At 41.0% G+C, this 125,727-nt stretch overlaps 4 protein-coding genes across 5 annotated transcripts in view; 1 reads left to right on the plus strand and 3 right to left on the minus strand.

Moving 5' to 3' along the window:
- vcam1b (vascular cell adhesion molecule 1b) overlaps positions 1-14,619 on the minus strand; it is a 25,092-nt gene extending 10,473 nt beyond the window's left edge. The window contains exons 1-6 of the mRNA XM_061738871.1: positions 14,464-14,619; positions 10,059-10,355; positions 7,902-8,192; positions 6,532-6,792; positions 5,235-5,489; positions 1,424-1,696 (exon numbers count right to left, since the gene is read on the minus strand). Of these exons, the coding sequence (XP_061594855.1) occupies positions 1,424-1,696; positions 5,235-5,489; positions 6,532-6,792; positions 7,902-8,192; positions 10,059-10,355; positions 14,464-14,494 (1,408 nt within the window). The 5' untranslated portion in view covers positions 14,495-14,619. The remainder of the gene's footprint in view (positions 1-1,423; positions 1,697-5,234; positions 5,490-6,531; positions 6,793-7,901; positions 8,193-10,058; positions 10,356-14,463) is intronic.
- Positions 14,620-24,432: 9,813 nt separating this feature from the next.
- cdc14ab (cell division cycle 14Ab) lies at positions 24,433-70,104 on the minus strand. Of its 2 annotated transcripts, XM_061738876.1 has the most exons (15): positions 69,793-70,104; positions 65,848-65,938; positions 64,295-64,370; positions 59,420-59,512; positions 56,899-56,978; positions 51,413-51,479; positions 45,795-45,857; positions 44,897-44,984; positions 42,023-42,253; positions 38,364-38,502; positions 29,033-29,192; positions 28,724-28,830; positions 27,569-27,694; positions 27,115-27,433; positions 24,433-25,216 (listed from the first exon to the last, which is right to left on the minus strand). In XM_061738876.1, the coding sequence occupies exons 1-15, from the start codon at positions 69,887-69,889 to the stop codon at positions 25,187-25,189; spliced, it is 1,767 nt and encodes a 588-aa protein (XP_061594860.1). In that variant the 5' UTR covers positions 69,890-70,104; the 3' UTR covers positions 24,433-25,186. The 2 variants fall into 2 exon arrangements, with proteins under 2 accessions (XP_061594860.1, XP_061594861.1); XM_061738877.1 differs by lacking the exon at positions 27,115-27,433.
- Positions 70,105-77,707: 7,603 nt separating this feature from the next.
- On the minus strand, positions 77,708-91,113 carry rtca (RNA 3'-terminal phosphate cyclase). Its single transcript, XM_061738872.1, has 11 exons — positions 90,954-91,113; positions 90,757-90,857; positions 85,919-86,062; positions 84,970-85,093; positions 84,029-84,087; positions 83,820-83,961; positions 81,963-82,084; positions 81,820-81,878; positions 80,263-80,357; positions 80,085-80,189; positions 77,708-77,976 (listed from the first exon to the last, which is right to left on the minus strand). The coding sequence occupies exons 1-11, from the start codon at positions 90,996-90,998 to the stop codon at positions 77,878-77,880; spliced, it is 1,095 nt and encodes a 364-aa protein (XP_061594856.1). The 5' UTR covers positions 90,999-91,113; the 3' UTR covers positions 77,708-77,877.
- An 18,871-nt stretch (positions 91,114-109,984) lies between these two features.
- LOC133458700 (uncharacterized) lies at positions 109,985-123,347 on the plus strand. Its single transcript, XM_061738873.1, has 6 exons — positions 109,985-111,380; positions 115,476-115,711; positions 116,192-116,311; positions 119,159-119,183; positions 120,114-120,158; positions 120,331-123,347. The coding sequence occupies exons 1-6, from the start codon at positions 111,359-111,361 to the stop codon at positions 120,591-120,593; spliced, it is 711 nt and encodes a 236-aa protein (XP_061594857.1). The 5' UTR covers positions 109,985-111,358; the 3' UTR covers positions 120,594-123,347.
- The last annotated feature ends 2,380 nt before the right edge of the window (positions 123,348-125,727 follow it).

The raw sequence follows: 125,727 nt of genomic DNA on the forward strand, positions 1-125,727 counted from the left end.
TGGATGCATGGATGGATGCATGGATGGATGGATGGATGATGGATGGATGATGGATGGATGGATGATGGATGGATGGATGATGGATGGATGGATGATGGATGGATGGATGATGGATGGATGGATGATGGATGGATGGATGATGGATGGATGGATGATGGATGGATGGATGATGGATGATGGATGGATGTCAGAGGAAAAATCTCCCGGTTGCAGCAGAATCTCTACTGGTGATTTCACGGTTGTTTCCAGTTCTTATTACACTAGTCAGGTTCATTATCAACATCTCAGACTACTCAGGGCAGGGGGGTCAAAGGTCTGGGGGGGGTTCATGAACCGGTCCAGGTCCAGCTGCTGCAGGTTCAGCTGGACCCCCCCCTGCCTGGTGCTGCCCCCCCCAATCAGGGTGTATTTATAGCGACTCCGGCGCTTGAGCGCTGTCAACACTGCAGAGTATCTGCTGACAAGAAGTGAAGCTTATCAGCAGGGGGGGGGGCTGAATCAACAGCCGAAGCTCAATGACCTTTGACCCCAGCGAGCGCAGCTGAAAGTGTCCAAACAAACCGACGGAGGCGTGCTGGGGCGCCGCGGGGGGGGATCAGACCGCCGTGACTCGTGTGGATGTTTCCCTCAGGACCCCCGTCGGGAGGACCACCGCCCCCCCATCTGAGGCCTCGCTCTGACATCACCGGGCAGGGGGCGGGACTTCATCTGATGTGATTCAGTGCGTTTACATGGGAAGTTTAATTCCTCTTTAATTCAGAATTAAAATTAAATCCGATTTTAAAATGAGTAAAAATTACCATGTAAACACCTAATTCCGAATGAAAATGGCCATTCCGAATTAGACTTAATTCCGAAGTAAGTGGCTGGTTTATTCCGATTTTAAATCCGAATAGAATAAGAGAATAAGAGAGCGCCCCCTACAGGTTTGGAGCACTTCCGGTTGTAGTGACCAGTTATGAAGCGTTTTTCTTTTGAAGATGGTTTCTTGTTTTATATCGTTTTGTGCTTTGCATCGTTTCTTTATTTGCAGCGTTTGATGATGCTGCATTTGTCTTTGTTTTTTGCAGCACTTTTTTCATTTGCACCACGTTCCTCTTTTTGTACCTCGTTTGGAGTTTGTGAATTTGAATCGTTTCTGTACTTGAAGCCGTTTTCCTTAACTGAGATGCATTAGGCCGTTGCAGTGCGTTTGGCCCTTGTTGGCCACCGTATGTTTTCCATGTAAACCTCAATTCAGAATTACTATTTCCATGTAAACTCGAAGGAAAATAGTTTAATTCGGAAAGATTTAATTTGGAATAATTAAATTAAAAAACATCATGTAACGGTGGCCATTTACAGGTGACAACGCCCCCCCCCGAACCACAGACTGTGTAATAAGAACTGGACCTCTCCGTGATGATGGTCAGACTGGACTCACCGTAGACCTGCACCGGGACGTCTCCGGCCCCGGAGGCCGGCCCGCACCGGGCCTGGCAGCGGTACACGCCCTGGTGCTGCAGGTCCAGCCCCCCCAGCACCAGCTGGGTCTGACCCTCCTGCTGCTGCCGGGGCTCCAGGACCACGGCCCGGTTCTGCTCCAGCTTCCTCCAGGTCACCGTGGGGGGGCCCAGACATCCAGAGACGCGGCAGGTCAGGTTCTGAGAGGATCCCCGCTCCGCCTCCACCCGGGGCCCGACCTCCACCCGCAGAGCTGCAGGACCAGAGGAGAAGACGCCGTCAGAGCTAGTTTAGGTTTTAAAGGGGACCTATTATGAAAAACAGGTTTTTTCTTGCTTTAACATATATAAAGTGGTCTCCCCTCACCCTGCCAACTCAGAGAAGGAGGAAAGCAACCAAATTCTGCAGTGTCTGTACAGCCGCCCGGTTGAGCCGTCCAGTGTGATGTGGATCTACGAGCCAATAAGATTCTGCGCCCGTTGTTACATAACGACGGGCGCGATTTACAGAGGTTGGCCTCCGATGCGTGAAACCACACCCACAACTAACTCCTCCGGACCCCTGTGTTTTTTGCAATGAATCGGAAGAATCCCTTGATCACATGTTTTTTTTGTGTCCTGTCTCAAAAATGTTTTGGTATGAAATTAGAAATTGTCTAAAAATGTCTTTAAAAATGAATGACATTCCAAATTTAGAAATCGTTAACATTATTTTTTATATAGATACTATTGACAAATCAGTGTCCTTCTTAGTTAATGTCATTCTCTTACTGGCTAAATACCACATACATTGTTGTAAGTGGAGAAAAATGAAGCCCTTTTTCCATTTTTTTTATAAATGATTTCAAACGTTTTTTTGTTTCTTTAAAAAATATTAAGTCAAATAACTCTGCAAAAAAATTATTAACCGATATATCAAAGTATCTTTTATTTATTCTTTTTAAGTCTCTTTCTGAAATCTCGATGCTGGTTGCTTTAAAATGCCTTACTGTTCCTTTGTATTAACTTTACTTGTCTATCTTATTTTTTGTTTATATGTCTCTTGTTCATAAAACCTCCAAGATGTTCTTTTTTCTTATTATATTTTCTCTACTAGCAGTTTTGTATAAAGTGTGTTATTCTTGTTCAAAAAATTGTGTTCAATAAAAACACAATTTTGTATTGCGTCATTCAGGCAGCCAATCAGCACAGAGCCTCATTATCATAGCCCTGCCCACTCAGAATCCTGCATAGATAATGAGGTTAGAGAATGGGAAGATAAAGACATGATTAAGAGGCTGAATTTCTAATTTATTTAGCAAAAACAATCAAAAGTTTGTTTTTAAGACATTCAACACCTGTTTAAAATAGGTATTAGACGCCATGATAGGTCCCCTTTAAGTCTTTCTAGGACACCAGATGGACTGGCTGGTCACAGGAAACCAGAACCACCGGGGCCGAAAATATTCCTGATACAAGCCGAGACCTGGACCCACTAAGACCTGGACCCACTAAGACCTGGACCCACTAAGACCTGGACCCACTAAGACCTGGACCCACTAAGACATGGACCCACTAAGACCTGGACCCACTAAGACCTGGACCCACTAAGACCTGGACCCACTAAGACCTGGACCCACTAAGACATGGACCCACTAAGACATGGACCCACTAAGACATGGACCCACTAAGACCTGGACCCACTAAGACATGGACCCACTAAGACATGGACCCACTAAGACCTGGACCCACTAAGACATGGACCCACTAAGACCTGGACCCACTAAGACATGGACCCACTAAGACATGGACCCACTAAGACCTGGACCCACTAAGACCTGGACCCACTAAGACCTGGACCCACTAAGACCTGGACCCACTAAGACATGGACCCACTAAGACATGGACCCACTAAGACATGGACCCACTAAGACCTGGACCCACTAAGACATGGACCCACTATGACATGGACTCCCGAGACTAAACAGAGTCCATCAGAGTCCAGACCATAATCTGGACTCTGGACCTGAAAAGGAGCAGGACGACCGAGACAAAACTCCACAAGAGACTCCGAAAAGAAAAATAAAACTCTTATTCTGCTTCCAAAGTTCAGGTTGGGAGGAGGGTTCATCCTTCTGCAATCAAACTGTGGTCTTTTTTTAATTTATTATTCTTTTTAACATCCCCCATAAACACATATTTCTACTCCCTCGGTATTTTATTTATTATTTTTTATTCAGTTTTATTTATAACGCGTCTCTTACAACACGGTCGTCTCCAGGATCGGAGAGACCAGAACACGACCCCCCATCAATTATCACAGAAATATAAACAAGGGCGGCTAGAACCCCCCTCTAAGAGGGGAGGAATCTGGACCTGGACCTGGACCTGGACCTGGACCTGGACCTGGATCTGGACCTGGACGGACCAGCTGCCGCTCCTCAGACTCGACTCTGAGCCACGACCAGAATGCCACATTATCGTCTTTCAGTGTGATTATATTCACATTTTTCACTGCAAAGATAAATAATCCAGCAGGACACACGAGTACTCGAGGGGGTTCGTGTCATAACACGGATGCTGCTTTAGAACTTTGTCCTCACTGATGTGCAGCTTTGAACTGACCTCCCTGGTTACTGTTGCTAAGGCAGAGTTGTTTACAGTTCTACAGCGTTTTAGACTCATTCTGAACACCAAAGCACCGCTGTATGGGGGGGATGGACATACATCGGTCCTGGAGGGATCTAAAAATAGATCCGGTTGTAATGAGGGTGAACTGGAGGAGGGGGTTTACTGTCGCCATGGTTACTGGTGACAACATCCAGGATGAACTCTGCTCATGTTCCGGAGGAAAAGATACATTTATTTACGTAATTAGTTTAATCTGGAAAGACGGAGTCTGTCCTCTCTGGATACCTGGAATATATATAGATATTTATATCTCTCTCGCTCTATATATGTATATATAGATATTTATATATATACACACACACACATATATATATATATATATATATATATATATATATATATATATATATATATATATATATATATATAGATAGATATCACTATCTATCTATCTATCTATCTATCTATCTATCTATCTATCTATCTATCTATCTATCTATCTATCTAAATTAGAATATTGTGATAAAGTTCTTTATTTTCTGTAATGCAATTAAAAAAACTAAAATGTCATACATTCTGGATTCATTACAAATCAACTGAAATATTGCAAGCCTTTTATTATTTTAATATTGCTGATCATGGCTTACACTTTAAGATTAAGATTCCCAGAATATTCTAATTTTTTGAGATAGGATATTTGAGTTTTCTTAAACTGTAAGCCATGATCAGCAATATTAAAATAATAAAAGGCTTGCAATATTTCAGTTGATTTGTAATGAATCCAGAATGTATGACATTTTAGTTTTTGTAATTGCATTACAGAAAATCACAATATTCAAATTTTCTGAGACAGTCCTGTATGTGTATATATATATATATATATATATATATATATATATATATATATATATATATATATATATATATATACATACATACATGTAACATAGCTATCTATCTAGATATAAATACACACTAACAAATACTTAGGAGGGATATTAGCTTCTGAAGTGAATGATTTAGTCGCTCTTCCGGCTCAGAGGAAGTCCACTAAGTAGCTCTTCCTCCGATCTCTGATCTCACTCCACGAGACTGCAGGACGTTGCCAACAAAAACAAACCATAAAACTGACGAGAGAGAAAGTAAAAGTGAGGTGTGTACTACTGGAAACAGTAGACGTACCTCTGGCGGTGATGAAAGTGGAGACCTTCTGGGAACCGTGCTGGTTGGAGGCCTCACACTCGTAGAGGGCCGAGGCCTCCACCCGGACGCTGAGGGTCAGGGGGCCGGCCTCCGTCTGCTGTAGCTCCGCCCCCTCCCTCCTCAGCACCAGTCTGGGGGCGGGACTTCCCTCGGAGCGGCAGGTGAACGTCACCTCCTGACCCTCCATCACCTGGTCGCCTGGACTCACCGACATGGAGGTGTTGGTGGGAGGAGCTACGGAGCAGACGGGTGGAAACAACACAGAGATCAATGAGACAGATATATATAATCACTGGATTTGGTTTTACTTCTGTTCTCCTGTCCTTTAAGACCCGTTCAGATCCATAAAGGAGGGACGGAGCCCGTTAAAGGCTTCTTGTAGCTTCTGAAGGTGAAGGGAGAAAAAATAAATTTTGTGTCCTGAAAGTGCCCTAGATTCCCAAAACACAGCTTTAGTTTTTAGTCAGCCACGCACCTGCTGTTTATCATAGCAAATGCCTGTTTTTCTGTGAGAAAGAGCCTGGTTCGCACGGGCTTTCGGTCCCTGTGAGCCGAAACTTATTTTGAGAGTTTGCAGACGGGGGGGCGAATAGGCCTCCCCCCCCCCTCCGCAAGGTGTTGAGGGAGAGGTATAAAGACGCGGTAGCCGGAAGTCCGGATTCAGAGTCTGCCGTGGGTCAGTGCAGGACGGCCGGCGCGTTTTTTTTCCCTTGGCTTACTCTATCCGGACTGTCCCCGGCTCTCCAGTTCTGTGTCGAGGTAAGATAGGCCTTAAAAAACCTTTGTAGTTGTGTGTGATGAATATTGCTCAGCCACTTGCGGGGGGTAACTTGACACTTTATCCTAGCAAACGAGTAATTGTGTGTGTACTGCTATTTGCGGGGGATAACTTGGCGAATTATCCTAGCAAACTGGTGGTTTCGTGGATGTCTTCTATGTAAATGCTTGCTTTTTGCTAATAAATGTATTCATATCTTATAGCAAAGGCGAGGTGTGTGTGTGTGATTCATTTTGGTACAGCCGACCACTCCTAGAACCTAATTGAGATTTCTCCCAAAACAGAAGGGTCCAATCAGGAGTGGGGGGGGGAGAACGGGGCAGGATCATCAGCATACGGACGTTTCAAATAAGATCAAATAAACTCTTATTGTTTTCATCTGTGTGGTGGGGGGGAACTCTGATGGGAGGGAACTAGGGAACTCTGGTGGGGGAACTCTGATGGGGGGAACTAGGGAACTCTGGTGGGGGGAACTCTAGTAAGCAGCAGCATTCTCACCGAGGACGGTGACGTTGACGGCAGCGGTCCGGTTTCCTTCCGAGTTCTGTGCATCGCACCGGTAGGCTCCGGCCTCGGCGAGCGTCACAGCGGTGAAGGTGAGCGGGCCGGCGCCACGCCGCCGCAGAGTCTCGCCGTCCGCCGCCCCGAAGCTCCAGCTGATGCTCGGCGCCGGGTTCCCGTCGGCGGAGCAGTTGAGCGTGAGCGGCGCGCCGGCCATCACCTCCACGGAGAGGGAGATGGCCAGGTCAGCGGGGGGGTCTGTGGGAGGAGTCAGGCCGGTCAGGGGGGCGGAGTTAGGACGGTTGCTAGGCAACACATCCAGCAGGGGGGGCTGGTCAGATACGCTAAAAATACCATTCATTTAATGCATTGACGTCACTTTTCCACTGGACCAGCCCCCTTACTCGCACTGAGTGGTAAAAATAGCTGCAACTAGTGGAGAAGACGGGATAACAGACGATTATCGGCTTAAATTAAAGGCAGTTGGACTTGACAGTGACCCGTACAGTTTCCCCAAGAACCAGTGGTCCATGGACATTAATATTTGGTACAGTTACCAAGAACCAGTGGTCCATGGACATTAATATTTGGTACAGTTACCAAGAACCAGTGGTCCATGGACATTAATATTTGGTACAGTTACCAAGAACCAGTGGTCCATGGACATTAATATTTGGTACAGTTACCAAGAACCAGTGGTCCATGGACATTAATATTTGGTACAGTTACCAAGAACCAGTGGTCCATGGACATTAATATTTGGCCACGAATCCAGTTTCCTGATATTTATATGTACTTAATTTCTACACCGGGGAAATACACGAAGCAAAGCTTGAAGGAATACAAAAGTCTTGACGCTTGGTCCGACTTCAAGGCAGGATTTGTTGGTGAAATTAAAGTGATGAGGACGCCGAACTTCATGATTTGACCGTTTAACGTTAGCTACCCAAAAATCCAACATTACCTGATATAAAAATGGGAACCGCAAATCCATGTTTCGGTGTCTGGAATCCAGTTGTTTCTGTGAATTGCACCGATCCATTTGTCTCTCTTAAGCGTATTTTTCGGCAGTCTGTAAAACGATAACTCTGATTTCTTGCTAAATCTATGAGTAGAGTCGATCGCACAACAGCTCTTTCTGACACTCAGTCTTTCTGTCACTCAGTGACTGCGTTTACATGCAGTCAATAACCCTTTTAAAACCCGAATATTAGCAATAACGCAGAATTTTGACTGCATGTAAACGTAGTCAGTCTTTCTGCCACTCAGTGGGCGAAACTCGCTGTGAAGTCGCATCTGTGACGTCATGCACATTCCCTCTATACTGTATATAATCTCCGTCCCCATTGCGTCACAACCGGACTCACAGAGCACGTTGAGGGGGACGGTGGTTTCCCGGGTCGTGTCCTCGGCCGGCAGCCCGTCCAGCTCCAGCGCCGCCCGGCAGCTGATGTTCGCCCCGATGTCCCGGTGCTGCGGGACGAAGGTGTAGGTGGACCGGTCCAGACCCCGGTTCTCCTGCAGGACGGCGTCCCCCCGGAGCCAGGTGAGGCTCAGCCGCTCCGGCGGGTGCAGGCCCGGCACCCGGCAGCTGAGGCTGGAGCTGACGCCCAGTCGCATCTGGCCCTCACCCGAGATCACCGGGGCTGACGGGAAGGCTGGAACCAGAGGGGGAAAAAATTGATATTGCAATATATTGTTGTGCTCTCTGCCGCAATAAATAAACGATAAACTGACGGCAAATATCGATATTTTATTACAACACACATAATGGATTTACGTGGTTGTCTCCGCACTATTGTTCATGCACTTCAATTTGTCCAGCTCAGGGGTCGGCAACCCCCTAGTGGCTCCCTGGAGCTTTTTCAAAAATGTTTGAAAATGGAAATCGATGGGGGACGCTGTAAAAATGTGTAGAATAAATATAAAATTTCAACATTTCTGTTAACGAAGATTTGGACGAAGATTATGCACTTCGAGAAAAAAGTTAAAATGTCGAGAAAAAAGTCGAAATGTCGAGAAAAAAGTAAAAATGTCGAGAAAATAGTTGAAATGTCGAGATTAATGTTGAAATACAATTTCTAGAATAAAGTCGAAAACTTCGCCTTTTTTCTCTACATTTTGACTTTTTTCCTCGACATTTCGACTTTTTTCTCAAAGAGCATAATGAAAAGAAAATCTTCCTCCTCTAAAATATTTTCATTTTTCTCCTGCCTGGCCCTAATACTCTTCCATAGATTTGCATAACAAAAAGAGTCATGTGGAAAGACATTAATTAGCATGCTACATTTGCAGCCAAGTAGCAAGTTATAACTTATAACTTATAGCTACATGCAGCATGTGTTGCCTTCATTCTAAGGCTTACACAAGACTTTTCATTTTTTGCAGCTCCAGACACATTTGTTTTTGTGTTTTTGGTCCAATATGTCCAGCTGTACAGTGTTTACATTTACAAGACTAGGAGGCAGTGAGGTTTTATGCAAAATTAAGTTGCTTACTGACTTTTCAATATTAGAAACAAAGCAGTGCACTTTCCTGGTTTATATAAAACACGTTATTAATGTTCATGCACTTTAATTTTCTCCAGCTGTACAGTGTTTACATTTACTAGGAGGCAGTGATGCGGTATAACGCAGGGGTCTGCAACCCAAAATGTTTTAGAGCCATATTGGACCAAAAACACAAAAAACAAATATGTCTGGAGCTGCAAAAAATAAAAAGTCTTGTATGTATAAGCCTTAGAATGAAGGGAAATGGCGAAATGTCGAGAAAAAAGTCGAAATGCCGAGAAAAAAGTCGAAATGTCGAGAAAAAAGTCGAAATGTCGAGATTAAAAAAAGGAAAAAGGAAGAAAAAAAGAAGAAAAAAAGGAAAAAATAAGAAAGAAAGAAAAATAGAAGTAAAAAAAAGAAAAAAGAAAAAATAGAAGTAAAAAAGAAAAAAGAAAAATAGAAGTAAAAAAGGAAAAAAGGAAAAAAAAGAAAAAAGAATAGAAGTAAAAAAAGAAAAAAAGGAAAAAAAGAAGAAAAAAAGGAAAAAATAAGAAAGAAAGAAGGAAAAATAGAAGTAAAAAAAGAAAAAATAGAAGTAAAAAAAGAAAAAAGAGAAAAAAGGAAAAAAAAGAAAAAAGAAAAATAGAAGTAAAAAAAGAAAAAAGAGAAAAAAGGAAATAAAAAGAAAAAAGAAAAAAAAAACATTTTTGAAAAAGCTCCAGGAGCCACCAGGGCGGCGCTAAAGAGCCGCATGCGGCTCTAGAGCCGCGGGTTGCTGACCCCTGCTCTATACAAATGCACCTTCTTTGCACATTGTATCAAGTTTTGGCATTGAATAAATGCATCACTACAGACGTTTTGCTTTTTATGGGTATTTTTTCTTTTTCAGTCACATGTATCGTGATATATCGTTGATGAAATTTCTTACAATATATCGAATATCGTAGATATCGTGTATCGTGATATTATCGTTATCGTGGGCCACATATCGCCATAGTATTGAAGTTACCCGTATCGTCTCGGGGGACTCACCGTAGACCTGGACGGAGGACGTCCCCTGCCGGACATCGCCCCCGCAGGTGACCTTGCAGCGCAGCGTGCCCTCGTCGCCGGGCTGCACGGCCGGCAGCGTCAGGACCGAGTGGGTCCGGTTGGTGTGGAAGGAGCCCGGCAGGGGCCGGTCGTCCGGCGGGGACCAGATCACGGTCGGGGTGGTGGGACAGTCCCGGATGTGGCAGACCAGCTGCTCCCGGTCCCCGACCCGGAACACGGGCCTGCGGGGAAACACGTCCACCTGCAGGGCCTGGACGCCCCACAGCAGCAGCAGCGCTGCGGACCAAACACAGACTACGTTTACATGCAGTCGAAATTCAGGTTATTGCTAATATTCCGGTTACTGAAACATTCGGAATATTCCGTTTACATGCGTGAGCAAACAGGATTATCCCTGTTTACATGGCAATTAATCATTCTGGATATCTGGATCAAACCAGCGACGCACGGAGAACGTGATGACGCAATTAGCATCATTTCCGCTTCTTCTTCCTGTATCCAAATTCAAAACAAATCCTGCTTCGCGCAACTTTTCTCCCACCTTCTTGTAAATCTTTTATCCCGGTACTTTTTTTTTTTTTTTTTTTTATTTAGTTTATTTCGGCATGTTTATATAGACACATTTCATCTCCAGAACATTATACATTGCATACTCAGCACATGACGAAAAGGGTACGGGAGAAGCTGACGCTTATCAAAGTCCCGCCCCGTTCTATGTAAGATTCATGATCACATCAACAACAGAATTCAGTAAGATACATAGTTTACCACATAGCAATTTGTCTAATTTCATCCTTCACAGTCCAGATAGCATGTATGTTTGTACACGTGTCCAGTCCACTCATCCTGATCACCGTTCCTGTGATTTACTACTGTGTCCACTGTTCAGTTATTTTTATGTCCAAGCCTCTTTTTGCATGCAATCCACTTTGCAATGGAGGTGCGTGTGTCAATGAGCTCAATGTCACACACACACATTTTATAGTGACTTTGTTTTGTTTCCATGTTTTGTTTCCAGTGCTGAATTTCCCACATTGCCATTGTTTTGTACACATAGCCAGACATTGCCTTCGTGTACCTAGGTTTGATAATCCTTCAATAACAGTTTCTTTAACCCATGTTTGAAAACAGTTACATTTCTTGCTAACTTTAATTCATTGTTTAGGCTATTCCACATTTTCACACCAGCTACTGACAAACTATGGCTTCCCATCGTTGTCCTTATCTTTTTCTGTTGAAACTGCAGCAAGCTGCGCATGCTGTGAGGACCTTGACTAAGAGTGAACAATTTCTGAACATTTACTGGTAATGCCGCCTGTGTTGCTTTGTAAATTGTTTGTAGCATCTGAAAATGAAGTATCTCTCTCAGTTTTAGATATTTCGTCTTTATGAACAGTTCGTTCGTATGTGCCCTGGCTGGGACAGAATGAATGATGCGAAGCGCTTTTTTTTGCAATTTAAATATTGGTTCTGTAATGCCCTTGTAAGTGAAACCCCAATTTTCTACACAGTACCTCATATGTGGGACTATTAGTGCCGAATATATGGTCTTAAGCGAGTTTAAATTGAGAGATTTCTGCAATTTCCACAGAATAGACACACTCCTTGCCATCTTATTTTGAATTATTTTTACATGTGGTCGCCATGTCAAGAGGTCATCCACTAATATACCCAGAACCTTATGTTCCCTCACTCTTTCTATATTGTATCCATTAACTTGCAAGTTTATGCTTTTCTTTACATTATTTCTCCCAAATAACATGAATTTGGTCTTTGCCAGATTTAGTGATAATTTATTTATATTAAACCATGTATTTAGTTTTGTCATTTCTCTGTTAATTGCTTTTTCCAGTATATTCAAGTCGTTTCCTGAGCAGAAAATATTTGTATCATCACCGTCTACCGTCTACAAATGCAGAAATGTTCATATCCTTCATTACATTTATGAAGTGATTAGTCTCCTCCTGGTCTTGGTTTCTCCGTGTTTATAAGAACTTCCTGGACTCAAAAGACCAGGATTCCTTGTGAACAGAACATGTGCAGAAAACAAATTCATGTTCCGTTTGATGGGGATATTCTGTTTGGCGTTTACATGACCCAATATTCAGGTTTTAAAAGGAGTAACCCAGGGGTCATATTCAGGTTTTTAAAAACCGGAATATGAGCAAATTCTGGTTAGTCAAAGGGGTTATTGGTGTTTACATGGCCGTGCAAAACCGGGTTATTGCTAATATTCGGGTTTTGATCAGAACCAGCAGAACCTGCTGGAAAGGTCAAGGGGTTATTCATCAAAACAAGAGGCTCAATCTGACCCGGTTGGGAAGTTACATTTGACCTAATGAGGATCTGAACCGGAGGTCCTGGTCTGGACCCTAGAGGTCAGTAGAGGAACTACAGGTCCTGATCCGGATCTTAGGCCCAGTCCCAATACACCCCCTAGCTCAGGGGCCGGCCAGAGCCATATTGGACCAAAAACACAAAAAACAAATATGTCTGGAGCCGCAAAAAATGAAAAGTCTTGTATCATTTTTTTTCATTATGAATTTCGAGAAAAATGTCGAGTAAAAAGTCGAAATGTCGAGATTAAAAAGGAAAGGAAAAAGGAAAAAAAGGAAAAAAAGAAGGAAAAGAAGAAAAAAAAAAGAAAAAGAAAAAAAGGAGAAAATAAACAGAAAAAGGAAAAAGAAAAGAAAAAAAAAAGAATAAAAAGGAAAAAAAAGGTCAAATATTTTTGAAAAAGCTCCAGGAGCCACTAGGGCGGCTCGCCGACCCCTGCCCTAGTCCTACTTTTCAGTCCTACCCCTAAATTTTGCGCGTTCCCGTGAGGGTAGTGGTGTCCCAATTCCTCTTTGCATGTAGGGGTAGTGGACATAACGAGGGGTAGGGGGTATCAATCTAGCCCTTCAGAGCGAGGTATTTCAGATGCTGACTTGGCGACCTAGGGCCAGAAAAATTTCCCAGAATGCTTTACGTCATTATTTGCAGACTGAATCAAACAAAAAAACATGGCGGACACTTCTCATTTTTAGTGAATAAAATCAATATTTTGAGTTAGTTTCTGCATAAAAATGCGTTTTGATTACATTTCTAGCGAGAAATATATATTTTACTTTCATAATATTCACTCAGTGAATGTACATAATCACTCGCTTTCTCGTTGTTGCAAAGTTTTTTCAGATCTCACCAGAATGAAAGCTGATTTATGGTTCCGCGTTACACCAACGCAGAGTCTACAGCGTAGGTTACGCGGCGATGCGCGCCGTACGGTGCTTCTCCGTACGGCGTACGTACTTCTCCTCCCCGAAAACATCGGATCAAATTTCTTAACAGGCGTTATTTGGATAAACTGAGCCCAGGTTGGGGATCTTAACGGTTACTTTTACGCCTGAAAAAATATTAAAACTTAATAAAGTGGCATATTAACAGCGCTACAGCGGAAATTAAAACAGCTTTTATCTCTGGGCTTCCTGATATGGTGTGACATTTGTGCAAACGTAACTACGCAGTCGCTTACGTACCCGAACGTAAACCACGCAGTGACGTAGCAAGTGGTGTCCCAATCCCTAGGGAAGATTACAAGGACCCTAAAGTCTGTGGCTTCATTTTTAGGGCTAGTGGTAGAAAGTAGGGTGAACACTGGGGTTGGCCCTAAGTGGTCGGTAAAGGACCTGCAGGTCCAGATCCAGACCTGGTGGTCCCTCCTTCACAAGATGAAAGAGCAGGTTGTAAATCCTGCAGCTCGGCCCGTCTTGAGGCGTTAACTGTGTACAGAACAGCTGGAACATCTGGATCAGAGACGTCCACGCTGAGAGGAATGTCCAGGATCCAGATCAACATCTGCTCCGGTCCAGACGTCTCCCCAGGAGGTCCGAGACCTCGTGGTGGATCCGCTGGTCCCCCTGCGGCCCAGATCCCCCACCGACGGGCCGAGTAAGATCTGATTTAATTTGACGCCACAGCTCAAACGACGGGGAGCTGATCCAGGTCCTGCATGAAGGATCTGGTCCAGGCTAGACCAGATCCAGAACCAGGCAGACGTGACGGTCTGCAGAGTCCCAGCACCTCTAGTGTGACGCCACCGCTGCTCGAGGTCGAGCTCTTCTCAACACAATAACAGATAAACAGAAGAACTCTGGACTCCTGCTGAATAAACATCCAGACCTCTGCAGGATCTGGATCTGGATCTGGATCTGGGTCAGCTCGGGTCCAGTTGTAGAGCTCAAAACAATAAATCAGACTAGAACTGCATACAGGGTCGATAGATCGATCGATCAACCATTCACCTCAGATCAGGAGATTAAAGTACAGAGGACAGATAAGCTCTCGTCAGCCGCTGATCAAAGCTGCTGATCAGCTGGACCAGGAACCAGGAACCGAGCCTTACCTGAGACCAGCTGGAGGAGCAGAGGATCCATTCTCCTGCTCGGATCAGCAGACGGAGGGATGATGGATGGATGATGGATGAATGGATGGATGGATGATGGAGGAGTGCAGGATGAGTACTGGAGGAGGACGAGAGCAGAGCGGCGTCTCCTTTGTGTTTCTGCCTCAGACTGAGCAGCAGAATCAGCAGCAGAATGAGCTGACACGGTGAACAGACGCCCCCCCGGAGAGGCAGCCGCCCCCTTTATGAGCCGCTGCTCCGACTCCAGGCGCCGCCTGCAGGAAGTGGGCGTTACTGCAGCCTGTCATCACCCCCCCCCCCCCCCCCCAGAACTACTCATGAATGACTGAGATTTTAATCAGGAGGGAAGTTTGTTTTTCTTTCACTTGTGATTCATTTCAGGGCTCAACTTTCTGGTTCTTGTAAACTGCTTTTAGTGCATGTGTATGTATGTGATATATATATATATACAGGACTGTCTCAGAAAATTTGAATATTGTGATAAAGTCCTTTATTTTCTCTAATGTAATAATGTCATACATTCTGGATTCATTACAAATCAACTGAAATATTGCAAGCCTTTTATTATTTTAATATTGCTGATCATGGTTTACAGTTTAAGAAAACTCAAATATCCTATCTCAAAAAATTAGAATATTCTGGGAATCTTAATCTTAAACTGTGAACCATAATCAGCAATATTAAAATAATAAAAGGCTTGCAATATTTCAGTTGATTTGTGATGAATCCAGAATGTATGACATTTTTTTTTTTTTTTTAAATTGCATTACAGAAAATAAAGAACTTTATCACAATATTCAAATTTTCTGAGACAGTCCTGTATACGTGTGTGTGTATGTGTTATATATGTATATATAGATATCTTTTGTTTTTTGTATAGAAATTAAATAAATAAATTTTGATCATAATGTAATATAGTTTAGGGGGTAGGATTTAATACGTTTTTACTTCTTCCTACTCCTTTTCGAGCATGTTAATTATGGTGGATGCATGTTTTTATTTATATTTTTGTTTTGTTTTGTTTTTTACATTTATTTATTATTGATTATTATTGTTTTGTTTTGTATTTTCTACTGTTACATGTTCAAAATAAAAATTCAATTCAACAGTTTTTAGACACTGTGTGTTTTCACAAAAAAGGGTGAATTAAAACCCTATTCTCTTATTTTCTGACATCATCATCTGAGCTTTAACTTGCTATAAAATCACATTCATCTTTCCTTTCCACTTTTATTTCCCCTTTTTATGTTAAGTCCCGTGTTGGGCCCACCCCCCGGGGGTTTCCCGCCACCGTTCCTGCTGCAGAGTAATTAATTCCTCTGAGCTGCAGACCAGGAAGAAAGTGGGAAACACCTCATTTTATTGTTCTTTAATGTTCCGTCCTCAGATGAGCTCCGGACTTTTTTAATCGTCTGTCATTAAACCCGAGATCACGTGACTCATCAGGGACTGGAACCTTGAACCAGCAGCAGTGGTGACTCTGGTCGCTCAGATGAGGATGCTCCGGCTCGTGTGAGTGACAGCTGTCGTGTTTCAGCTCCAGCTGCTTCATCAGTCCAGCTGAGGTCATTGTTGTTAAACGCCGTAGCTTTAGTTTGGGGGGGGGGGTTCCTTTCACCACTAACCCCCCCATATATAATCTCATTATACTGTGTATGATGACAATAGAGGCTTTATTCTACTCTCTATTCTATTATAGCGTTGGATTCACAGCGTCATCTGTAGTTTTATTAGGAGTAAAGCTGTAAATTGGAGCGTTTTTGAAGCCACTAAACATCCAACCTGATTACGGATCTAAATAAAAGGATAAAGGTGTGAAAAAAACGCTCTCAGTGGCTGATCTGGGATTTATTATGCATGTTTTTATGTCTTCTCGGCTCAATGATCGGCTTTTACCAGTTTTAATGAGTCTAATTCACCATCCTTCATGGTTACCTTGGTAACGGATAAAAGCGTCACGTGTTCAGGCCTCGGTACATCCCTGACCTCCTGACCCCGAACCCATCCAGCCACAACCTCCTCCTGGTCCCTAAAACTCCTTTAACACTTGGGGAGGGGGCGAGTCTTCTCAGGCCGCGGCCCCCAAACCGTTGAACCCCCTCCCCCTGTGTTGCTGAATCTGTTGATCTTTTAAAAAACAGCTACTACTGCTGCAACCACTGTCATTTAGCAGACGCTTTTATCCAAAGCGACTTACATCTGAGACACACACCATGGAGCAATTAGGGTTAAGGCCTTGCTCATCTTGGTTGCTCCTACATGCCCCCCCACACAGTTTTGGGGGACAGATAATCGCAGTAATCTAGTCCTGATTCAGTCTCAGGGACCTGGACTGGTTGCTGTTTGTGTCTCTGCCTGGTACCGTTTCTGTCTGTTTGTTTTCTCTCTTGCAGATTCCAAAGGCTTGTGTGCCCGTTGTGTTTCCGTTTCTCTCATTTCAGATTTGCAGCAGATGCCCCCTGCCCCCCACATACAGGACTGTCTCAGAAAATTAGAATATTGTGATAAAGTCCTTTATTTTCTGTAATGCAAAAATGTCATACATTCTGGATTCATTACAAATCAACTGAAATATTGCAAGCCTTTTATTATTTTAATATTGATGATCATGGCTTACAGTTTAAGAAACTCAAATATCCTATATCAAAAAATATTTCAGTTGATTTGTAATGAATCCAGAATGTATGACATTTTTGTATTACAGAAAATAAAGGATTTTATCACAATATTCTAATTTTCTGAGACAGTCCTGTATGTTTATATTAATTATTAAAAAAAAAAACCACACACTATATATTAAAATGCATATATAAGCCTCAGCTTTAAGTTGATAAAAGCATGATGGGAAAGTGAGTTCTGCGGTTGTACTTCAACATGCAGTATTGAAATGGGTACCTACTGGTACTAACAGGTACTAACGGGTACTGGTGGGTTCTGACCTGTCCGAGCGTCGACTCATCTCTGAGTTACCGACTTTGACTCGTGAAAGAACGAAACCTAAAACCGTGAAAACGAAGGCTGAAGCAGGATTTTATTCTGGTTCAGATGGAAACTCATCAGTCATTGATCATCTTGAGGAACTTGGTGCAGATTTGGTTCGTTGTGCCCGACGTGAACGTTTAAGACATGACGTATGTGAACTGCTGTTCCTGCCAAACTCACCAGACCTGGCTTCAAACTCTCCATCACTCCCACACCAGACTCCCGTTTCCACTGAAGTGGTTCCTCCTCCTCCTTCTGCTGTCAAGCCTCTTCCTGACGACTTGCAGCCGACCGACCGACTCGTCCCACGCAGAGAGAGAGAGATCAGTCTCTGAGTGTCCGGTGCCGAGACGCTGAGACGCTTCGTAAAGCTCGTGCTTGTAAAATACAGATGTTCTGAAATCACAGGAAGGTCCACTGACCCGCCTCAGGACCCTCTGGTCCTGAACTGTGGTATTTCATGGTTGCTAAGCAACACATCCACCATGAAGGATCAGTTTGTCGTCCGCCGATAAACAAACACTCTGGTGGGACAGACCGGTCCTGCGTGACGAGCCGTCCCCCTCGTTGGTGCAGATCTGTACACCCCCATGTGGTCAGAAGTGGTATTACTACACCAGGTGGCTTTAAAGGAGACCTATTATAACATCTAATACCTATTTTACAGTTTTTCACAATTGTTTAAACACATTTATTGGAACATCAGACACAATGTGCACAACCTGAAACTCATTTTTCAGGTGGCTAAACCAATCCTGCTGAACTCCAAGCACATTTACTGCTCTAGACTCTAATTCCCATTCCATACCACACATTTCTCACAACACTACACACAATTCCCAATATCCTGCACACTCTTCCTGAATTCCCTCTCTTGCTGTTCACTCAGAACACACAGTCAATCACATTTCTAAACTCCAAAGGCTGTTGTGCAATATGCAATCAGCAATTTGCCATAAAAGGGTCACAGATGAGCTCCTGGTTTGTTTGGAGAACAATGGATGGTGGCAATATTGAGAGAGGTGAGCAGCTGCTGGGATGTCCAGTGGACTGCACATTTTGAGTCCAATTACTGTAAAATATTACTGTATTTGTTGTTAAAGAATTGTGTGTTGTTTTCTATTTGAGTAGCCTATACATAAGAATACTATATGGTGAAATATATATCCAACAGCTGAAGGTGTGAACATACAAATGCATGATTCTACTGAGGCATTCATATAGTGTTTTCCATTCATAATAATAATAATAATAATATACTATAGTGTTTTCCATTCTGCACATCAGCGTTCAGTGGGTGCTTAGAAATGTCTACTCAAATGATGTATGTGTTTGGCATTTGAGACGGAAATACCATTTAGTGAAGAGTTAACACTGTTTTGAGGGTAGAGTGTGCTTTTGCAAGAGAAGTGAAGGATTTTGCATTTTGTGTGTGAGTTTTGTAATTTGTGTTTAGAGTTTTGAGAAAGAGAGGTAGTCTATCAGGAAATGTGTTTTAAACAATTGTGAAAAACTGTAAACAGGCCTTGAATGTCTTAAAAACAAGCTTTTGATTGTTTTTGCTAAATAAATTATAAATTCAGCCTCTGATCCATGTCTTTATCTTCCCATTCTCTAACCTCATTATTTATGCAGGATTCTGAGTGGGCGGGGCTATGATAATGAGGCTCTGTGCTGATTGGCTGCCTGAATGACGTGATACACCGCTATGAAAAAATGGAGGAAGCTCCAGCCGGCGGAGTTAGTTGTGGGCGTGGTTTCACGCATCGGAGCCAACCGATGTAAATCTCTCCCGTCGTTACGTAACGACGGGAGCAGAATCTTATTGGCTCGTAGATCCACATCACACTGGACGGCTCATCCGGGCGGCTGTACAGACACTGCAGAATTTGGTTGCTTTCCTCCTTCTCTGAGTTGTCAGGCTGAGGGGAGACCACTTTATATATGTTAAAGCAAGAGAAAACCTGTTTTTCATTATAGGTCCCCTTTAAACATGATTCCTTTGGTGGACAAACCTTTTGGATATTTTCTCCCAAACATGTACCACAACAGGAGCACCAGAAACTAAAATAGCACCTCAGGGTTAGGGTTAGGGTTAGTTGTTCAAAAAATGTAATCTGGATCAAAGTGATCCGGATTTGGAAATCCCATTTTATTCTATCCAGGATCAGGTAATCCGTCTTAGTTTCATGCCGGTTTTTTTTTTTTTTTTTTTTTTTTTTTTTTTTCTCTCAAACATATTTTTATTGAATTTTCCCACAAAAATAGATGCACATACAAAGACACGGCAGAACTGTGAAATGCTCAGGCATCCAAGCCCCCATTTTAGCCCTCCCATCACCCCCCCACATACAACCCTCCCACCACCCCCCCACAAACAACGACAAGTCAGGTTGCACAAAGGTAAATGCTGTGTAACAGTAGATGGTCCATCATTCCTGGAGCAATAAAAAACAAAAACAGTAGCTGGAAGTCAGGTTTCAGTTCAAGGCGAATAATGAAGTGAGCAGCAGAAAATACATATGAAGGGAAGCAAACTTATCTCCAAACATACCCTAAATAATGTATTTAAAGAAGGAAACAATAATAATGTTAATACTAAGGGGATTTAAGTAGGGATGGTGCCATTGGTCTAAAAATTGGTAAAGTGTTCTAAGAAAGGCCCCCACACCTTATGAAATTTGTCTTTCAAGTTATGGATGGAATAGTATATTTTTTCCAGATTTAAGCAGGACATAATATCCATCACCCACTGAGCGTGGGTGGGCGGAGCAGCATCCTTCCACCTCAACAGAATTGCCCGTCTGGCAAGCAGGGAAGCAAATGACAGAGTTCGACGTTTAGCCAGGCTCAGACGTGCATCAGCATCGCCTCCCATGGTACCAAAGAGAGCAACTAAAGGGTTGGGTTCTATGTCCAAACCGACAATGAGGGATAAAGTCTGGAAGACTTCCCTCCAGAACTTCTCCAGACTGGGACATGTCCAGAACATGTGGATAAGAGAAGCCTCCTCTCTCTTACATTTGTCACAACATGGATCTACATCTGGGTAAAAACTGGATAATTTAGTCTTGGATATGTGAGCTCTGTGAACCACTTTAAATTGTAGCAAAGAGTGACGAGAACAAAGAGATGTGCCATTTATTAACTTAAAGACTGTCGCCCATGTGTCTTCCGGTATAGACAAATTCAGATCCTGTTCCCACGCCGTTTTAATCTTTATTAAGGGGGCTTGCCTTACAGAAAGCAATTTACTGTAAATAATCGATATTAACCCTTTATGTGATGGTTGTAAACAGAGAAATGAGTCAACGATATTCAAATCTGGTCCCACAGGAAAATTTGATATTTGGCATCGAAGAAAGTCCCTTACCTGTAAATATCTGAAAAAATGTGAGTTTGGGAGATTACATTTTTTAGAAAGTTGTTCAAATGATAGAAACATTTTATCAATAAAGAGATCTTTAAAGCGACAGATACCTAGACTTTGCCATTCTTGAAATTTTGGGTCTAGTAGGGAAGGTTGAAAAAGATGATTGGCTACAATAGCGCCTGAGAGGCAGAAAGCAAGAAAGCCAAAATGTCTCCTGAACTGAGTCCACACTCTCAGTGTGTGCCGTACCACAGGGTTATCTGTAGATATAGTTGAAGTGAAAGGGAATGAGGAACCAAGAAGTGCAGGAATGGAGATGTTTTGGGCAGATCCTACCTCCATCGACACCCATATGGGTCGGTCAGGTCTACTGTGAAAGTGTGACCAGAAGGTAATGCAACGGATATTGGCCGCCCAGTAATAGAAACGGAAGTTAGGCAACGCCATGCCTCCATCCTTCTTAGATTTTTGGAGATGAGTCTTATTTAGTCGAGGCCGTTTTCCCTTCCAAATGTATGATGATATAGCCGAGTCTAGTGAGTCAAAAAATGATTTAGGAATGAATGTTGGCACGGATTGGAACGTGTATAAAAACTTAGGTAAAATAGTCATTTTTATCGAATTAATTCGACCAGCCAGGGTGGTTGAGAGAGGAGACCATTGTGTGAGACATTGTTTTGTGTGATTTAACAAACTAATAAAGTTCTCCTTGAAAAGGTGCATATGTTTTTTCGTTATGGCAATGCCCAGGTAAGTGAATTTGTGTTTCACAATCTTAAAAGGAAAGTTGGTGTACCCCACCGCCGTCGACCCCTCACTGACAACGAAAAGTTCTGACTTATTCAGGTTTAGTTTGTAGCCTGAGAACTGGCTAAAATTGTTCAGTAAATCCAGCAGGACAGGTATTGAGCTATCTGGACGTGAAATGTAACACAAAAGGTCGTCCGCGTACAGAGACACCCTATGTTCAACACCATATCGCCATATACCAGAGATCCTCTCACAGTTCCGTATCGCTATCGCTAATGGCTCAATTGCCAGGTCGAATAAAAGCGGGCTTAGAGGGCACCCTTGTCGGGTTCCGCGACTGAGGGTAAAGGGCTGCGACAGCTGAGAGTTGGTCAGGACTGAGGCGACAGGGCATGAATATAAAAGTTTTATCCAGGTGATAAAACTAGGACCAAAGCCAAATCTATTTAACGTCGCAAATAAATACGCCCACTCTACCCGGTCGAACGCCTTTTCTGCATCCAGAGAGAGGACACATTCAGGAGCCCCCCCGGAGGGAGAGTACAGAATGTCAAACAGACGACGTATGTTAAAGTATGACTGTCGATTTTTGACAAAACCAGTTTGATCTTCTGATATGACTGATGGTAGTATGCTTTCCAATCTACGGGCCAAGACTTTGGACAAGATTTTGGTGTCAACATTTAGTAAAGATATTGGCCTATATGATGAGCACTCAGTCGGGTCCTTGTCCTTTTTGGCAATGAGTGTGATACACGCCTCATAGAATGAAGTCGGGAGTTTGCCTTGTTTGAATGAGTCAGATAGAGCTGCACTTAGGGGAGATGAAAGAAGAGGGGAAAACGCCTTGAAAAATTCTGCTGGAAACCCGTCTGGCCCAGGGGATTTACCGGATTGCAAGCAAAGGATAGCTGCAGCAACCTCCTCCTTTGTTATTGGTTCTTCTAATTTCATTTTGTTATCAGTGGAAAGTGTAGGGATACTGGGGTCATTTAAAAAATCATTCATCGAATTAGTGTTAGAAAATCCAGAGGTGTAAAGTTTGGAATAATAGTCCCTGAATGCATTATTGATCTTTACATGATTCGAAGTGATAGTCCCATCTTCCATTTTAACTTTTGTTATGTGCCCCTTTGATTTAAGTCCCCTCAGTTGACTAGCCAACAACTTCCCTGATTTATCACCATGGATGTAAAACAAGCTCTTACTTCGCAACAGTTGACGTTCAATTTGGTATGTCGAAGCCAAGTTGAATTTGGTTTGGAGCTCCACACGTTTATTATAAAGATCTGGGTCTTTGACAAGGGAGTATTTCTGATCTATGTCCTTGATTTGCTTGGCTAGATCTAAGCGTTCTTGCATGGCCTTCTTCCTCATATTTGCAGTAAAGGAAATTATTTGCCCCCTAAGGTATGCTTTAAATGCATCCCAAACTACTAAAAGGGATATATCGGGGGTGGCATTAGTCTGAAAAAAGAAGGTTATATGTTCCTTTATGAATTTGGTAAATTTAGCATCCGAAAGTAAGGACGAATTAAAACGCCAATGCCTTTTAATTTGAGGAAGATTAGGTAGCGCCAGGGATAATATGACAGGGGCGTGATCTGATATCACTATACCCTGATAGGTGCAGGACCGAGCGTGTGGTAGCAACTGATCATCGATAAGAAAATAATCGATCCTCGTAAAAGTATGGTGGACATGTGAGAAGAATGAATACTCCTTTTCATTTGGATGGAGGAAGCGCCATACATCGGAGATGCCATAATTGAGAAGGAAAGACTGAATGAATGAGGCGGACTTACTCCCTGAGTCGGGTTTGGGGGAGGAACGGTCCAGCACAGGATCTAACCAGCAGTTAAAATCACCGCCAAGAAGGAGAGAGTCATGCCGGTTTTTCAAAGCAACATTGGATTGGATCACCTTGATCCAGATACACAGTTTTCAAGATTACCAAATCCGGATTACCAGTGCTCTAAATGGGACAACATCACAATGTGGCCTAGCAGCTATGTAAAGAACAGGTAGAAGAGCCAACATGGGGTCACTTTAAGTGTATTGTCTTGCACAACATCGCTACCAGGAGCAATGTCCCTCTCTGTGATGACGTTTGTGATGCACCTGAGTCTGTTGAAGAACCAGACCAACCTCTGTTCTGTCAGAATGAGGGACTGACTGGACATGTAAGGGATGCAATAGTTAGAAATTATTTTTGACAGGTTCATCTCTGATGTTTGTTTCTTTGATATTAATATACAGTGATGAATTACAGAAAAATTTAATATATTATTTTTGTTTGTTATTGAAATCTGTTTGGGGGATTATTTCATGATGACAAGATAATTTTTATTTTATTTTTACTTTACTATACTGAAAGGCTTAATTGGTAGCCTATTTCTACTTTATCACTGTAACGGTTAAACAAGTCAAGTGCAAAATATAAATACAAATATTTACACTAAATGATACAAATGTTGTAACAAATGTTGTATTATTTGACCAATTTTAAAGTTTTTCGACATTTTCCTCCTGAAATCCACCTTGAAATCCTGCCCCCTGTTGGGATCAGGATAATCCTGTTTTTTTGGATCAAAGTTATCCAAATCCTACTGGAAAGTTTTGAACAACACAAACTGAAGGTTTGATCCAGATTAAAACCAGGATTGGATTACATGATCTAATCCGATTTCAGAATCCTTCTTTCCCTTTTGAACAACCCATTTTCAAACTTTGATACAATCCGATAACCAAAATCCGATCAGATTACCTTTGAAAAACTGGCCCAGGAAGCTTATTTGCTGGATAAAACCCCCAGAAGTCATGAAGACGCCTCCAAACACTGGTCAACATTATTGCTGGTTTATTGGATTATTGATCAAACAACTTGGTTTCACTCGTTGTGCAACAAAAGTCTGGATACAAAGACGGACGACGCCGCGGCCGCCGCCATCTTCCTGCTGGCGGGTCTGTGGAGACGGAAGTGGGCGGAGTCAAACCGCAGGAGGAGGCGGAGTCAAACCGCAGCAGGAGGCGGGGCCTGGATCGTCTCCCAGCAGCCTCGGCAGCTGGACTTCGTCTTCGTATCCGGTCTGGTTTCTATCCAGGCTATCTAAGACCTTGATTTAAGGAAAACTAACCCTGAAAGCTTGTTAAGGCGGAGCGGGTGCCGACGTTCATCCCCTGAGTTTAGCTGCTGACACTCTGCTCGTACGGGTCCCTTCTTCTTCTTCTTCTTCTGTGGTCATTATTGCTGCTTGTTAAGAGCCGAAAACACTGATGAGACGCCACGAGAAAATAATCTGCGAGATGCGACGAGAATACTGCAACTACGGCGACGGAGCGAGTGATGCTTCAGTTTATCAAAAGAAAAAATACGATTCTCAATATAATTAAAACAAAAATATTTCCTCTTCTGTCACAAATAAGAAATATAAAACCTCTGCTGGGCCACACGCGTGGAGATTACATTGTATTTACATTCAGTAACAACAGATTCAGTCCTGACGGAGTCAAACTCCCGTTTCCCTTTCAGCATCCGCCGGTAGTCCTGGTGGGGGTTGGGTTGGGTTGGGGGGGGATCAGGTCAGACCGGCGGCTTTAGTACTGGACGTACTCAGACTGAAGAGACTGGAAGACAAAACAACAGGACATTTTGTTAACGATCGTTTCCGTGGAAACGCTGTGCATCCTTCAGGAAACACGTCCAGAACCAACCAGCTACTTAAACAACTATAACATCTCAGAAGGAGAAGTGTTGTTAGTGCAGGAAACGGACAGAAATGCATTAATAAATAAATAAATAAACCCTCAGACGACAGCGATGGGGGTTTGAGGTGACGACAGATTCTCTCTAGTCATCAACTTTCTGCAGTTTTCATCTTCTCGTCTTCCTCCGACTCACCAAACATCTTCTCCTGCCTGGCGGCTCCGTCTCGCCTCAGGAGACACTAACAATTCTGTAAAAGTGTCTCCAATTCAACTCTAGTTCAACTCCAGTGACTGCTCTGTGCAGCTGCGACCCAAGCAGCTGCTCTTCTGTATCCGTTACCGTATGAATGAACGGATGCTCTGTTGGTGAACCAGGGTCTAATGGCACTTTTCCACTAGTACCTACTCAGCGCGCCTCCACTCGCCTCGTCCTCGTCTGTTTTTAAAACACCCAGATGAGAAGTGGTTGAATATGTTTTAGCCTACATTTTGAGACTTTCCATAAAGTTTATGAACGTGATGTCGTCACCTGACAGCGCGGAACGGAGAGAGACCCACTGGGAGAGAGAGGGGGAGAAAGATGGCAGGTTGTGCACCGAGTGACTTGGTGTCAAAAAAGAAAACGACTTCAAACTAATAAAGTCAATAAAAAACTGCAATTCTAAAAAAGCTGGAGGCCAAGTATGAATCTGATTCAGTGCGCTACTTAATGCGAAAGTGCACTTTCCTCGACCCTCGTTACCGCGGAGGATATGAGACTGATGATAACGCACTGGCTGAAATCAAGGCTGAATTCCAGGCTGAGATTGTGAGCTTAGAGGGGCAACACCAGCAGCAGTGGAATCAGAATCCGAGACAGAGACACAACCCCAACCCCCACGAAAAAAGATGTCTCTGGGAACCCTGCTGCAAAAACGACCCGCTGCAGCGGCAGGTCAAGTCGGCACCACAAAGGAGCGAGCTGGCGCTGAAATAACAGCAAAATGTGGAGGAAGTTTGACGGTATCAAAATTTGGATACCGCCCAAGCCTAGTTTGCGCTGACATTGCCTGTTGAATAAAATTGCTGCGAGTCGCTCTCGCGCTGATTCCCACTTCCTGATTCAAACGTCTGACGGCCCCCCGACCAATCGGTGGCGCGTAGTGTGATGACGTCAGATACAGGGCCGACTCACCACACTTAGAACCTCAGCAGAATAGTTACAGAAAAAGTATCTACTCTGCACGGCTCCACCCACCTCTGCCCGTAGTGGAGAAGCGCAAGACGGGGGCGTGGCGAGTAGAGGCACGCTGAGTAGGTACTAGTGGAAAAGCGCCATAAGATATCAGCAGCAGCTCAGGTTAGTAACGCTGAGATGATCAACCGGCTGAGAAACGCCTCAGAAATCCACCGACAGAGGGACCAAGCAGAGAGGGACCAGCAGAGCATGGCGACTTTGAAAGAGCATAAAACGGCAGAAACGTGTCTCCGTTCTCCTTGCCGTCGCCACTGCGGTGCGTTTGAGGTTTGCGCAGCGGTGGCGCCTCGTCATGTGACCTTCAGACCACAGAAGGACTCATGAACATCAGAGATGAAAAGAGTGAGACAGCGAGAAAGGCGGCGGCGGTCAGAAACACACCAGGAACTTCAGACATCGTGTTTTTGAAGACTTTGTTGATGAAATGATTTAAAAAAAACTGCTGATGAGTAAATGTAACCAGATTTGTACGTTCTGATTAGACGGCGGAGCAGATGTCTGCGGTGTCCGGTGTGTTAATGACGACAGGGGAGCCGGTCAGGAGGAGGGGGCGGGCTGAGCTGCTGCGGCAGGAACTTACAGGTATGGAGCGGCTCAGGTAGCGTCCTGAGGGCCCGCGATCGCCACGGTTGCCGTGGCGACCGCCGCCGTGGGCGCCGTGGTCCTGCAGCGCCGCCCGAGCAAAGCCTTTCCCACCGTACACACCGCTGTTGTTGTTCACCTCATGCTGCACACTGCGAGGCCCGTTACCATAGCAGCAGGAGGGGGGCGGGGCCACGGGGGAGGGGGCGGGGCTAACAGAGGGAGGGAGGGGGGAGTACGGAGTCCTCCCGTCATCCTGCAGGTCGCCGGCGTACAGGTCGCTGAGAGAGCAGGCCAGCCGAGAGCCGAGAGCTGAGCTGAGGTCAGCGCGGGGGTGGGGGGGGGGGCATACACACACACATAGACACACACACACACACACACACACACACACACACATGAACACCCTGAAACCGACACCCAAAGTGCGACACACACTGAAGCAGTCTGACCTCCGGATGTGCGACGCCGGCGAGGAGTGGCGTCCGATCCTCTTGGCCGCGGCGGACGCAGAGGATGCTGGGAACTTGGAGGACTTGAGGGGGGACGGGATTCCCTGGACGACGCCCAACGACGTCCTGCGGAGACACAAGTCATGTTAGACGTACGAGACGTGGACGGAACCCGTCGTGTGGCGAGGCGGCGAGACTCGGCAACTCTGAGAACTGACAACGCCCATCTACACCTACACCTGTCCCAGGGCGTCTACAGGATTGACCAAGTTAAAGTTAAGACTTTTTAATACCATTTTCAAACAGAATTTAAGACTAAAAAGACGAGTCACTAAGAAATCCAGCGCTGAGGTGGAGGTTGCCAGATCTGAAAGTTTCCAGCCCAAACGCGATGTAAAACCCTCCGAAATAATGAAGAAACCAGCCTGAGTCAAAAATTCTCTATGTTAAAACCGTCAATCATTAAAGGCGGGATAAATTTGAAGTCATAAGCAAATGAAGACAAAAAAAGGTTAAATTAAATTGAGTAGATTAACGTAAAAATAATATAATAAATAATACAAATTTTTGTTAATAATTTCTCCTAAATATTTTGTAAAAACCAGGAAAAGGAGCCCAGATTTTATCAACCCACCCAGTCCTATATGTTTCAGCCGAAAAGTCAAATGAGGCCCAATTGGGCTGAAACCCGCCCAATCTGGCAACACTGACTGAGGCGTTGTCAAGCAAGCACGTGTCTAACAACTGGTAAACAGATTTATTTATCCTCATAACGATTTAATAAACTTTTCTCTTTAAGTGTAAGAAAATCTTTTAATGATGATGCCATAATGACAACTTTTTTGTTAATAATTTCTCCTAAATTAGTAAAAACCGAATATACTGTATATCTGCAAGATGAGTAACGGGACACGAGGACGCCACAAACCGGCGTTTGTCCAGAACCACAGAGGATGATGGTCCATTGTTAGAACAACTGAACAAACCGGGTCTTTGCAAGAACCAGAACCCGGCTAAAAAACGCTCATTCTGGTTCGGAAAACTACATAAATCTGCTGATGTTGGGAGATACGTCGTTCTACACAGGTGATGTCAGGCTAGCGGGTAACGCCTCCCGACCCGGACCGCCCCGGGCGTGTGTGCTGGTTCTGGTACCTCAGGGCTCCGGCGGGGGTGGGGGGCGGCCGTGCGGAGCGTCTGATCTTCAGGGCTCTCAGCTTGTCCCCCTGCGTCAGGCCCGGCCCGCTGTCCGTTAACTCGCCCTGGGGGGAGAAAGAGACCCGTCATGAAGCTGGTCAGAGACTCAACTCTGAAAAACACAGGTGTGATAAAACACGGAAGTAAAAACTAAATATTTGTCCATAAAAAGAAAGAAAGATGATGAAACTGAAATAGTTGAGTTATGAGACTGGTGCTACTGAAGTCCAGCTAGTTCAAATGTGAGACGTTGTGTGCATGTTTAACCTCTTGCAGATGGTCGGAGCTCGGGGACTTGGACATGTTGTGGGCGGAGTTTAAGGACAGTCCCTTCATGTTGGTGATGAGGTGAGGCACCGCCTTCTCCTCCATCTGGGTCTTCTGGGCGTGCTGGCCGTCGCCCTGCAGCCACAGCGCCGCCTGCTTCCTGTGGAGACACACAGATGCACGTTAGCTCCGTTAGCCTCGTTAGCTCCGTTAGCTCCGTTAGCCGCCAGCAGGGCTGAAATGACGCTTTAATCCACACAGACAAACCCTTATCACCTGAGGAAAACAAGACAAGACGCAACGAAGATGCTGGTCATGTGACGATAACGATAATTAAATACATAATGCAATATCGTACAGGAATAACAACGAGACTAAAATGTAGATTACAAAATAAAAACTCTGCTAAAATGTGTCTTTATTTTCGTTGACCAAAAGGAGACGAAATGTTCTACCAAAGATCCTTAATCTCTATGTTTTCAGTAGTTTCTCTGGTTTAGTTCTACTGGGTGACGTTAGTCCTCAATCCCAGTCGCTGCAGCAGGAATCAGATCCAGAAGATGCAGCTGCAGAGTTAGAGGCTGATGCCGTTAACGCAGAGCTCTAGTTAACGTTATTAAAAACATAGAGAAACGCAGGGATCTGCTCTGGGGCTGGAGAAGAAGAAGAAGAACCATCTTTGGATACACTTTCCTACATAGACATGGAAAAGAAAACCCAATGTGTCGTTGAAAAAGAAAAAGACGGGGAGAGATGCGGAAAAATAAATATGTTGTAAACTCAAATTAGAGTCTTCTGTATCTGGAATGAATGTATTCTTGAGTCTATAAGGTAACAATAATATAATAATAAGATAACCTTGTTTGAATTGTAAAATGGGTTTGGCTAAATACAATCTTTGACTAAAACTAGACTAAAATGGTCCTGGACAATTCTGACTAAAATAAGACTAAAATGCTCAGACTGAAACTTGACAAGACTAAAAGGAGAATGAACGTGACTAAAACTAATAAAAACTAAAATGATAGCTTGACCCAAAGACTAGACTAAAACTAGAATTGAAACAGGCTGACAAGAACAACTCTACACCAACTGACACGTTCTTAATCTCTGATTAAAACTGTTGTCAGAACCAGATTCACTGCCGGGTACAGGAAACACTTTACAGCAGGAGAGATTTGTTGTGAAGTCAGGTGCAACAACAAATAAAATAGAAAATAGTGCAAAAACAGGAAAAAGGCAGTTGCGTAAAGATTAAAATATATACACAACAGAATTTAAAAAAAAAAAAAAAGTATAGAAGGGTCTGCTGCAATCCTGGTCTTGTTGTGTCTGGGGGTGGGTAATTATTATTATTATTTATTTATTTTATTCTAATGATTAATATTATTTTACATTTCATATTAAATCATGTTCTTATTTGATGGTAGATTTAGTTTTTAGTTCCTTATTTCCAGCGTCTCCTCAGTGGGAGCCCCGGTGCAGCGGTTGGGGGTTTGGCAGATGGATCGGTAAGGTGGCGTTTCCTCCCTGGTCCCTCTGTGCTCGTCCTTATTTCTTTTCTTTTTTGTTTAACTCTACATTTTAATTATTATGATGTGTCTGTTGTGTTTCGCGGGAGGGGTGAGGGGGTTTGGGCCCTGTTTTTACTTTTTTTAAATACAATTTTCAAACATGTAAAGCACTTTGTGCTACATACTGTACAGGACTGTCTCCGAAAATTAGAATATTGTGATAAAGCTCTTTATTTTCTGTAATGCAATTAAAAAAAAAAAAAAAAAGTCATACATTCTGGATTAATTACAAATCAACTGAAATATTGCAAAGTCTTTTATTATTTTAATATTGCTGATTATGGCTTACAGTTTAAGATTAAGATTCCCAGAATATTCTAATTTTTTTAGATAGGATATTTGAGTTTTCTTAAACTGCAATATTTCAGTTGATTTGTAATGAATCCAGAATGTATGACATTTTTGTTTTTGTAATTGCATTACAGAAAATCACAATATTCTAATTTTCTGAGACAGTCCTGTATATATACCATATGAAAAGTGCTTTATAAATAAAGTTTGATTGATTGATTGATTGATTGCCTGTTGTGTCTGGGGTCCTTCAGGCCCCGTTTACACGTAGCCGGGTATTTACAAAAACGGAGGCGTTTTCATGCGTTTTGGCCGTCCGTTTACACGGAAACGGAGGTCAAAGTCACCAAAAACGATCATTTCTGAAAACTCCGGCCAAAGTGGAGATTTTCAAAAACTCCGTTTTCCCGTTTGCGTCTAAACGGAGGAAAACGGAGATTTAAGCTTCAGAACGTCACATTATGCACCAGAAACTCACCAGCGTCATGTGTGCGACCTGTGTTTACAATTAGTTTGGCCACCATCAATATTTTCTTGTATTTTACCTGTTTAATATTCTAAAGTCACACTTAAAAGTAACCCCCCCCCCCCGTCCAGCCTCCTGCTCATTCAAGCCTGTGAGCGCGTCAGCCAGCAGCATGAAGCCTGAATTATGGTTCCGCGTTAAATCGACGGCGTAGGGTACGCGGCGACGCGCAAGGTACGTGCGCGTCGCCGCGTACCTTACGCCGTAGGCTCTGCGTTAATGTAACGCGGAACCATAAATCAGCCCTTAACTGGAAGTTACACACGTGTCATTTGTTGATGTTTTTCCAGGATTCTGATTGGCTGGCATGACGTTAACAGCGTTTTCATGCGGGTCCGTGTAAACGAGGATTTTTTTGAAAACGTAGAGGGGAAAATATCCGTTTTTGTAAATACCCGGCTACGTGTAAACGTGGCCTCAGTCCGGCCTGTTCCAGCCACTTCCCCAACCCGTTGGTACATACCACGCGCCGCCTTCTCCATACCCCTTTCTCCTGGCACCTTATTCCCCAACATTCCTCCCCTGGCAGCAGAACATCCGTAGGGCCCGTCTCATCGAGGTTCCTGGGTCTTCGTCATGATGATGACGACACCCCCCCCCCCCCCCACCCTCTGTTCTGCTACGTGAGTCTCACGGTGCCTGAAACCTCCAGACTACTTTCTTCCAAAGACTGATAAGAGATCCCTAAGGAGGTACCAAATTCTAATTTCCTCTGATAATAAAACGCTGAATCATTGTGAGAAAGTAATTTCACACAATGATTACGAACAATAATAAGTTCAGCTAAAGCAAAAGCAAAACTGCAGGTTTGTCCAGGCGTTGACAGGTCCACTGCTCCCATGTGTCAGTCTTTCTTCAGGTCTATCCATCAGACGTCTAGTGACGCTTTCACATTCACTTTCCTGAGAAATTAAGTCATTTACGTTTTGTTTGTTTTTTTAAGTAATACAACTAACTAACTTGTCAGAGACAAACTGTGTTTCTACACGACAATTGTGATTAAATGAGTTTAGGTAACATCAGCAGTTAAAATCATTCATGTGAGAACAAATGTAGACGTCCTTGTTGATCATCCGGACGTTAAATTGGCAGTTTAACTGTTCTATTTGGATTCAGGAAACAGCATCAAATAAACGGCCTGGTCCAGAATCTCCGGTACTGGAATCACTGGTACCAGAACTACAGACACCGACAACTACAGGTGTCTGAGTTCTGGTCCCTGAGGAGCTGATGCTCCACAGCCATTGGCTCATCTGTGTTTGAGGGGCGGAGCATACCGAGGTCAGGTGAGATGAGCACGTTAGTGGCAACGGTGGACATGATTAAAACTGGATGTGAAAATAGGATAACGTATTATTTATTATACGTTAGTTGTGGTTCTGTCAGATGTTATCAAAAGCTTATAATAAAACCACATAAAGTGATATTCCTCCACTTCAGAACCAGCATCAGAACCAGCAGCCCCCACTTTCTTCCTCAGCATCAGTCCATCACAGCTGAACCACCACCGGGACGCCGGTCACCCACCGGAGCGGAGCTGCTTCTCCAATTATGGTTAATAGGCATAGGTTGCCATTCCGGGGAACCGGGGTCCTCCAGACCCAAGCCCGCCTCTGTATCCACTAGACTACCACCAGTCTGGAAGAGACTAGACGTGTTAAGGAAATAGATCCATCCGTCTTTATAAAGACTCACCTTCAATTACCGTCTAAAACATTACCGTCAACTAAAACAAATATACACATACACACACACTATATATAAATATATATATATATATATATATATATATATATATATATATATATATATTAGGGGTGCAACGGTTCAGGTAGCCCACAGTTCGGTTTCGGTTTTTAGGCCACGGTTTCGGTTCGGTTTCGGTTTAAGTTAAACCTGAATTATGGTTCTGGGTTAAACCTACGGCGTAGGGTACGTGGCGCGCACCCCTACGCCGTAGGCTCTGCGTTGGTGTAACGCAGAACCATAAATCAGCCTTTATGTGCATGAAGAGAGCTTTTTTTTCCAAAATTATCTGTTTATTTCTCTCATCACTTTTCAAAATGTAAATTACTATAATTCTTTATAGTCAGCCTCTTAATCTTGACAACTCAGTACAGTAAGTACATTTTACACTACTAAATACGTAAGGGATAATGCCCGAAGAGGTACATTATCAGAAATATATGGGCGTGAACCGTCCGACGCGAGCGGAGGACGGTTTCCCTCCGCGAAAATATTGTAAATTATTATAATTATAATTATTACAATATTACAAAATATTGTAGCTTGATCCTGATATGGGAGAGTTACAAAGTGGGGAGATCAGCCTGAATTCTCTCGTCTCTCTGCCTGTCACAGTAATGCACGTGATGTCATGAAGGAGCCGGTGGTGGCAGAGGGAGGGCTGAACCTCGGGTTTTTTTCAGGTGTTTTAATTTAATTATTGGGGGAGTTTTGCCCGAAACGTTAGAGTTGGAGTCTGCCTTTCTTTATTACTGTAAAGCTGTTCGTTTCCTTCCTGTAAATAAACCGGCCCGATCAGAGCCGTCTCCGCCGGTCAGTGTAACGTTTCACTCACCAGGCGGAGACTCTGATCTTCTACTAGCCGGTCTCAAGCTATGATTACAGACAGTAAAAGCTCTGTTAACTGTTTTGACTCCACCGTCGTTGTAATCAACAGCGAAACGGAAATGATGCCACCGGAGATTTGAATGAAGCCGGCGCTTCTTCAAACTTTTTTCTCTCAACTCCCCCGCTCCGTGTCTGTTCTGTGTGAGGGGGAGTGGGCGGAGCTACAGCAGTGACTCGCAGAGCGCTTTTCTGCAGCAGCTGACAGGCACAAACACGCGGATTGTAAAGCATTAATGCAAAACTAATGGCAAAACCGAAAATCCGCGGCACACATGGGCGTATTGAACCGTGGAGGGCGAACCGAACGGTTCGGTTTTATACCGAGAACCGTTGCATCCCTAATATATATATATATATATATATATATATATATATATATATATATATAGAAACAAAAAACAAACTCATAATAAGAGTGAATGTGATCTCATTCTTCTGGAGACTCCCCACATGCCCTTCGATGGTTTGAAGGAAGACAGACGGTAAACTAAGAGTCCTGGCTTTTGTCTCAGCTCGGTCCTCATCTCCTCCTCCATTCCTCCCTCACTGACTACGTTTACATGCAGTCAAAATTCGGGTTATTGCTAATATTCCGGTTACTGACACATTCGGAATATTCTGTTTACATCAGGGGTGTCGGACTCCAGTCCTCGAGGGCCGGTGTCCTGCATGTTTTAGATGTCTCCCTGCAACAACACACCTGATTAAAATTAACGGTCGTCACCAGCTTGTCATCAAGGTCTGGACAGCTCTGTTGGCGTCACAGCTACTTTTATCACGAGCCCCTTTCACACAGCCAGTTCGAGGCGGGAACGTTGCGCCTTTAAGCCGCCTCGCTGTTCTGTGTGAAAGTCACGGAGGCGGAATGGGGGGGCCAAGTGGCCCCACCAATAAGCCGGCAGCGGAGGTAGTCACAGAGCCGAAACGGGGTCTGTGTGAATGACACAGCCGGCATGCCGGGGCCAGCCGGGGCCAGCGCTGACGCTGACGCTGTCGTCACGCCTCTGATTGCGGAACGCCGGCATGCTGTGTGAATTTACAGACGGGAGCTGCGTTATGCCGGCGTTGTATGGTTCTGTGTGAACCAACAAAAGCGGCGTATTGGCAGGACTTCTTTACACCAATATTGCGGAATCTCTGTGTGAAAGGGGCTACGGTGTGCTGAAGCAGGGAAACATCTGAAACATGCAGGAATGCGGCCCTCGAGGACTGGATCCCGACACCCCTGGTTTACATGTAATTAATCATTTGGGATATCTGGATCAAACCAGCAACGCACGGAGAACATCATGACGCAATTCCCGTTATTTCAGCTTCTTCTTCCTGTATCCAAATTTAAAGCAAATGCTGCTTCGCGCAACTTTTCTCTCACCTTCTTTTAAATCTCACTATCCCGGTACTTTCTACCGTCTACAAATGCAGAAATGTTCATATCCTTCATTACATTTATGAAGTGATTAGTCTCCTCCTGGTCTTGTTTCTCCGTGTTTATAAGAACTTCCTGGACTCAAAAGACCAGAATTCCTTGTGAACAGAGCATGGGCAGAAAACAAATTCATGTTCCGTTTGATGGGGATATTCCATTTGGTGTTTATATGACCCAATATTCAGGTTTTAAAAGGAGTAACCCAGGGGTCATATTCGGGTTTTTAAAAACCAGAATATGAGCAAATTCGGGTTATTCAAAGGGGTTATTGGTGTTTACATGGACGTGCAAATTCGGGTTATTGCCAATATTCGGGTTTTAAAAGGGTTATTGATGCATGGAAACGCAGTCACTCATCTCCTCCTCCATTCCTCCCTCACTCATCAACATTCCTCCCTCACCCTGGTCTCAGGTCTTTGTCCAACAGGAAAGGGATATCCATCTTCAGGCCCACGCGCCCGACCTAAAAGTAACTACTGCTGATGAACTCACTGTTGCAGGAAACGAGCACGACCCCAGGGGGGTCAAAGCTGCCGCGGCAGGTTGAACCAAAACATCAGGCAGGTGATTTTACTGTGAGCCAGGACCGGGTAGGAACAACAACAAGGCCTGGCGTTCAGCCCCGCTGGTGCTGCTGGAGCTGCTGGAGCCTCGTTGTGCTGCTCAGCGACCCGGAGGAGCCTCCAGCAGCTGATAGGTTAAAAACCATGTTTTATTCATCAATAAAGAAAATAAAACTGTCCAGGGACACTGGAACAGCTCTGGCTGTACTGGAGACGTAGTTGGAGAGTCCAGGGCGTCTCTTTTACCGTGAGTAAGGCGGCAATGGGACGCACAAGTCCAGTTCATGTTGAAGTAAGCTCAGCCTTGGGTTCTGATATCTGAGTTTGGCCAAACGAGCACAACTCCAGATGTGTTGACCCAGGTATAGAGGGAATGGATTGACGTCACAGATGGGACTTCACAGCGCGTTACCCCCACTGAGTGTCAGAAAGACTGAGTGTCAGAAAGACTGAGTGTCAGAAAGACTGAGTGTCAGAAAGACTGAGTGGCAGCGTAAACTTTCAGTTTGAGCAACTGGAAAACATCTAAAATGGGAAAGAACTGTTGTGCGATCGACTGTACTCATAGATTTAGAAGCAAGAAATCTGAGTTATTGTTTTACAGACTGACGAAGAATAAGCTTAAGAGAGACGGCTACTGAGTAAAGGGACCAGCCCAACGATCCAGAGCCTGATTACAAGTCACTACTACGCAATGGGAGGACATTCACAACCTGTGAGTCACACAAAAAGGCACCGGATGTCGTTCCTCCCAAGAGCGTACCAGCTTTATTAGAAGTAAAATAAACTTTTTTATTAGCATGGTTTGACAGTTGCTATTCATTTTTTTTTTTTTCTTCAATAGAGCGGTCTTCTTGTCTCAAAGTGTAAAAAACATCATAATTCATATTGTTATGCAATGATGTATTTCAAATAAACTTGAACTTGGCAGGGACAGAAGAGCTGGACAATGCTTCCTAAAAATAACCAAATTCAAAAGAAACTGAAGTTGATTTTCCCGATGAAATTAATTATTTTGGGTTGCCATGGTAACTGCATTCCTCGTATCGGCGGCTGGGAGGGAAACTCCAGCCGCTGCTCAGAGTGAAAGTGAAAATGATGGCGCTGCCTGACTGGACGCGTCGTTCCCCCCCCAGACCCAGAGTTGTCCGGCGGCCAGGACAAACACACAAAGAGCTGACGAGACGGACTGAGCTTTAAAAACACAAATCAAAGACAGAACAGACGGAGCCGTATCTCTTTCCTCCCGTTTCAGGGGTTTCTGCAGAGGAACCTGGGGAGGAATGTTCCCCCACAACTCACCCCAGCGCTCTTGTTTTAAAGTTTACAATCTTGTAAGAGACAACAGACTTAACAGCTTGATTTTAATTACTAGTCCACAAACACCAAAATAAATATTTGGGTTTTATGTGAATTGGAAAAGAAACCATAAGCCTGTTTTCTATTATTGTTGTTTTTTTTTTTTTGGGGGGGGGGGATTATAAAAAGCACAAGTTGTTAAAAAGTAGAAGACCGGGTCAAATACAGTATTACAAAAGTAATCTGTAACAATTCGTACGGTGAATTAAAACAATTTGACAATTCTATGCTACAATGGCCACGGTTACATGATGTTTTTTAATTCGTAATTAATTAATTAAATAATTCAGAATTAAACTATTTTCCTTCGAGTTTACATGGAAAAAGTAATTCCGAATTGAGGTTTACATGGAAAACACGTTTGATCGGCTTAAGGTCTGGGGGTTGGGAAGGTTCTGATTGGATAGGGGGCGGACCGGAAGTTAAACTACCGGAAGAAAAACCAACTTAGCTGCTACAACTTTGAAAAGCTCACAATTTTTATGTTTCCTGTTTCCATCTGTTCTTTTAATGATTTCTATTTATTAAATAAATGGTCTCTGCTCTTGACCACCGTTTACTGCGTGCTGCATCTTGAAACTTTGTTTGAAAAACCAGCCCAGCGCGGAATATAAGTGTCATGGAGACAGACGGGCGAGGGAACGAGCAGAAAGAAAGACCAGGATTAATTTAAAGCGGAATGAGTGATGATGATCGCGGAATTATTCTATTCACATTTAAAATCGGAATAAACCAGTCACTTACTTTGGAATTAAGTTTAATTCGGAATGGCCCTTTTCATTCGGAATTAGGTGTTTACATGGTATTTTTTTTCTCATTTTAAAATTGGATTTAATTTTAATTCTGAATTAAAGAGGAATTAAAATTCCCATGTAAACGCACTGAATGCCTGTTTCCAGGTCTTATTTCACATCAGTAGGAACAAAGACCATAAACAGTCAGAAACGGTGAGACTCACTCCTCCAGGAAGTTCTGCTGGGGGCCGATCACGGAGCCCGGCCTGCAGATCCGGATCCAGGAGATCGCCTCGGCCGCCGTGAAGCGGTAGTGCTTCATCAGGTAGCAGCCAATCAGACTCCCCGTTCTTCCCAGGCCGGCTGAGGAGACAGAGAGTGACATGAGCACTTCCTCCCGTCCGGGTCACAATAAATCAGTGACTACGTTTACATGCAGTCAAAATTCGGGTTATTGCTAATAATCCGGTTACTGAAACATTCAGAATATTTCGTTTACATGCGTGAGCAAACAGGGTTATCCCTGTTTACATGGTAATTAATCATTCAGGATATCTGGATCAAACCAGCGACGCGCGGAGAACGTGATGACACAATTACCGTCATTTCCGCTTCTTCTTCCTGTATCCAAATTCAAAACAAATGCTGCTTCGCGCAACTTTTCTCTCACCTTCTTGTAAATCTCACTATCCCGGTACTTTCTACCGTCTACAAATGCAGAAATGTTCATATCCTTCATTACATTTATGAAGTGATTAGTCTCCTCCTCACTCCAAAAGTGTGGCGTGGTCTTGCGTTTTTCCGTGTTTAGAAGAACTTCCTGGACTCAAAAGACCAGGATTCCTTGTGAACAGAACATGCGCAGAAAACAAATTCATGTTCCGTTTGATGGGGATATTCCGTTTGGCGTTTACATGACCCAATATTCGGGTTTTTAAAAACCCGAATATGAGAAAATTTGGGTTATTCAAAAGGGTTATTGGTGTTTACATGGCCGTGCAAATTCGGGTTATTCCCAATATTCGGGTTTTAAAAGGGTTATTGACTGCATGGAAATGCAGTCAGTGTTATACAGGGACTGGTTCACCGCTGCCGGGTCCCACCGAGTCCGTCTCGCTCTCTCAGCCGAACACGAGACTGAAGATAATCAGCTTTTCACCTTTGTGTCACGCTTTCACCATTAAAGAGGTTCAGACCACACAGTTGAAGACAAAATGTCCACAAAACAGTGAGGAAACATTTGTTGCTGAGGACAACGGCTGAGGAGCTGGATGAACTCTGAAGCAGCGATTGTGAAATCTGCAGCCCGGTTACGCGGTGAGGGACATGTGGGAGTCAAGCGAGTAATAATAATATGTTTATCTTGAACGATGGCGTAGGACATATTCATTTAAAAAGCTAAACTGGAAGCACTTATCTTTATTACACAACTTTAAAGAAGATCTGGAGTCACTGCGTCTCCACTAGACTTAGTTCGAGACTGGTCTCGGTCTCGACCGTCTGTGGTCTTGGTCTTGTCTCGGACTCGGATAACAGAGTCCGTTACCAAGGTGACAGAATCTTGTGATCAGCAGTTCTTCCTCTTGTTAATGTACAGTTTTGTAAACTATTTGTATTTTCATCTGATTAAATGTTTTGGTGCATCTGCATGTGTCTGTATTTAATTACAGTTTTGTGTTTATAAAGGCCTTGTTTGAATAAATATATGAATAATATTTGCATATTGTTGTGATTGATTAAGCATCAGGTCCATTTTAGTGAAGCTGATATACGGTGTAATCTGATTACTATAATGGTAAATCGTGTAATTTCAATCTTTAATATTTAAAATTCAGGTTTCATCTCCAAATTAAGTCCAATTTAAACCAGTAACATTTACTCTTCATTCCTTCTCTGAGGTGGAGGGGGGTGTTGGAGGCTGCTTGGGCTTTTCTCCCACTAGGGGAGTTTTTACCTGCCATTGTTTATGTAATAATTGCTCAGGGGTTTATGTTCTGGGTCTCTGGAAAGCGCCTAGAGACTAATTTTGTTGTGTTAGACGCTATACAAATAAAATTGAATTGAATAGGTTATTTTGTTAGAGGACTTTGGGACTAGTTAGTAGTCGTGTCAATCCTTAAAAGCACTGGAGTCAATCCTCCAATAGTGTAGAAATAGCGGTAGTGCAGTCGCCACACATATCTGATCTCAGCTGATGGATGGAAACATTTATAGTGAGTTCAACATCATCATCCACTTCTCTGTGTTATTGAGCTGCAGTTGAAAACAAGCTCATATGGAAACTAGCTGAACCAGGATGATGGAATACAATCACCCAGGATCAGGACAGAACTGGGTTTGTTTCTGGTCTCGGTTTAGACGGTCTTGACTACAAGTCTGGTCTCCACTCAGGATGTTTTGGTAAATCTGGACCGTGTGGCTGTGATCACCGTCCTCACTTTGAAACTGTCTCATAAAACTCTAGTGGGAGTTTGTCTCCCTCTGCAGGACAAACAGACAACTGCACCTCCCATCTCTGAGGGCAGGATGGACAAGGACACGTCCATGACACAACCTTACCCTATCTAAACGCAAAACACGGGCTGTGCGTGGGGCCTCATCTTCCAACAGGGGCCACATTTTGCGCGAGGGGACGCATTTGCACGGTAATGCATGTGCGCTACCGGGAGTCTGAGGAGGGAAAAATACCTCTAATCTGACCGTGCAATGATTGGCAGCACTCGACATCCGACCAATCAGATTGCTGAGCCTGCAGGCTCTTGCAGAATACAGAAGGTGAGATTTCAACACGTCGTTCAAAAGACGTCATGAATCAGGAGCGAGCAAAATGAAAAAAAAAGGCAAAACATGAGGAAACTCACGGCTCACTTGAAGGTGGGGATGTTATTGAAATAAAACGTAGCACAAACACCTGAGTTGCCACTCATTAGATAGAAATCTCTGTCTAGACTGGAGAATTGTGTTTTGAACATTTATTGAACGCCTCATCTCTGTTGAAAGAGTGGTCACATGACCAGTTGGTCGTATATAAGTTATAATTTCCAGCCAATATAACATATAGATTATAGTTTTCAAGTATATTAATTTATGTTGTTAAGAAGTTTAACTATTTTTAAGGAGATGAACATGCATCTGTAAAAGGCATACATGCGTGTTTAGTTCTGATTTCAAACGACTAGACCTGCTTTGAGGTTTTTTGTGGTGGTTTTGAGGTAGTGGAAGTAACTTTCTTTTGATGAGTAATTGAACGCTATTTGTGACTCAGATTTGTTTATTTCAGTTTTAAGTTAAGTTTTATTTCATTTACCTCTTTGTCGTACCTCCAATCACAAATCCTTTATCAAATTTAATGGCCCTCAACTCTGAAACTCTTTAGAAAATTGTTTAAAAATGTTTAGGACCAGCTTGGTGCGGTATCTCTTATCTAGGCAAAATTAATAGGCTATTCTAATTGAAATTAAATTGCCATTTTATGGATATTTTTTTAGTTTGTGTGTTTATTGTGTTTTTCTTTGTTTCTTTTAAATTTTCTTTTTCCTTTCTTTTCTTTTCCTATTGATTGATTTGTTTTTGTGATTTTGTATTGAGGGGGAGGATTTTTTATAAGCCCTTCGGGCTTCTTTTCCTCTCCTGCACAATTATTTGTCCTTGTATTGTTAATATAATTACTGTTTTATCATTGTGCATATGAATAAATAAATAAATAAATAAATATTTATTTCAGGCTGATTTTTTTTTTTACTCATACAGTCAAACTACTTTATCTACTGTATACATACCGTACATTTACTATTATTGATAAAGGTTGTCAAGTTAAATGGCGTGTTATACGGTCACATTCTGGATGGGGAGCGGTGTGAGGGCGTGAGGGCGGGGGCCTCACCTTTGCAGTGGACGGCGACGGCGCCGTCGGTGCTCTCACAGATGTGCAGGAAGCGGCGTATGATGATGTCGTTGGGCGTGCTGCCGTCCACGAAGAAGAGGTCGTAGTGGTCGAAGCCGGCGTCGGTGAAACGATTGGCGTCGTAGATCTTTTTGTTCAGACGGATGACGGTGGAGACATCGTGCTTCCTGAAGTAGGGGAAGTACGCCTCGGGGGCGTGGAGGGGGTAACCTGCAGGGGCGGAGCAACACACGTTCACTCAGCTCGCACGTTCAAATCCATGACCCTTTTAAATCATTTGAAAGGCTTAAAAACGGATTCTAACTAGAAAACAAAGACCTGTTTCCTTTCTTACAACTAAAACACTTTTTGATACACAGGTAAAAATTGTTACATCATCAGAAAGTAATGTGATGATCAGAGGTGTATAAAGTACTTGAAAAAAGTAACTAAGTAAAAGTAGAAATACCATAACTGAAAAAGACTTTGGTAAAAGTTAAAGTCACCCATAAGAAAATTACTTGAGTAAAAGTCTTAAAGTAGCTCATATTAAATGTACTTAAGTATCAAAAGTATCTTGTGAAAAAATATACTCAAGTATCAAAAGTAAAAGCAAAAGTAAATTATCCTTCCCTTGTTTTTTGTATTTCACTTTCAGGTGAAGGAAATGTGGTATAGAATACAACACTAAAAATAAACTCTTTCTTGCAAAATATATCTTTGATTATTTTAATATGTAACGAGTAACGAGGTGGCAAATGTCAAAGTAAGGAAGTAAAAGTATATTTTTTTACTTTTAAATGTAGTGAAGTAAAAGTAAAAGTCCTGATAAAAAATAAAATGCAAGTAAAATTACAAATCCTCAAAAAAAAACTACTTAAGTAGTGTAACAAAGTACATCTACTTCGTTACTATACACCTCTGGTGCTGATTAAAATGATGATGAATGCCTACCAGGAAATGCCCTCCAAAGCCGTCTCTAATACACACGTCTACAGAAATATAATGGTAACAGTAACACCTCACTGAAAGAAGATAAGTACCTCTTCAAAATAATGACTGTTGCCTGTAAGAAGGCCATTACAACAAACTGGTTGAAAAGTTTCGCTCCACAAACAGGACATTGGATGGGCATTATAGACGAGATCTACGATGGAAAAAATGACCTTTCATCTGCCAATCAAAGCAGGTGACTTTACACAAAACTGGAAAAAATTGACATTATTCAAAAGACATTATTCAAAGACAATAGACAAATACTGAGGGTCTCAGGCTGACGCACGGGACGTTTGGGTCGATTCAACATTAAAACATTAAACAATACCAATAATAACTGCTTCTGAATGCCTTAAACAATATTGATAGCTAGTAAATTCATTGTTTTTCATTTAATATAATGCTCATAATCTGGAGTTTGTGCTTCCAGGAGAATAAAATAGTCTAAGATGCAGACAGATGCAGGGTCACAATAGTTATAATCTTTAAACAACCTTTTTTATTTGTATGGTGACAGGTCTGTTAACTCTCAGCAGAGATTACGTCAAACTACTTCAAAATTAATTAATTACGTCGATTCTTTAATTAACACTTCTTGATTGGATCTTCGTGTGCTGGTTACGTGCCGCAGCGTTTAAGATTGCTGTGATTAAACGTTTACTTAAGAAACCTGCTCTTGATTCAGCTCAGAGTTCCAGCAGGTTAGTTTGTGGTTCCTAGAGATTCTAACAGTGGAATGGGAGGTAGAACCTTCAGGTTCCTCTCCTCTGGAAACAGACCCCCTCTCTACCTTTAAGATGATCAGGTCTTGGGTCAGGTGACCTGAAACCTCCCTTAGTGATGCTGCTGTAGACCTGCGGTGCGTCCGGAATGCCATACTGAAACAGTATATACTAAAAAGTATACTTAAGTTCGGCACACTTTTGAGTAAATATCAGTAATATGCATTAATTCGGACGTACTACTCAGAGCGCACACGTCACTCTCTGCTGTTGGGAGGAAGTGACGTGTCACAGCAGCAGTAGCAGCTGTTACCATGGTAACAGCAGCGGTAGCAGCACCGCTCCGCTATTTCCCGTTTATCCTGGCCGAAACAAGATAGCATTATATAATATTATTATATACGAATATTATAATATTAATATTATATAATAATATTATTATACTTATGACATCTGCTCAGCACTTAGCAACCAAACCCTGCTGCACTGCATTGTGGGAAGTTTCTGCTTAGCTAGTATCCATCAATCCACACTAATACATTTCTCCAGAATGAGTATGGATAGAGCATACTATTGAGTACGTACTAATGTTTCGGACGCAGTAAAAAATCTCATACTGTTTTTGCTACTCATTAGGGTGGAAGTATGGAATTTTGGACGCAGCCCTGGACTGCTGGGAGACCTCCCATCATGCACCTCTCCTCCCTCCAACTCTATGACACCGTTGTTATGAACCTGTGTTCCTTCTTCCCAGCAGGTTCTGGTTCCTTGCTCCTTCCCGTCCTCTCAACCTCCCACCGGTCCAGGGGGATGCTGGTATTAACTGGACCACCTGGAACCGGCTGAACTGTCCTGCTCAAGAGCTTTGAGACGACGCTCGTCGTGTAAATGAAGCTGAGTTGAGCTGAAACTGGATGCGTCATATCAGTCGTGGTAAAGTGGAACAACAACCTGCTGTGACTCAACACAGTGAGTTTGTTTTCACCGGCACATCAACGCCACAAAACTCCAACTTACGGTCTGCAGTCAGTTACTGTATATTCATTGATAAATAAAGTTAATCCACAACGACGTGCGTTTACACAATAATTCATCAGTCATCTTCAGATTTGAGGAGGATTTCATCAGCCGTCTGCAGAGCAGCGTCTCCACTCACCGTTCTCTATCTTGGTTTTAGGATGAGGTCCGCTGAAGGCCAGGAACTTTGCTGGAACGATCCAGTTCAGGTCCCCGTTCTCCACGCGCTGACAAACACGACAGATCAGAAGAACATAAGAACACGCAGGACAGTTCAGCCACACACTTAAGCATGATGAAGGTCTCATTAAAATGACGGGTTCCGGTAAACAATGGGATTTGAAACACCCAAACCCCCTGAACTGAAAGAGTGGATAAACATTATGATACAGACAGCTTCATATGAACTTGTGCTTGACAGGTTTAACAATACAAACAAGACCAAGGCACCAGTTGTTCTGGGCTCACATCACACTGTCTGATGAGCCTACAGTATGAATACCTCCCTCTGATTGTATTGTGTCCAGCACTATAATCCATTGTAGGGATATGCTCTCAAGCTGTAACGTTCACACTGTTGGACTGTTTTGCAATGACACTGATACTACATGTAATATAATAAGAAATGTTTCACAATGTAAGGTTTTGTACTGTCAAACACCAAAGACTAAGAAATAAAAACTTGAATTATAAAATAAAACAATGGGATGTGAGGACCTGAGGTGTGAACGTTTCCCTAGTTGAACACACATTTATCCATTTGTTTAACATAAACTAAAGAAGCGATTGATCCTAGACTGATGAGACCTGCAGCTCTGCAGCTTCCCGTTAATGCAGTAATGATCAGAGTTGTCCTGCGGGGGGCGCTACAGGTCTGTTCTCTGAGCACCGTTTACAGCAGCAGCTTCACCTGAAGCCTCTACGTCTGAATACAGGTGAGTTGGGTTGGAATTGTTCTGTTTCTGTTTAGTTCTGCTTAAACCGGGCCGAGGTGACCCTGCGACCCGGCAACACGGCGGGGCAGTGACTGTTTTTACCTCGTAGTGTTCGTATTCGTCCACGTCAAACGACTCGAAGTCGAAGAAGCCGTGCTGCAGAGCCTGAAGGGAAGAAACACGACAGAAGAAAAAAGGATAAGTGAAATGTTTTAGACTCTAAACTAAAAAAAACTTTTAACCATTTATGACAGCAGGACGCAACACAGATCCTCCTCAAAGTCTTCATACAAAAACTCCTGAACAATAATAATAATAAATAAGAACAACGACAGTAACACTAATACTACTACTACTACTACTAATAATAATAATAATAATAATAATAATAGTAATACTAAAACTTATAACTGTATTACTAATTATAATACTAATAACAGTAATATTACTAATAATAACAGTAATACTACTACTCACATTATTTATAATGATAATAATAACAAAAGTAATACTACTACTACTAATAATAATAATAGTTAGCTACTACTACTACTAATAATAATAATAATAATAGTAATACTACTAATAATAATAATAACAGTAATACTGCCAATAACAGTAGTACTAATGAGAGTTATACTACTAATAATAGTAATACTAATAACAGTACTACTACTACTACTACTACTAATAATAATAATAAAAGTAATATAATAATTATAATAATAATAATACTGCTACTAATAATGATAATAACAGTAATACTAAAACTTAACTGTATTACTAATTATAATACTAATAACAGTAATATTACTAGTAATAATAACAGTAATACTACTACTCACATTATTTATAATAATGATAATAATAACAAAATAATACTACTACTACTAATAATAATAGTAATACTAATAATACTACTAATAATAATAATAATAACACTAATACTGCCAATAACAGTAGTACTAATAAGAGTTATACTACTAATAAAAGTAATACTAATAACAGTACTACTACTACTACTACTAATAATAAAAGTAATATAATAATAATAATAAATAATAATAATAATAATAATAATAACAGTTATACTAATAACAGTAATACTTATACTACTACTACTAACAACAACAGTAATACTAAGAATAAAAATTGTCATATTTTATGGGAATTTCTCATTTCGGCTCCAGTAAAGGAAGAAAAATGAAAACGTGTAAAGAAATATGCAAAGAAAAGACTAGTGAACCAACATGCACGTGTATTTAGGCCTCGGGTTCAACCAGTGGCCAGTTTAAGAACATTGATGCAACAGGAAGTTCTGGGAACCCGTCATGAAAGCTGGAGGTGGTTCAAAAAAAAGATCCACCCCTCTCTCTCTCTCTCTCTCCCTCCCTGTTCTCTCTCTACTTGACGTGCAGAAATGTTGCCCACGTCCCCCGAGACTGGCCATTTCCTGGCTTTTGTCAGGCAATCACACAGGAATCGTGCTCCGGTTCCCGGCAGCAGCAGCAGCAGCCGGTACTGGCATCTGCCACGTAAACACACTTAGTGATGGTTAACACTGCTGCCCAGCTCTGACCACTGCTGGGAGATTAGTGTGCACACACTCACACACACACACACACACACACACACAGACGGGCAGGGCTGCCGTCCTCTGATTGGCCGCCGTCGGTCCCGGGACAAGGCCCCGTTGTCCTGCCCGGCGGCTGAGCTGTTACGTAACTAATCTGCCGGAGGATCTGACCTCCAGTCCACCGCCGGCTTCATCTGGAGTCACCAGCATTTAGACGCCGTGGTTCTCTTCCTGAACCGCGTCACGCTGGTGGCACCACCACCTCCACCTGAGTGACATCACTCCACAGGGGGCGTGGCCAACGTTAGACAGGTGCTGAGGGAAGAGGAACCTCTGATATTCAGACAGAAACGGTTATAAATGTCAGAGCGGCGGCCGGAGCCGGGTGCAGAACCGGGAGCTGGATTAACTCCCCGTGAGGCCGGAGAGGCCGGCCGGGACACGCCCACCATGTCAGTCACAGTTGAGTGGCTTAGCGGAGCTCGGCCCGCGCCGGACTTGCAGCTGACCTCCAGCTGAAATGATCCATCGTGGTTCAGACTCCTCCAGCCGACCCAGACCAGAACCCCCAACATGCACGTGCACCAGGAACTCGTCAGTTCGGCTGCTGTCGCTCCACCGTTCCAAGGGCCAATCCCAATACACCCCCTACTTTCTACCACTAGCCCTCACTCACTAACACTAGCCCTAAAAATGAAGCCACAAACCTTAGGGCTCTCGTAATCTTCCCTAGGGATTGGGACACCACTTGCTACGTCACTGCGTGGTTTAGGTTTGGGTACGTAAGCGACTTGCGTAGTTACGTTTGCACATACGTCACACCATATCAGGAAGCCCAGAGATAAAAGCTGTTTTAATTAATAATAGTTAATATGCCACTTTATTAAGTTTTAATATTTTTTCAGGTGTAAAAGTAACCGTTAAGATCCCCAACCTGGGCTCAGTTTATCCAAATAACGCCTGTTAAGAAATTTGCTCCGATGTTTTCGGGGTATGAGAAGAGCCGCCGGCTCGGGAGCGGATTCATGGTTCCGCGTTAAATCGACGCAGAGCCTACGGCGTAGGGTACGGCGTAGGGTACAGCGTATGGCGCGCGTCGCCGCGTAACCTACGCCGTAGGCTCTGCGTTGGTGTAACGCGGAACCATAAATCAGCCTTTATTCTGGCGAGATCTTTGCAACAACGGGCAAGCGAGTGATTATGCACATTCACTGAGTGAATATTATGAAAGTAAAATATATATTTCTCGCTAGAAACGTAATCAAAATGCATTTTTATGCAGAAACTAACTCAAAATATTGATTTTATTCACTAAAAAATAATAAATGTCCGCCATGTTGTTTTTTTTTATTCAGTCTGCAAATGATGACGTAAAGCATTCTGGGAAATTTTCTCTAGCCCTCGGTTGCGAAGTCATCATCTGAAATCCCTCGCTGTGAAGGGCTAGATTCATACCCCCTACCCCTCGATATGTGCACTACCCCTACATGCAAAGAGGAATTGGGACACCACTACCCTCACGGGAACGCGTAAAATTTAGGGGTAAGGCTGAAAAGTAGGACTCGGGGGGGATTGGGACTGGCCCCAAGTCTCATCGCTCATCGTGTCCCAACAAGCCTCCCGTAGAGTCCAGGTGGTGGAATCACCACCTCTCCGTCTGTTAACCGGGTTGTTCCTCCCGTTCTGGACCAGAGGCTGAAGCATCGTGTGTCTGAGCAGGCGGTCGGCAGCAGAGGAGCACCACAGGGCACCGTACTCCCACCCCTCCTCAAGTGCTCACCTGAGCCTCATCTCATCCAATAAAGAGCAGCATCCGAGCCAGTGACTTCAGAAACTGAACAAAAGATCACTCCAAACTAATAAAGTAATCCTGAACTGAACAAATTCAGCTGACAGAGTTCCAAATCGGCATTGGTGGGTCAAAATGCAGCATTTATCCTTCAGGAATTACAGCCAGTTCAACTGAATGAACTGATGAACTCTCATCACTCAGAGTAATCAATCACTGTGCAATAATAATAATAATAATAATAATAATAACCACAATCATAGGCTGTAACAATGCACCTTTCAATAATCATGTCTACCTCATACTGCTGCACATTTCACTTCTTTTTTTAAATTGTATATACAGGACTGTCTCAGAAAATTGGAATATTGTGATAGAGTTCTTTATTTTCTGTAATGCAATTAAAAAAACAAAAATGTCCTACATTCTGGATTCATTACAAATCAACTGAAATTTTGCAAGCCTTTTATTATTTTAATATTGCTGATTATGGCTTACAGTTTAAGATTCCCAGAATATGAGCGAAAACAACCGGAGTCAAATTCCCTGTGTTGTTTGACCCGACTTGGCCAATAAACCTGATTCTGATTCTTCTGATTTTGAAGTACCTCCATTTTCAGGGGCTTAAAAGTACCTGGACAGTTAACTAACGAGAAGTCGAGGTCTAGATGTGGCGTTTACTCGTTACTTCCACTGAAGCAGGTAAAAGGTCTGGAGTTGGTATCAGGCCCTGAATCTGAAGCTACCAGCATGAGGAGCTCTCGGCGCCGGTGGAGCGGGGGGGCTGAAAAGTAATCTGCCCGCGGCTTCTACAGCGGTCAGTGGGGAAGTTAACAATCAAACCAACATTAGAAACCCTACAGATAGCTGTGGGCCCCCCGTCTGGGAGACAAGGCTCCTGGTGTTCAGATCAGAAACGCTCTACTAGTCTAGAAACATGGAAACAAGGAGGTTACAATCTCTGCTCAATGGGTATTTTGCATTTGGTTGTTTCCAAAAATAAGAACAGAATTTGGGAAGAAAGCTTTTAGGTTTTCAGCACCAGATGCTTGGAATAAACTTCAAACCGAACTGCATTTACGAAACCTCATACCTGTGACTGAATTTAAACCTGCGATGAAAACAGTGGAGTTCAGACTGTCTGTACGTTTTTTAATTAATTATTTCTTTATGTAATAAAAAATGTGTTTGCTTGTTTTTTTTATCTTTTAATTCTGTAACTGTGTTGCTGCTATCTTGGCCAGGACTCCCTTGTAAAAGAGACCCCCGATCCCAATGGGACTAACCTGCAGAGGTATCAAGTAACGAAGTACAAATACTTCGTTACCTTACTTAAGTAGAAATTTTGGTTATCTATACTTCACTGGAGTAATTATTTTTCAGACGACTTTTTACTTTTACTCCTTACATTTTCACGCAATTATCTGTACTTTTTACTCCTTACATTTTAAAAACAGCCTCGTTACTCTATTTCATTTCGGCCTTTAAATAAAAACTATCCAGTTAAATTGCTCCATCCAGATAGAGTGAATTTGGTTGTGGTTGTTTCAGATGTTCTTGTCCAGTTTTGTTCTTACATCCGTTCCCTCAGATTCCTGCAACTAAACTTGGATGTACATTCCAATAAAGGTTAGGATAAATGATAACATGCCTCTGAAGTTTGACTTTTTGCACCATTACAATACTTATAGGCAACTAGTCATCATATCTCCTGCTCTCTGAAACACATGTTAATGCTCAATAGTACACATATATGCTTCTTTAATATATTTGCATTATACTAAGATACATTCATTTTCAATGGCTTTTGTCCTTAATGGCTTTTTTCCCCCTTACATTACTTTTACTTTTATACTTTAAGTAGTTTTGAAACCAGTACTTTTATACTTTTACTTGAGTAAAAAACTTGAGTTGATACTTCAACTTCTACAGGAGTATTTTTAAACTCTAGTATCTATACTTCTACCTGAGTAATGAATGTGAATACTGAAGACACCTCTGCTAACCTGGTTAAATGAAGGCTAAATAAATAAATAAAAAAAACATCCTTGGCAAGACCAGTCTGTAGGGGCTGGACTCTCCCTTAGTGGGGGTGAGAAGCTCAGCCATCCAGGAGGATCCAGCTGAGCTGGTTCAGGCATCTTTGGTCAACTGAAGTCGCTTAAACAAACTAAATAAATAAACTGGACTTGAGGACGGCTCAGTCTTCACTTCCATTCGGTTCTGACTCGTGTGGAAAGAGATGACAAACACATGAACTGGTACCCGGGTCGGCACCAAACACCACAACTCCTGAAAGCGTCCCACATGTCAGCCACAGAACCCCAACGTTTCCAGATGAGAGCGGGTCCTCACCTTCCTGATGCCCTGCAGACAGTCCAGCACCGTCAGGTTGTAGGTGCAGTTCCCGAAGGAGGCGTCCCTGAACAAACGACACAAACAGCAGCTTAGGGCGGGTGATGGAGCCTGAGGGAGCTGTGTGGTTCACTACCGTCGGCACACACGAGGAACAAAACAAACGTCTACTCCAGCAGGTCCCGTCTAGAAGACGAGGCTGTTCAATTTATCAAACCAGTTCCAGAGAAACCAGAGCAAATGTCTGCAAAACTCCTTCCACGTCCTGGAGACGCTGTTCAAACCGGGGGAGATTAAGTGTTAGTACAGCAGACGATGCTTCAGAGACCTGAAATGATTGAGTGAAAGTCGGACATTGTCAAGCAAATCCATGCCATGGAAAAAATGACATTCATACTGAGAATGAAAGAGAACATATTTGACAAAAATGACAGAAAATGACTGAACTGAATGGATGCTACATGGAATAGTGAACTGAACAGTTTCATCTCTTACAGACTGTGTTAGTGTTATTATTGTTATTTTTACATGTAATTTGTTTTCAATATTGTTTTTTGTCTATAAATATGTGAAAACTCAATAAAAATTAAAGTTACAAAAAAAACAAAAACAAGAACAACCGCTTCATCTCCTGAAACTCCCCCAGAGCCTCCGATAAGGGAGTCGCCGTTGCTGCAGCTTCATCACCATGACGACCAAATCCTCAGCTGTACCGAACCCAGAAACTAAACTAAAATTAACCCGGGATAAACTCTTAGAAACTTTTTCTTAACAGTACAAGAGCATTATTTGTATTTTACTGTCTATAAAAGCACATATTTCTGTTTGGTGAGTACATCGCAGACATTATATGCACATTTGCAGGAATTTTCAGGAAACGTCTCTCGTGGCTGAGGGTTGGGGACAGGATATCTACTAATGTACTTACATATTTCCATAGAATTATTAACACTCAGACTCCTAATTTTCTCTATAATAATAGAACTTATTGTGGTGGGATTATGTTACCCTTACCTAAGTCTGACTCTATGAAGAGGACAGAACTTTATAGATCAGTTGCATGTTGGAAAACCGTTCCAGGTGAAATTCGTGACATCAAAAGAGAGTGATTTGGAACGAAGACTAAGAATGTATTTGTTGTCATCACCTTAACATCATATAGCGTATCTGGTTGAGTGAGGTCAATACATCAAATTATATATGATTTGTATGATATTTTTCTTTATTTCTTATTTGTAATTTCCTTTTTATGTACTTTATGAATTGAGATTGTATGTTTGATTTTGTATTTTATTGTCGTGAGCCCAGGAAAACTAGCTTTCATTTTTGGAGTCAGCTAATGGGGATCCTTTTAAATAAACGAATAAACGTTTTTACCAGGAGAAGGCAGTTTTAAAATCTATAGATAGAAATCTTGCGTGGAAATATGACCCGACAGAGTTGGTGTTCGGGTCACAGAACCATCCGAGAGCCAAATCAGGTTCATATCTTTAGTTAGTTTATTATCATTATAATCTGGAGTATTTTTACAGGAGTATATTTTCACTCCTCTTGGATTCTACCTTTAAAAAGAACCCACACTAATAGCGTCTGGTTTGAGCGGGGTTGGTCGTCTATATACGGCCCTGCGAGGGCGTGGCCACCTGTGCAGGTGTAGCTTCACCTGAGGAGACCTGGGGACGGCTCCATCCGTCACCACCACCAGGAATAATCTGGATAGATGCGTCACCGGCCACCGGCTCTTAGATTGTGACCAACTCAGCCTGCAGTTGCAACCTACTTCATAATAGGTGTAAAATTATCCCGAGAGGATTTAAGCGAGCAGAAGCTGAGCCTTCAGTCCCCACAGGGAGATTCGTGCTTCCCCCCACCAGCCTGACTCTGTCCTGGAGTCTGGAGTCTGGCCGGCCCCCGCCAGGGACCCCCGCTGGGCCCTGCAGCCCTCGGCTTCATTATCGCAGCAGTGTCGGAGACTCTCGCCGAGCTCACACATGCCTCCACAGGAAGCTGCTTAATCACAGATGGTTTCCTGTCCTGCACTAACTCAGACTGAAGGGACTCCTTGAGCAGCCGGGGGGGCTGGAGCAGTCACGCTAAACCCAACCCTGCACCGGCAGAGAACCAGGGGCCGGATTCACAAAACATTCTGAGGAAAAATAATCTTCTTAAGTGTCATTTTTTTCTTAAGTTCAGTTTTAAGAAGAAAAAAAGAGTCATATTCTCCTAAAAAGTTCTAAGTATTTTCTCAACTTTCTTCTTAAGTTTCTTCTTAAGAAAAAACTTGTAAAAAATGGTATTCTTGAAATAAAAGTTCTCAAATTTGTTGACTTTTTTCCTAACTTTAAGACAACCTTGACCTGTCTTAAAATTTCTTCTGTGAAAAGGTAATAATAATAATAATAACACTGTATATTTACACTTTACACTGTATATTTTATTTAAACCACAGTCACTCTATTGTACATTTTTTCTGACATTCTTATATTTATATACTTTTTTGTACCGTACATTCTTTCTTCGCACATTTCTTGTACATATGACATAAGACATGCCCCACTTATCTGTTTATTTCATCTTTATTTTTTATTATCCTATTTGATACCTTCAACGTTTTGCTGCTCAGTTGCCTTTAAATTGCCCCTCGGGGATAAATAAAGTATTTCTGATTCTGATTCTATAAGCCTCTAAATCACCTTTTTCAACACATTTTAGACAAGTTTAGACTAGTAGGTCATAGTTTGAGGATATACTTTGTAATTAATTACACAAAGAGCCTGTTAACTGTTTGTTAGCATGTTAGTTAGCGTGGTAGTTAATTATTATTAATTTTCCCCAATAGTATTTTTTTTTTCGCACATTAATCTCATCCACCATAACCTTGAAAAGTTCCTGCATCTCTTTTTCTCCTTCTCCATGTTTAGTGAGTGACTGACGGTTAAGACCAAACTACCTATAAATGTTGTTTGTTGGTGCGTGCAATGCAATGACATATTTTAAGAAGTTCTTAAGTAGGAAAAATAAGAAATTCGTAAGAAATGACAGTTCTTAAGACGGTTCTTAAGAAAATATTGAGGAATTTCACTTAAGAAATTCTTAATTTTAGATCTTAAGACATTTCTTAAGACATTTCTTAAGAACATATTGGTGAATCCGGCCCCAGATGCTGAACTTCATCACGGCTGGGCTCAACCCCAGACCAACAGTTTGCAGCATTTTCCTGCAAGATTGTGCAACTGTTTAAAGTCCCTGACAGGAAGTTAAAGTGAGCTGTGAGTTTCCAGGACGGCTGATGTCATCCGCGCGGCTCCAGCGGTATATTCAGCAGTGTTCTGCTTATAGCATGGGATGGTAGTGACACATTCGCCAGCGGCCTGTGAAAGTCCCGGTGCTGATCCTCCCTCAGTGGGCGGGGCCGCGTTTTAATCCTCCGACGGCCTGTAGGAGCTCAGAGCTCTTCATGAGGCTGACAGAAGAACAAAGTCCTCCTCCTTTCAACAGCACGCTCTTATGTAACCCCCGAGCGTGTTGGTGGCAACAAAAAGCCCTTTATTAAACACATGCACACACACACAGCTTGTGTCACTGATGAAGCAACAAGCTGAGGCTGCAGACCAGCCTCATTACTCCTGTCTGCAGCTCCCGTCAGGGTGCAGGAGTTTACCCAATGTAAAGTCTCATGTGGCCCAGAATAGCTCTCTTTCTAACTAAACGCTTCACTTCAGTGATCAGAACTGTTTGTAAGGCCAGCAGAATAAAAGCAGCACCAAGAAACACCAGGATCAGCTGCACAACAAATGATTACCACCTTTTAGCATCTCATCGTCCTCCTGCACACATGTGGGAGCTGAGGAGGGGCAGCTGACTCAGTTTTGGGAAGGTTCTGTCCCATTCCTGTGTGATGTAGGAGCTGGTTAAGAGTCCTGAATCTTCCTGGCAGATTCTCCAAAAGTTTCCATCTAGTAAAAGATCTGGGCTTCAGGTGGACCAGTTCAGCCCTTGGACTCTCCTCCAGAGCCTGAATTTAGCAGCGTCCTGCTGAAAGGTGCAAGACCTTCTCTGAAGACGTCTGGATGGAGGCAGATGTCTTGACAGCTGCCCCCATCCAGACCCAATACAAGGAATGCGCATGATGTCTCAGATGCGACTTCACAGCGGGTTACACCCACTGAGTGCCAAAAAGACTGAGTGGCAGCGTAAACTTTCAGTTTGAGCAACTGGAAAACATCTAAAATAGGAAAGAGCTGTTGTGCGATCGACTGAACTCATAGATTTAGCAAGAAATCAGAGTTATCGTTTTACAGACTGCCGAAAAATATGCTTAAGAGAGACAAATGGATCGCTGTAATTCTCATAAACAACTGGATTCCAGGCACCGAAACGTGGATTTGCGGTTCCCATTTTGTATCAGGTAATGTTGGATTTTTGGGTAGCTAATGTTAAACGGTCAAATCATAAAGTTCGGTGTCCTCATCACTTTAATTTCACCAACAAATCCTGCCTTGAAGTAAAACCAAGCGTCAAGACTTTTGTAAGCCTTCAAGCTTTGCTTCGTGTATTTCCCCGGCGTAGAAATTAAGTACATATAAATATCAGGAAACTGGATTCGTGGCCAAATATTAATGTCCATGGACCACTGGTTCTTGGTAACTGTACCAAATATTAATGTCCATGGACCACTGGTTCTTGGTAACTGTACCAAATATTAATGTCCATGGACCACTGGTTCTTGGTAACTGTACCAAATATTAATGTCCATGCACCACTGGTTCTTGGTAACTGTACCAAATATTAATGTCCATGGACCACTGGTTCTTGGTAACTGTACCAAATATTAATGTCCATGGACCACTGGTTCTTGGTAACTGTACCAGATATTAATGTCCATGGACCACTGGTTCTTGGGGTAACTGTACCAAATATTAATGTCCATGGAACACTGGTTCTTGGTAACTGTACCAAATATTAATGTCCATGGACCACTGGTTCTTGGTAACTGTACCAAATATTAATGTCCATGGAACACTGGTTCTTGGTAACTGTACCAAATATTAATGTCCATGGACCACTGGTTCTTGGTAACTGTACCAAATATTAATGTCCATGGACCACTGGTTCTTGGGGTAACTGTACGGGTCACTGTCAAGTCCAACTGCCTTTAATTTAAGCTGATAATCAGCTGTTATCCCGTTTTCTCCACTAGTTGCAGCCATTTTTGCCACTCAGTACGAGTAAGGGGGCTGGTCCAGTGGGGAAGTGACGTCAATGCAGACCCTCTACAGGGGAGGGGGGTCTGGACTTCCCTGCTGAAGCTGCTGGCTCTGCAGGCCGAACCCAGACAGGCAGATATTAATGAATAAAACCAGCGTAAAGAGCATCTGGGTTGGTTTCTGCAATGCTACAAAACACGACATTCACGACGTCGTCATCAGCCGTCCTGGAACTGACAAACGCTATCGTAGTCTTCCTGCGACGGTGAAAACACTGACCTGAAGGGCAGGTAGGAGGCGTTGGAACCAGAGATCAGGGCTCTGTAAGCTTCCTCCGGCGTTTTCTTCAGGTAAATTACCTGAAAACACAGATAATGTGACATTTACTTTCTGCTTCTGCAGAGAACAAAGAAAACACGATGCGGCTCACTAGTTGCTACATGCAGATCTGCGTCGATGCACTTCATATTCACACCAACCAGAGCAAACTGAGGCAGGAGGGTGTGTAAACTAGGAATGGGCGATATTTTACCGTTCACGATATACCGTCAAAAATTCCCCACGTTAAGAATTTGTCATCTCGCGGTAAAAACGATAAATTCCCATTGCTGACGTTTTCAGCAGTACAGGTGTAACTCGTTTAATTGTTTTTTATCAATTCAATTTAATTGGTGTAGTTTAGTAGCATTTAGTATCTTTTAGAGCAGTGTTTTGGCTCCAAAGACTGAATGTGGTGATAGATTTATAGTTACAAAGTTGGAGTTGAATTGGTATTTTTTTTATCGTCATTTTTATCGTTATCGGGATAAATGCCAGAAATTATCGTGATACATTTTTCAGTCCATACCGCCCATCCCTAGTGTAAACGCCTCCAGGAGGTTTCAAATAATATAAATATAAACAGAACAAACACAAAATGGCATTTAAAAGCATCACTGGTCCTGGAATCACTCCTGGCGTCATTGTGGAAGGTTTTAACGTCTCTGTTGCTTCAGGGACTTTTTTGAGTTCTCGGCGTGTCAGCAGGTCCGACTGGTCGCGGTATGAAACTCTGACCTCAGTCATCTTTTGTCTGAGCTGCTTCATCATCATCAAATATTCAACACAAACGTGTGGTTGGTTCAGCGACACGTGCACATGTTCGCTCTGGTCCACCTGCAGACCTTTATACCTCACATTAAATAATAATTCTGCTTCATTGTTGCTGCTCCGTTTCTGATTGGGTTTTTTTTTCCAGACTCTCCACCTTTTGTTTTTAAGCTTCTTGGAAAACAAAACAACTAAAACAGCCAGGTGTTATTTTAAGTAACAGGATCAGAGCTACAAACCTGACCAACCTGGTGGACGTTAAGGTTTCAGACGAGTGGAAACCTGCGTCTCAACATTCGTTCATTCATTCATTTCTTTTTCAAACTCTTAACAGAATGAGCCACGTACAACATAATCTCTTAAGGCAACAGAATAAACGCTCTAAATATCTCATTATTGCTCGTAAAGGAATGGGATTCTTATTTAACCCCTTGACTAACCAATATATCTAATATGAAGAAGTTCACTCCCTTCCTCCCCGCGGCTGTGAGACTACACAACCAGCACTGCTCACAGTAGACCGCAAACATAACAACCTGACAATAAATGTACATACTGGAAAATAATGTGCAATATCATTCACTGCAACGTGCAATTATGTAAATATCCATCTGTAAATATCCGTCTGTTATCTTTTATATACCAGTATTTCTTATTATGTATTTTTCTTATTATTATAATTATTGTATATACCAGTTTACTGTTTATAGTGTGTCATACTCTGATATTATTACTGTGTTATTACTATTTCTATTGATGCCTCTTGTTTTGCACTATCCCCTTTGCTGCTGTAAAATGCAAATTTCCCCTCTGTGGGACTATTAAAGGATTATCTTATCTTATCTTATCTTACACACTCTTGTTGACACCTCAGAAATAGGACCATAAACAAAAAAGGTCCGGCACGATAATCCAACTAAATTCATTCAGATTTACATTTACCAATATTTATGAGAAGAAAAAAACAAAAGAAACAAGGAACATTTGTGACGACTTTCCCACAGGGATCAACCACCTTGTGATGATAACTAAACACCAACAACTGTTTACATGATAGTTTAAGTTTGTGAGTATTTGGACGTCCAGGCGGTTCCAAAGTTTAACTCCACATAAACGTTTATGAGTCAGAAATTAATGTGGTATGAAAATTCCAAATCCTCTGAAATTATGAAGACTCTCCTGCGATGTAAAACAAAACAATCTGTATGTTACTTGGCAGTTATTTAACTGCTTTGAATAAAATGATTGCTGATATTATAATAAATAATAATACTACAAGATCATTGATTTCTAATAGTTTTTTAGACTGAAAAATCAAATTACGAGGCTCTAGAAACCCACCCTGATGATACTCTGCACTGTTCGTTTCTGTAGTAGGACTAATGGATTAACTGTGCGTTACACGTCAATACCATACGCGAAGTACAGGGGAACCAAGGAAGAGTAGAAAGTACGGGTGCATTTAAAACAAGAATTGATTTCACTTTCTATATGATTTAATTCCTCATTTATTGTGGTTTCAAGATTATAATTATTACTACTAAGGTGTATGTTTGTGTCATCTGCGAAGAGCATGAGCTTCAACACTAGAGGCTCTCAGCCTCTCTTGGTACAAGAGGAAAAACCGCACAAGGAAAAACTAGGTTTTAACAGCATCGCATCAGTCTCCAAAGCTCAGATTTCCTCAGTAATCAATTAGAAGTGAACTCACCGCGTAGCCTCCGATCAGCACAGCAGCGTTGGACCTCTTCCTCTGGTCGAAGCTGGTGTAGTGGACGATTCGCTTCCTGGTCAGGGTGAACGACTGCACAGAGCAAGAAAACAGCAAGCGTTGGTCAGCTGATCATCACAATCCTCTGTACTTTTCACAGAAAACACAAACTCCTGCTGAGAGGACAATGCAGGGATGCCTGGACATTATTTTACTAATAAATTGATACGTGCCAGTGTCAGGCTCAGCCATACGTGTCAACCCCAAGGCTTTGGGCCAGATTTACAATTATATTTGGCCCACAAGATCAGAACATGTACTTTTCAGAAGTGGCCCAGCAGTCTGTGGTACGTGGAACGCTAATACTACAAATCTCAGGTACTTTGTTTCATCAGTCCACGCCTGCAGGAGCTCCCTCTGAACCTGTTGCAGTAACCCGACTGTGTCCACATCTACCTTTTACTGAAATAAATAAAAACCACTTGCTGTTTGAAAGATATAGATGTATATATAAATATACGGAGAGGAAGGCTTCTGTGTGCTACTTTAAAATCTCTCTAATTTTATTAATGAAGGTATGATTGTTCTGGGTTTTATGTAAGACCAATACAGTTTGTCGGTCCGGCCCGGCCCTCGTCTCAGAGCAGGCTTTAATGTGTAGCTGATTTTGAGGCTCCGGGTCTGAGCTGAAGCTGCAGCAGACGTAAGAGCTGCTGTGTCAGAGTAAACGTCATCACAGATTCTCACAGGAGAGCGCTAACTCATCAGCTGTCTTTGTTTTTCCTCATTAGAGACGAGCTGCTGACCCCGTCCAACTCAATCATCCTTTAGTGTGAGCAGACTTCAAAATAACTCCAGACTTCTCTGCTCGGAGTCGTTCTGGTTAGCAGCACCCGAAACCTCTCGATTATTTTACATACTAGAGATGCACCGATCAAACGGCAACCTATCGGCATCGGCCCGATAATGCCCCTGTCGGTTTTGATCGGAGATCGGAAAATAATAGTTAAAAGTTGATCAGATGACGTTTACAACAGCAAACCCCCGCCCGCGCGTGCGTTCCCACTAGGAATGGGCGATATTTTACCGTTCACGATATACAGTCAAAAAAATTCTCCACGGTAAGAATTTTTCATCTCACAGTAAAAACGATAAATTCCCGTTGACGTTTTTGTGTAACAAACATGGCGGAAGGAGCTCGTTGTTAAACGAGGCTCCAGCTCCGTTATCTGGAACTGGTTTGGATTTAAAAAGAGTGACGAAGAGCAAACATCATCTTTTATGTGCAGAGTCTGCAAAAAAACAGTGAGTGCAAAGGATGGCAATACTATTTTTTTATTTATCGGGTTGTATTTTTTTCTAGTTTGTGATTTTATAAGCTAGGAAAACTTAAAGGACTTTTGTGTGACTTTTGTGGTACTTTTGCCGTTTGCCCTGTTATCCCACTGTTTAAGCCATACAGTTTGAATAAATGTTGAATCTGTTCTTACATTTCAAACTTGTTTCATTTGAGTCATTCCAGTTTTGCAGTACAGGTGTACTAATTTAATTGGTTTTTATTAATTCAATTTAATTGGTGTAGTTTAGTAGCATTTAGTATCTTTTAGAGCAGTGTTTTGGGGGCTCCAAAGACTGAATATGGTGATAGATTTATAGTTACAAAGATGGAGTTGAATTGGTATTTTTTTTATCGTCATTTTTATCGTTATCGGGATAAATGCCAGAAATTATCGTGATACATTTTTTAGTCCGTACCGCCCATCCCTAGTTCCCACATCCCACATCCAGGTGTCCTGAGGGGGCATGACCGTCTCTACAGAGCATCAACACTGAAAATGGCATTGCTGTTATCTGAGCTTTACAATGTCCGAAATAGGACAACAAATTTGTAGTTTGCAAGGTGTGTCCAAAGGAAATACCCCGAGGAGGAATGTTACAAAAGAATTTCAACACAACGAAGCTGATAAGATATTTGAAAGTTTTTCACACAAAAGGAGTATATTGAGTTGCCAAAGTTGGAGAATCTAAGGCAAAGACAGAAAAGGAGCAACGCCGCTAACTCCCCTGAAAGTAACAGAGACCTATAAACAACAGCAAGAAAAATAAAGAACTACATCGTTAGGTAATGAATTCATTTGCCTTGATCATCAGCCGCTTTCTGTTGTAGAAGACATCGGGTTTAAACGCGTCGTTAGCTGCTTGGATCCCGGTAGGTGCTGCTGAGTCGTAGATATTTCGCTGATGAATGTCCGCTGGAGTTTTACCAGAATATATACAGTCCAAAGTCTTATGCAGGACGACAATCGTGTCAGTCGCTTCACAAGTGACATCTGGAGTTCTAGTGTGAAGAGTTTCACTCACACGCGGCAGATGCTATCGCTAAAGCTTCCACAAAGCTTAATAATTCATAATTCATTTTTATTTTAAGATTGAATTCCTCTTTCCACAGGAAAACTAAGGTTTATAGTTTACAACTTGTATCAACTTTTAGAGAGTGACATGTCTGCTGTTGTTCTGTGATTGTGCACATGTTGTACATAATTATTACCACAGGAAAATTTAAGCTAATCAGCTACACTTACTCTTTAAGCCGAGTCTAAGTCGTATCTAAAGAGTGAAATATTGCACATTGCCTCAGCCTGAAATAAAACAGTCAATTCATGATACTTTCTAGCTATAGAAAGCTAGCTATATTCTTAGCTGTTTAACTTGCTGCTATGCTTGTCTTGCACATTGAAATTTTAAATGGATTTGTTTTCTTTTATCTCCCTTTTTTGGGGGGGTCATTTTCTGGTTATTTTTTTGTTGTATTGAACCACTGCTGTCCCTACGTGGAGACATGTTAAAGTGTGTTTATGTTGTATTGTTGTGGCCATGGTGGCAATGAAGTTTGGGGATTATTAAAATTGAATCCTATCCTTTCTAATCTCCTAATTTTTATACCTAATAATACAATGACAGTATTGCGTACATGAGACAACACTATTGACGAATTTATGGATTTCACGCTGTGATCGGTGATCTGCAATATCGGGATCGGCAGATACTGATTTTGGAGATCGGGGATCGGCCCTCAAAATCCTGGACATGCATGCACCAATATCACTTTTTAAAAGTGAACCCAGGTTCTTTCTCGTTGCTCCATAAACGTCAGGGCAGAACGTCACATGAGGCAGCCTGGCAAGTTCCTGTTTTCGGTCAGAGAAGTTGGTACTGGTTACCCAGCATTAGCGTTATGTTGCCTGTATAGAGTTGGTTTATGCCGGAAACTCCCAGCAGCACAAGGAGCTGCTCGTGACGCGAGGCCGGGGTTTCCCTTCAATCCAGATCAGAATCTCCCAGAAATTACCATGTTACTTTGCCAGAACCGTGTTTCCTCTGCTGGATGGTTGGACTGAAAAGAGACGGGGGAAGAGGCTCCGACATTCGGGAGGGAATCAGCGTATGGTGACGTCTGGTCGGGACGTCTCCTGGACGCTTCTGTGGGAGGTATTTCAGGCATCTTGGCCCTGAGGGCGACCCAGGAGAGATCATCTCTCTCAGCTGGTGGAGGAGAATGAGGAGGTGGCCAGGTAGCCTCTCCGCCAAGACTGCTTCCCTCGTGACCTGATCTCAGATATGTTGAAGGATACTTGGATGAATCAACGGAAGACATTGACTACGTTTACATGCAGTCGGGTTATTGCTAATATTCCGATTACTGAAACATTCAGAATATTCTGTTTCCATGCGTGAGCAAACAGGGTTATCCCTGTTTACATGGTAATTAATCATTTGGGATATCTGGATCAAACCAGCGACGCACGGAGAACGTCATGACGCAATTCCCGTCATTTCTGCTTCTTCTTCCTGTATCCAAATTCAAAACAAATGCTGCTTCGCGCAACTTTTCGCTCACCTTTTTTTAAATCTCGCTATCCCGGTACTTTCTACGTCTACAAATGCAGAAACGTTCATATCCTTCATTACATTTATGAAGTGATTAGTCTCCTCCTGGTCTTGTGTTTCTCCGTGTTTATAAGAACTTCCTGGACTCAAAAAGATCAGGATTCCTTGCGAACAGAGCATGTGCAGAAAATAAATTCCTGTTCCGTTTGATCGGGATATTCCGTTTGGCGTTTACATGACCCAATATTCAGGTTTGAAGAGTAACCCAGGGGTTATTCAAAGGGGTTATTGGTGTTTACATGGCCGTGCAAATTCGGGTTATTGCCAATATTCGTGTTTTAAAAGGGTTATTGATGCATGGAAACGCAGTCTGTGTTGTAGGGGCAGCACCCGGAGCTGAGGCCCAGACTTCCATCTTCTAAGCCACATACTCTAGATCTTCAGGGGAAACACAAAGATGTTCCTAAAGCCAGTCCAGAGAAATCATCTCTCCCGCCTATCCTAGGTCTGCAGCAGAACCTCCTCCCTCCTCCCTGATCTGAGACATTTCTGCCATTCATTTAAATAACAGCCATTATTATCTTTGTGTGACGACAAAAGTTATTTCAATAACATTCAACAGTAAAAACAGTAATTAGATCCAGATTCTGAAAACAGGTTTGTATTAACTAGTGATTAACATCAATGTCAGGACGAGGGCGAGTCCCAACAGCATGTGTGAATCCAGACCGTCCAGTCCGCCGGTCGTCGTGAGACAACAGATGATAATAGTCGAGCGAGGAATGCCGTCGCCAAGGAAACATCAAACACATCACACTGAGGACGGGCGTTCTGAGGTCTGGAGGCGGAAACAGCAGCCGGGTGTGCGACGGCGCGGCTCTGTCGTGTTGTGTGTGACAGCGCGAGGGAGGCGTTGCGTCATGCTGAATCCATCCTGTTGCATTCTGGTCATTCCGGCTCAGGCAGTCGGCGGCAGCAGAAACTCACCTTCAGCTTCTTGTTGAGCTTGCAGCAGTATCGGTACAGCATGGCCAAGTTCAGAGGCCCGAAGTCGGCGTAGAAGCTGCAGAGACGGAGGAGAGGAGGTTAGAGCTGCTCCGGTGCATCAGCGCTGACGCTCCAAAAGTACTTCCTTCTGATCTAAAGTTGTGCAGACGCTCAGGAATGATATATATAACTTTTCAGTTGTTAAAAAAGATTTGGGAGAAGGAATTAGGCAGAACCGTAGAAAAAAAAATGCCTGGTTAAATATCTGTGAAAGAGTACATTTTCAATTTACAAGTAATAAAATTAAGGAAGCTAATTTTAAATTCATCCACAAATTCTACTTAACTCCAATAAAAATGCATAAAATATCAAAGGATATTTCGTCAAAGTGTCCCAGATGTAAAAAGATGGAGGGAACATTCATGTATATGTTCTGGGAATGCGACCATTTACAAAGTTATTGGAATTCAATTCATTCCCTTACACAATTAACCCTGGACAAAATTTGATTTAAGCAGTAGTTTATATTTATTAAATGACACATATAATTTACAACTAGATAACAAAAAATGCAGGATATTCATTTTGATCACTTACTTTGCAAAAAAATGTATACTTTTATTTTGGAAGAACGATTCCCCGCCATCATATAAGACTTTCATAGATCAACTCACAGCATTTCTACCATTAGAAAAACTAACATTGGAAAAATATAACCGTGGCCATCTTTTTCAACAATTTTGATTGCCTTTCTTTTGTGAAATAAAAAGATATAAAAAAAAAGGAATGATATAAACTGTCAAAACAGGTCATTCCTGACTCAGTCAGGGCTTCAGACTTTCAGCTGATACTGCAGTTTGTCACCAGAGGAAACAACTGCACGTCTCATGTGGACTGGAGAATAAAAACAAAACAGGAATGATGTCGGCCGACGCTCATCTACTCACCGGTGGCAAAAAGTCAGATTTTGAGCACGAAAAAATAACTGCAAGTCATTTAGTTCATATTTTAATAATGTATTTATTAATAATAAATTCAAATCCGTGATGTAGAAATAGGAACTGATCCCCGTCTGGATAAATCTGAATTACTTTGATTCCCAAAAGATCAATAAATCTGCTAATACCCCACCAAGCCACTTTGTTTCAGCTGTGGCTGTTTGAAAGTGCTTTGTAAAAGAAGTTGCCATGGAAACATCATCATCATCCCATTCAGATGGGAACCAAAAACAAGCAGGTTCCACATTTGCAGCTCAATCTAATATTAAAAAGGAAAGAAAAAGTAAAAGAACCAGCATGAAGGGATTTGTACCGAGACAAGCTGGTGCCACACCTCGTTACGGGAGAACGTTTTTATCTGTAAAACATCTAAAAGACAGCAATCTTCTACAGATGAACTGCTGGGAAAAAAATAGCCACACGCGTAGGCAGAAAAAATAAATAAATATCAGGGTAAATTCATGATTCAGAGATTTTAATGAAAAATAAAACATCTACATAGACAACAGGCAGCAAATAAAGTACCCAGAATGCAACACAGGAGGTTAAACTTACTTTTCGTAGACGAACTCGTCGTCTGTGCAGAAGTAGTGAGTGTTGACGGTGCTTTTGGGTTTGCTGCGTAACGTGGCGAAGTACAGACGCTCTGAGAGAGAAAAGAGGGAAAGAAAAAAACGTTTCAACTTTCAAACTTCTTCCAACCAGATTGCACATCACCTGAAGTCGTGTGAAACGGTGACGTGAACGTTTTGTGTTTCTAACGTCAGGATCTCTCCGACTTACATGACAGATAAACCCGGCCTAAAGTAAGTGGATCATCTCAGGGTTCAATGCCGTCGTTGGCTGGTTTACTGTCTGAGCTGATGAGGCTCCAGAAATAAACAGAAATGTACGTTCTTGACTGTTTTCCTTTCAGTTTCTATCACTTTATCCTCAGTACTCGAGTTGTAAAAAAAAAAAAAAAAAAAAAATCAGGGGGGGATGGTGGATTTTATCATATGGGGACAGATAATTTGTGCTGATTACAAATAATATATTACAAATAATAGCAGTGACCAAAACACCTGCAGAAATACTGCAGGAAGGACATAGCAGCAGTTAAATGCAGCCTTCTGTAAGCTTTAAATATCCACTGGGCTTACATCAAATACATCAAAACACAACAATAAAAAACACTTTTCTGAACTTATCAATATGACTCTGTCCTTCACAGGATAAGTAAAATGGATCACTGCAAAAACTCAAAATCTTAACAAGAATATTTGTCTTATTTCTAGTTAAAATGTCTTATTTATGTAAAAAAAATCTCATTACACTTAAAACAAGACTCATCACTGGAAAAAAAAAAAATTTCACCTGTTTCAAGTAGATTTTCACTTAAAATAAGTAGAAAAATCTGCCAGTGGAACAAGATTTTATTGCTTGTAATGAGAAGATAAATCTTGTCCCACTGGCAGATTTTTCTACTTATTTCAAGTGAAAATTTACTTGAAACAGGTGAAAATTGTCAAATAAGTTATTTTTCTGGTGATGACTCTAAATGTTGAAATAGCAGTAAAACCACATTCATTGATAAAATTACATAAGGGATGGAAAGGGGGGATGATTTTGACCGTTTTTATTTCAGGGGGGATGCCATCACCCCACATCCCCCCTCAACTCGAGTACTGTTTATCCTACTTTTTTATTGTTTTCTATTGAGCTATAAAGTTGAACGTAGTCAGTCATGTAAATGTTTTCCTCTTGCACACACAGGATTGGTCCGGTTGTTCTGGATTCAACTACACTTCCGTCTTGTGAAACGGGTCAGATGCCAGTCCAGACCACAGACCACCAGTACAGAACCACAAGAGGACAGGACCGGTTTTAAGCGATGACTTAAAGGAGCCACTATTCAAAACAACAGAGACGGCAGCAGAACTGACCCATCAGTAAGCCCCGCCCCCCCTTAGTTACTGTTGCTAACTCAGCTTTGTTTAGTTTTCCTGCTGACTGTGTGAAAACCTTGTCTCAAGATGTTTACGGCAAATTTTGGACAGAAAAGGACCGTCTTTTACCTGGTCCAAACCACAGCAGGAGCCTTTCCGTGTGGGATTTACCCTTTTCTTGAGTTGTTTTAACCGGGTAACCCCGACTTCCTCGCACAGTCTTAAAATATGTTATCTTCAGCTTTCAGCATTGTTTCATGTAGAAGTCCCCACACTTTCTCACATCTTGCCAAGCGTTGGTTACTGTCAAGACAAGTGTGTGTGTACACATTTATGAAGTGTGTTGTGTGTGTGTGCCTAGCTTTAAATCTTAGGTGCCATCATCTGACAGATCCCATGCTCTGTTGAATCTGCTTCCATGTTTCTATTTGTCTTTTTTATCTATTGTCTCTTTGCTTTGTTCTGCACTTTTACTTATTTTTTCTTTTTCTAAACTAATTTTTATGTACTATTCCATCAACCTGCCCAGGGACTACAGGTGGAGAATAGAAAGCTGCTGCAACCTGGCACAATGCATATTCTCTTGTACAAGATCGATGTCTTATTGTGCACTGTCCCTGTTTTGAAATACATAAATTACAAATTAAGCTAATTAATGATCGTAAATTGTCCACAGGACTGAGTCTGAGCATGTGTATGTATGGTATGTATGGTTGTTGATATGACACGTCCTCGACAGATGATAATGGCAGAGTAAAGACTGCAGAGGGTTTGGAGTACTGGTACAGATCCTGGACACCTGACTGTGTAGGAGCACATCTGTACCCTCCATCGTGTTCTCTGAGAAAGTTCACCTGCGCTACCTGGTCATCCTTTGTTCTTATAGTTTGTTGTGCTGGTTTGCCCCCCTCCCCTCCTTTTCTCTTCTGTGTATGTTTGCAGGCCAGAGTTTCAGGAGCTGCATACTGACCTGCAGAATCCCCCCAACCAGCTCAGTGTCTGCTGTCTACATCTGTTTATACAGTCGTCCCTGTAGTGCACCGGTTAGCCATTGTGTCTCTCCTTTCTCTGTTCTTCATTCTCTCTGTCTGTTCTCTGTTTTCCTGCTCTGTCCAGTCTGGTCCTCAGCTGGAGGTCCCCCCTTAAGATCCAGATCCTGGTCCAGGTTTCTTCCCTCCTAAAGGGGAGTTTTTTCTTGCCACTGTTTGGTTTAAGGTTTTTCTCCCACTAGGGGAGTTTTTACCTGTTATTGTTTATATAATAATTGCTCGGGGTTTATGTTCTGGATCTCTTATAAGCATCTAGAGACAACTTCTGTTGTAATAGACACTATATAAATCAAATTGAATTGAAAATTGAATCCTGCATGTGACCTCATCAGTGCAGTTGTTTCCAGGAGAAACACAGAAATCTAATGTTTTGTTTTAAAAGTTGAAAAAGAAACAAAAATAGTTTTCCTGATCTCTGGGGGGTTCTGCTATCCCTGTTTTTCACCTTATGTTTACTTTAAGTTCAATGTTTACTTAAAGTTTTCTTGTAAATAATTAAAGATCAATAATGTAGTTTAATTATAGTTTTAAAGTTTCTGGCAGTAAAAGGGGGTGTGTTGTAGTCCTGGAAGAGAAACATGAATGAGGGATCTGATAGCCACAATAACCACTTTCAGAGTCAAAAACATCACTCCTCCCACCCAAAACACAAAACTTAGTACCGGTAGTTTAGTACAAATACTTCGTTACCTTACTTAAGTAGAAATTTTGGTTATCTATACTTCACTGGAGTAATTATTTTTCAGACGACTTTTTACTTTTATTCCTTACATTTTCACGCAATTATCTGTACTTTTTACTCCTTACATTTTAAAAACAGCCTCGTTACTCTATTTCATTTAGGCCTTTAAAAAAAAACTATCCAGTTAAATTGCTCCATCCGGATAGAGTGAATTTGGTTGTGGTTGTTTCAGATGTTCTTGTCCAGTTTTGTTCTTACATCCGTTCCCTCAGATTCCTGCAACTAAACTTGGATGTACATTCCAATAAAGATTAGGATAAATGATAACATGCCTCTGAAGTTTGACTTTTTGCACCATTACAATACTTATAGGCAACTAGTCATCATATCTCCTGCTCTCTGAAACACATGTTAATGCTCAATAGTACACATATATGCTTCTTTAATATATTTGCATTATATAAGATGCATTCATTTTCAATGGCTTTTGTCCTTAATGGCTTTTCCCCCTTACATTACTTTTATACTTTAAGTAGTTTTGAAACCAGTACTTTTATACTTTTACTTGAGTAAAAAACTTGAGTTGATACTTCAACTTTTACAGGAGTATTTTTAAACTCTAGTATCTATACTTCTACCTGAGTAATGAATGTGAATACTTTTGACACCTCTGACACTATTAAAGAATAAAAAGTAATGTTTAGTTTAGATGCGTTTACTGATACTCCTCCCATGCACCAACCTCTGAAATCCCCTCCCAGTCATTCTGCACTCCTTGATTACACTTTAATCTCTTTACTTGTTATGAAACCATCTTCATTAAGCCGCTTTTAGGAGTTACCTTTGATAAACTCTGCGGTTCCCAGCAGCTCGTAGTCGTCGGCCGTCCCGAACAGCGCGGACAGCACGGCCGAGTGTCTCACGCCCTCCGCCGTCATGGGGCCGTCTAATTCCCGCACGCTGGCTCCTCCAAACTTTCCCCGTGGCCGTTTAAAACCCGGACAAGTGATTTAAAAAGTTAAAAATAATCCCCCCTCCGACTTTTCCATCCGTCTTCCACCGCGTCCCTTGTCTCGTTTTGCCGTTTTTGAGCGTGAATCGCTCCCGGGTTGGCATGCTCGTCGACGCTCCGGCAGTCTGGGGCTCCGAGCGACCTGACCCCTCTTTAAGACACGTCACCATGGCAACGCCAGCCGCGCTCATGGCGACCGCAGCCAATCAGCGGCCAGGGCGGGTCGTGCTGCGTTCACGGTCCGCTGGCGGCGCGGCCACAATGAGGCGTTCAGGCGAATCAAGATTCAAGAAGATTCAAGTTTGAAGTTGATCAATTAGTCCAGGACAGAGGTGTCAAAAGTATTCACATTCATTACTCAGGTAGAAGTATAGATACTAGAGTTTAAAAATACTCCTGTAGAAGTTGAAGTATCATCTCAAGTTTTTTACTCGAGTAAAAGTAGTAAAAGTACTGGTTTCAAAACTACTTAAAGTATAAAAGTAATGTAAGGGGGAAAAAGCCATTAAGGACAAAAGCCATTGAAAATGAATGTATCTTAGTATAATGCAAATATATTAAAGAACCATATATGTGTACTATTGAGCATTAACATGTGTTTCAGAGAGCAGGAGATATGATGACTAGTTGCCTATAAGTATTGTAATGGTGCAAAAAGTCAAACTTCAGAGGCATGTTATCATTTATCCTAACTTTTATTGGAATGTACATCCAAGTTTAGTTGCAGGAATCTGAGGGAACGGATGTAAGAACAAAACTGGACAAGAACATCTGAAACAACCACAACCAAATTCACTCTATCTGGATGGAGCAATTTAACTGGATAGTTTTTTATTAAAGGCAGAAATGAAATAGAGTAACAAGGCTGTTTTTAAAATGTAAGTATAGATAATTGTGTGAAAATGTAAGGAGTAAAAGTAAAAAGTCGTCTGAAAAAATAATTACTCCAGTGAAGTAGAGATAACCAAAATTTCTACTCAAGTAAGGTAACAAAGTATTTGTACTTCGTTACTTGACACCTCTGCAGACCAGATATCAGCACCACTCAAGGTGACAAAACTTGCTTCTAATTTTTGAAAAGATCCATGTCTATAGATGATATTTTGGTATGATAACCTTCCTGAGTGGCAGCTGGATCATAGTTATCAGCTCATGAAGTTCAGAAAGTTACATTTTAGATGCTGCTCCATATCCTGGTTTAGACTCATGTACAGGATATCTGTCAATGTTTCACAATATTGTCTTTGGTATCATTTTAAAGGGGACCTTTTAAGCATTCATTCAAGCTAAGATGTGAATCTTTCTGACAAAAAAAGATTTCCTGTACATGAGTCTAAACCAGGATATGCACCAGCATCTAAAATGTAATTTTCTGGAGGGGCTGGATAACTTCATGAGCTGATAACTATGATCCAGCTGCCACTCAGGAAGGGTTATCATACCAAAATATTATTTACAGACATGGATCTTTTCAAAAATCATAAGTAAGTTTTGTCACCTTGACTGGTACTGACAAGTGAAATTTTGGGCTCTGGCCCATGGACTAAATGAGGCGTTCAGGCGATTCAATTTCAAGAAGATTCAAGTTCGAAGTTGATCAATGTGCTTTCTGTAATGTAGCAGATGAAACTTTTAGAACATATATTTTTCCTGTGTCCAGAAACTTCTGGTTAGAATTAAGAAACTGGTTACTAGTTAGATTAGAGGACATACCAGTCTTTGATATCTCTCATATGTTTTCTATATAGATAACTTGAAGTCGAATGTATCTGACATAATAAATATGTTATTGAAAGATCAATTCCTGCAAAAATGGCAAAATGAACTGTATAGGATGACATCATGTGATATTTATGTAGAGATTAAGCAAGAGTTTAACCTAGAACAGTATTTATTATGTCAGAATCAAAAGTATAGACAGGCCATTTGTAATTTTAGGATGAATAACAGCATAATACCAAAAGTCACTGGAAGGAATAAAGGTTTGGATAGAAGTCAGAGATTCTGAAACCTCTGTAACGTCAACCGTATTGGAGATGAGTTTCATATTTTGTTTGAATGTAAAAATGTAAATATGATGAATCTCAGACAAAAATACTTACCAAAGTATTATACAAACCAACCATCTATGTTTAAATTGATTTTGTTACTTCAATCTAATAAGTTAAATGTTATTTATAAATTAGGCACCTTTTTGAAGAATGTCCTTCCTCTGTTTACATTTTTTTTTTCTTTGCCAAATTGAGTATTTTAGTTGAACATGTACAGCCTTGCACTTGCTACAAATGTACAAATGTTTGTGTTTTTGTGCTCCATACCATGTGGTCATGGTCGTGAGTTAAAATAAATGATTGATTGATTGATTGATTGATTGATTATTCTCATGGGTAAATATCATATTCATTGTAGTAAGTGGAGGAATAGCAAACCCTCCTTTGATTGGTTTTTAAATGTTTTTAAATTATTCTTCTTATCCCTGAGAAAAATAGACTCCAACAAAATGGCTAAAACGATTTGTGACGATATATCTTGTTTTCTGCTTTTTTGATACATGCCTCAGTCCTTGCTCCTCTTTTTGGCACTTTTGTTTGCCTGATTTTAAATACTGTGATACTTTTATAGTTTGCACTTTATAAAAACCCCTGTTTGTCTTTTATTTCAGTATATAGTTAATTGTTTTTCTATATAGCTCTGTATTTGACAGCATCTCATATTATGTCTATAATTTCATAAATATATATATATATATTATAGTATAATCCTTACAAGAAGATGTTTAATTACTGTTCTATATTGTTTTATTGTGTTCAATAAAGAAGAAAAAAAATGAGGTGTTCAGGCGCCAACAACAACAACTGCGCATACCTGTCAGTTCTCCCGTTTTGGCCGGGAATCTACCGTATTTTACCGTCTTCCCCGCCGTCCTCCCGTATTAGTATTTTCCCGTAAATTATAAAATGATATGTTTTGTTAAAAGCATTCCTGTGCATCTCCAAACTGAAATGCCACTGTTCTCGCGAGAACTGCCACCTGCTGTAGCCTGGGTGGCAGTTCTCGCGAGGTTAGTGGCAACAACGGGACCAAACTCGGAGCAACAAATCAGAGATGGATGGATGGATGTAACGAGAAAGAAGAAATTTCTGCCGAAAAATCGAAGACTTTGTGTAAATATTTCTAAAAATGGGAAACCGAATTTACTTCCCTAAAGAGGAGCAGGACGGGGCTCAGTTACGAGTTCTGAAAGAAGTGTAACTGTCTGGCGCCACCAGGGCGGCGCCAGAGAGACACATGAGTGAAGATGACAAATTAAAAGAAAATGTAAATGTTTCAATTGAAGACAATCAAGGTGTATATAAACTGAAACTATTTAAAATAAATAAATAAATATGCTTTAATTCCCTTTTGTGTTTTCATTGAGGCTCTATTATAGGAATTACACACATACGCAGCATTTCAGTGTCAACAAAGGTCAGATTATCAGATTCTGAGCACATAATTGTAGTTTGTAAGAGGTTGACAGGTAGTTATTTTAGATTTCTTGGAAACCTGTTTTTAAAAATGTAATAATGGACCTCGTTTGGGCTGGTCGGACAGCGGCGGAAAATGTCCCTTATTTTTAAATCCAAAACTTGAAAGGTATGCAACTGCGTTTTACTGAAACTATATCAACGCATTTTATACCAGAAAAGCGGTTTAAGATATTTTGTGGTGTATCTAAAATTAGGAAAAAGATAAAATACACACTAAGAGGGTCTAATTGGAAATGTAAAAAAGTTAAAGTTAGAAAAATATGTATCTTAAGCCAAGAATCTGTTTTGTGTTTAATAAAAAGAGATTAAAAAAAGAAGATATTTTGTGGAATTATACTATACAGTACCTCTTGTTGTACAACTGCTTCAATGTTTACTCTATTCACTCTTTACTATTTAGGTACCTAAAAGACGTTTTTAAGTGCACTTACTGTGAAGTTGTGATATTTAGCAGCTAATCATCATCTGGATATAAAGGTTTAACATTTTATTTTTTACTTTATTTTATTCATATGCACAATGATAAAACAGTAATTATATTAACAATACAAGGACAAATAATTGTGCAGGAGAGGAAAAGAAGCCCGAAGGGCTTATAAAAAATCCTCCCCTCAATACAAAATCACAAAAACAAATCAATCAATAGAAAAAGAAAAGAAAGGAAAAAAGAAAAGGTAAAAGAAACAAAGAAAAACACAATAAACACACAAACAAAAAATATCCATAAAATGGCAATTTCATTTCAATTAAAATAGCCTATTCATTTTGCCCAGATAAGAGATACCCCACCAAGCTGGTCCTAGTGCTGGGCGGTATACCGGTTCATACCGATTACCGGTGTTTATTTTTCTTATGATATTAATTTTTTATATACCGTAATACCGGTGAGTATGTACAGGAGTGTACACAACGTTGGGAACGTAGCGCCGCTGGACACTGTTTGTGAGGGGACTGTTTAGCAGTAGTGATGCACCGATAGTTCGGTAACCGAAATTGTTCGGCCGAAAATGGCAAAAAAAACACTTTCGGTGTTCGGTGGAATAAGTGGGAAAAAAAACGAACAATTAATAACGGAGTTGTAGGTTGTAATATAAGGAAATAGACTGGCCGCTCCCGTACCGGTTGCACCACAAACATAAATCGTTGGCCAACCAAAAAGTAACCACGTAAGAATTTTACCTAACATTCACCAGGAGGTGGAACCAAAACAACATAATGCTGGGAAATTAAAACATGTTCAGTTTTTTATGTTCAATAAATATTTTCTACCTTGTAATTTTGTAAAAGATTTTTTTCTTTGAAAAGCATGCCTAAATCAAATTTATTTGATTTAGGCATGCTCCTCATGACAGTAAAATAGGCCATTCTAAGCCAATTTACTGCAGCAATTCCTTTCCAAATCATTAGAAAATGTGGTTAAAACCCAGTTGTGCATGAAAAAAAAAAAAAAATACCGTGATATACCGTGAAACCGATATAATTTTGAAAAATACCGTGAGATAAATTTTTGGTCATACCGCCCAGCACTAGCTGGTCCTAAACATTTTTAAGGATGATGCAAACTTAAGAGACCTATCTAAAGAGTTCCAGAGTTGAGGATTAAAATCATCTCCCTGTCTTTCAGGTATTCCTCAAATCCACTGAATAACTTTAGTGTTTATGCGTGCATGCGATTCAAAAGGCACTCTTATCTTATTTCATTTAATTAGTGAACTGTGTTAAAACCTTAAAATAATATAACTAAAATTTAACTAAAAACAACAACTCTGAGCTGGACCAAGTCTTTAGTTTGGACTGATACTGTAAAAGATACCGGTGACCCATTTCCAGAATTAAAACAGATACATTAATTTTATCCATCTCTGCAAAGGAAATATCCACATTTGTGTTTTGAGGCAGACAAGTGGGAGACCTGCCGTGTTTACCTCCGGCTCTGAGCTGATGTTTTTTTTCACTGCGTTGGAGAGAGAAGGGTTTAAAACGAAAGGGGAATCCTTCACTGAAGAGTTAAGATGAGGACTAAGCTCTCGACACTCTGGATGATCAAAAACGGGTCAAAGCCGCTCAAGTGCAGGTATATGGATGAAATACTCTGCCCTGATTGGCTGGTTTTCAGAGCACGGACTCAGATCCCCCAGGTGGTTCACAGACCCTCATCCTGTTGAAATAAACTCACCTGCAACCAGTGAAATCCAGACCTGGTTGAGAGCGGGTCCAGGTCCCGGTCCGGGTCCGAGCTGGAGGATCCGGGGGTCGTCCTGGGGCCTCGTCCAGCAGGCCCCGGCGTCCACCATGCTGAGGCCGGCGGACACGACTGCAGGGACGCAGGTGAGCCGAGGAGGTGTCAGGTGAGCCGGGTCGGGTTACCCAGGGCCCAGAGGGGCTCGGGTTTCAGAGCATTCATCCCCGAGCCGGACCCGGGCTGGTGACGCCACGGAAACCAGGGGGGGGCAGGAAGTGCAGGTGTGGAAAAGACCAGGCCATTCCCCCCCAGTGGTCCAGACTCTTCAGAAATACAAATATCACCTTTAGACGTCACGTTTGCACCTCAGTGTTTACTGTAACCTCTTGACCTCAAGTCTTGTGCTCAAATATTAGATATCGAAAAGTTGTAGTTTCAACCTTTAACTCCAGCATAGGGAACCCCGGTCCTCGAGAGATGCAGTACTACATGTTTTAGATCAGGGGTCGGCAACCCAAAATGTAGAAAGAGCCATATTGGACCAAAAAAACAAATATGTCTGGAGCCACAAAAAAGGAAAAGTCTTGTATCAGCTTTAGAATGAAGACAAATGGCGAAAGGCGAAATGTCGAGAAAAAAGTGGAAATGTCGAGAAAAAAGTAGAAATGTCGAGATTAATGTTGAAGTAAAATTTCGAGAAAAAAGTCGAAATGTCGAGAAAAAATTCTAAATGTTGAGAAAAAAGTCAAAATGTTGAGAAAAAAGTCAAAATGTTGAGAAAAAAGTCAAAATGTTGAGAAAAAAACGGAAATGTCGAGATTAATGTTGAAGTAAAATTTCGAGAAAAAAGTCGAAATGTCGAGTAAATAGTCAAAATGTCGAGAAAAAAGTAGAAATGTCGCGATTAATGTTGAAGTAAAATTTCGAGAAAAAAGTCGAAATGTCGAGAAAAAAGTCAAAATGTTGAGAAAAAAGTCAAAATGTTGAGAAAAAAGTCAAAATGTTGAGAAAAAAACGGAAATGTCGAGATTAATGTTGAAGTAAAATTTCGAGAAAAAAGTCGAAATGTCGAGTAAATAGTCAAAATGTCGAGAAAAAAGTAGAAATGTCGAGATTAATGTTGAAGTAAAATTTCGAGAAAAAAGTGGAAATGTCGAGAAAAAAGTCAAAATGTTGAGAAAAAAGTCAAAATGTTGAGAAAAAAATGGAAATGTCGAGATTAACGTTGAAGTACAATTTCAAGAAAAAAGTGGAAATGTCGAGAAAAAATTCTAAATGTTGAGAAAAGTCAAAATGTCGAGTAAATAGTCAAAATGTTGAGAAAAAAGTAGAAATGTCGAGATTAATGTTGAAGTAAAATTTCGAGAAAAAAGTGGAAACGGCGAGAAAAAAGTCAAAATGTTGAGAAGAAAGTCAAAATGTTGAGAAAAAGTCAAAATGTTGAGTAAATAGTCAAAATGTCGAGATTGATGTTGAAGTAAAATTTCGAGAAAAAAGTCGAAATGTTGAGGAAAAAAGTCGAAATGTCGAGAAAAAAGTCGAAATGTCGAGATTAAAAAGGAAAAAGGAAGAAAAAAAGAAAAAAAAGGAAAAAGAGGGAAAAAAAAAGAAGAAAAAAAAAAAAAGGTCAAACATTTGTGAAAAAGCTCCAGGAGCCACTAGGGCGGCGCTAAAGAGCCACATGCGGCTCTAGAGCCACGGGTTGCTGATCCATGTTTTAGATGTTTCCCTCCTTCAACACACCATCATTATCAGACTTGTGAAGACCTGGATGATGAAGTGATGACGAGCTTTAACTAGAATCAGGTGTGTGGATTCAAGAACTGGCACTCTTGAGGACCAGGGTTCCCCACCCCTGCTTTAACTCTTAGTCGAGTCCTGGAAAAGTCTTACATTCACCTCCGTGTCATAATCATTGAACAAAACTCATTTGAACCCGACATCCTCTAGTTTTAAGCGCAATCATTTTGACCCCGACTCGCTCTATGTTTGAATCCTCCAATCCGTTAAAACACCAGGCAGACGCGAGGGATTGTTGGGAAGAGTTTTATTTATTCATTTATTACAGTTCTTAAGGAAAAACCCTGAGAGACAGAAGCTAAGAGGGTTGGCGGGGGAGGGGAGCAGCTACCAAGTCCAGCAGTGTGTGTTTACAGAGCGTGTTGGGGGAGCGGGGTGGGGAGGGGGTAGGGGGGGGTACAGCTACAGGTGGGGGTTCTCTATTCCTGATCCCTGACATTCGATGATGTGGGTGATGCCGCTGCTCAGCTCGTCCTCGCACTTCGTTATCGTGAACTTTGCCTGCAAACAACAACAAAACCATCAAATATAAAACGGAGAACAAAGTCGCTCAGAGTTTCATCGCCGTTCGGCCAGTCGTAACCGCTTTTACGGCCCTGGATGGGTCAGGGACTCAGGGAAAGCCTGAAAACCTGCTCGTAGTCATGGAAACGGCTCTGGAACAGAATCAGTGGTTCTTCTGATGAGAGGAGTGTTTTTAAGGTTGGAGGTGGAAGCACCGCCCCCATAGAGACCAGCTGAGGTGAACATGTTACCATGGGAACAGTCTCAGGGCGTCTACAGGGCTGACCAAGTTAAATTTAAGACTTTTTAATTCCATTTTCAAACAAAATTTAAGACCAAAAAGACACTTTGAACTAGGGCTGGGCGATATATCGAGATTTTAATATATATCGATATATTTTCAAACACGATATGGTACGAGACAATATCGTTTATATCGATTTTAAAAAAAATATATATATTTTTTTTTTTTTACATTTTTTTTTTTAATGATTTTGATATAGCTTATTTTGTGTCAAATTGACTTCAATGTTTTATTTGAGATTTGCACAAATGTTTTGTTATTTGCACAACTGTCAACCTCAGTGGAAAAGTCTGCCTGTTACTGTCTACATTGTATTAATTGCACAGTGTATTTTAATTTAATTGTTATGCAGGAAAGGGATATTTGTTTATTTTATTCAAGAAGCATTTTTATTCTATATATGCAGGCAGTTTATTTTTATTTCATTTGTTTTATACATGTTGATATTGTGCAGACCTCTGTTAACAAAGGAACCTGTGTGACATTTGGCACGAGGCTTTGTATTAAAACTGACTGTTTTTTTTAAGGGTTTGCCTCAGAAAAAAATGAAGCTAACAGAGATGCTATGCTATAATGCTTTGGGGTAACCCCAATTATGGCACAGAAAAAATATTGATATATATCGAGTATCGCCATTTAGCTAGAAAATATCGAGATATGACTTTTGGTCCATATCGCCCAGCCCTACTTTGAACCCAATGTTTCGAGCCATTTGTTGCTAAATTTACTCATATTTGCTTGCTGGGTCTTGAGACTACGCCGACTAAGGAATCCAGCGCTGAGGTCACGGTTGCCAGATCTGACAGGTTCTAGCCCAAACGCTACGTAAAACCCGCCAAAATAATGAAAAACCATCTCAAATCATACTTTCTCCATGATAAAACCTTAAATTATGAAATGTGTAATAAATTTCAAGCTACATAACAGCACTAACTAGCCAAAAAAAGGTTTAGGCTCCAAACAAAGAGTACAATTAAATTGAGTAGATTAAAGCAAATAAAATATCAGAGTTTATTGCGCAAGTTTCTACTTTTCTCTGCCATAATGGAAACTTTTCAGTTAATAATTTCTCCTAAATATTTTATAAAACCAGGAAAAGCAGCCTAAATTTTATCAACCCGGCCAGTCCTGTATTTTTCAGCCCAATTGGGCTGAAACCTGCTCAACCTGGCAACACTGACTGAGGCGTAACAACTGGTTAACAGATTTACTTCTCCTCAAGACACTTTTCCTTTTCAAAGTGTAAGAAAACTAATGATGACGGGATAAATTCCATCTAAATTTTTTTAGTTCCACCCGTCACAAAAAGGTTCCTTTTGTGATTAGACTTTATGTAATAAAAATATGGAATTTAGTGTGAAACAGTGCCCTGTTTTATCCAAATATGTTATTTTTAACGTGTTGTTATTTTTTTAACACATGTGAATAATATAGTGCACTGCATTTTTTAAATATGTAGTAATTTTGTCCAGGAGAGATTTTTGTTGGACTTAAACAGGATGATCTTTTTATTTTGTATAATTTTATTCTATAAAACTGTGTTGTTTAGTAAACTATATTATTAAAGATTTTCTATATATATTTGATACATTGTGGTTTTTATTAATCGAACAAGAGAAAAATAATCGTTAGAACAACGGTCAAATTTCTAGTTCGATTAGTCGACTAATCGATAAAATAATCGCCCGATTAATCGTTTTAAAAACAATCGTGTCCCCCAGCCCGAGATCGGACCCGAGGGCCTCTCACAGACGTGAGTGGTCCTGGTATTTAGAGACAGAGCGCCGGACGGGGGACGGACCTGAGTCAGCAGCTCTGCGATGTGGATGGCCGTCTGTGTGTGTAGCGTCACGGGGCCGGTCCGGATCCGGGACGTTCCCTTCGCCAACGCCATGAAGATGATGAGCTGAGGAAGAAGAGGCCGGTCAGAGTGACATCACAGCATCACAGGTGACGGCTGGAGTCGGCGTGAGCCTCACCTGGTCCTGCAGGAACTCGTCCACGCAGCCGTTGTGCCGCAGGTTCCTCAGCAGCATCTCGGCCGCCTCGATCCCCACTTTGTCCGCGTAGACGCCTGAAAGCAGGGAGACGGTTACCACGGTTACCCCCACCCACATCCACCACCTCGGGGAGTCCTGAGAGAGTGCTGCCCCCTGCTGGCCGCCGGCTGCTCTTATTCATTCTTTTCTAGGCCTGTGTTGAAAAAAATTGATTTTCCGATTCTAAATCGATTCTCATATTAATTCCTAAAATCAATTCTTATGTCTAAAGATCGATTTTTTTTTTTCCCCCATCATTACATTTTCGCCCGGTGAACTTTAATCCCAGTAGTCGGACACACAGTTTGTCATCACACTTCTGAAAAATACCATGTGTGCGTGGTTAGAGAATAAATTGAGAGAATAAATTAGACAAGCTAAAATGATTTGTTTACTGCATGAACTGTTGCAATTTCTCTCTTTTTTTTGCACTTTAAAATGGATATTGAAAGGCCTGTTTGAGTTATTTATTTCACAATAATTATTGTGAAATTATTTCACTAGTTATTTTACAGTCATATAATTCAGGCAACAGCTCAAAAAACATTTTAAATAACACTAAGCCAAATCAATATCGAATCGGATCGAATCAAATCGTGATAATCGATTCTGAATCTTAAGAATCGGAATCGAATTGATTCTTGACATTTGAATCGATACCCAGCCCTATTCTTTTCATTCATTTATTTATTTATTTAGCACAAATATTTTAAAAACAGTGCATGGAGGGAACAAACCCCGAAGGGCTTGTACAGAGTTCCACTCCCATGATCAACTATGATGAAATAACATAGATAATGTACAACAAATAAAAAAATATATAAATATAAACCTAAAAGAGAACATGGATAAAAGGTAGTAATGCACCGAATGTTCGGTAACCAAAATTGTTCGGCCGAAAATAGCAAAAAAACACTTTCGGTGTTCGGTGGAAAAAACCGAACAATAATAACGTCGTGTGATGACGCAATCAAACAGCGGACAGCGTGGAGTGAGCGGCGTGCGGTGTTAAATGCAGCAAACATGTCAGCAGAACAAAGCCTATTAGAGATAGTGAAAGATAATTCTCAAATTTTTTTTTTTCAAAAATTGGCAAAATAAATGAGAAACTGAAGAACCATTGTTCGGTATTATTCGTTATTCGGCCAAATTTTTATTATTATTTTTGGTTTCGGCCACAAATTTTCATTTCGGTGCATCACTAATAAAAGGTCTGGATTACATTAAAGATAAAGACATTGAAGGTTAAGACAGAATAAGATGTTTTTTTAATAACTTTCTGAAGGAGCTAAAAGATAATGTGGACTTCAGCGACACATTCAAGTCATTCCAGAGTTTTGGATCTAAATGTAATATTAAATTGATGACCAGATGTTCGACAGAAGGGTAAATGAAGATTGCCACTGTGTCTAGTTGGATATGAATTAAAATCAGATGAAAAAGTAAAATAAACTGCTGGAAAGTGACAGGAAGATCCTGTTTTCTGCTGATTCTCACCTTTCTTTCCCAGCGCCGACCCTGCGAACAGACAACCTGTAGACGACTCGGCGATGATTCTGAAACAGACGAGGAGAAGCAGTCAGTCAGACAGCCGTCTCCGCGGTCGCAGCTTCCTCGTTGCCCCGGCGACGGCCTCTCACATGATGCCGTTCCCGCTCCCGAAGGCCTTCTCCTTCTCCTGCAGCGCCTGGATGTTGATGTACAGGTCCTTGATCTCCTTCCGGATGGTTCTGACGGCGGCCGTCGACATGTCTTTGGCCAGCTGCGAACACACAGGGACAGAGCCGGGCTGAAACGGACCGGAACACTCGCCGCCATCGCAGACCGGCGCCAGAGACGCCTGCTTTCCCACCACGGAGGCCGAGCCGAGCCCATCTGCCAGACCCGGCAGAACCGGTCCAGCACTGAGAACATCTGGTCTCAACATTCACTCGCCTGATCCGGCCCATTTAGTCCCCTCTAAAGCTGCTTTCGTCTACGAAAATGATGACTAAATATCGTCGTCAACGAACTTTTATCACCTGAGGAAAACGAGATGAGACGCAACGAAAATGCTGGTCATGTGACGATAAGGATAATTAAATATATAATGCAATATCGTAGAGGAATAAAAACCAGACTAAAATGTAGATTACAAAATAAAAACTCTTCTAAAATGTGTCTTCATTTTCGTTGATCAAAACGAGACGAAATGTTCTACCAAAGATCCTTAATGTCCATGTTTTCAGTAGTTTCTCTGGTTTAATGTCCATGTTTTCAGTAGTTTCTCTGGTTTAATGTCCATGTTTTCAGTAGTTTCTCTGGTTTAATGTCCATGTTTTCAGTAGTTTCTCTGGTTTAATGTCCATGTTTTCAGTAGTTTCTCTGGTTTAATGTCCATGTTTTCAGTAGTTTCTCTGGTTTAATGTCCATGTTTTCAGTAGTTTCTCTGGTTTAATGTCCATGTTTTCAGTAGTTTCTCTGGTTTAATGTCCATGTTTTCAGTAGTTTCTCTGGTTTAGTTCTGCTGGGTGACGTTAGTCCTCAATCCCAGTCTCTGCAGCAGGAATCAGATCCAGAAGATGCAGCTGCAGAGTTAGAGGCTGATGCCGTTAACGCAGAGCTCTAGTTAACGTCCATTAAAAACAAAGTTACATAGAAAAACACGGGGATCTGCTCTGGGGGGGAGAAGAAGAAGATCCATCTTTGGAAACACTTTCCTACCTAGACGTGGAAAAGAAAACCCAATGTGTCGTGGAAAAAGAAAAAGACGGGGAGAAATGTGGAAAAATAAATATGTTGTAAACTCAAATTAGAGTCTTCTGTATCTGGAATGAATTTATTCTTGAGTCTATAAGGTAACAATAATATAATAATAAGATAACCTTGTTTGAATTGTAAAATGAGTTTGGATAAATACAATCTTTGACTAAAACTACACTAAAAGGGTCCTGGACTGACTAAAATACTCTGAATACACTGAAACTTTACACGACTAAAAGGAGAATGAACGTGACTAAAACTATTAAAAACTAAAATGATAGTTCAACCCAAAGACTAGACTAAAACTAAAACAGGCTGACAGAAACAACACTAGTCCGGCCCGTCAGGCCCGTCTTCGCCTGATCGCTCGCTTGGTTCTTTTAAAGGTTTCCTGCCTCGTTGCACCAGTCGACCTCGCGCCTCCCGCCGACCCGCCTCAGCTCACCAGCGGTTCCTGCTCCAGGCCCCGGGTCAGCACCGCTCCCTTGAGCCCGACTCAAGCACCCGGAGCTCAGTTATTATTAGTTTTATTTGTCTAAACCAGGGGTGGGCGTTTTAGAAACAGAGGAAAATGTGTGTGAGATGTTTCCACGAAGACGATTTTATGGGCGGGTCAACAGGACCGCCGGCCCATCCACCCTCAACCAGGAGCACGTCGCCCTGAGGTGAAACCGCCGGGTCCTCACAGCTTCGTGGAGAACGGAACGAGCAGAACGGATCAGAGTAATGGGGTGGTGTGGGTGTCGGTGCTTTACTTTGTAGGGCAGCACGCCGGCCACGTACGCTCTGCCGTGGATCTTGGTGATGTTTCCTCGCTCCGTCATGTTGACGGGCTGCAGCTCCTTCACCGGGTTCACCGTCGCCAGAATCTCCCCGCCGCCCTTCGGGTAGTAACCCCTGAAAACACACTCAGTTAATGCTGTAGAGGACGGACACGGACACGGACACACACACGGACACACACCTCATTTTGATGTCGCAGTCGAATCGGACTCCGAATTTCTCCAGGATGGGTTTAAAGACCTGAAATGAAAACAGGTGGTTCATTTTGCAGGTAAAATTAACTGGTTTATTTAAACCGAGTTTGAACCTCCGGACTTCTGGTGTAAACGTCTGATTGGAGCGTCTTCGTGGGAGGAAACACAGAAAAACAGAACTTTTTTTTCTCATTTTGTGTATTTAAACCAGACCGGAGGCAAAAATAAATAAAAAACATTTGGTCCTTTATTTCGTTATTCTTTCTTTCTTCTCTTAGTGAGTTATACTGTTGTCTTACTCACTAACCTCTTACGGTTTTTCTACCAGTCCTATCATGTGGGCAACATTTCCAGGAATACTAACAGCTCTTGAAAGAATGTTTTGATATATTAAAATATATCAGTAGATAATTGTGTATTTTTAATATTTAAAATTCAGGTTTCATCTCCAAATTCAGTCCAATTTAAATCAGTAACATTTACTATTCCTTCCTTTTCTGAGGTGGAGGGGGGTGTTGGAGCTGGTTATTCTGCTAGAGGACTTTGGGACTAGTTAGTAGTCGTGTCAATCCTTAAAAGCTCTGGAGTCAATCCTCCAATAGTGTAGAAATAACGGTAGTGCAGTCGCCACACATATCTGATCTCAGCTGATGGATGGAAACATTTATAGTGAGTTCAACATCATCATCCACTTCTCTGTGTTATTGAGCTGCAGTTGAAAACAAGCTCATATGGAAACTGGACCAGGATGATGTTCTACAATCACGCAGGATCAGGACATAACTAGGTCTGGTCCTGGTCTTGGTCCTGATACTCCCTGGTCTCGGTTTCTAAACTACGTGTCTACCAACAACCGAGGACTCTGGCTTTTACACGTCTCCCTCCGTCCTTGAAACCGGGTGTATCTGCAGTCCAGAGTGTGAAGTACCTTGACGGTGTAGTCGATCTGTGGCGCCATCTCTGCGTTGGTTCCGCCCTTCAGGCAGAGCTGCGAGCCGCCGTCGGCGTACAGGGCGCAGGGCAGGGCGGCCTGCAGCAGCAGACACACGCTCCTGAGCAGGGCAGAAACACGCAGTATTCGAGTTGTAAAAAAAAAAAAATCAGGGGGGGTGGTGGATTTTATCATATGGGGACAGATAATTTGTGCTGATTACAAATAATATAATATATTACAAATAATAGCACTGACCAAAAAACCTGCAGAAATACTGCAGGAATGACATAGCAGCAGTTAAATGCAGCCTTCTGTAAGCTTTAAATATCCACTGGGCTTACATCAAATACATCAAAACACAACAATAAAAAACAGTTTTCTGAACTTATCAATATGACTCTGTCCTTCACAGGATAAGTAAAATGGATCACTGCAAAAACTCAAAATCTTAACAAAAATATTTGTCTTATTTCTAGTTAAAATGTCTCATTTTAGTAAAAAAAAATCTCATTACACTTAAAACAAGACTCATCACTGGAAAAAAACAACAATTTTCACCTGTTTCAAGTAGATTTTCACTTAAAATAAATAGAAAAATCTGCCAGTGAAACAAGATTTTTTTGCTTGAGATAAATCTTGTTCCACTGGCAGATTTTTCTACTTATTTCAAGTTAAAATTTACTTGAAACAGGTGAAAATTGTCAAATAAGTTATTTTTCTGGTGTTATTTTTCTGGTGATGACTCTAAATGTTGAAATAGCAGTAAAACCACATTCATTGATGAAATGACATAAGGGATGGAAAGGAGGGATGGCAGTTTTACTGGGGGGATGATTTGGACTGTCTTTATTTCAGGGGGGGATGCCATCCCCCCTCATCCCCCCTCAACTCCAGTACTGGTAACACGGGTCGGTCCCCCACCGCCGGTTCCCCGGATCCTCACCCTGCCGTCTGCGTGTCGGCCGTGTGGTTCCCGGACCGGATCTTTCCCGGGGTCAGGGTGACGTCGGTGGAGCCGATGCTTCCTCCCTGGAGGTCGCCGGAGCACAGGTCTGATACCAGCTGCAGCCCGCTCAGGTGCTGCGGTCTGGACAAAGAAAACCATCACACTGGGGGGACTGGGACCAGCAGGACTGGAACCAGCAGGACTGGAACCAGCAGGACTGGGACCAGCAGGACTGGAACCAGCAGGACTGGAACCAGCAGGACTGGGACCAGCAGGACTGGAACCAGCAGGACTGGAACCAGCAGGACTGGGACCAGCAGGACTGGGACCAGCAGGACTGGGACCAGCAGGACTGGAACCAGCAGGACTGGGACCAGCAGGACTGGGACCAGCAGGACTGGAACCAGCAGGACTGGGACCAGCAGGACTGGGACCAGCAGGACTGGGACCAGCAGGACTGGAACCAGCAGGACTGGGACCAGCAGGACTGGGACCAGCAGGACTGGGACCAGCAGGACTGGAACCAGCAGGACTGGGACCAGCAGGACTGGGACCAGCAGGACTGGAACCAGCAGGACTGGAACCAGCAGGACTGGAACCAGCAGGACTGGACTGGAACCAGCAGGACTGGACTGGAACCAGCAGGACTGGACTGGAACCAGCAGGACTGGACTGGAACCAGCAGGACTGGACTGGAACCAGCAGGACTGGGACCAGCAGGACCGGGACCAGGCCCAATGGGACAACTCACACAGGAAAAGACACTAAAACACACCAAAGATCGATTTTCCGATTCTCATATTAATTCCTTAAAATCGATTTGTATGTCTAAAGATGGATTTTTTTTCATTATTACATTACAACTTTTGGTATTTTTTTGTTTATGCACAAAAAAAGGAATGTTTTGTTGGACACGAGGATAACTAGTGCCATGTTTTTGCCTTTAAATATATTTAAAAGTATGAAAACATTAAAGTTTTCAGTTATAATTGCATAAATTGTGCATAAAATTGTGTTGAATCTCAATAATACTAGTATTAATATGTTGCAGAACTACAGTCATATAATTCATGCAACAGCTCAAAAAACATTTTTAATTACACCAACACAAATCGATATCAGAATCGAATTAAAACGTGATAATCGATAATGATTCTTAAGAATTGGAATCGAATCGATTGTTAACATTTGAATCGATCCCCGGCCCTACAACCTGCATATTTTTACAAGATTTGAGAGTCTTGAGAAAATCTCTACACTAATGAAATCCAATAAAAACATATTTTATCTTTTTGAACCTTCATTTATTGAGGTTAAATAACACTTGCTTTGGAAAAAATATTTGTTGATTTTTTGTATATTATCAAATATCTGAAGGAAAGGAACGTTATCTTTTCAAATAATATAAATTCCAGGCTGAAAAATGGAAATGTTCATGTTTTTCTTCTCTCTAATGTGTAAAATAAACTGAACCCAAACCAGGAAGAAAAAAACAATACAAAATAACAGTGGACTTGTTGAAATGTTAAACTTTATGTTCAGTTTTCTTTTTCCACTGCAGCAGAACTGAACTTCTTCACTAAAACTTAGGACCAATAAGCCATTATTGGATGGTTACATTTTTCTAAATTAAAAAAGGACCAAAATATTATTTTCTACCTTTTTTTTTCCCCATTGTACCAAGCTTGTACCTGACTGTGTCTTCTGTGTACCGTTACACCCCGTTGTAGACCAGGGTAAATTGCGCCCCCCAAAAATGTTTTAGCACCAACCGCTACTGCAAATTGGTTGTTTTTAATCAAGTAATCTGTCTTGTCTTCTGTTATATATTTATAATTGGGCTTTAATAAAGCAAAAGTAAGTTTTATCCGATTAATCGATGGAATATTTCATAGAATAATCGATCAGCAAAATATTGGATAGCTGCAGCCCTAGTGATGTTATCAACATGTGAGGAGCAGGGGTGAGAGGAATGAAATATAGACCCGGAGTGGGAGGAGAGAGAAGAGTGGAGAGGACAGATGATCCACCTGTTATTCCCAGTTTACTGATGCTCACAGCATGAGCAGAAACTAATCGAATGTTAACTAGAAGACAAACGTATCCCTTTATCTAACGCTGCCAGTTTGTCCCTCAGAAGAGCAAACTGCACTACAGCAGCGTAACGTTACATATACATACATACTGTAATGTAACAGCAGCCCACAGCGCCTCCTGGTGGCAGAACACAGGAATATACAGTGAACACATAATGCATTGTCACCCAAATGCAGAGAAAGATTTACGACATATTTAAGAGAAAAAGGAGAGTCCGACTCCGAAGTTAGAGATGAAGAAAAGAGGGAGATCTTGCCTTTTGAGATATTCAAGTATAATTCAAGATCAAGACCTTTTTGGGAAGAGATACAGAAGCATGTTGAAAATATATTTAACGTGACCATGCCATTTAATTGTGAAACGATATTTTTGGGAGACATAATGTTCGAAACATGGAATGTAAAAGACAAAAAACTGCTGACTATACTGTTGGCAGCCAGTAAGACATTTGTTTTTTTTTTGCTTGTAATAAGAAGATAAATCTCGTCCCACTGGCAGATTTTCCTACTTATTTTAAGTGAAAATTTACTTGAAACAGGTGAAAATTGTCAAATAAGTTATTTTTCTGGTGTTATTTTTCTGGTGATGACTCTAAATGTTGAAATAGCAGTAAAACCACATTCATTGATGAAATGACATAAGGGATGGAAAGGGGGGATGGCAGTTTTACAGGGGGGATGATTTTGATCGTTTTTATTTCAGGGGGGGATGCCATCCCCCCTCACCCCCCTTCAACTCCAGTACTGGTTATGGAGAAGATCTCTTTGGCACTGTCCCAATACTATCACTACCCCTAGTTTTCATCCCTACCCCTAAATTTTGTGCGTTCCCATGAGGGTAGTGGTGTCCCAATTCCTCGTTCCACCTAGGGGTAGTGAAGAAAACGAGTGTAGTGGCTATGAATCTGTCCCTACGGATGTAGGGATTTCCGATCCACACTAGCTGACAGAAAAATTTCCCAGAATGCTTTTCGTCGTCATTTGCGGACTAGATCCACAAAAAAAAAATATGGTGGACATTTTTTATTTTTTAGTGAATAAAATATTTTGAGTTAGTTTCTGCATAAAAAGGCATTTTGATTAAATTTCTAGCGAGAAATATATATTTTACTTTCATAATATTCACTCAGTGAATGTACATAATCACTCATTTGCCCGTTGTTGCAAAGTCTTTTTCAAACCTCGCCAGAATAAAGGCTGATTTATGGTTCCACGTTACACCAACACAGAGCCTACGGCGTAGGTTACGCGGCGACGCGCGCCGTACGCCGTACCCTACGCTGTACCCTACGCTGTAGGCTCTGCGTTGATTTAATGCGGAACCATAAATCAGTTCCCGAGCAGGCAGGCAGAAATCTCGAAATTTTCGGAGCAAATTTCTTAACAGGGTAGCTACAACTGTTAGATTTCATCTATTAAACCAACATCTTCCTAAATGATTTATTTCAGCCAGAGGTAATTCTCCACAGAGCTGCAGGTTTCTCCCCGGGACGACGGCGCAGGTTGACCCGGCGATCACGTCTGTACTCCGGCTGCTGCTGCTGCTCCGGGCCGGCGGCTCTTCTCATCTCCGAAAACATCGGGTCAAATTTCTTAACAGGCGTTATTTGGATAAACTGAGCCCAGGTTGGGGATCTTAACGGTTACTTTTACACCTGAAAAAATATTAAAACTTAATAAAGTGGCATATTAACAGCGCTACAGCGGAAATTAAAACAGCTTTTGGCTCTCAGCTTCCTGATTTTAGGGGTGGTGCTTAGGGCTGGGCGATTTTGGACAAAAATAAAATCCCGATTTTTTTCTCTGAAAACCCGATTTTCGATGTAGATTTTTTTGGTAAAACTACAAAAGACAATGGAATAAATTGTTTCAAATATTTTATCTTTATTTTTAAAGAAAAACAGCAAACAAAATTCCCAATTGGAAATGAAGTGCAATTGAAAGATACTGTAAATCCTCCTTGAGTTTAGTAAAGTAACAACATTTACAATTTTCTTGACCAAACAAAGATAACTAGACGAGCTCCGTCTGTAATGCAGCAAGCTGTTAAAAAGGAAAATCGATTTTCCGATTTTCCTTTTTTTAACATCGTCTTGATTAATAAATCCGATTTAGATTTAAAATCGATTAATCGCACAGCCCTAGTGGTGCTGAAAGTAGGAGTAGTGGGAGTATTGGGACAGGGCCCTGGGAAGATTTTAAGGGCCCTAAAATCTGTGGCTTCTTTTTTAGGGGTAGTGATTGAAAGTAGGGAGAGTATTGGGATTGGGCCTTTCTCCCTGAAGGTTGAGAAAGAAACTTTTATAAGATCTGGTCCAAATGGACTGAGTATGTGAAACCAATCACATCTGATTTCATGTGAACTACCTTTTTATGTGATGATTGTAAACATGGTGCTTTCCCTGATTAAAAAAACAACTGTTTTATTTTCTATTTATATTATTCTATTTATGGCACTGCAATTTTTTTATTTAGATTGTATTTGTATCTTTTTTGTAGTTTTATCTCTTTATCTTTTTATGGGTGTTTGGTTTTTGGGTGTTTTATTTATAAATGACTGAGCTGAGAGAGTGATGAGAGTTCTGGTGCTGGTCCTGGACCTGGTTCTGGTTCTAGCTGGGCTCTAGTTCTGCTCTCTGGTTCTGGTCCTGGCTCTAGCTGGGTTCTGGACCGGTTCTGGACCAGTCCTGGTCCTGGTCCAGCCCCATGAATAGGCTAACGTTAGCCTCTTTAGCTCACCTGAGTCCCGGCGTGGTTCTTCCCGCCCGGACCTTGCTCACCTCCACGGCGGAGCCGGTGATCCCGCTCAGCGCCGCGCACAGTCTCAGGATCTGCCCGCCCTGAGGAGAACCGAACCGGGGGGTGAGCCCGGGGCCGACACCGGGCCGGTACCGGCCCTGCAGGGCTCTAACGGCGGGGAAAGTTCTGGTACTCACCCCCTCCATCACGCTGCCGTCGATCTGCACCATCTCTGTCTGCATCCTCACTCTCAGAACCGGACCAGAACTTCAGTCCTGGAACAATAAACTCTGACCGGCCGGTACTTTTCCTGCAGCAGAAGCGAGTCAAGAGTCCAGCGGAACCGGCGCTGCTTCCGTTAGCCTTTCAAAGTAAAGCACTCTCGAAAATCGACGCAGAGTCTACGCTGTAGCCCACAGACATGTCTCTTCCTCCTCCATGGAGCTGCTGCTGATACGTCAACGTAGCCGCCATATTGGATGAGGCAAGACTGTAAACTAATACAAGTAAATGGCCCTTGAATTACATGATAAAAAATATTCTTACATACTCAAATGTGATTGTCAAACTGGCTGATTTAAAAGTCGGTGAATTGAAATTTGGTGAAAGAAAATGTAATAACAAAATACTTGGAAATGTGTTTAAAGAAAAGCTATTCAATGATATCAAAAAATCAACCAAAATAAAGGTAACAGATAATGAAGTAACATTAATAAAGACATACAGTACAGCAGCTACCTTAAATGGCCAATTTCACCCAAAGCAAAAGAAATTCAGTTTAAAATAATAAACAATATTTATCCTGCAGCTGAAATCCTAAGGAGAAGGTTCAAATTTGACGTAGATCCTTGTGTATTTTGTAAAACAGAACGCGAAACAATTGAACATTTATTCTTTTCTTGTTCGATCACGAAGCTTTTTTGGCAAGATGTTTATCGGTGGTTAAAGATTGGGATCAACAACTGTTTGTTTAGCAAGCTTCAGGTCATAATTTATATGGATGGTCTGCCAAAGAAGGTATCCAAGATGGTGAACATAATTCTCATTTTGGGTAAATATCATATACATAAAAATACATGGAAAAACAGCAAACCCTCCATAGTATGTTTTAAAAACGAAATAAAAAGTTATATAACATCTATTAAGGTACTTTCAAAAGAAAATCAGTCTATAAATGATTTATGTGAAACCATGTTATCTCTTGCTCTTTAAGATACAATTTTGCTACGCTTACCGGTAAACACTTTTGTTGAAATGTCAACCCCTGTGATTATTTTATTTTGTGATTATTTAAATTTATTTTATTTTATTTTATTTTTATTTAAATTTAGAAGTTTATCTTGGAAAAAATGTATAGTCACATATTCGCTTGTGTGTTGTGAACTTATGTTTCAGTTGCAAACTAATGTTTCCTCAAAGGAATTTTGTAATTTTGAAATGTTGAATAAAGTTTGTTAAAAAAAATAAAATAAAAATAATACAAGTAAATTGACTTATTTTCATAAAGTTCCTTTCTACAAAGAAATGTACGTTTTACGTCTCATTTATTCATTCACACACGCACTAATATACTTGGGAAACAGTTAGGCACCAAATATAATATATTTAATTTTCTCAGATGGCAAAAATAAGAACTTTATTGATCCCACATAGGAGTAATTCATGTTATATCAGCTATAGAGAACAAGGTAGTGCCGAAAAACAATATATATATCCCCTCATATAAATAAGAAAAATAGAGAAACAAGTAAATGGACTTATTTTCATAAAGTGCCTTTCTACAAAGAAATGTACGTTTTACGTCTCATTTATTCATTCACACACGCACTAATATACTTGGGAAACAGTAAGGCATCAAATATAATATATCCCCCCCTCATAAAAATAAGAAAAATAGTGAAACATATTTTCTCATCAACAAAGCATATTTTACATAAACATATTTTAAAATTTTCAAGTAACAAAATTACATTTGAACCATTTTTCAGATTTTTTCAGTTATTTTATTGCCTGAAAAATGATGCAAATATGTTATTTGAAAAATTTTAAATATGTTTTGTTGATGGGAAAATATGTTTCTCTATTTTTCTTATTTTTGTGAGGGGATATATATATATATATAGTTTTTCGGCACTACCTTGTTCTCTATAGCTGATATAACATATATATTTGATTTTCTCAGATGGCAAAAATAAGAACTTTATTAATTCATTTCATTTCATTTTATTCTTTATTTCATTCAAAAAACAAAACAATATAATACAAACACAAATACAAATGTTCCTAACTTATGAATGAAAAGGGAGCAGAAAGAAGAAGAATCTTATCTGATCTGCCCCTTTCACAAATAACAAATTAAAAATAATAATAAAAAAACAACTAAGTGAATAAAAACAACTAAAATTAAATTAAAATAACATTAAAATAAAATTACCACTGCCTACGGGTATGTCAATCAAACTCAACATTTTTCGTTATATTTCCTTAACATACAGGTGTTGTGGAATTTATCAAAAACCAGTTCAGAAGTCCGCTCGTGGTATAGAGAGGTTTTAATCAGTTCAGCCGGCGGTCGACATAACCATCGCAGATCGAGTCTGTATTTGGTGTGTCGACACAAATTGCTTTGTCCAAAGGGTTTTTATACAAAAGTTACAGGAATAAACCAGCCCACTGAGAGCCAGTCAGATGTGTGAATCCTTTAGCTTTGGGACCACCCCTTTGGGATCAGGAAGTCCGTATGGTCTTTGTCTCTGTGGGGGCTGGAAGTCTCGGCACTCCCCTGGGACTCGAGTGACGTTGTAACCAGATTCTATTACAAGGAGTTTAACAAATGCAGGAATACACGAATCAGGCAAGAGACAAAAAGTAATTTACAGTCGGATGTGAATCGTGCCAAATGTCATTATCAGACATTTGGCATGACTGACACAGACCTCCAAATCACCCCATGGGGTGCTCTCTGGATTCATGTCTGTTTGAACCAACTTCCAGGTGTCGGGATCTGCCCGGGGGGTAGGAAGTTGAGTAGCAAGTTGGAGCTTCCTCAAAAGGTCTTGAGTCTAGTTCAAAGCCCTGCAGGAGGTAGGACTGGGGCGACCTCCCCCTGCAGGGGGCCAAGCTGTCAAAATTCTTCATCAATTCACAATTTTTTTTTTTTTTTCTTTTTGTTGAATTACAGTGGAGTAGTGATACATATTTTGCAAGTGAACCTTAAACATGTGATCAGAAGTCAAATAACAACAAGCCAACAAAACAAATTCAAATATCAAGTAACCAACGTGTCCTAACTGTTCTTTAAAGCAATCAAAAAACTAGTTGCGACAGTTGTATGTAACGTTTTAGCAATGTCTTTCAAGTGATGCGTTATTTCTTGGACTGTGGCATTGCGGGTATAAATGTACAACATTCAGTTTTAATGACAGCACAAGTTCCCCTTGAGAAGCTAGTAAGTAGTCCAATGTAGCACGATTCCGCAAGGCCATCATCCCTAGAGCAGCCATCTCCCGTGAGAGCATCGGCATGCCCCCTGTTGCGGTCCTTGCCGAATCCTCAATGGAATCGGGCAGTGGTTTTTGGCTTGTTTTAGGCTTAACAAGCGGTTCTTCAGAAGGAGAGCATGTGGAGTCACAGTTTGGCCTGTGCTGCTCCTTTGCTCCCCTGCTCTCCTGCTCCCCTGCTCCCCTGCTCCCCTGCTCCTCTGCAGAGGTCCCAGGTGCTGGAGCTCAGCTACTTCCGGGCAGGAAGAAGAAGGAATCGGCTGGTTTCCGCTGCATGGTCGAGGAGTTGTGTTCTTGCAGTGGGATGCGTGGAACCAGGTTAGACGCCCCTCACACTTGACGGCGGTGTTGGTGGTGAGCAGGACGTGTTGAGGTTTAGACCAGCGAGGTTTCAGGGCGTTTTTCCGTCGGAACTCCCTGACACAGACCCAGTTGCCGGGTTGGAGGTTATGGCACGGTTTGTTACTAGGAGGAGACTGGACAGCTTTTACTTGTCTGTGGATTGACTGGACAGCAAAAGTTTAGAGTACAACAGAATGATATCATGGATTCATCCATGGCATGGAAGTCCATCTTCTTCATATATACAGAACTGAATTGCTTGGTATGGTCATAGGTCTACCCATAATCCTTTCATGAAGCGTGAGTTTTGTGCTTCCTAATGGGTGTTTAACAGGTGTCAACATTGTCCATTTAAGTCCAGTTTAAAATTCTCTGCACATACAAAAACATTTTCATACATGAACATTTTCATACAAGAATAATTTCATATCCCTCACATAATGTCTATTTGCAGAGCTTCAAAAAAAGTCACGGTGGGGGGAGTGTTGATAATGTTTGCAATATTTTTATAGGATGCAAATCTTGGAGCTTATCAGTCTTTCAACACTATCTGACACATTCCCCCTTTTTCTCATCTGTGATTGCCAACTGTGATCAGCTATTCACGTGTACAAGGATGTGGGTGCAACAACGCGGCCGTCGTTGCTGACCCACAAATTATTTACATTTTTACAACCATGGGAATGCTACAATCCGTTTTTTTCTTCACCTCAGTAGTCTTCTTGTAGGAGAGCTACATCATTAGGAGAAACCAGGTCGTTAGCGGGTATAGAAGGGCAAAGTTTTACATAGACAGGTAAGCCAAATTTGGCAGTTTCTTTTGCTGCATGGTCAGCTGAAGCATTGCCTAGTGAAAACAGGGTTGGACTGGGTGTGGGCTTCACATTTAACAAAGCAATAGATGAAGGTAGTTGACAGGCTTGTAACAGTTCACCAATCAATTAACCACATTTATCTCCGAGGATGAGATAAATTCTTGGTTCGCCCACAATATATAAAATCTATAAAATACAATATACACAACCAAAAGCATATCTGGAATCTGTATAGATTGTAACAGTTTTACCTTTTGATCAGTATATATAGTTTCATCTACTTGGGTGGAGCTGGAGGAGGAGGGCGCTTTCAACAATTAAGAATTATCACAAATTGTATAACCTGCGTATGGTATTCCATTTTTATAAGCAGAGCCGTCAGTGAGGAAAACAGGAAAGGTCAGGACGAGTGTTAAAGACAGAGGTGTCAAAAGTATTCACATTCATTACTCAGGTAGAAGTATAGGCACTAGAGTTCAAGAATACTCCTGTAGAAGTTGAAGTATCAACTCAAAATTTATTATATATACATTTTTTTCTAGTAAAAGTATAAAGTACTGGTTTCAAAAGTACTTAAAGTATAAAAGTAAAAGTAATATAAGCGGGGAAAAACCATTAAGGCTAAAAGCCATTGAAAATGAATGCATCTTAGTATAATGCAAATATATTAAAGAACCATATATGTGTACTATTGAGCATTAACATGTGTTTCAGAGAGCAGACACGTACAAACCAAATATGTTTATACTTCTCATCCAACCACAACCAAATTCACTCTATCCGGATGGCACAATTTAACTGGATAGTTTTTTAAAGGCCGAAATGAAATAGAGTAAGGCTGTTTTTTTAAAACGTAAGGAGTAAAAAGTAAAGATAATTGCGTGAAAATGTAAGGAGTAAAAGTAAAACCGTCTGAAAAATAATTACTCCAGTGAAGCATACACAACCAAAAGTTCTACTTAAGTAAGGTAATGAGGTATTTGTACTTCGTTACTTGACACCTCTAGTTAGAGATTAGTTATACATGCATTCAGAGACGTTATAGTAGGCCACAGACAGATTTCCATGCACTTACATGATGAATTTTACCATAGGCAGGATAAGATTATGTAAATTGGGATGTTCTGATTTGGCTCACCCCAATGGGAGCCGATCATTGGCTGTTTCCTCTGCGCCTCCTCTCAGCGCTCAACCTGTGTAGGAAACACTTTTGAAAAAGACATTAGTATTTTCATACATTTCAGATTCTTTTTTTTGCGTTATCCAGGCCTACCCTTTGTGGAGGGCAATTAGCAAATATATTTTGCATGTACCCTGGAGGGAATCCATCAATCTGATCTTGTGACCGACCACAATTCTCTTTTGCTGTCAAAATTGTTTTAGCATAAAGTTCCCTGGGATTATCAATTTTCCTTTGAACTGTTAAGGCAATAAATACTGTGAAAAAAGGTCTGAGCTTGCTCTGGTGTGATTTTGGCAACAGCTGTGGGATTAAAAGGGAATTCTACAAGCATCAAGTACTTTGCGCATCAAGTACTTTGCCTTTCAAATCATGTGACAAAGTTATTAGTTTAACAGCTGTTTCCTCTAGTCATTTTTTGTGTATTTATTTAAATTCTCTTACTATTATTTTAGTTCTCTTTCGGCTCCAAATTTTGTAGACAACAGATTTTTGTAAAATCTAGTCGTCATCAGAAGTGTCATCGTCACTTGATTCTTTAATCTGTTTCATCGGATAAAGGTTTTGATTTTATCATTTAACTGGTTCTCTAATTTCATTTTTGTCTGCGTTGTGTTTTTAAATCCTTCTAGCCATCAGCTTTTTATTTTGATCAGTAAGCGAAGCTATTTGAGATTCTGCATTACGGCGTCTACCTTCATCCCTCCAAAAATCTGAGGGAGTTTGAAGTGCTTTTTAGTTATTTTAACAATATTTAATACTAACTAAGTAACAAACAAAACTAACAAATAAAACTATCGGTACCGTGATTACCATACATGTATTTAAAGAACTGAAAAACTTCCCAAAAACTTTCCAACTATCAGTCTACCTGAGCATATAAATCATTCCTGTTGATGCAAAGAAGAGCGAGTCGATTCTTGCAGAAATGAAATATACTCCATTTTGGGGAGAGCGTGTCATCCCCACTTATAAAATAAAAGGGCAGTTTCTCTTCTCTACATACAGTATGTCTATTTTCTCACAAATATATCAGTGTTCCAACACTTACGGACCCCACGTCCTGCATATGCATAAGAATAGTCCCCCTGGACTATCTTTTTATTGGTACCAGACCAACCATGGCGCTCTTGGCCATTTCTCTCTTTAATGTTACCCGAGATATTAAACCTTTTTTTAGAAGAGCGAGTCAGATTCTTAAGGCAGGAGAAGCAGAACATTCTCACAACACAATCAAATTCAAGTGTTATGAAATTGTCAGCATTCCTAAAACATCTCTACAATAACCTTCCCAATAACACAAAATAATAATAAAAAATATAACCTTCACAACCACACAGCGGACTTACCTAAATTTAAGGATAACGTCAACTTTCTCTGGCACTCCAGTTCACAGACTTTCGACAACAGCCCAGAAACAATAATTTGGGATTTAAATGGATCCCTTACCTTTGAAAATTTAGATAGAGTCGCTGGTTGTGCCGTTGGTCTGGAAAAGGAGTTTCCGTCGAAGGTTTATTGTCAATCCGGGTCACAGCACCAAATTGTTGTGGAATTTATCAAAAACCAGTTCAGAAGTCCGCTCGTGGTATAGAGAGGTTTTAATCAGTTCAGCCGGCGGTCGACATAACCATCGCAGATCGAGTCTGTATTTGGTGTGTCGACACAAATTGCTTTGTCCAAAGGGTTTTTATACAAAAGTTACAGGAATAAACCAGCCCACTGAGAGCCAGTCAGATGTGTGAATCCTTTAGCTTTGGGACCACCCCTTTGGGATCAGGAAGTCCGTATGGTCTTTGTCTCTGTGGGGGCTGGAAGTCTCGGCACTCCCCTGGGACTCGAGTGACGTTGTAACCAGATTCTATTACAAGGAGTTTAACAAATGCAGGAATACACGAATCAGGCAAGAGACAAAAAGTAATTTACAGTCGGATGTGAATCGTGCCAAATGTCATTATCAGACATTTGGCATGACTGACACAGACCTCCAAATCACCCCATGGGGTGCTCTCTGGATTCATGTCTGTTTGAACCAACTTCCAGGTGTCGGGATCTGCCCGGGGGGTAGGAAGTTGAGTAGCAAGTTGGAGCTTCCTCAAAAGGTCTTGAGTCTAGTTCAAAGCCCTGCAGGAGGTAGGACTGGGGCGACCTCCCCCTGCAGGGGGCCAAGCTGTCAAAATTCTTCATCACAGGCTTTAATTGTTCTTTTGAATGTAATGTTTGATTTGGATTCTTTGTTTTCTTTGTTCAGATTGTTCCATAAATTCATTCCTTTCACAGAAACACAACGTTCCATCAATTTAGTCCTGCATCTTGGTTTTATAAAAATCTCTGTTCCTTTTAAGTTATACTTGCTTTTTCTTTTTTCAAATCTTTTCTGAATGTTGATTGGTAAAGTTTTTTTATGAGCTTTAAACATCATTTGCAGAATATTATAGTCTACTAATTCATGAAATTTCAACAAATTTAACTGAAGGAATAATGGATTTGTTGGATCTCTATATCGTTTTCTACTAATTATCCTTATGGCTCTTGATCCTACATTATAGGAGTAATTCATGTTGTATCAGCTATAGAGAACAAGGTAGTGCCGAAAAACAATATATATCCCCCCTCACAAAAATAAGACAAATAGAGAACCATATTTTCTCATCAACAAAATATATTTTAAATTTTTCAAATAACAAAATAACATATTTGCACAATTTTTCAGGCAATAAAATAACTGAGAAAATCTGAAAAATGGTTCAAATATGTTATTTTGTTACTTGAAAATTTTTAAATATGTTAATGTAAAATATGCTTTGTTGATGAGAAAATATGTTTCTCTATTTTTCTTATTTTCATGAGGGGGGGGATATATTATATTTGGTGCCTAACTGTTTCCCAAGTATAGTAGTGCGTGTGTGAATGAATAAATGAGACGTAAAAAGTAAATGTATTTGTAGAAAGGCACTTTATGAAAATAAGTCCATTTACTTGTATTATTTTACAGCGCAGTCTTGCCACATCCAATATGGCGGCGACGTTGACGTATCACAGCAGCTCCGTGTATGCCGTACCCTACGCCGTAGGCCTACGTCGGTGTAACGCAGAACCATAAATCAGCCTTAAGTCAAGCGAACCGCGTCACCGTCGCTACTTCCGCTACTGCCTTTCAGAAGAAATAACGTGACGAAGTGAAAAAGCATTTCAGCGTCGAAAACGGTCTTTGATTGAACAAAATACTTTGGTGATGCTGCTTTTAGCCACTAATATTAGTCCATGGGCCAGAGCCCAAAATATCCCTTGTCAGTACCACTCAAGGTGACAAAACTTAATTATGATTTTGGAAAATATCCATGTCGCATTTTAGATGCTGCTGCATATCCTGTACGGATATCAATGTTTCACAATATTGTCTTTGGTATCATTTTAAGCATTCATTCAAGCTAAGATGTGAATCTTTCTGACCAACATAGAGGTCACTGCAGCTCTTTAAACTATAAACACACATTTTTACACAATTTTTGCCTAAATGATATACTATCTTTTAGCCCTGTGTCATCTAAGAACAACAGAGACACAAAATACCAAAACTGGAATACTCACAGGACCCCTTTAAAATGATACCAAAGACTCTGGCCACTCAGGAAGGGTTATCATACCAAAATATAATCTGCAGACATGGATCTTTTCAAAAATTATAAGCAAGTTTGGTCACCTTGAGTGGTGCTGATATCTAGTCTGGCCCATGGACAAAATGCTCCAAAACTGTGGAACAGTCTGCCGGAGGATCTGAGAGGAGCTGGAAATGTGGACATTTTTAAACGTAGACTAAAAACTTTTATGTAGCATCACATTTTATAGTTTCATTCTGTTTAACATTTTTTTTAGAGGTATTTGTTTTATTTATTTATCTATTTCTTGTAATGTTTTTATTAGTATTATATTTTATTGTTGTGGACTGATTATCTTTTAGCCTTTTTTTTTATTTTATTAACATACAGTACAAACAGAGACAAAAGACGACGTGTGTGTGTGTGTGTGTGTGTGTGTGTGTGTGTGTGTGTGTGTGTGTGTGTGTGTGTGTGTGTGTGTGTGTGTGTGTGTGAGTAAATAATATAATGAAAATAGATAAATAGTTTAAGAATATTAATTTGAAAGTAAATAAATAAACAAATAAATAATTATCATATAGAGTGGTGTAATATAGCACAATATAATATAAATATATGTAATACTATAATAGCATAATAATATAATAATATCCTAATATAACATAATAATTTTTATAATATTATAAAATATAACAAAATGATATCACGATACTATAATATATAACAAATAATAATACTATTTGATTTGATTTGATTTATTTTATTGTTGTACATGTAAAAAAAAACACTTCATTAGAAGTTTAAGAAAACAACAAAACAAAGAATTTCATCCTTTAAAACTTGCTATCTTGATTTACATGTGCCAAAGAAGGAGTAGGAAGAAGTGTAAACTTTTTTAGTCCTACCCCATTCACTGATCATTTAACCTGTATTTATAAATATTCACAGGCTGTACTCACACTGCTAAATAACAGTATTATTATTATCATTATCATTATCATTATTATTATCATTTTTATTATTATTATTATTATTATCATTATTATTATTATTATTATTATTATTATTATATACTGTAATTATACTCACACACATACTTATACATGTATACATATGTTGTGCCCGCCCATATGCCCATCTGAACTCTGAATTTATAAATGATTATGTATTCATGATTGGGTGAACATTTTCAGAACAGTAAAGGCCGAAAGCTATAGTCAGTTTTATGAACCCTGCTGCCAACTGCTGGTCATCTCGGCCCAAAACCCCTGCCGCTGCTCCTTTTCATTCTCTTCTCAACTACATCTCGTCCTGGAACAGCTGGATCTTCTTGGCTCTGGGCCAAAGATCCCACCTCTCTCTCCCCCCGGGCTGGGGGGAGGCAGGAGGCCTGCTCGGACCGGGCCCTGCGGGGTCCGGCCGTTGAAGCCGCGGTTCCCCGGGAGCCTCCGGCTTCCACTAACTCTGTCCTCTAAGTTCACAGATCCAAGCTTCCGACGCCCACGCGCCCCCGGCAACCAGATCGGGACACAGCTGCGACTCAGACTGAACCCCCCTTCCCGCTCTGAGCCCCTGTCTGCCAACCGGCGCAGGGATCGGGGACGGACGGCCGGCGTCTCGCCCGGCGTGAGCTCTCCCGGGGCCCGGACGGCCGCGCGTCGGCGACCGGCGCAGAGAGGGAAGCACGGCGGAGAGACCGGTCCCCCCGCCGCGCCTAGGAATGCGTGTGAGCCTCCGTTTTGGTCCGGAACCACGGCCCGGCACGAGGCGGCCCCGCCGCTGTCTAATCCGTTTCAGGGGAAGGGACGGGACGCGATAGCCTGACTGCGAAACCCCAGCAGGACCGCGAACCCAGTCGACAAACCCGCAGGCACCCGATTCCGGATCCCAGAGGAGACGTGAGCCCGCGTAGCAGTGATCAGTAGGATTTAAGAGTGTTCAGAACTGTGTGTGAGATTGTGAGACCTGGGTTATCAGTAACTTAAGAGTGTTACAGAGCTAAATCTGTGTTCAGAGCTGAGATTACATCATCATTGTTATCATTATCATGTTTGATTATTTGGTAGTCGTTGTTTGCTGCAGCAACTACAGATGTCAATAGATCTGGATCATAAAATATTTAACTGAAAACCATAATTTATCATTGTCCAATGTAAGAGAGTAATCGCTTACATTAATCTCATGTAGCTACACAAGAGATGCATTGCACCAGATTACAGTTCAGTTGCTAATTTATCTGCAATCCATGAAGCGAAGCCCCCCCCCCCAAAAAAAAACAAAAAAAAAACGACTAACGGGACAGCTCGGCTTTGGTTTGGAACTTGTGAGGCTGACATGAACCACGTGGAGTTACTGGCAGCTCCGCCCTTTAACCCCTCCCATAGTGCTGCCGCTGCAGGTGACCGATCCGTCACCTCTGGCACAACCATCCTCCTCCCAGCGCGCACTTGCTCTAAAGGCACCGCCTGCGTCTCTGCTCTTGTTGGACGCAGATACCTCATCCGTCGTCCCTCTCGCCAGATTCCGTCCTCCCTCCCGCAACCCTCTGCGAACCTCCAGCCAGCCTAACTCCGTTTACAGCATGTGGAAGTCCGCCGGTAAGTTCACTGAAGGTGGGAAGTTTACATCCATTCAAGGGCGAAACTTTAGTTTCAGAGGTGGGGGTGGGGGTGGGGGCACAAGTAGGAACGGCACATTTGTGCGTGTGCTGTAGCGTGGATGTGCAGTGTGGCTTTGTAAGACTACAGGACTGTCTCAGAAAGTTAGAATATTGTGATAAAGTTGAAATGATGAAATTAAAAAAAACAAAAATGTCATACATTCTGGATTCATTACAAATCAACTGCAATATTGCAAGTCTTTTATTATTTTAATATTGCTGATTATGGCAAAGACAAGGCAAAGGAGAGATACACTAGAGGGCTCATTCTTTTGGGTTTGGAACGCTTCATCTGACATTATTACTAGAAAACTTACAACGTATACAAATTTTTTCATAAATCCTGCCCCAATCCTGCCTCATGCTCCTTTAACACAAAAGTTAAACCTGCGGTAGACACCACACTACGTTGTAGTGTCACCCAAACTAATTGTTTGATAGTCATTGCAATTCATAATTTACTTTAATTTAATCTCTACAGCTGGTATTTAAACTTTAAATGGGCATATTGGTGTAACAAATGATCAGCTGTGTTCTCTTTCTCAAATGTGTCCCCCCCACCTATCATATTGTATGCATTTTAATAGAAAGAAGTTTGTGCAATAATTACACAAATGACTCCCATCAGGATATATTAATAATTCACCTTAAGAAAGCAGAGGAAAGCCAGTTTCAAATCTTCCGGGCGCGCGTGTCAAGCGCTTGCTGAAGCGTGCACTGCTGCGTACAGTCAAACCACACCCATATGACTGAAACACCTGTAGTAAAAGGACTCCCACACTAGTAAGAAACCCTTCTCCCTGTGGTTTTGTCTGTGGATTGAGAAGATATTGGAGTTGTGGATTCAGGAAAGGAAAGAACACTAGACACTAGAAGCTAGACACTTCCTAAATAGCAAATCACTCCACACTCTACTGTTCAATGGTTCTACCTTATTTAAATTACTGCATAGAGGTCTGGGGCAATACATATAAAAGTACTTTGGAACCAGTATTCATTCTCCAAAAAATAGCTATCAGAATTGTGCACAATGCCGGTTATCCAATCCATTATTCATTAAATCCAAAATAATAAGATTGTTCAATATTGCAGAGTTAAGGACTGCACAAATAATATACAAAGCCAGAAATAACCGCAAATAACAGCAATAACAGCAAATGTTTCAGGAAAGACAGGGGAGATATGAACCAATTAATTTTAAATTACAGACATGTAGAACTACAAGCAAATAATTTTGCATTTCAAACAGTGGAGTGAGGCTATGGAACAGTCTGAGTAAAGAGGTGAAACAATGGCCAACCATCTACAGTTTCAAAAGCAAATACAAAGAAATGATTTTTTCCAAATACAGGGAAGAGGAGACATGAGGTAGTGATTGTGTGGGGATTCAACATAATGTACTTATATAAAATATAATAATTATTATATTGTTTATGATAAGATGTGTGTGTGTGTGTGTGTGTGTGTATATATATATATATATATATATATATATATATATATATATATATATATATATATATATATATATATATATACGGTATGTATGTATATTATTTATAATTTCTCAGGTATATCATTTATCTATAATGCTCAGGTATATCATTTATTTATAATACTCAGGTATAATATTTATAATGCTCAAGTATATTTATATTTATAATGCCCAAGTATAATATTACAATGAAGTGCTGTAATATTATTATATTATTATAATGTAATAACAGGTATAGCAAAGCAAAATTTCAAGCAAAATTGAAATAGAAGCAAGGGGTAGGACTCAATAAGTTTTTTACTTCCTCCTACTCCTGTTCGAGCATGAAGGTTTATTTCCCTTGGATTTTGTTTATTTGTTTTGTGTAATTGTTTTTTTTTTTTTTTCTCTCTGTATGCTCGAAATAAAGATTTCAGATTATTACTTAAAACGTATTTTTTTTCTATTCATATAATTCTATTTATGGCACTGCACTTTTTATTTTGATTTTATTTGTATCTTTTTTATAGTTTTATCTTTTTATCTTTATATGGGTGTTTGGTTTTTGGGGTGTTTGATTTGTTTATGACAGTGCTGAGTTTGTGAGATGGAGATGTCAATTTCCCGGGCCCGAAGGAACCTCCCAAAGGATTAATAAAGTCATCTGAATCTGAATCTGAATTCTATTTAAAAACAACTCATAGCCACTGAATGAAATGGCTGGTAAAGACATAAAAGAGAGTTCTGATTAAAGTTCAATTCTAACTGAATATATCTGGAGGGTTTTAGGAACGTGTTGCTTAAAGCAGCAGTAAAATATTAAAGCAGTTTTAAATAACACCCTTTAAATTTAGGTTATGTTGAACTTCAGAATCAGAATCAGAAATGGCTTTATTTCGCCAAACGTACACAGGAATTTTATCTGGTAAAAACAGCACCACTGAGCAATAAAATAACAATTAGAAATAAAAATAGAAAAAAATATAATTAAAAAATATATATGTAATATGTACATTCACCAGGAGTATTTACAGGATGGAAGGAATAAAAAATTAAATAAAGTGTTCTTTAAGACACAAATGACGTGTGATTTTTATATTATTTATATAATGTTTTACTCAGTTGCTCTGTTGCATATAGATAAGTATCATAAAGGCTTGCCAGAACAATGGGACCGTTATCTGTGTGTTGGTAGTTCAAGGCTCGTTATCACTCATGAGAATGTTTCGTACAGTAAACAATGTTGGAATGAGGAGAGATACAGGTTTTTGAATGTTTGTGGGGGCAAATAAATTTGGCACACCCAGTCTTTTTTCTGGCTACGTCACTGCTGTCGTTCATGGTAAAAGCCGGTGTTTTGTCCGTGTGTGTACGTGCTTTTATTGCACCTAAAAGAAGAGGGAATCTTTGTCCCCCGTAGATGAAGTCAGAACTGTCTTCATCAGTGTCTCCGGTCTGGGAGTTGGACCTGCACAGCTGCTGACCTTTTATCTGACCTGACGGACCACCGTTTTTGTTCTGGGGGACGTTTCCAAAAGATGACTCAGTAAAAGATCTGTAAAGTACAACCATCAGAGTTTTGTCTATTAGAAACCTTTATTACTTCACTTCTTCAAGAGGTCCAGTTTCTGCTAATAAGCACAGTTTTTAATGATTTTGCGCGGATCGAAACATACAGTAACTGATGGTTGAGGAGCTGGATGGTCTGAACTATTTTATTTGCTAAATCGATCCAATGCAAAATCATAAAAAAAACATGCTTATAATTCACAAAACACAGTTTAAACAATATGACCAAATCCGCTACGACCCGGTGTGTCAGTGGTGCCGTTCACCGGGACCAAAAGCCGATGGTTGGTGTTGATCCGGGACCAACCTTGTTAATGAGCATCAAACTCACTCTTATCTATGCGGAAATAGAAAGAAGGCTTCCCAAAGTGGGATCTATGGTGAAATAGGAAACTGAAGATGTTCACGCTATAGATAGATATGTGTTCAACAAGCGTATCAAAACTTATGCCAAATGTACTAACATTTACCACATGTATACACACATATATATATATATATATATATATATATATATATATATATATATATATATATCCCCTCAATCACACATACACACAGACAGTAAAAGAAAAAAAAATAAAGAAAAAAAATTAAATTAAAGAATAAATACAGACTTCAAACTAATAGTGCCGTAAAGTAAAATTAAGATTAAAATTTAAAAGGCAGGATCAGCACATTCACATCGCCAGTGTAAGTTTTGTTATTCAGTTAATGTCATCCATTTCATTGGTCAAGAAAGACATAAATGAGTCCCAAATTTCTATAAATTCTGTCTGTTTACCTCTGACAATATCAGTCAACCTCTCCAGTCCAAGACCCGTCATCAGCTCCTTCTTCCAGAATCCAAGTGATGCTGGTTCAACGTTTTTCCAGTGTAGTGCAATCATTCTTCTCGCATGGAGAAGTCCAAAATCAGTCATTTTTGATTGCTTTGTTGTGTTGATCGTGTCTTGGGTGTATATTCCAAGTATGCAGACTTTTGGCATCAAAGGAATGTTACACTTGGTCATCAATGATAAACATTTGACTACCTTTTCCCAGAATACCAGAATCTTATGGCATTCCCATAAGCAGTGCATCAAAGTTCCCTTTTCAATCAGGCATTTAACACAAACATCTGGAATGTTAGGGGGAAAATGGTGAAGTTTAACAGGGGTTATGTAAACCCTCATTAACCATTTAAACTGCAGCAATTTAAATCTTGTGTTAATTGAATTATTTTGGGCCTTTAAACACGCCAATCCCCAATCCCTCTCACTCATCTCATCGTGTATGTCTGTTCTCCAGGCATTTAATCTATCGGATGCTGATTCAAATGAGTGTTTTGCAAAAAGGTTATACAATCTACACATAATGTTTCTTACCACCCAAATTATTGGGCACAGTTTTCTCAATAACTGACAGCGGGGGTGTGGTCATGATTGTCTTATATTTTGATGCTATAAAACTTCTTATTTGTAAATATTTGAAAAAATGTTTTCGGGGAACTTGATACCTCTGACACAAATTTGTATAAATGTGAGGAAGATACTCTCAAAATAAAGATCCAAAACCATCCCAATTCCTTTTTCGGCCCATAATTTAAATCCCTTATCCAGTTTACCCGGTGTCAATTCAGTCGAAGCTAAGGTATGGCAAGGTTACGAGTCACAGAACTTAACTAGAGTATCAATCAACACGTCCAGCAAATACTCATCACAGAAGTCTATGGAGCTTATCTGTGTGGTCAAGAAAATTGGAACTTTTTCAAATGCAGTCTCGCTCACTGAAAAAACTCAAAATCTTACCAGGAATATTTGTCTTATTTCTAGTTAAAATGTCTAATTTTAAGTCAAAAAATCTCATTACACTTAAAACAAGAGTCATCACCAGAAAAATAACTTATTTGACCATTTTCACCTGTTTCAAGTACATTTTCACTTAAATAAGTAGAAAAATCTGCCAGTGGGACAAGATTTATCTTCTCATTACAAGCAAAATAATCTTGTTCCACTGGCAGATTTTTCTACTTATTTTAAGTGAAAATCTACTAGAAACAGGTGAAAATAGTTGTTTTTGAATCTTGTCTTAAATGTAATGAGATTTTTTTTGACTAAAAATTAGACATTTTAACTAGAAATAAGACAAATATTCTTGTTAAGATTTTGAGTTTTTGCAGTGTAATAACTAGTGAAATCGATCATGTTGTTCTGATTTGCATTTGTAGTTATTCTATATGTATTAAGTAATAGAATAATCAATAGAAATAGACACAGAGTAATTCCATAAATGTATTTAAAAAACAAACATTTACATTTTACCTTGAAGCCAAGGTGTGGCGGCTGCCGGACCTTCATACCCAATTGACGCCCCTGCCCGGTGTAAACTGTCCATTTCGAGCGCATTTTTCTCTTCTTCAGACTGAAGAGTTAAGGCTGATTTATGGTTCTGCGTTAAATCGACGCAGAGCCTACGGCGTAAGGTACGCGGCGACACGCACCGTACTTTGCGTGTCGCCGCGTACCGTACGCCGTAGGTTCTGCGTCGATTTAACGCAGAACCATAAATCAGGCTTTAAGAAGAGAGTTTTATCCAGTGTTTTGGGGCGGATGCTTTTGGATTGGGTTGCCAGGTTGTCAGGTACCACGACACAAGAAACACCATTGACTCATTTCACTTTAAAATCGGGAGATAAGTGGGATAAATTACAAATCGGGAGCAGGGCGGGAGAAATGGTTGAAAATCGGAAGACTACCGCATAGATTGGGAGTGTTGCCAGGTATTGTCTTACTTACGTGATCAAATCAGCCGCTTTCATGGGCGCTCCTATTTCAGCCTTTACGGCAAATGAATGAATGCGGCTCAGAAACAAAAGTACTGAGTTTGAGTATTGGGTGAAATTAAGGGAGAATTCATTTTTATAGTCTCTGCAAAACAGAACCGTAAGCAAAAAAGGCGACTGACCTTTTTAGAAAAGTAAGGCATTTGAAGTTTAGATCTTAATATTTCAATTTTTCCACAGTTAAATTGTTTGAAATTCCGTGTGCTTGTAGTGATTCTAGTTGTGAAGACGGCTATATGAGGCATTGGGTGAAATTATGGGAGAATTCATTTTTATAGTCTCTGCAACACAGAACCTGAAGCAAAAAAAAGAGAATAGTGTTTCATCCTTTTCTTTTACAGTAAGAGTGTGCAACTATTACAGTGGAAGTATGGGTAATGGTAATGAAATAAATATATGAAAAAAAATATATCTGCATTACCTCAAACTCAGTAACTTTATATCTTTCTGTTTGTGTTTACTATGTTTTCTCTTGTACATTATTCATTTTTCTAAATTTTATATTGCTCTTTATTTTATTATTTAGCTATTTATTGGTTATTTCTATTTTATTTTTTTGTATAAACCGTTGAGCGTGTGTGTGTTTGGCTGCTGCAGGATTGAATTTCTCCTCTGGGAGATCAATAAAGTACGACGGAGTATTAGGGCCAAACTAAGACAAAAAAGGAAATTACGAGAATAAAGTCATAATATGAGAATAAAGTCGTAACATTACGAGAATAAAGTCATAATTTTGCGAGAATAAAGTCATAATAGAATAAAGTCGTAATAGAATAAAAGTCGTAACATTACGAGAATAAAGTCGTAACATTACGAGAATAAAGTCGTAAAATAACGAGAATAAAGTCGTAATTTATGAGAATAAAATCGTAATATTATGAGAATAAAGTTTTAATATTATGAGAATATAATTTATGAGAACTCTAACAGGAAGAGCATCTTCTCCCTGTGTTAAAATTAGGAATATTGAGCATCTTGTAAAGTTCTATTTATATATTTATAATATATTTAATATTACGACTTTATTCTCAAAATATTACGACTTTATTCTCAAAATATTACGACTTTATAATGGTAATATTATGTCTTTATTCTCGTAATTTTACGACTTTATTCTCGTAATTTCCTTTTTTTTTTGGTCTTAGTTTGGCCCTAATACTCCGTCGTAATAAAGTCTTCTATTCTATTCTATTCTATTTTATTCTGAGCTGCATTGATTCATTTACCGTAAAGGCTGAAATAGGAGCGCACATGAATACCAATGATGATGACGTCTGGTTTGACCGCAGTCGTGAAACTTCTGTCTGGGCAGCTCAGCCATTTGCGTGTCGTTCAAAAAGTCGAAGAATGCTGCATTTTTCCTTCAGCTCGTTCTCGTAGACCCAGGAGTTGCAGATTTTTTTCGTCTGCCTCGGTTTTCCAGGTCTTCTGTTTTTGATTCAAAAAGGCGAGCCGCCCGTTTCGCAGCTGACGCCAGCAGATCGAGTTGCGCCTCGACCTCAGTTTCTGGTTGAAATGCGCGTTTCTGCCTCTCCGATACGAGTTGTGTTTGCAGACACGTCTCGTTCCACTTCTGAAAGTTTGCCTTCGATTGTCACAATGGAGATGCTGTTCAGTTTTGACCCAAAGTCCGAGCGGAGAGACTTCAACTCGAACAGCACGTCGGCCAGGCTGCTGCTGTTAGTTTCTGTTTCTGCAGCAGTTTCTGCAGCAGTTTCTGCAGCAGTTTCTGCAGCCATCTTTGTCGGAGTTGTCGTCGTAGCTGCACTTGCCCTGCGTCTTCTAGTGAACATTTCGTGGGATTTTTTACAAAGTTTGTGTTCGGTTACGTGGAGCTCTAGTCCTTGTCCAAGGTCCCGCGAGACCCCCGAGATTTTATTTGCTGAAAATATGAAGCTTAATTCTAAGCTTAATTCTAAGTTTAATATGAAGCTTAATTTGCTTATGACTTGGAATCTATTACCCATTTAATAATTTACAATTTTACCATAGAGAATGTTTTTCTGTATGGTAATTATTTCGGCCGGGTGTTTTGAGATTTCGGAATAATTTTTTGAGATTTTCGGCAGAATGCCGCGTTCCATTTGTCCTCGGAAGTGGGGATTTCCCAGTTCCCAGTAGGATTTTTCAACTGGAACGCCCCTCGAAGTGGGATTTCCCACTGGGAAAGTGGGAGAGTCTTCACCACCCCCGAGTTCACATTCCGAGATGGCTGCCCCGGTTGTAAACAGTAGAAGAGAGCTCTGTAAAAATTCGTAGCACTTCATTCTAGTTTTGGTCACACTTAATCAGTCGTATGCAAGTATTGTTCGGCATATATATGTTGCTATAGTGTAATTTAAATTTTTCATGTGGTATATGAGAACTACAATCTTGTTTACCTACTTTGTAACTGGAACGCTGATAACTCGGCTGTGACGTCATTCCGAGTTCCGACTTCCGAGGTAAATGGAACGCAGCATTCCTACCCATAACTTTTCCGTACCCGAGTTGAGTGCGCATGCGTGTAGCAGCAACTTCATTTTTTTCATGTTTAAATCGCGTTTGGGCTGACAGATCTGGCAACCTGTCTTCTCTTGGTCTCCGATTCTTATTCCTCCCTTCAACGCCCTGCCAGTTCCATCTGAGTTCGTGTGCAGCATGTTCAACAACAAGTACGCCGGTAAGTACACTGAAGGTGGGAAGTTTACTATTATTGATAAAGCACATTTAAAAACAACCAGCAGTGAGAAAGTAAAGATCCGATTCCTCGGAGGGGAGCGGGGAGATGCTGTCTGGGGTCGGGGCTGCGCTCTCACTCACCTGTCAGGCCGAGCCACACGCAATTAAAGTTACTGAATATAAGTGAAAACATGTCCAGTCCATTGAGGTTGGTAGTGTGGGGTCTGATGCAGAGGTGTGGTTGGGGAGGGCATGAAGTTCCTTTTAAAAACTAACTTTTATAGGCTGTAAGGTGAACCCCGTTATCGTTTCATCCCGCTCCCACCTTTGGGAAAGGACAAAACACCCCAAGAGTCTCGTGGTTACTGTATGAAATTAAACCCTTTTCCGGTCGTGAGTAGGATAAACACGGGGACAACTTTGTGAGTGCTTGTACTTTAAAGCATGATTTATGGTTCCGAGTTAAATCGACGCCGAGGCGAGCCTACGGCGTATAAGGTACGCGGCCACGCGCGTAGTGCGGTGCGCTTCGCCGCGTAGCGCTTTATAAAGATGTGCGCTTTATCCGCGGATAAAGCCGGGCGCTGTCAACGGTGTCAAGCCGCGGCTTTCAATGCGAGTGGCAGGAAGAAAATAGAAGAACATTTAAATATCACAATATCAAGCTTGTTTTCTGTTTAGAAAGTACAAACGTAGGAAGATTACAAGTAATCACCCATCTTTTACTTGTCTCTTTACTCTTTTAGGAGTTTCTTTCAGGAGCGCACGGCCGGGTAGTGCGGTGAATAAAGGCTGATTTATGGTTCCGGGTAAAATCGATGGTTCTTGTATGGAACAGTTTATGAATACCATAGTTGATATTTTTGGAAAATTCTGTGACAAAAAAAATTATTTTGTTTGTGGAGACTTTAATATTGATCTTTTGAAATGGAATGAACATAAACCAACAAATGACTTTAGTAATACAATGTTTTAGTTTTGATTTAAGGCCACTCATTATCAAACCTTCTCAGATAACTAAAAGTTATCATTGATAATATTTTTACTGACATTCATGGCCCGGTAAAAAGTGTTATAATTTTAAGTGATATTAGTGATCATTTTCCCATATTTGTGGGTCTACATAGTTTAAAGGTTAAATCTTCTGTTGGCTTGATTGAGCATACTTAAATGGTAAGAATAAGGAACCGGGAAAGAATTGAGGCTTTAAAGATGGACTTAACACACTGTAATTTGAATGAGGTGTATGTTGAGGACCCTACTCAGGCCTATGACTCATTTTTGTCATTATTTTCAGAGTTAAGCAACAAACATTGTCCTATTAGAAAGTGTTGGGTGAAGGGAAAATATAAAGGGAAACCATGGATGACTAAGAGCCTACAAAAGGCATGTAAAAAGAAAAACGTTTAAATAAGATATTTTTACATCTAAGAACCACTGAAAGTGAGAAAAAGTGTAAGTTATACAATAATACACTTACTACTATTATGAGAAGACAGAAGATGGAATATTACAACAAATTACTAGAGGACAGTAAAAACAACATTCAAAAGACTTGGAAAGTAATTCATTATATGATTCGAAACAGACAACAAATCAGAATACCCAAGCTATTTTTTGAAAGGCTCAGGGGATACAGTGGATAGTTTGAATAATATTGCTGAAGAGTTCAATCATTATTTTGTTGGAGTTGGTTGTAACTTGGCCAGTAAAATTACTGTGTCTAAGGATAAACAAAATATGTTTGATGAACTCATTAAATGAAACAATAATACTATGTTCCTCCCTGGAATTGATGATACTGATGTAATTGATATTGTAAAAAAATATGAACGCTAATTCAGAATTATGTCCCTCACGGCACTTCATAGAATATTCTGTTGGTATTTATATTGATTTACAGAAGGCATTTGACACTATAGATTATAGTATATTATTAAGAAAACTAGAGAAGTATGGGTTTAGAGGTGTGGCTTATTCTTGGCTTAAGAGCTATTTGGAAAATAGACAGCAATGTGTACAAATAAATAACACTGTCACAATTCAGGGGGTCACCTGTGGCGTATCCCAGGGATCTGTGATTGGTCCAAAACTGTTTTTACTTTTATATAAATTATATTTGTAATGTCACTGAACTGTTAAAATTTATTATTTTTGCAGATGATACAAATATGTACTGTTCTGGGAAAAATCTAAATTTAAAGTAACTTCTGTCCTCAATTGAAAGGGAATTAAAAATTCTTAAAACTTGGTTTGACGTCAATAGGTTGTCACCTAACATTAAAAAAACAAAATTCATGGTTTTTGGAAACCGAAAAGAAATTTATGGGGATATTACACTAAAAATATGTGATTCTGAAATTGAAAGAGTATCTGATATAAAATTCTTATGGGTTGTTATTGATTGTAAATTAACATGGAAACAACATATTATATACATAAAAGGAAAGATTGCAAAGTAAATAGCAATCCTGTATAAGTCCAGAAATATATTAAATCATAAAGCACTACATTTAATTGATTGTTCACTAATACTACCTTATATATATATATATCGTATTGTGTGTGAGTGTGGGGCTCGACGTATAAGACAACAGTAAATGCTATAGTCCTCTTCCAAAAATGAGCCATATTCGTATTATTAATAGGGTGGGATACTATGAACATACAAATCCATTGTTTAGAAAATCCCATGTCATGAAATTTTATGATTGGTTTATTATAAAATATTGCAAATAATGTATAAAGCTGCCTTTTCAGTCACTATTTTTCGATAATGTTTGTGTTTAATGTTTGTAGTGTGATGTGACTGAATAAAGAATTTCAATCAATCAATCAAAAATACTAATCACTACAGATAAGCTAACTAGTGTAATTATAGTCCCCGATTTACATCAGAATATAAAGAATATATTTATAAAAAAATGAACCATGAATTACCAAAATAAACTTCTTAACAAAAATAAATCTCCTCTTACACTAGTTTCTTCTGAGCGTAATAAGATTTTGGTCCGTGGGTCGAGGCGCGGTCGTCACGTGATCCCGTTGCACCAATAGGATGCGCGTTGCTAGTAAACAGAACGGCAAAATGGCGTGTTGTCTTCCGGTTAATGGCATGATGAAAACCAGCCTCGCTTACAGGTGAATGAGACATGGGGTAGTTTTGTTGAAAATGTGCTGTCCAAAATGTCCTGTAAAACTGGACTCCTGCAAATGCGCGTTCCCCAAAGTTTGTGGGGGCGTGGCTTTGGACGGAGCGCTGACGGGAGGGGGAGGAGGGGGCGGGGCTTAGGGGAGGTGCCACTTTCAAATCTTGCTAGCTCTCAGAAGTTGCATATAATACTTTTTTATAATATCTTTGTTTTTTTTATACATTTCTCTTTGGTTTACTTTGTTTTTCTCACCTTCATTTTGTGTCACCAATGTATAAAATATGCACAAAAAATAGAATAGAATAGAAAGCCTTTATTATCATTATACTTCTACAATGAAATTAGGCAGCAGCTCCGTCAAAGTGCAAAACAAATGCAAGACTATATAAGCAAGTAAACTGTACACAACAAAAATGAACAAAAAAGTAAACATAAATATATATATATACACTATAAGAAAAGAGTGAATGGGAGAATAAAATAAAAATGTACATGAATGGGTGGAAGAATATTGCACTGAAAGGATGGAAGAGTATTGCACATAATTAAGGACATAAAATCATTTCTGAAAAATGTCTCTTTTAATATGAGAGCAAACATTTTTAACATTTTTCCTTTAACAACCTGTCGGAGTAGTAGTATGATTAAATGTTGAATAATGATATAATACGTTTTTAAGTTTTTATCCTGCTAAATAATTTAGAAATATATTTTGGTCATTTTAAAATACTACCGTATTTTAACGACCATACGGCGCGCCGTGTGGAAAGGCGCACCCTCAGTTTTGTGTGTCATTTCTGTATTTAAAACACACACACGGTGCACCGACTGAAAAGGTATTTTAGGACTCTTAATGTTTGAGATACTTTGACATGTCGCTCGTGGGCCAATCATCTGTTCACCATCGCCGCTGGACTCTGCTCATCTGAACCCGTGTCCTCTAGTTTCAGTGCTGCTGCTCCTCCAGCTGACGTGGTGGATCGTTTCAGCTGCACCGATGGTTTCAGCTGCACCGATGGTTTCAGCTGCACCGGAGGTTTCAGCTGCACCGGCGGTTTCAGCTGCACCGGCGGTTTCAGCCATCAGCTGCAACGTGACCCGCCTTCCCAACGGAACTATCCGGTACCAGCTGGATGGGCCTAGCTCCCACGGCTGCATCACCTGCTGGGAGGACGTCAACGTAAGTCAGCATGTGGCTATTTGATGGTGTCTGTTGCTCCAGGCTGCTTCTGAAAGTTATCATATGAATCTGTTTCGAGAGAACTGGGCTGTTTAATTGTTTTGGGGGGTTCATTGTACATGGAGGCTGCTCAAGAACCTCAACGATACGCTGCAATACCACACCTGGCCACACGGAGCCTCCGTGTGGCCAGAAGTCAAGAAGAACTGGACAAACCCTCACTTACCCCTTTTTTCACCAAACCGGTTCCAGCCTGGTTCTGCTTCTGGTTCTGGGCCAGACCTCTAGTGGAAAAGAACCAAAACGAGGGTCGAGTTGGGCTGAGTAGGTGCTAGTGGAAAAGCTCCAAAAGAGTCATAACGAGTTTTATTTAGTTCTTTGTAGAACAGTTTACGCCTTTTATTTTATTTCTCAGAACTGACATCGTTGTGAATGTTTTAACTTCAGTTTTATTTGATAAGCCACTTGATCTGTTTCCAGAAAACCGTCATCGCCCGGGGCAACCGCTCAGTGAGGACTCTGGTGGACGACTTGCAGAGAGACCACATCGACCTGAAGGTCTGCCAGGACTACCTGCTCTACTGGAGGGACTGCCCGGAGGTGAGTGTGGACACGTGTGGACACGTCTGGACACGTCTGGACACGTCTGGACACGTCTGGACACGTCTGGACACGTCTGGCTGGCAGCTCCAACCTGCAGCAGAGCGTCACCCTTCATCTCTGCAAATGAGAACATGATTAGAACGTTAAACTGTCAGAAAGTTTAAGAGTTGTTGAGACATCCGCTCCTGGATGAATAACAACTTCCTCCAACTCAACAGCAGCAAGATGGAGGCCATCATGATCGGCAGGCCAGCACGCAGCTCCCGAAGCTCCGGCCTGCAAACATGCACAAAAGAGAAAAAAGGGGGGCCAGCACAAGAAACTACAGGAACGATGGACAAAAACGATAGCTATGAGATATTTATAATAAATAAAAATGGAAATGGAGAAGAGAGGAAGGGAAGAGGAGAGGAGAAGAAGGGTGAGAGGCACCGCCCAGTGGATCATGTCGGTGCCCCCCTGCAGCATAAGCCTATAGCAGCATATCTACCACCAAGCTATATTTGAGACTAACTATTATAGTCTTGTTCTATAGCTGCAACTATGACTACTGACTCTAACACACTAGAGTTTACACTAACTAGAGGTTTACCAACACCAGCTAGAGGTTTACTAAACACTAACTATAGGCTTTACTAAACAGAAAGGTTTTAAGTTTAGTTTTAAAGGTGGAGGTGGTGTCAGCCTCCTTAACCCAGATTGGAAGTTGGTTCCATAGTAATGGTGCCTGATAGCAGAACGCCCGCCCTCCAAATCTACATTTGGATACTCTAGGAACTACGAGTAAACCTGCACTCTGAGAACGGAGAGCTCTGCCAGGAACATAAGGCACTATCAGGTCTTACAAATAATGCGGAGCTAAGCCGTTCTGGGCTTTATATGCAAGTAATACAATTTTTAATTGGATTCGGAATTTTACATTCACTCAGTTACTCACTCACAAACAGAAACACGTAAATATAAGCAGCAACCTAAATTAAATGTGGACGTTAATGTGGAGTGGCCGTTGGAAACTGACAGTGGTGTCTGTAGACGCCATGAGATGTAACATTAAAGTTAGCTTGGTACCCGTGGCTTGTAGCAAAACGATCTCCTATCTGAACACAAAAGTGATTTTAAAAAGTGACTGAGGACTTCACTGTCCATCAAGGACATGTATCCTTCTCCTCCTCTTCCTCTTTTTATTTTGTCGATCTCTTAGCTGTTTTCAAGTTCAAATTTGGCTCCAGGCACTACAGCAAAGATTACGTCCGACACTAATTCAAATCTTCCTTTTCTTCTGTGCCGATTCTTCTTCTTCTCCTAATAAGGTGGATTACAACTCTTTGTGCTACTTAGCGCCAACTACTGTACAGGAGGGACATATCAGTCAGGAGTCACTGATTTCAAAACGCAACTGGCTCCTTTCGGCAAGACGTGCACGGTGCCCTGATGTGTCAATCATCTGGGGTGGCACTTGGGGGGACCAATCAGATTCCAGGGGGGTCCAGTGCTGCCCCGGCCCCCCCTCTAGCTCCGCCTCTGAGCACACATAACCCCTGTTCTGGCCGAACTCCACTGGCTCCCAGTCCACTACAGAATCCAGTTCAAGGTCCTCCTGACCTTCAAGGCCATCTGCCAAAAAAGCCCCAGCTACCTAAGTGATCTAATCACTATCCATAAACCGTCACGCACCCTTCGCTCCAGCCACGCCACTCTCCTTCATGTCCCCTCTCCACGGCTCGTGACGATGGGACACCGTGCCTTCTCTGCCTATGGAACTCTCTACCTGACTACCTCAGGAATGCTCCTTCTGTGGAGTCCTTTAAAACGGGCCTTAAAGGGAAAGTTCGGTTTTTTACAACCTGGATCTTATTTCTGGCATTTTTTATGGTTGTATACTCACCCAGAGGTGTTTGGTGTCATTTGGAGTCCTTCGGAAGATATTAGGAGTTTTTTGCGAGCCGCTTCTCCATATAACGGTAGCGCATGAGGGCACGGCCGGACACAGACGATGCAGCGTCTAAATAACACATGATTGCCGCGAAACTCTTCATTTCTTTTATGAATCACTCTGTCCTCCGTTCAGTGAGCTCTTCATCCGTATACTCTGGCTCAAAACGGTAAGGACGTCCATCATATTCAAAGTCGTCGTCCACAACCTCAGAATTTGACAAATATTCAGACATGTTTCAAATAACTATCAGTAAACTAACAGTAGGAACTCCAGCTGTACACGGAGCTGTGTCTGGGACGCGCGCACAGAGATGACGTCATGAGTTCAGAGGTCTTGTTTACAAACGGATTTATTTGTTACACACACAGCCCCAGATGTAGACAACAGGTCCTGGAAGCAGATCTAGTGATTCATAAAAGAAATGAAGAGTTTCGCGGCAATCATGTGTTATTTAGACGCTGCATCGTCTGTGTCCGGCAGTGCCCCATTCACTACCGTTATATGGAGAAGCGGCTCGCAAAAAACTCTTAATATCTTCCGAAGGACTCCAAATGACACCAAACACCTCTGGGTGAGTATACGACCATAAAAAATGCCAGAAATAAGGTCCAGGTTGTAAAAAACCGAACTTTCCCTTTAAAACACTCTTCTACAAGCAGGCTTTCCCCTGAACTCTTCCTTGACCCCTTTTATTCAAATATTTGTATTTTTTATTTTTTTGCTGCCCACGTTTTATCTTACTTAGTAGCTAGGCTTTGTCTTAGTTTCTTAGTCTTGTTTTTAGTCTGCTTTGTAAAGCGCTCTGAGATCTGTCGTTTCAGGTGAAAAGCGCTATATAAATTGAAATTATTATTATTATTATAATTATATTTTAAATGTTTTTCTTTCATTCTTTGTCCCCTTTTCAGAGAAAAGATGAAGTGGCCTGCCAAGGTGAGAGCTGCACCAGAGTTTGGTTTTGTCATGAACCGGAATCATGAAAAAGAACCTCGTTCCCTGCTCTCCCTCTCCCTGACGTGGGGGAGTCTCTCGTCACTTCCTGTCCAGCTGAGTTCGCTACAACGAACCAAACTACTTTTTACTTTCGTGTCGGTTCGTTTTAAGTTAAAGTAAATGGAGTCATCCAATCGGTCTGGATGGATGGATGGATGATGGTTGATGGATGGATGGACGAGTTGCCACGAAAAAATTAGCTCGTTTGTTCAACACTCATCAGATATTCAGTCAAACAAAGTTTTGTGATGCCGTCTCATCAACAGACTAATGGTGTTTTTCCACTAGTACCTACTCAGCTCCACTCGGTTTAGTTCTTTCCCACTAGGGGTCTAACGTGCCGAGTAGATACTTTTCTGTATCTATTCTGCCGAGGTTCTAAATGGCTGAGTCGGGCTGTGATGTCATCACACTCCAGGCCACCGATTGGTCGGGGGGTTGGAGTCAGACGTCTGAGTCAGGATGTGACATCAGAGAAAGAGCGACTCTGACGGCGGTTTCGTCTTCTTTAACTCGACCAGCAACGGCGGCGTTAAAGTCTGCTCCGTGGTCCAACTCTGAGGTTCCTAAACCTGGTGCTGAGGAGAGAGTTCAGAGGGATCTAGACGGGCGATAAGGAACGACCAGATCCACCAGGAGGTTTCTCGGTCCACAGCTGCTCGCGGCTGCCAATGGACTTAAAAAATGTAAACGCCTTGTCGCTTGAAGTTGAGTTGAGATGCGTTAGAGTTGAGTCGAGATGAGCCGAGTAGGTACGAGTGGAAAAGCTCCTCAAGTGTTCTTGCAGACTGGACTCGGCGCTATGATAGACATTTCTTCACAACTCATCTGCAAGTCTCCTGACTTCCTGACATCTTTGTGTTTCCTTAGTGAACTGCAGCCGTCTGGAGTCTGAGGAACTTCGTCCAGCAGTCTGTAAGTCCACGTTTCCACTTCCAGCTTCTGCAGGTTCTTCCCTTAGTTATTGATTTATTCCAGACACGTCAGAACCGGCGTTGATAGAACATAACGACATTAACGAGTAGGAATCACACATGCACACACACATTTAATCTACACAAATACATCTGTTGTCTCTGTCTCTCAGTCTTCTGCCTGAACGAGCGTCTCTGCTTCAACGAGCTGACTGCAGGTCTCGTCATCGGAGGTCTCGCTGTCGGGGCCGTCGGCCTGGTTCTGGTCTCCTGGCTCATCTACAAGTACAGAAGCAGAAGACCCGGGTGTGGGGAGGCTTCCTACTCCGGACCAGAGGATATCAAGCTGGGGGGGGGGTCCTCATCATGTAAACCAGGGATCTCCAACCCCCGGGACGCTACCGGGCCGCACAGAAAGAAAAATTATGTTCTGTAGCGTCCCCGACTGATGATGGTTGACTCTCAAACTGTAAACTTCTCAGTTAAAAGTGCTTCAAATCCGCTACTGCTACTACCGCTGCTACTACTGCTACTACTAAATATTTAATCACTTTTCCAACTGTTGCTCTGCTTACTGCCCCCTATCGTTCACCACTGCATTATTATTCATTAAACTGGTCCGTGGTACCAGTGGCGTCAATTCAGTCAAAGCTAAGGTATGGCAAGCAGTGGCGGATCGCAGGTCTCAGTACAGAGGGGGCGGAGCATTCTCCATGGGCCCTTATGATAGTCATTTTAACGTTCAACAACATCATCCTACCATCAAACTACATTTATTCTCACTTTTATTGAGCCAAGCCTATAGGACTATGCTGCAGAAAGCAGCACACACACACACACACACACACACACACACACACACACACACACAGGCCTGACAGCTGTCAATCACACGGCGCTGAAAACTCAGATAGTCACGGACTGACTCACTTCCATCTTTGATACAGCTTAAATACAAAAAAAAAAAACATACCTGGTCTAAAATTACACAATCTATTTAGATAGATAGACACAGCGGTCGATAACATCATTTCGGAGCTCTAAAGAGAATAGACTCTAGTCTAGTTGACAACAACTCAAAGCTCATTCAAATAGGCAGCTGGTCAAAGCTACCACAACATTCTGATAAAGAAATTATTTATGAAGGTTACACTCACTCACCAATGGTAGTTGACTCTTCCATAACCCAAAATAATCCAGGTAACGTGGAAAACGGGGTAACATTAAAAACTTTGTACATGCTTAGTCCTCTTTTAAAGTTTAGCGCTCATTTCCATGGCAGCAAACCTGCCGAGTCGGCAAATTGGCTGAAACCGTTAAGGCTGATTTATTAATTTATTAATGCAAAAAGGAGAGAGAGGGAGCAGAAGAGAGAAAAAGAGTAAAAAAAAGTCAAATATTTCCCAGATTTATAAGAGGGTAGGGTGATTTGATATCTTACCTTAAGATGAACTTGCATAATTAATCCATCAGTGGCTAACAGCCTCGTTAATATCTTCTGCTGCTGGGGAAACATTGGACCCATCACTGCCTTCTTTTTTTGAAAAAAACAATTGCGGGGTTGTCTGCTCACTTTTCATTTTTGTAAGTTAGTAACACTGCAAAGAGCGCTAAAAACCAGATTGATAGCGACCACTGTCGTCAGGGACCTCACATTTCAAGATATGAGGGGTATACAAGTATTGGGAAAGATAATACCTCGTGAAATCCATCATGTTGTTCTGATTTGCATTTGTAGTTATTTTATACAACCAGTTTGGTTTTAAACAAAAGCATGGCACTGATCTATGTATTTTTGCACTAAAGGAAATCTTAGAGAAATATAATAGTCATAACTCTACCATGTTCTTGTGCTTTATTGATGCTTCTAAAGCATTTGACCGTGTTAATCATGTGAAATTATTTTTGAAATTGTCTAAAAGTGGGGTCCCTGGTTTTTTAATTAGAATCCTGGTCTACTGGTACTCGCATCAGACAATGCGAGTGAGATGGGGGAATGTAACATCTGATCCCTTCCATGTGACCAATGGTGTCCGCCAGGGCGGAATCCTGTCTCCCTTTCTTTTTAATGTGTACATGAATGATTTGTCTCTGATGTTGAATACATGTGGTACAGGCTGTAGAGTTGGTGACCTACTAATTAATCACTTTATGTATGCAGACGACCTGGTCATCTTCAGCCCTTACAGTGCTGGTCTCCAACAGCCATTGAGAACGTGCACACAGTATGGTGCTGACTTTGACATGAAGTACAATGCTGGTAAGAGTAAAGTTATGATTATTAGAAGCAGAGAAGACAGACAGTCAACCTTCCCTGACTTCCATCTGTCTGGTACTGCACTCAGTGTGTGCAGCAAGATCAAGTATTTGGGGCATATTATTGTTAATGACTTGTCTGATGATAAAGATATGTACAGGCAGCGTCGTAAGCTCTATGCACAAGCAAACATGCTGTGTCGTAAGTTTAGCATGTGCTCTGTATCTGTAAAAAGTGCATTGTTTAAAGCATATTGCACACCTTTGTACACAGCCCACCTGTGGTGCCGCTACGAACAAGGTAGTATAAGAAAGCTCACAGTAGCTTATAATGACAGCATGAGGCTACTGTTGAGAGCCCCAAGAAGCTCCAGTGCAAGCCATATGTTTGTTAGTGTCGGGGTACCCACCTGCTCTGCTGTTATGCGCAATCTGATGCACAGATTTATGTGTAGGGCGTCAGAATCAGAGAATGAACTTATTAATGTGTTGGTTAATCCTGTACGCAGTTCTGTAAGATTTTCGTCCAGACTGTGGAACCATTTTAGAACATGTTTGTATGCAAGCCTACACTGAATAGTGGGGAAAGCTCTGTACTTTGTATTTTATGTTTGTTTGTTTTTTATTCTGTCTTTGTTTTTATTATCTTATTCTGCTTTTATGGTGATATGGATCCCCTTGGGTCTGAAATAAAGATTTAATAATAATAATATATGTATTAAATAATAGAATAGTCAATTCAAATAGACACAGAGTAATTCCATAAATGTATTTAAAAAACAAACATGTACATTTCCCCCTGAAGCCGAGGTGTAGCGGCTGCCGTACCTTGCCATACCCAATTGTCGCCCCTGCGTGGTACAGAAAAGGTCGAGGACCACTGATGTAAACATTTTTATAAACTTAATAAAATGTGTTCTACTTTTATTTCTAATTTGTTGTTTTATTGCTCAGTGGCTGATTTTACATTTGGTGAAATAAAGTGATTTACTGATTTTGATAAACCTGGTCCTCTGGGTCCCTGGTCCTCAGGAACTGAGCAACAGATTTAAACAGATTTCCACCTGCTACTTTCCTGTAGCGCGATCCCGAACTTCACCACTAGATGGCAACAGCGACTTGGTGACTCGTATATACAGGTGAGGTAGTGGACAGGGGAAGGGGGTGCAGTCCCTGAGTTCTTGGGGGTGTAACCATAGACATATATACGTATATACGTTTATATGTCTATGGTTACAGAGTGCCAGCACACGCAAGAAGCTGTTTAAAACCGTTCTTCAAGGGTTTTAGCTCCCCAGCCCCAGTTGCAGTTATATAGTTACATTTATTGAGGGCAATAAGAGAAAAAAAAAAAAAGATTTACAATAACAATAGAAATATCAATATTTCCCCTTTTTTAACTTTTCATAACAATAATTAAACAAAAATAAATAAATAATATTAATAAGAAAGAAAAAATTAATAAATAAATAAATACAACAACACACCTCTCTCCCCTTCCCTCCCTCATATGATCAGTACATTACATCATTCCAAATCATTTAGCTTCTTTTCACATAATGCATAACAATACTGGAGCAAATGCATAATAAAGTAAATAATCAAGTCCTGAAAAAACACATTAATTAATGCAGTAGATGATTCAGATCATTATCTAATCTAATAAAGGCAAAAAATCAAAAAAAGGTCCCCAAATAAGGTCAAAGTCTCTAGGTGTTTTTCTAACAGAATACAGTATTTTTTCTGGAGTGATATATGATGCAAGTTCATGGATCCACTGTTTGGGTGCTGTTTTTTTTTTCTGATTTCCAGTTTTTTAAAAACGACCTGGATTTATAATGCTTACTTTTCAGGCCTTTAAAAACATGTACTGAGCTGGTACAGTATATATGGGAGCTTGTATGTATATGTGTTACAGAAAGAAATGACATGTATAAAAACTTCCACATAATGGCCTAATGACATCTCATGACTGCAGGTGACACAGAGCAGCACTGGCATGCAGACTAAACAATGCAGCTAAAAGCACATGTAAATATCACATAAAGCTGTGACAGTAGCACAAACAAGCACTGAAAACATGAAACAATGACAGACATGAGCTGCACAGTCGGTTAATTTACTGTTTGACATTACGCTCTCTCTCCTTGTAAACATGAAACTGCGAAACCTTAAATTCATATATATATATAAAACGTCATCATCACAGACTCATGGGACCACTAACGTCCTGTTAGTGGATCTGTCATCATTACCACTCTGCAACAGCATTTCCTGCTAGGATATGCCAGTTCTCTGTTTCTCTAATTTCAGCTTCATCACTCTGTATTGCTGCAACTGTCTACATGCTGCTGTGTGTGGCTGTTATATACGCATCATTTGAGTTGTTCATTTGTGCTTAAACATGTTCCTCTTATATATTTTTTCAGGACAATTTATAACAGTGTTAACCTCGAGGGCCTGTAATCTGCACATTTTAGATGTTTCCCTGTGCCAACATACCTGATTCAAATGAAAGAGTAATTAAAAGACTTGTACAGACCTTGATGACAAACTGATGGATAGGATTGGGGTTAGTTGTTGTAACCTCATTATTATTATTATTATTTCGTTTATTTCGGCATGTTTATATAGACACATTTCATCTCCAGAACATTATACATTGCATACTCAGCACATGACGAAAAGGGTACGGGAGAAGCTGACGCTTATCAAAGTCCCGCCCCGTTCTATGTAAGATTCATGATCACATCAACAACAGAATTCAGTAAGATACATAGTTTACCACATAGCAATTTGTCTAATTTCATCCTTCACAGTCCAGATAGCATGTATGTTTGTACACGTGTCCAGTCCACTCATCCTGATCACCGTTCCTGTGATTTACTACTGTGTCCACTGTTCAGTTATTTTTATGTCCAAGCCTCTTTTTGCATGCAATCCACTTTGCAATGGAGGTGCATGTGTCAATGCAGATTTTGATTAGTCGCCGTCCTCTGGCTCTCTAGCCGCCACAGCCTTTGCCCCCTCCGCTCGTACTGACTTCATCTCCTCCCGAGCTTTGGACACCTCCGACCATACACTGGTCAGTCTCCCCTGGATGTCAGCGAGGCCAGAGAGCAGCTTTGCCTGATCAGCTCTCACTTTTCTCAACTTTTGTAGCATCCAGACCCCGCCAAGCCCTAGGATCACCAGGCCCACCGTCATGCCCGTGAATATATAGACGTCCTCCACGTCTTCTATATCCAGCACCCCAAGACACACCACTTTCCATTTATTCCAACTGTCACTGGTGTATCCCGCCAAGAATGTCC

The sequence above is a fragment of the Cololabis saira genome, chromosome 13 (genome assembly GCF_033807715.1).
Source record: "Cololabis saira isolate AMF1-May2022 chromosome 13, fColSai1.1, whole genome shotgun sequence".
Lineage (NCBI taxonomy): Eukaryota > Metazoa > Chordata > Actinopteri > Beloniformes > Belonidae > Cololabis > Cololabis saira.

Excerpts from the sequence above, each read along its gene's own strand:
- cdc14ab (XM_061738876.1), bottom strand. The coding sequence starts at position 69,889 with ATGACGGCGGAGGGCGTGAGACACTCGGCCGTGCTGTCCGCGCTGTTC. Across the intron at positions 64,371-65,847 it reads GACGAGTTCGTCTACGAAAA|CTTCTACGCCGACTTCGGGC; the intron begins GTAAGTTTAACC and ends CCGTCTCTGCAG. Across the intron at positions 25,217-27,114 it reads ACCTGAGCCGCTCCATACCT|TCTCTTCAGTCTGAGTACGT; the intron begins GTAAGTTCCTGC and ends TTTGTCTTCCAG.
- rtca (XM_061738872.1), bottom strand. The coding sequence starts at position 90,998 with ATGCAGACAGAGATGGTGCAGATCGACGGCAGCGTGATGGAGGGG. Across the intron at positions 85,094-85,918 it reads GCCGACACGCAGACGGCAGG|GAGCGTGTGTCTGCTGCTGC; the intron begins GTGAGGATCCGG and ends TGCCCTGCTCAG. Across the intron at positions 80,190-80,262 it reads ACGAGTTCCTGCAGGACCAG|CTCATCATCTTCATGGCGTT; the intron begins GTGAGGCTCACG and ends CTTCTTCCTCAG.
- LOC133458700 (XM_061738873.1), top strand. The coding sequence starts at position 111,359 with ATGTTCAACAACAAGTACGCCG. Across the intron at positions 111,381-115,475 it reads GTTCAACAACAAGTACGCCG|TTTCAGTGCTGCTGCTCCTC; the intron begins GTAAGTACACTG and ends CGTGTCCTCTAG. Across the intron at positions 115,712-116,191 it reads CCTGCTGGGAGGACGTCAAC|AAAACCGTCATCGCCCGGGG; the intron begins GTAAGTCAGCAT and ends ATCTGTTTCCAG.